Source organism: Chenopodium quinoa, unplaced genomic scaffold (assembly GCF_001683475.1).
Source record: "Chenopodium quinoa cultivar QQ74 unplaced genomic scaffold, ASM168347v1, whole genome shotgun sequence".
Taxonomy (NCBI): domain Eukaryota; kingdom Viridiplantae; phylum Streptophyta; class Magnoliopsida; order Caryophyllales; family Amaranthaceae; genus Chenopodium; species Chenopodium quinoa.
In genome coordinates, this window is record NW_018742418.1 from 3,991,725 (window position 1) to 4,135,903 (window position 144,179).

Below are 144,179 nucleotides of genomic sequence, written 5' to 3' on the forward strand. Positions count from 1 at the left end.
TTTTAATTTTTATGTTCTTTAATTTTAATTTTAGTTTATATGAATTATTATTTAAGTATCAAATTATTAATATTTGTTAATTGTTAGATTATATTTATACCTTTTAAGTATTAACCTATACAGACATACAATATGTTAGTATACCTTCTTGAATGTTCAAAAGTGACAAGATTTTTTACTGTTATTGTCTAGACTCTAATTAATATATGTATATTTCATATTTTTCCAGTTATGGACAAATTTGTCATAAGGAAAAAGGCTCGAGCGGATGAAGGTACAAGTGGGAGTGACCAAAATTGTCTAAACCCGATCCTAATTGTGACGAGCAAGTTGATTTGGAAAATCTTCCAATTGATCCGGGAGAAAGAAAACGAATTTCAGACTATCCTTCTAAATTCCAAGAGGCGGTAAGACAAAAATATATTACCATTTGTCCTATCCAACCTCGCACTCATATCTTTCCCCAAAAATTGATTGGCAATAAGTTGAGAAGATTTAACTCTAGTTGGTATGATGATTATATCAATTGGTTAGAATATAGCATTAAAAAAATGCGTTGTTTTGTTTGCCATGTTACTTGTTCAAACCTAAGGGGTATAAAGGTGGGGTGATGCTTTTGTTGTAGATGGATTTTTATCTTGGAATAAAAAGGATAGGTTAGATTTGCATGTTGGTGAATTTGAAAGCTCACACAACAAAGCTGTTGGAAAATATTTGAATCTGAAAAATGTCTATGCTTCCATTGAAACAGCATTTAATCCATTGCAAACACCTCAAATGAAAAATGATTATAAGACTTGATTAAATACATTTATTGTATGTATTAGATATTTGTTGCGGATGGGATTGGCATTCTGTGGTTACGATGAATTTGATGAGCTAAGTAATCGGGGAAATTTCATTGAACTTGTAAAAGTTGCTGCTGTTTTGAATGGTGAAATTGATAAAGTTGTGTTAACAATGCCCCAAAAAATCTACAAATGACTGCTCCTAGTATTCAAAAAGAGATTGTGCATGCATGTGCTAAAGAGACAACTAAAGCTATTATTGAAGAACTTGGAGGTGATTTGTTTGGCATACTAGTTGATGAATCTAGTGATGTTTCTGTGAAAGCGAAATTGGCTGTTGTGTTGCGTTTTGTTAATAAGTCGGGTTTGGTTGTGGAACGCTTTCTTAGACTTATGCATGTTCCCAATACTTGTGCCATATCTCTCAAATCAGCCATTGAATCTTTATTGTTGGAAGATGGGTTAAGTGTGACAAGCATATGAGGACAGGGTTATGATGGGGAAAGTAATATGTGTGGTGAATTTGGTGGACTTAAAACATTGGTTTTGCATGAAAATCAATCAGCTCATTATGTTCATTGTTTTGCCCATCAGTTACAATTAACACTTGTAGGAACTTCTAAGAATCATGTTGATGTAATTTGGTTCTTTGATGTCGTTTTTGATATACTCATTGTTGTTGGATCTTCTTGTAAAAGGCAAGATATTCTTCGAGAAAAACGTGCCATGAGAGTTGTAGAGCAAATAAATAATGGTGAGATTGAAACTGGAAAGGGGTTAAACCAAGAACTTGGTCTAAAAAGACCGGGGGAAACAAGGTGGTGATCTCATTATAAATCATTGATGAATTTGATTGAGTTCTACCCAGATGTGATTGATGTATTGGATTTCATTTATAGTGATGCTTCTTTTTCGGGACATAGAAAGAATGCACGTGGTCTTATGGTTTTATTACGCTCATTTGATTTTGCATTCATCCTGCACCTCATGTTTGATATTTTGGGTATCACAAATGAGTTGTCATTAGCTTTGCAAAGGGAGGATCAAGATATTATCAATGCAATGGATTTGGTCGGAGCATCCAAGCAGCGCCTTCAGTTGATGAAAGATGATGAATTTGAGGATTTGTTAGAAAAGGTAAATCAGTTTTGTTATGGTTATGATATTGATGTTCCTAACATGAATGATTTTTATATGACTCCAGGAAGACCAAAGAGAAATGCTCCAAAAATCACTTATGAACATTACTATCATGTAGAGGTGTTTTATGCTACTATTGATTTAAAACTTCAAGAGCTTAACAATCGTTTCAATGAAATCAATACGGAGTTGCTCTGTTGTGTGGCTTGCTTGTGTCCTAAGAACTCATTCCATAATTTTGATGTGGTGAAATTGGTAAGAATGGCAGAACTATATCCCTATGATTTTGATTCAAATGATATGTGATATATCCATCGGTGCATATTCTCATAAAGGTAGCATTGGTTTTACCAGTTGCGACTGCAAGTGTGGAAAGAGCCTTTTCCGCCATGAAATATGTGAAGTCCAAATTGCGTAATAAGATGGGTGATCAATTTTTGAATGATTGTTTGGTGGGATACATTGAAAGGGATATTTGTGAGACTATTTCCAATGAAATTGTTATGTACCACATTCAAAATATGGAACCTCGTCGAGGGCAACTACCTTAGAATTATTTATGTATATTATTTTACATGACTTTTTTTTCAAGGATCTTATATGACTTATAATTTATTTGTGGAATTGTTAATTTTTAATAGTTATAAAATTTGCTTGAATAGTAAATCATTTTTATAGTGACCCCGCTGCTTATGATTTCTGGATCCCGCCACTGATGGAAAGCATACTATCATTTTATCATATGTTGATGATTTGTTGATTATTGGAGATGACTCAGAGGAAGTGGAAAGATTGAAAGCTAATTTAGACTCTGCATTCACCATTAAGGATCTTGTAGAATTGAGATTCTTTACTGGAATTGAAATAAATGGAAACGAGCATGGTATTTTGAATAATCCAAGAAAATACATTCTTGATATACTCAAGAATTCTGGTATTGAAGATTGCAAGACAACAAAATTCCCTTTACCAAAAGGAATGAAGTTGTCTACTGAGATAGAAGAAATACTTGCAGATCCTGAAATCTACAGAAGAATTGTTGGGAAATTGTTGTATTTGATTATTACCAGACCTAACATATCTTATTCAGTACAACAACTATCCCAAATCATGCATTGTCCAAGAAAACCTCATTTGATCTACAAGTAGCATTACATGTAATTAGATACTTGAAAGGAACCATGGATTGGGGATTATATTATCCAAGAAATTCAGAGTTGAAGATTGAAGGATATTCAGATGCAGAATGGGTAAGTTATGCTTTTAGTGCACGATCTCTGACTGGTTATTGTATTCTCATTGGAAAGTGTCTTGTTTCCTGGAAGACCAAGAAGCAAAAGACTGTTTCGAAATCATCTACAGAAGCCGAGTACAGAAGTATGTCTCACACCACAAGTGAACTTGTGTGGGTGGATCATATTCTGCAGAATCTTAGTGTCAGTGTTCCAAAACCAGTTGTATTGCATTGTGATAAGAAATCAGCTGAGCACATTGCTCAAAATCCCATTTTTCATGAAAGAACAAAGCACCTCAACATTGATTGTCATTATGTGAGGGATCATATTGAAGAAGGTTTTTTGGATACCTCTCATGTTCAATCGAAACAGCAACTTGCAGATATAATGATAAAATCCTTAACTCAGCAACAACATAATTTTCTTTCCTTCAATTTGGGACTTGTAACTGAACCCAAGCTCCAACTTGAGGGGGGGATGTAGAAATGAACTTCTATAGCTATAGGTCACATGCTCTGCTTGTGATATTTTCTCTGTTTTGTATTTTGTCTTATTCTAGACTCCTGTCCTCTTGTAATTGGTTGGTAATTTTTGGTGAGCTGTCATAGCTAGGTTAGTATCATCCTAGGGTTTTGTAGAGCCGCCATATATATACTGTGAAGGGATGAGCGCAGCTTTCATGTACACAAAAAAAATATCAGTGAGAAATACTGATAAAAATTGAATGAAGTAAATCTTCTACTTAAACTACCTTGAAGAAACTTTCTTTTCAATGATTAAAAACTTACAGTATAGTTTTATGGAGTATTATATGATCATCTGAAGGGCAGTTGAGTGTTTAATCATTCGATTTGGTATGTTTAGTGTAAAGGCTACTTCAAGAATAAATGAAATTCATTTATCAAATCTAACCAGTTGATTGTTAAAGGATCAATTCAACCAAAATATTAAGCCCTTTGTGTCACGTTGGCTTTGATACTATTTTAAAGCTAAGTACCATCCTGTAGACACCTGATTATGTCTCCCCAAAAACCAAGCCCAGTGATGAGTACCTTTCACGTTCTGATTAACGAGTTCGGTAAAGAATTGAAGAGTCTCGCGAATTTTCCTTAAGCCAAGACCATCTTTCTAACCTTACCTAAAATGTTTTAATCCAAAATTATTCATTTCGTGTCAAAATCACAAAAACGTCCAAACTCGATTATTTTGGTCCATAATCCCAATCCAATTATTGTTTAGTAAGATGGGTCTTGAAGAGGTTTCCAACAATATATTATAAGCCCAAATCTGACTTAAAACGAATAAATTATGACCAAAATACTAAACCGAGCCTAGGTCCACTTTACCTACGACCCAATGATCATATGAGGGTCTAAATATCTTAATCCGAATCCTAAATCAATTAGGAATCTTTTAAAAGTTTCTAGAAGGTTCTAGATTATCCTTTCCGAAAAGATAAAAGATCAAAAGAGTTCAAAGCCAAATAAAACTTCTCATATGATATTCCTTAACTTATTCAAATTAAGAGACGTCTGGATATATTTCACAAATCTAATTCTATTGGACATCAAACTCCGTACGGCTTTATGCACTACGCCAAAAAAGGTCTTCGGCACCGGTTCAAACCCCCCTTTGGGCACCGGTTTTGAAACGTTGAAAATTTGAGGGATGCCAAATCTCTGAAAATTTGGCACCGGTTCAAAACCGGTGGCTATTTAAAGTTTTGGCACCGGTTAACCGGTGCTAAATACACTCTTTGGCATCGGTTAAACCGGTGCCAATTACCCATGGCGCGCTTTTTTTTTTTTATTTCAGTACAATAGGCACCGGTTTTGACTTAGAACCGGTGCCTAAAGTCCCCAAAAAAAATTTTAAAAAAACTTTTAGCATCGGTTCTTTTCCAAAACCGGTGCCAAAAATGCCCAAAAAAATAACTTTTTTTTTTGCATTTTTTTCACTTAAATTGTACCAAATAATTATAAATATTCATAATATACATAAAACACATATTTTCTTCAATAACTTGTAATATTACACTTAAAAAAACTAACAAAAAAAAAAAAAAAAAAACTTCAGCCTGCTGTACATTTGCAATGTAGCCACCCTTAACCAAATCCAACCAATTGGCTTCGTACAATTTGGGACCGATAAGGAAGTTTAGATCAGTAATTCTCTTACCCTTAACCACTTCCTGCAGTATAATCATGCAACAAATTTCAGCATTGGTAGTCCAGCACAATAAAATCAGTACTTACTATATGTGTTCATTATACAACTTACTATACATCATACAAACTGAAATCTTATAAACTGCCTATAATATTTTATTTTTTTAGATGCTGAACTCTTTTTTTTACCTTTTCTCTGTGGTTCGTGTGAGGCAGCTAGTTGTGTTAACACCTTACTCCAGTTAGGTCTTGCAAAATGTGTTCTTATCTGTGCACATGTCATGTTAGACGCGGCAGCTTGCAGAGTAATCAATAATAAGAAATCAACAATATTGAGGGTGAAATACAACTACAAGGTGAGAAACAGAGAAAGTGATATGAAATAGAGAGAATATTCTGGAAATTATTACAGCGAAATCAACAATATTGAGCTTGATCAAACGATAGTCATCACCTCTACTGCACTCTCTTCACATGCAAATTCTAACCAAATCAGAGACACGATCAACGTCAAGAGGTACAAAGACAGCTCAAATTTATAAAAATTTACAAGATAACAGAAAATAGGGTAAAAGATAGAATAAAACATGACAAGGCACCACAAACAACATCCACAATTTATAAGAATCTTACTGCACATAATTAGTTGGTTCAAACCTTTAATTATTCCATAATATAGCATTAACATATTCACAAATAAGTAAAAGAAGCAGGATATACAGATCAAATGTTCTTGTTGATCTCTCACTAAACAGCTCCTATAGGTACTTCATGGTGAGAGAATTTACATGTGTGCACATGGGTGTTGTGTACTAAACATGCTGGTATGCAAAAGCATAAAATTGAAACAAAGCATTACCGATACCCCATCAGCTTCAAATAGCAAGCAGGATTTTGTAATTAGAATGTTACAAGAGTGTCATAAAAAATCAAGCAAAATGAAGCTTAAAGTACAAAAATATTGTGATTTGGAGGAAGCAAGAAGGAACCAGCTCTTAACATCTAACCATGCTTCTTGGGGAAGATCCATAAAGGAAATAGCCTTGATTACATTGCTAACAAGGAAATGTGTGCCAAGTATGGGCTGAGTCAGAATGAAAAAGTTATGTAATGAGGGGATGGAAAATGTCATACATAGCTAACAGCAACTAGCCATGCAAATAGTATGTGACTACTAGTGACAAATATAAGTTGTCATAACGAGATAATGGGAGCCAAAACAAATGCAATTTGCCAATATGACAGAAATCCAATATCCCATTACACTTTTTCTTGCAAAGTTGCAATGATTCTATTCCCAAAATGTATGTCACTTTGATAATATAGTTTTAAGTAGCTAGATGACAACCAAAGCCCAGCAAAGGTAGTAATATTGTAAATTTGTAATAATCAAATTGTGGGAAGTAGCATCTAATAATCAAGTTCACCCCATAAGGTGTGAATCACCCTCTCTCTAAAATTATGAAAAGGGACCAAAAAATAAGGTGAACCTTATGAACCAGAATGTATAAACTATCATACTTCTTGTACATAACTATCGCGACAAACTCGATACATACTATAGTTTTCTCAAAAAGTAAGGTGCAATAATCTAAGGGAACGCCATCACTCTACATTTTCCTCTCATCCATAAACAATCAAGCAGAGAAAGTAAAAAACCCTTACAGTATAAATTTTTCAAATCAAAATCAAAGTTGCAGTTTTAATTTACACAATACTGAACAATGAACACTATTAGAATTAGTTTATTGACACAAATTCATGTCCCAAGTCCGACTCGGCTATTTTGTAAAAACAATCAGTGTCACCCATCCCCGAGTGTCAAAAACCCGACACGGATGCTGATTATGCAAGGCCTCACACAAGAGTCAGGGTATACTCTATACTCTATAGCTTACTTTATCAACCTCTTGATTTTCACAGCTGTTTCACACATGTTAGATTTAAAATTGATAAACAATATGTCTCAGATGTCCCTATGCATCATTAATAATAAACCCATAAATCAGTTCACAAATCTGCCCAAAAGTCTCAACAAATCAAACATAAAATGTATTAATTGGAATCTAATGGCAAATAGGTGATGATTATCATTTGGGTGTACTATCTCATATATTGGACTTTCATCATAGACATATGGATAGGAGAAAAATAAAAGGGAGGCCATTTAAGAGTCTCAGTTCCCCCATAACTATCACTGACAACCCACCTTCTTCCATGACTACCAATTCTGCCTAAAGACTACAATCCCAGAACACAAATGGTTCATGGGAGGTCAATGGCAAATATTATTCATCACTTCACTAGAAGTTGGGCTCTCTCAAGCAAAGGTTTCATCATTGACAACAGGGACAAACATATCGATAGTCAATGGGGTAAAACAGGGACAGACATATGGACAGACGTTGGGGTGAAACAAGGACAAGCATTGGTTTGTTATATTGGGGTCAGTTAAAAAGGGACATAGTGGGACATAGTCAAGGAGTATATTCCAAGCAACATTAATCAAGGGACATAATCAAGGAACATATGCCAAGCAACATTAAACAATGGACATAATTAAGGGACATTAAAAAGGGACATAATCCAAGAAACTCAGGCACATATCACAGACACACCAACATCAATAACAACAACATATCACAATCATACATCCCCTGGCCAGTAACAGATCACAGTTGCTAGCAACCATATATCAACAAGCAACAACATAATCCTCCATCTCAGTCAACAATAAATCAAAACAACAATAATAATCCAGCCCGCCAACAACATATCACAATTGTAGAATAGGGAGTAAATCAACATGATCCCATCACAATATAATCCGGACAAAACATGATCTCATTGTAGTAATAAAACTCACGTAAAACTCAAAAAATCAAGCAAGAAGAGAACTCAAAAAATCAGAAGCAGAAATTAAATTAGGGTGAAGAAAATTATACATTGCCCATTCACTCAGAGGGGTGATATTTTTTATTTATCATTGTATAACCAGCGGCTTCTTACCTGAATACACAAGAAGAAGAGAAACAAAATGAATTGAATCCAATAACAAGTCGAAAACAAATTACATTTAATTGAAACTTACTGGATTCTGTTTTTCATAAATTACATAAACCCTAGAATTTTGTTTTTCATAAATTACATAAACCCTAGAATTTTGTTTTTTTATCTTCCAATTCTGTTAAATTCATACAAAATTTTGGCATGAATTGCATATAAAATAAATTAAATTAACTTAATTAAACAATTCATCAATCAGTAAAGCAACTAATTCAACATAATCTAAGTAATCTAACAAGCACTAAAGTAACTAATTCAACTATTGAAATTGAAAAATAAAAACTAATTCACTAATTCAACAAATTAACAAAACAAAATTATTAAACAAGTAAACAGAATAACATATAAATTATTAAATCAAAACTAGGATTGTAGGAAGCTTGGAACATTAAAAAATTAAAATGAAAACTAACAAATCGAAAAATTGAAAGCACTTACGTGAGTTTGTTGCCGCAATGAAGTCGCCACTGCCGGAGAAGTGGGTTGAGGCCGTGAGGCGCCGCTGAGCAGTCGGAGGTGACAGACTGAGAGAGGAATTCTAGATCTCAACCAGAGGAAGAATATGAAAGGTTCAACAAAAAACCTAATTAATAAACTAACTAACCATAGATTTAGATCCAAAATCTTCTTAACATAACAAAATCGCAAACCCTAGACGATGAACAACAACAACAATAGCGAGGAACCACAAATCTCATTGAATTTCGAATATCAACACAACAAATCAAATTGATTCACAAACATTAAAACCCCCAAAATCATAAGGAAGAGAAGAACGAGAGATGAACGAGACATCAGAAGGAAGAGAAGAACGAGATATCATAAGGAAGAGAAGAGAGATCTCAGAGATGAGAGAGAAGAGAAGAACAGAGAATCAGAGATGAGAGAGAAGGAGAGAGAAGAGCATGAAAGAAAAAGGCGGATGAGAGAGAGAGGAAGGGTTTATTATACGTATACCCCGATTTTTTTATTATTTGGCACCGGTTTGAACCGGTGCTAAAAGCCTTTTTTCCAATCCCACCCATTTCTTTTGCCACTGGTTTTTAAGAACCGGTGCGAAAGGTGCGGTGCCAAATTCATTTTTTCTACTAGTGATGATCTTTAGAAATTATCGCAGGACAACAAAACCAACGCGACACGTCAGCTTCATCACGCCGCGATAGAGGCTGGCGTGTCGTGATACAGCTGTCGCCCCGCGTCAAAATCAGTTTTATTCCGATTCAAATTCTGATTTTTTTTTTATCACAAGACTCTTTTTTTTTCCTATAAATAGAGGTCATTATCCCCGTTTTAAAATCAGATAGAACCATCAATCATAAGCTACAATTAGCTATAACCACCTAGCTCCAATCATCATCATCAACAACCATCATAATACCTAGAATTCTCAATTCCAATGTTCTTAGCCTTAACCTAAACACATCCTTGATACTCTCCCAAATCAGTCACAATACCTCATTCACGAGATTTGAATACTCTAAGCCATCCCCGACGTTGTCTTCGACCTCGACGTGAAAGGTTGATAGTTCTGAGGGTTTGGTCCCAAATCTATATTTCAATTCATATTTGATTTATTTACTTTAGTTAACTTTCTTAAAGTTTACTAACGTGTGTATTGTTTTAATAGAAAGAAGGTTGAGGCATCAAAGTGAGTAATTCAATCACCCTCATTATTATTCTTTTAATTTTGGAGTAGAGAGCATGTTTACAATGTTATTTTGATTCCTTTTTTTTTTTTTTTTTTTTGAAACATGTTATTTTGATTATTTTGATTCCTAGTATCATGCTTAGGATGTTTTTTTTTTTTATTTCTAGTATCATGTTTAGGATGTTGATTATAACGCTTTGATCTTATTATTAGTGACATGATAGGATTTGTTATAAATCCGTTTAATATCATGCCTAGGATCTTACTATTAACAATGTTTTGATGATGTTGTTATGATGATGATTGTTGTTTTAATCATTTGTTGCTTAATTATTCATGATTTATTGCTATTGCTTGATCACGCCCTTTTTTGCAGGTTTAAAGGGAATTTGTACTTGAAATCACACCTAATAAGATAATTAATACTTTGGTTTTAGGTCTAATATGATCTTAATTCAAGTGATCACCAATAATAGATTTGATTGTGCATTAATAATCAACCAACGTAGATTAAACAAGTTTAGGATTAAATTGATGTATGTATGTTGATCGAAAAGCGCACATGTATATCATAAGAATTAAGTAGAGGCCTATTTAGGGCGGGTTCAATCTCTTTTAGGTTAGATTCGTACCATCATCCCCAAACATCCAGTCATGGTTACGGACCACTATTGAGTTAGCGATCTCCGTGATCATGAATGGGGTGTAACCTTCACACCCGTGAACGGTTTAGAAGTTCCTAAAACTTGTTGGCGACTCTTTTTTCTCTAGCTTCTTTTCCTTGGAGCACTGTCATGCCTAAAAGCATGAACCCCAGTAGGGAAAAAAAATCAAAGAGTTGAAAAATCCCCTACACATCCCAACCAAAAGCTTAAGCTTATGGTTGAGGCCCAGGATCGATTTATATACTCTATAAGTATCAAATCAAACTTAACATAAACAACTTAAGCTTGCACTAAGACAAAATATGGCTAGGCCAGGGGATAAGCGTAGCTGTGTAGGCCCTCACTAAGTCATATCACAGGATTATATTACATACGCTCTTGCTCTTCAATTCCACTCGGGATGATGTTAGGCAGCAGGCACACCTCGATATCCAAGTCTCCAACGTGCGATGGAGGTTGCCAACCTAGAATAGACATTAGCTTTCTTAATTGCATAGATAAAATAGTTTTAGTGAGAAGATGATATACAAATAATCTATTTAATTTTTCCATTGTATATCAGTATATCTCCTCAACAAGTAAGCCAAGAGGCAATTAAGACTTGAGTAAGTTGTATGGAAAAGGTGAACAAAAGCTGCACAAAGTAAAAAAAATTGCAATCTGCAAAAGAAAGTTACACTTTAAATGGGCAGAATAAGAACTGATAAGTTCTTCAAATATCAGGACTACAAGAAGCAAAAGAGTAATCTCATAAAATTGCCAAAACAATTTAGACCATTTCTCGATTTGTGCGTGTCATCCTTGCGTAGGGGCCATGCTAATCTTTTCTGTATCATTCCAATTTTATCAGATGTCTCCGAAGAGACAATTGATGCAGTAGCAAATAAGTATGTTAAAATAACATTCAGTCTATTTTTTAGCGATGTAGGACTGGCCACTAAACCAACAAACTTTTCTTTTTTTTTTTTTTTGAACAAACTAAACCAACAAACTTGATAAGAGTTCACTATTGCTAATTATTGGTGCACTCTTATTGTACTAGTATTAAATTACTCTAAACTAGATACTTAAATTATTCTGAAGTCTACATAGATTAGTAGATTGTTCTCTTGATACATGGGGCAAACAAAAGGTATTCCGTATAAAAGTAATTTACTAATATAACTAGAGGAATATCAATTCTATATTTATGTTCTCCTATCCGGGTTTTTTTCAAAAGAATATTTCAAATTGAACAACGATAAGAATAGCGAACGTCATTTCCATCGCTTCCCCTGTTTCGAGGCCCACATCATCGTGTTTTCAGGTAACGCCTCCGCGCACGTCTTCTCCGACCGCCAGCCATCGTTGGTTTCCTTCTTCCATGCCTCCACAGCTGCAAAAAGCGATGAATAACGCTATTTAGTTCGACCCTGTTTCGGCGTAAAGGTATGTTGTTCGACCCTGTTTGTTTCAACCCTGCTTCGGCGCTAGGCTCCTTGAATTATCAGTGAACTCGAGATTTTGATGTTCAATTCCGATTGTCTGGTTTTTGTTTGGTCCTAGTTTAATCAACCCGTTCTTAGTGAAGCTTGCTTGTGTTAGTTTGATGCTAGTGGTTTTTTCTCGTTATTGTTTAAGGAAAGAAAATTCAATTGTTTTAGGATGCCTTAGTGTTCCCTCTAGAGTTATGACTCTTGGGAGGGTTTTTTTGTCCTGTGATTTGTTAAGCTTTTGCTGGTGGTTTTTTCCAAGTTTTGGCATGGTCGTGCCTATGGATGTTGAGCATTTTCTTAATAGTGACTTAAAGTTAGAATGGGTCTTGGATGAGAACATGGATGAGACCAATAAATCTCTTGGGGTTGTAGGTAAACTTTGGACTGATAGAACAGTTAATTCAAATGCTTTATTTGTAATGTTGAACCGATTACGGAACCCAAGATTTGGGACGGAAGTAATGTGTATGGGAAAGAACACATTTTTCTTTCAATTCCGCCATTGGAGAGATAAGAAGTTTGTAATGGAAGCTTGTCCCTGGCACTTTGATTGGCATATCTTAGTCCTTTGCAATGTTGATGGCGAAAAGAGATTACCTGAACTCCTTCTCCACATGTCACCCTTCTGGGTCAGGGTTTTTAATTTACCAGCTCTAGGTTGTAACAAGGAAATGAAGGAAAGAATCATTGGAACAAAATTGGCTCTTTTATTTTACTTGATAGGCCTAATATTATTGGGACTTCTTACCTCAGAATTAGAGTTATGATTGATCTTACTGCACCTTTACTAAAAGAGGTTCAGTTAGTTTTTAGAGGAGGATTTTCTCAGCAAGTTACAGTGAAGTATGAGAAGTTGCCTCTTTTCTGTTATGTTTACGGGAGATTGGATCATGGAGAGAAGGACTGTGGTGCTGTCTTGAAGGGTGTACGTTCACCGCGTTTGTACAATGACTTTCTCCGTGCTTTCCCCTACCACATGAAGAAGGGAGGTCGAAGGGTAGGCAAAGCAATCAATACTTCCGGTGCTTGCAAACCTTTGGTCACATTTGGAGAACGTTCTAAGGTGGAATCAATATAGGATTATAGGGTTTGTGGGAAGACGAAAGTGCCTCTAGAGTATGATGATCTGGGAAACATTGTAGGGATTGATAGAAGGAAAATATTCAAGCCCTCTAATATCCGAGGGAAGTGGAAGAGATTAAGGAGAAAGGAGCGCATGGACCTGCTATCAATGGCCTCACGCTGCGGCTGGAATACTGGTGTAGGTTTGCCAAGGTCACTCTCACCATGTCTTCTTGATTCTATTCTGCCGAACCCTCCGCTGGATTTAAGTTATGTCACGGAGGTATCTTCAAGGGCTTATGTTCTTTCTTTGTCAGCTGGGAGTGGTTTATTGTTGAATTCGATGTCCCACGCAACTGATGCTTCCTTTTCTTCAAATAACCCAGTCCCTATGGAGTGTTCCCCACCACTGCTGTCATTTGTTGATAATCTCGGTTCTGCTTAGTTTGGTAGGCAGACCAGTTGAGCTTATTTGGTTAAACGGGGTGATAAAGTCTTGGATTGGGGTACAACAATAAGTCTTCAAAAGAGGTCGTTTGTTCCGCCACTGGGAGCTTCTAGGGGCAATAGTGCTTCAGAATGTTGGTTAAGTATGCCTTTAAAGAAGCATAAGGGGATAGTAGTTGCAAATTATTCAGTTAAGGGTGGTATTTCTTCATTGTCAGAGGATTCGGTGGCCCCCCGTTCTGGGCCACCAGGGGGCCAATAAGGCTTGCCTCTTGGATTTGTAGGGGTTTATGGATGGCGGACTCCCCTAAGGTTCCTTATATTTTTTATCTAGTCCGCTCGTGTGGTTTAGATGTTGTTTTTTTTGGCTGAAACTATGGTTAGTGTAGATATTGCTGTACAAAAGTTAGCTTCGGTTGGGTTTTCGGGATTTACGGGTGTGGATTCACAGGGGTTAAGTAGGGGTTTACTTTTGTTATGGTTTTCTCCTGTGTCTGTTGTCCCACTTTTGGTTTATTCTCATGTGATTTTCTGTAAAATTATCGACAATTTGGTGGTTAAATACGTAGCTTTTGTGTATGGGGCACCTCAAGTTTCAAGTAGGATGGTTGTTTGGTCTAAACTTGACACCTTAATTGCTCAATTCCCTAATATTTTGTTGGTTGGAGATTTTAACCAGGTGGAGTATTTATCTGATAAAATTGGGGGTAGTCCTGTTATCCCTGGTAGACATGATTTCATTCAGTGGCGGTTGTCGAATGGTTTACTAGATGTCCAGTTTACTGGTCCTAGCTTTACTTGGACTAATGTTCGAGTCCTTTCGGATCCTACTTTTGAAAGATTGGATAGGGCTTATGCCTCTGTTGCTTGGTTTGATACCTTTCGTGCGACATTTGTCAAGCACCAGCCTATCCTTTTGTCGGATCATGCTATAATTATTCTACACGACTTGGTGGTCCAATCCTCTTCTAACCGGCCATATAGGATTGAGAATTGGTGCTTATCTGCGGCAGAAGTGGCTGATATTGTTGCGAAGGTCTGGCATCAAGCTTTGTTGGGATCACCTATGTTTTCACTTACTTGTAAGCTATCACTTGTTAGGCGCCGCCTTTTGAAGTGGTGTGTGGGGCATAGGAAATTATGGGGTATCAATTGGAAATCGTTGGCTCTAGATGTTTCTGCAACTTCCTGGGATCTCCAATCCCGTGCTGGGAGGTGTCTATATAGTATTGTTAAACACCAGGTGGTCTAGGAGGCTCAGGTTGCCTTTATGTTCTGGCGTCAACGTGCGAAGATCAAATGGGATGCTTTTGGGTAATGTCATTCACGTCTTTTGTTTTCCTCAGTCCAGGTGAGGCGTAGGTGTAATACTATGTTTGGTTTGAAGGATAGTTCTTGCAGTTGGTTTACTAAGCCGGCGGTAATTACGGGTCTGGTAACAAAAAATTTCCATTCTCTTTATTCTATTGACGACCCGCTCCCTGTAGCCTCGTCCATTCAATGGGATTAGTTACACCTTCCTCGGCTGTCTTCTGCCTCATGTTTGCAGCTTTTGCTTCCGTTTTCTGCTACTAAAATTCGAGACGCCATATTTAGTATTGGGGATAATAAATCCCCGGGTCCAGATGGCTTTTCGTCTCTGTTTTTTAAGAAACACTAGCATGTGGTTAGGGATCATGTTTCTTTGGTAGTTCAACATTTTTTCGCTCATGGTTATATGCTGAAGGATTCGAATAATACTTTTTTAGTCCTTCTTCCTAAGGTGGAGAATACTGAGGAAGTGTCCCAATTTCGCCCAATTGGTTTATGTAATATGGTGCATAAATGTGTTAATAAGTGCCTGGCTCGTCGTCTTCGCACTGTGTTGCCGTCAATTGCCTCTGATTTTCAGAATGTGTTTGTACCAGGTCGGCAAATATCCGATAATAGTCTTTTGACACATGAGCTACTAACCTTCATGAATAGGTCTAGATCGAGCTCGTAAGCGTTTTTACACCGCTCTTAAGTTGGATATGTATAAGGCTTATGATCGTGTGCGTTGTGATTTTTTAATTCAGTTGTTGTAGGCGTTTGGTTTCCCTCCTTATTGGATTCAAATTGTTACTCAGTGTGTTACTACCGTCTCATACCAAGTCTTAGTCAATGGTACGCCATCCTCCTCTTTTCGCCACGGTGTGGTCTTTGACAGGGAGATCCTCTTTCTCCTTATCTCTTTGTGTTATGCATGGAGGTTCTATCTGCAATGCTTCGGCACGCTGAGTCGTTGGGTTTGTTTAAGGGAGTTCAAATTTCTAGGGGTGGCCCGTCTATTTCTCATCTTCTTTTTGCGGATGATTTGCTTCTGTTTTTTCAGGTCACTCCTTCCTCTTATGATCATGTTATGGGTCTACTGCAGGAGTTTTGTTCTGTGTCGGGTCAGGTTTTTAACTTACAGATTTCCTTTGTTAAGTTTAAACCTAATACCCTGACTGACTACCGTGATTATTTATCTCGTGCTATGCGCCTTTATCATCAGCCATCCTTGGGTACTTATTTGGGGTTGCTTGTCGATTTGGGTCGTCGGAAAAGTTTCCATTTTGGCTTTATGGTCGATAAGTTGGTTGACGGTTTGTCGATGTTTGCTTCTCTTCGGCTTTCCCCGGTGGCTAAACTAGTCATCATCAATTCTATGCTTGTGGCTGCTTTTAACCATGTTCTATCTGTTTTTAAGGTTCCTGGGTCTATTTGCTCCCGGATAGACCGATTGCTTGCTCGTTTTTGGTGGCGTTCTTCTCAATCTTCTAAGGGTCTTGCTTTCGGTCTTCTGCATTGCTTCATGCTCCTAAGGGTATGGGAGTTCTCGAGATTCGCAGTCTTTCTTGTTTTAATTCGGCTTTGTTGGCTAAACAGAGTTGGCGGCTATTTCGGAATCCCCAATTACAGGCTTCGCGCTTGCTTCACTCTAAGTATCCGGCTCTTAGGTTTTTAAATCAGGATCGGTTATCTCGGCCCTCGTGGGGTGCTAAGGGTCTTGCTTTGGGTATGGCCTCTCTTGCTCCTGGTATTTCTTGGATGGATCTGGACGTGATGTTCGAATCACGCAGGATACATGGGTTTTGGGGGAGCCTATGCAATTTAAGTCGCTTCCCTCTGAGTTAGAGTTCCCGACTCAAGTTTCTTCTCTTATTGATCCGCGTTCTCACGCGTGGGATGTTTCTCGAGTTCATTGGCTATTTAATGCCTGTTCAGCTGTGAAGATTTTATCCCTTGATCGTCTTTTGCAAAGGATGGATGATTTTGTGTATTGGAAATTTACTAGGGATGGAAAGGTCTCCACAAAATCAGTATATGCTACATTGCTGCAAGCTGCTTCCCAGTCTTATGGGGTGGCCGCCCTCCCATCCTCCTCTAGGGTAGGTTTTGGTCTCTCCCTCTTCTTCCTCGTTGGCATGTTTTTGGCTGGAAGCTTTTGCAACAGGCTTTGGCTCTTGTCTCCATCCTGGCGTCCCGTGGTATGCCTATTGATCAAGTCTATTGTTTTTATGGCATGGAAAATGAGAGTTTGGATCATCTTTTCCGAGAGTGTTGTTTTATCCGTCCTATTTAGGACTTGGAGGGTGTTGGGGGTCTGGTCTCTATTTCGTGTTCTTCGTCATTTGAGGTTTGGTTCATATGCTCGATCTCTGTCTTTTCTTCGACTAAGGACTGGGAAAGTTTGGTTGGTTTTTTTTGCTATCTTGTGGGCTACTTGGCTTTCGCGCAATGCTTTGCGTTTTCGTCAAACTTCGTGCTCTATTCCTTCTATTATGGTGCTTGCTCCCGATTGGAAAGCCCGTTGTGTGTCTTCTATGAAATGGAAGGAGGAATATATGGTTTATTCTGGATCGCGTCAACCAGTTGTCTCTTTGTTTGATCCGGCTGTATTGAAAGGTTCGCCTGATGTATCTCCTTTGGTTTGTTTGGTTGTTGATGGGGCTTGGGAGAGGTCTGATAATAGAGCGGGAGCGGGTTGGATCCTTCGGTGCTCTGACTCTGATAGGGTTTTGGGTGGGGGTTCTAGAGCTTTTTTGGACTCTTCGGCTTTGCAGGCTGAAATCCAGGCTTGTTATTGGGCCTTGGCTATGGATGTGCGTCGATACTTTCTCAATGTCCGTCTGTATGCAGACTGTTCAGATATCTTGATGCTATTACGTGGTCATGGGAGGACTGTCATGTCTTCCTATTGACTCCTTGGGTCTTTACATTCCCTCGTGCCCTCGTGCTCGACTCTTCATATCCAGAAGGTCCCTCGTCTTTGGATGTCTCTTGCCCATTGGCTAGCTACTCATGCTCGGCGTCGTCAATTTCTTCATTTTACTTTTTGATTTTTGTTTCTTGGTGTTGTTAACTTTGTTTAATTTAATAGTCCTTTTGTCAAAAAAAAATAATAAATAAATATAAAATAAAATATAAAAAATTGAACAAACGAAATATTTTGCATTGTATTTGGATCGCCTTTTAAAAATATCTAATAATCAATATCCAATTGTATTTAAAAATAACTTAAACTTAATAAAAGTGTTAAATATTTACTTCCTCCGTTTTATAAGACCATCTCCAATGGTGAAACTTAAGGAGGTTTTTTTTAGGAGAGAGAGAGAGGGTATTTTTTGCAAAGGATACCAATTTGAAGTTGCTAAGTTTAGATACCCAACTTTAAGTCTCATTTGACAAAAAGTGTGGGCCCCTTATCAATATTATAATATATTTTGTAATATTATTTAAGTTTTAATTTTTTTATTTTTATTTTTGTTTTTATTCTAAAAAAAATAATAAAAAAAAATAAAAAAAATAAAACTTACAATAAATTGAAAGTGACATTAGTATAATTTAGAGAGTCTCACCATTGGGAAATTAGACTTCACATGAGTTGCTAAATTGAGAGGTGAGTTGGGTATCACTATTGAAGGTAAAAGTCAACTCATTTTGTATTTCAACTAGATTAGTGCCCGTGCGATATGATGCACGGTAGTAATAATCTTTTTCTCATAATGAATTTTGATATAATATAAAAATGAGCCAACTCATGTGGAATAAACAAATGCAATGCATATAGAAAAATAATATAATAAGGCAAAATTCATTAAAACTACAATTGAGAAAGAAAAAATTTATTGTTGATTAGTTGAGTTGAAAATATTTGAAAGTAGTATACATTATATTACATTAATAATGCATATTATTCCCAATAAAACTATACAATCTAGTGACTATATAACTAAACACTTATTTATAAATGCCTTCTAATAAACATCAAAACATTAATCAAACAACAAACTAAAATCTACAGTAAAACTATTGGCACCACATACATGTAAATATATAAATTACAAATTAAATTAAATAATATATCATCTTTATATCCAATAAAATAATTTCAATGAAAATAAATACTACTTAGATCATTAAAGGCAATAACAATCAATAATTAGGCAACACTAACCTATATTATTAGTAGTACATACATGTTTATGGATTGATACTCTACATGATATCGTCGCTCTTTGTTATTATACAAAAATGTGTTTGAAAGCTATCCAATAATTCTAGTTTGATCATTGTTTGTTTATTGCCTTAAAATTTTATTTATCGATGATAGCTATTTATCAAAAAAAAAACGAGGAAGAAACACAAGAATATGTCACTTGTCACTATGTCCGACATATTTTTTAAAATGCATATTACTCATGAATGTCGAATGTGATAAAATTATTATCTCAATAAAGTGTTTCAGCAAAAGATAATAACTTTTTTGTATTTACTAAGATATTAACTTCTTTTAATAATGTAAAAAAAAATTGATTAATATTTCACATTTTCGAATTAGACATTTAATATAGTTGTCGAACACAACATTTATTTTATGGTCATATCTAATACTCTATTAGTCTAATAAACAAAATAAAAAGGAATTTGAAAAAATAAATAAAAAAAAATAAAAAAAAATTAAAGTGATATTTTAAAGTAATTTCTTTAATATCAATTACTTCGATATGAATCAATTTTATTATTAATTTTTCGGTAAAACTCAATAATACTCGTTTAAAAGATAATTAAAAAAGAGTTGAAAAACTATTTTAGGTAAATGTGCATAGAAAATTTTAGAACACAATAAAAAGGAATACATTTTATATAGAGATAATATATAAGTTTGGAATAATATTATTATAGTTTTATTATAAAAATATTCCAAAAATAAAATATTTTTTGCTAAAAGGGGAGGGGGAGTTTTGGAGGGAAAAAACAGCACCAGGATGTGACACATGTCACTTCCGGTGTCTGTTTTAGTATTAAGTTATTGATACTCAAAGTTGAGTCTCCTCAATAGAGGTCTAATAATCACAACACTTCACTTTTAAAAATAAATTATTTTGATATTTTGGATTAGATACTCGAATTGTATTTTACTCAGTTCAAAAATTTTAGATACGAAGTACGGTCTATTTGATATTTGATATTTCAGATCGAATATCCGATTTGGCCACAATTAAGGCTGAGCAAAATAATCCGAAAAACCGAAACCCGAAAATCCGAACCGTAACCAAACCGAAAATTAGGGTACCCGTTTCGATAACCATAACGGTTCGGGTACCCGATCCGATAATTTTTTATCGGGTACGGTTATTGGGTATCATTTTAAAATTAACGGTTACCGATTCGATCCGATCCGATAAGCAATTTTTTCTTTTTTTTTCCTCTATTTATCCAAAATCTAAACTCTTACTTTACTTCGTAATCACTTCATAATTTAAATGATTAGTAATTATTAGTAATTTGGTCATGATCATGTGATATTATTGTTGATTAGTGTTGAATGATATCATAATAACTACATTATAAAGTCTAAATTTTTATTATTGGATATCATATTGGGTACCCGATAACCGATCCGAAAATCCGAGTACCCGAAGTTCGGATACCCAAACTTATTGATTCGAGTAATGAATATCATTTTTAGTGTTATTTGTTATCGGATACCCGAATCGATAGTGTTAACGGTACGGGTATCCGACCCATGCTCACCCCTAAAATATAGGGCATTGGACACACAACCTCAACATCAAAGAAATAAGGCCTAGATTAAAGGCCCCCATCCAAAACCAACCTTAGACCCAATAATCTGTACCTTATAGAACAATTATCTCCAATTCATCTTCTCCAAATAATCTGAATAGAGAGAGAAAAATAGAGGAGAAAGAAAATGGTGAAAATGGGTACATTCTTCGCGATGTCATTGGGTGCTTTCGCCTTCTGGCAATCTATGGACAAAGTTCATGTTTGGATCGCTCTTCATCAAGATGAAAAGGTATACTCTTTTTCTGCTTTCAAAATTTGATCTTGTTTTCTCGAACCCTAATTTCATACTTACTGCTTATTATTAGCTTTAACATTGTCTGTCCAACTTCAATTTTTATTGAATTAGTTTTAATAATGGAAATTGGAAGTTTAATTTTTAATTTTTATCTGGTGATTTAGCTGGGAATGTAGTAGGAATTCAATTAAAGAGGGGGGGAATATGAAAATTTTGCTCGGAGAACCGAAATTAGAATCCTATTTTGATTTAAAAATTATTAATTTCTTAGGGGAATCATATAAATGATGTTTGCCCATTCTATCGGAGATTGATCAGTTTGATTCTGTTCTTTTTTATCCCTTAATTAGGGATTTTTCTCTGTTCGTTTGTCTCTGGTTACTATCTTCATCCGGATTTAGTTGTCGGATTACTAGTTTAAATTACAATGTCAACATGATTACTAGTTTGGGACGGAGGGTGTAAATTGACGGGCAACTATAAGCAATATTGTTTATCTAGACTTATAAGTTATATCTACTTCATGTTGGTTAGGGAGGATATTTAGTGTTAAATTAGGTTATTTTACCCTAGTGGAAATATGTATGAATTGGATGTCATGTCCTTGTGTTTGAGTTTAGTTGGATGTTGTGTCCTTGTGATTGAAGTGTTGAAAAGATAGAATTGTTGATGGCATAACTGATACCAGACCCCTTCCAAAATGAAGATAGAAATGTTGCTCGGAGATGTGCCTTAGATTTTGGAGAATGATGTTTTTGGGTTAAGGAATAAAAAATTTAGTATTGACTTTTTATATGAATGTTGGCTGGTTAAGTAATTATAACTTTATAAGTTTAGAACTCATTTCACTTTATTTGTGCATTTTACTTACCAATTTTACTCTATGATGTTGGTGGATTTCTTCTTTAGTCTTGGTAATTGTTTTCCTTGGGCTTCCTTGCCTTTTCTCATAATTTCTTATGAACCACCTGTAGGGACTAGGTGGGCAGTTAGATACTTGTATGAAATTTTGCGTTAAACTTAGCATTTGGGTTCTGTGTTTCTTGGAAGTACTAGATTGATTGGTATGTGATCCAGTATATTTGGATCTTGGTTTGATGTTAATCATATACTGTCGTGGTCTGATTTTTCCTGCTTCTGTAGCATATTTTACTTCTCTGTTACCTTAAATCTTGTAAATGGTGTTCTGATTGGTACTGAGATTTGAATCTCTTGATTGGCTTGAATGATAAGACCAAAAGTTATATGCATGAGCAGCTGAAGGTAAACCTTATGATGAGTGTAGCTAAGCCAGAGAGTGATAAATCAGCCAAGTTTTGCTTTAGTTTTGGTGGAGTGATTTGGGGGAAGTACGTAAGAGAAAATATATCATTTACTACTCTTTTTAATCGAATAAGATAATAGTTAGGGGGGATGGAAGGCTCTGTACTTCATTACCCTTTAAAGAAAGAGAGAGATAGAGAGAGTGAGTGAGTGAGACCACACAGCTTAAAAGCTCTCTTCTTGTTGATGGCTGTCTAATAACATGTAAAAACTAGCTATATGCTCTTGCCTGATTATAACTTATAGGTTAATGGAAAATGCTCAATAAGGCCTTTAGCTGATCTACAAGTACTACAACCTCCCTGCCACCCTTTTTGTTCGTTAAAAGTTTTTAAGAGTGCTTGCGAGAGGTCAAATTTACTGTATGTAGTATTTGAACCAATCAATTTTTTTGTAGCCGAGAGATTTTGAGGCTTTGATCGTGTATGTAAAATAAAGCAAGCTTCTGGTTTATTTTTGCAGAGAGAACGAGAGGAGAAGGAAATGGAGATCAGGAGAGTGAGGGAAGAGCTCATGCAACAAGCGAAGCAAAGGGATTCTGTTGCATAATTTTTATAGCTTACATGGAGCTATCTGTATTTTGCTGTTATCCTTGAGTGTTTTTATTCTGACTTTTGATCAACTTATCATAAATTGCATTCTGATAAATCGATGGAAGATTCCTGTCGTAAACAAAGTACTGCGTTGAGCTTATAAAATATTCAATGGCAAGTACACTGGTATTTTTTTCACGGATTATTGGCAAAATTTCAGATTTGCTTCTTGTGTCTTGATTCTCTGGAATATCTTGATCTATGCCCCTTCTGATCTTTTAATGTTCAATTAAAATCTGTAACAGTCTACATCTGTGATCCCCCTTCCAATGTTACCCTTGGCTTACTGTCTCGGAAACAAAGCTGACTGCCTATCCATTCACCTGCCTGACATAGATACAAACTGTATGATTGGTGTGTTGTATTCTAATTTTGTATGAAGATAGGCAACACCGAAGATATATTTATGTTGATGTTTACGGTTTTTTGGTCTGGTATTTGCGGGTCAGACACTTTGAGAGTGAGGGGGGGAGGGTAAGGCCATAAAGCATACCTACCCTCAAAGTGTCTCTAGTGGAGATTGAACCCCCCCCCCCCCCCCCCCTCAAGGTTGGAAGGTACAATCTTTCCCACTAGACCAAGCTTAGCTTGGTAAATTAAAAGTCTGCGTTATTTGCAATCTTCACTCAATTTTTTGGCAAAATGAGATTTTCTATGATTTTCTTCTAACTAATTCATGAATTTCTGATAATTAGATTGTTTAAAGTGTAACTTAAGAATCCTCAACACCTTTACTTAAAGAAAGATTAGACTTCTTTGAACGAGACATAAGAATCCTCTACATCTTTGTTGATAATCTTACTTAGTAGCAAAGATATTACAGTAACATTTAAACAGATATTTATGCTTAATGATAAAACTATCAATGACCATGAAGTCCAATGAAAGCAGAGGACTTGCAGTTGAGGTCTTCTGGAAATTATAACATGCTTGGCCTAACAAAAAAAAAGTGCGCCCAAGACTTGTAAAATCAGGCTGATTCGAACTTTGACCAAGTGAGCGCTGATTGAGCATAACTCGAATTGTCCCAGCCTGGAGCCCAGGATCGAACCGATCAGGCTGGATATAATCGGCGCAGCTCTAAAGGTTTTCTTGTTTTACGATGGATATTGGTGTCCAAAATGTGTTTGTAGTAATGTGAATTGTGAGGTATCTTTGAGAGCAATGTGAAACTGATCAGTGGTGATTTTCGGCACTGCTTCAGAGCAGCAATTTCTGTTAAGAACTCTGCATCTAAGAGCGGTTGCTTCTCAGTGCGCCTCCCCTAAAAACTGCTTATATTGTAGCAAAAGCTTTCCATAAGATGCCTTCATTCGTCAGCTTCTGAGGAAAAGCCGAAAATTGAACAATAAGATTGGCATGTTTTCTGAGTCGACACACATTTCAACCATGAAAAAAGCCACTTATCTTTTCCATATTTTCAGGTAAAGAGCTAACATATCACCATAGAGATGATCGCCAATGTTGCTTGATGTTGTGCTATATATATTTCTAATGCTTGCTTGCAAGCAGATATACCAAAACCAGCTAACATCAATCTTTCCATATTAGTAATTTCCAATTCTTAAATGCATACTGCTAAGTTTTTCTTGGTGCTTCTCTCCGCGGCCCTTGTTTTGGGGCTTGCAGAGAGCTTCGACTTCCATGAGAAAGATCTCGCCTCAGAAGAGAGCCTTTGGGATCTATACGAAAGATGGAGGGCATACCATACTGTCTCCCGGGACCTCGAGGAGAAGCAAAGGCGGTTTAATGTGTTCAAGGCTAATGCCCGTCATGTTCACCAGACGAACAAGATGGATAAGCCTTATAAGCTAAAGCTGAACATGTATGCTGACATGACTAACCACGAGTTTAGAACCTCTTATGGGTCTAAAATCGCGCATCACAGAATGTTCCACCCACGTCCAGTGACAGAGTTCATGCATGGTAAACTAGAAGATGTTCCTGCTTCTGTTGATTGGAGAGCTAAAGGAGCTGTTACCCCTGTTAAGAATCAGGGGAATTGCGGTTAGTTTCTCATACAATTACTCTCAGATAATAGATTGCAAATTTTTTTCTGCTTTGTGGTGCATTAATTCTTCTGCATTTGACAAAGTACTGCTTGAGTGCTTGACTATTGTTCTTATTTGTTATAAGATCATCTGCATTTTATTTTTTACCTACCAACATGTAGGTCGGGATATATCAACTGACGAGTAAGAATCAAGCTGTTTCCATGTCTGGTCAGTATGACAGTATTCCATGACCTTCTAGGAGTGTCGAGAGTCCAACATAGATAATTAAAGATAAATAGAAAAGTAGATGTAACATACATAACGTCGCAAGCTATCCTTGCAAATGATTATTTCCTTGAAACTTTAATGCATATAATCAATCCTTTTTCTTGACATTCAGTGTCATATAGGTAGACAATGCAGATCATTAGATTGTGATATCTCTTAGATCGTCAATGCAATTATAAGTTTCAGTTTAAATATTTTGTACTAGTGAAGTTTTCAGACGAATTGCACAACTGTTGATATTCTAATTTTGAACAATATGCTCTGTAAATGTGAGAGTCTGATGTGCTGACATATATCATTGTATCATCATCCTTTGACTGCAGGTAGCTGTTGGGCATTCTCAACTGTAGCTGCAGTAGAAGGAATAAACCAGATCAAAACCAAACAATTAGTCTCGCTCTCTGAACAGGAGCTGGTGGATTGTGACCATGACAACGAAGGCTGCAACGGAGGACTTGTTGAGCATGCTTTGGGTTACATCAAGAAAGCTGGTGGAGTGGTCGCAGAAACCACCTACCCATATGCGGCTAAGGATGAAACATGCAACTCAGCTAAGGTTGAAATTAAATCAATTTCTTTGAAGTAATTTTGTAATAAGCTTGCTCATGTAATTGATTCATTTGATCCAATTTACAGACCAACACACCTGTAGTGAAGATCGATGGTTATGAGGTGGTGCCTGAAAATAATGAGGACGCTTTGATGAAAGCCGTTGCAAATCAACCTGTTTCCGTGGCTATTGATGCTAATGGTTCTGATATGCAGCTTTACTCTGAGGTATAGTAGTCAACAAAACAACTATTCTTGTTACTAGCTAAATCATAGTCCTATTCTCTTCAACTTCAAGATAAACTAAATTCAGTAAAATTTTGTGCTAATAAGCAACAGTCAGTAATGGAAATTACCAAAAACACTAGTGGATTTATTTTGTAGCAATCAAGTGAAGAAAACACAACTAATATACTCACCCTTATAATCTTCCTGTAACATCCTAGTCAGTTAAATATGTTGATGAAAATGACGGTCATGTCAAACGTTTCAATACATTATTTACAAAATCGGTCATAACATAAAAAGATGAAGACCTCAGTTACCCTACAAAGATCTCATTAAAAGATTATTTTAATGAATGCAGGGTGTGTTTACTGGAAAGTGTGGAACAGACTTGGACCATGCAGTAACAGCAGTAGGATACGGAATAACACAAGACGGAACCAAGTATTGGATAGTGAAGAACTCATGGGGACCTGGATGGGGTGAGAAGGGCTACATTCGGATGCAACGCAGTGTTAGCGCCAAGGAGGGACAGTGTGGCATTGCTATGGATGCATGCTACCCTATCAAGTCGTCTTCTGACAATCCTCAGCCTGCTAAGGATGAACTCTGAAGCATCAGAAGACTGCAGTAGAACCAGGATATCAATTTGTTGAAGTGAAACTAGCCTCATTTAGTTTCTTTTAATTGCAAAATAGGCATACCTTTTTTTTCTATTTTGCTTCGTTTTCTACCTATAACTAATAAATGTTTGGCAAGAAACAGATGGAAAATTTGTCAATTACAACCATTTAAAACATATATTTTGCCAATTGCAGCCTTTAAAAACAAAATTTGCAAATTACATCCTCAAAGTACTACTAAATTGTTAATTGTCACTCAATCTTATTTTCTATCCAAACTAACCCTAAAATAACGTCAGACGCCTCATTTAACCATAGTTAAGTTAATACTAGAAAATTAAACTAGAACCTCATAGTTAAATGTTTCAATCACCAATTGGACATCTCAGGGTCTCATTAAGGTGCTTGAAATCCTTCATTGGATTATCACTCTTTTGTTCACGTTGTTGTGCATGGTGGTGTTACCATCGTATTTTGATTGAAGCTTATGTGATATGTAAGACCAATATGCAAAATGAGGCTTTTATGGAACCTCATGGTTTCCATGAATATCATTTACATTATAGAACATCTCTCCGCTTATTTTTTTATTTTTTCTCCAACATTCTCCTATTTTCCTCACTTTTCCCCATTAACTCCCACTTTATTAACAAAATAATTAAAAAACCTAAATCAAATTTAATAATTGTCTAAACATAATTTGGTAAATAATGCCCCTTATTACCAAGATAAACAACTCATGCACCATCCTTCTCTTTCCCCTGGCCAATTTATTGAGCCAGTTACTAAGGCATAAAAGACTGAGTTCAGATGTCATCAATGCTTATGTGGCGGCCTATCATTAAAAAATTTCCCGCAAAGAAGAAGAATGACATCATAAATAAAATTTTAATTTTAAATTATATATTAAAATAATTAATCTAAATACTAATAATATATCTAAAATCTAAATCTAAAAAAAAAAAAAAAAAATTATATACTATGAAACTACATATCTTTTATCTTTAAAACATTAAATTATATTAATATATCCTATCTCACCATATTAAAAAAACTATATATAAAACTTAAATTTATAAGAATTATATCCTATCCTATTATTAATATGAAATAAAAGTAAAAAAAAACCATACCACATAATAATTATATCTATCTTACTATCACTTTTAAACTTATTTGATGTATTATTGTACGACATAGTAATTATATTTATCTAAAAATTAAATTAAATTAATGTATTGTCATATATTTATCTTTGACTATTATTTTTTATAAAAATTTGACAAATAGTTTTGTTAAAACCGTGCATCCCACGGGATTAATCTAGTACCTAACTAAAGAAGAGAATTTGGACTTGAAATCTTGGACCAATATCTTAAATTCTTACTCTAGCCCATTGGGCCGGCCTGGGTAAATTTATTTTTCTCTACAACTACGGAGTATAACCCAATAATTCGAAATAAAGTTGTGCTGAGAGGCTTAATTTTTGCGAAGATTCTATGATGGTTTTCTTAGAAAGAAAATTCATCATAACGTTTTAAAAAAAAAATCTAAAACGTTATGATGATTTTTTTTAATTTTTAAAGACAATCATCATAAAATCTTCGCAATATCTTTTCAACGTCCATTATGAAAGAGTGGCCTAATTGGCTAATTGCCAAAGGATCGATAGGTCTCATGCTCTCGTCAACGAATCATTTGTCTTTAATTGTACTCAAGTAGTCACATTTACTGAGCTACAGTTAAGGATTTGTACATGTTTTGTACATGTAGTCATGTTGAATGTGGGTGCTCATCAAGATTTAAATATTTTATAGTGTGTTAAACAGAGCCAGAGCCAGAGCCAGTGCTACCTTAGTGATTGTAGGATCAATTGACTCCATTTGAATTTTAATATTTTGGAGTCTTTCTTGATAAAAATTGATACTACTAAAATAAAACATGTTGACATCATTGAGGGACACATGTCAATTTCTTATGAAATTTTTTCCCGCCAAAACTATTTTTGAAATCATCATTTGTTTTTTCTCTATTTTTTTTTCCAAAAATAATTCTTCCTAAGTTCCAAGACTACAAAAATACAATACTTCTTTCAAAATTAATTAATGAGATTATAATTACACTTTTTTTTAAAAAAAAAAAAATATTGACAACTTATTTTAAACAAATAATATTTATTTAATCCTTTCAAAATATATATATATATATATATATATATATTTAATCTGTGCTAAATCAGTGTGTTATAAAAATAAAAATAAAATAATAATAAATAAATAAATAAAAAATAAATAAATAAATAAAAAAGATAAACTTATACATTATTTTTTATTTTGACTCCATTAAACAATATTCCTAGGTTTTCCTCCGGTGCTAAGAACATGTTTAGTTTATCTTGTTTTTGCTAATCTATTTTAATTTAAATTTTTTTTTTTCTGATCTTATATGAGAGTCAGATCTGACTAAACTATAAGGAAATAAAATATATATATATATATATATATATATATGGAATCGTTATAATATATCTTTTATTAATATATATTTTCCATAAACTTTTTTCGTTACAAAATTAAATATATTTAACGATAAAAAAAACTGACATAGTACAATAAAATACTCCCTCGGTATTTTATTACTTGCTCCATTTCTCCTAAACATGTATGCCAATGCAAATCTTTTATCAGTAATATATTAGATTATTCATAAGTATAAATTATAACAATTGAAAATTAATATTGTATTAAATGAGATGATTGCAATAAGTACCTACAAGATTAATTTTTTTCTTAGATATAAATCACAAACATTAGTCAAAATAATTAGATGAATAGTGCAAAAAGTGCAAATGGAACAAGTACACTGTAATAAAATACAGAGGGTGTATGATCAAAACTTAATTTTCTGATCTAAATTGATTTTATTTCTAATATAATCTAAAATACGAATAAAATAAAAATAAGGTGAACTAAACATAGTCCAAGTATGATAACGTATGGTCTTATTTGGTAAAGAGCTTTTTGAAAAGCTTTTAGCTTATTGAATACTATTAGAGGTTTGACCATTTTAAAAAGCTAAGTTTGGTGTTTGGTGAATAGCTTATTAAAAGAGTTTTTTGGAATATAAGAACTTTTTGAAATTAGCTTATTGAACAATTAGCCTTTTTAGTATTAAACACACTGAAACAGCTTATAATAAACAGCTATTTACCAAATATTTTTACACAATCAGTTGTTTATAACTAGTTAGTCAAATCATCTAATATAATCAGTTGGTCAAACCAATTAATATAATCAGATTACCAACCAACTAACAGCTAATTACTAAACAAAGCCGTAGTTGTGATTAATAAAGGGATTTGTTAAACATCGCCCACAAATCTCTACATAAAGCCCACAATAATTTTTACTTTGACTCTTTTGCCCTTTTTCTAAATTTTTACCGAAACCGTAATTCACTCTCACGTAGAATGTGGAGCTGGAGTGGATTGCCGAGAGACACCGGAGAGCCATCATCGTCGCCGGAAAGCGAGATAATCCGGGGAAAAAATTACGAAAAGTAGGGGTGGCGTCTGGCCGGAACGCCACTACGGTGGCGATGGCGTCTGGCCGGGACGCCGCAACCGTGGCAGTGGCGCCTGGCCAGGACACCGCCACCATGGATGTGGCGCCTGGCCAGGACGCCGCCACCATGGTTATGGCATCCTGGCCAGACGCCATCGCCACGGTGGCGGCGTTCTGGCCAAACGCCACTCCTACTTTTTGTAATTTTTTTTATTTATTATTTTTTTATTTTTTATTTTTTTGTAATGTTATTTAAACTTTTTGTAATTTTTTTTTTAATTTTATTTAAACTTTTTGTAATTTTTTTATTTTTGTTTTCTTTTTAATTTTGTAATTTTATTTAAACTTTTTTTTTTATTTAAACTTTTTGTAATTTTTTTTTTAATTTTAGTTAAAGTTTTTTGTTTTGTTTTTTTTTTTGTGGTTTTTTAATTTTGATAAATTTGAAATTAAATATGTGTTAATAAGTTAAAAAAAATAATTGTTTTAATCTGAAATTATGCTTTAAATATATGTTAATAAAATTATGTTTAATTTTGCATGTGTAAATTATATATAGAAATGAAATTTACAAATAAAAATTTTAGAAATTACTTATGTTAATTTTGTGTTAAATGTATTAATTAATCTTTATATAACTATATTAATTTAAAAATAATATGGCATAGTAGGATTTTTGTACATGATGGTCCCTTCGAAGATGCTCAACAAGCGATTGATTGGGCAAAACAAGTTGCAATTAGATCTGATTTTTGTTTAGTAGTAGCAACTCAGAAATCTCTCAAGGACTCTAGACGGCGACATGTTATGATGTATTTTCATTTAATATTTAAGAAATTCCATAAAATTGAAACTCAATCTATCCAGGCCAATTCTTGAGTTCATAGCGCAAAACCCAGCCGAGAAAACGAGAAAAGGAGGATCTGAGTAATAAAACAAAACCAAATTAAATGAAATTCTGCAACATTTGAGATTGTCAGTCAATTAGACTAAAATCCAAAATAATTGAAATGTAAATCAACTAAAACGCTCAATAAACCCCATGCACGCAACACGCCATACTGTTAAACTCTAGATTTGAATACAATGGTTTTCTACTACTACACAATAAATAAAAATTCAATGTAATTTCACAATAAATCAATAAAACCAAGTATATCTGAATGATATTCAAGCACAAAAGCAAGGAAATTGATTAGAAAAAAGAACGATATTACCATAAATTGAAGAAATTAACAAGCAGCGGAAGAAATTTAATACAACTTCAACCCAAATTCGGTAAATTTCAGGCGGCTTCAAAAGATAACTACGATTGTATAACAGTATAAGAATACAGGATCGTGATATACAATCAGGATAACGCCTCGTACATCGTCATCTAGTCTTCTTCGTCTGTGAAGATACAGTCGTTATGTTGTCCTTCTCCTGAGAGAGTTTCTGTCCCACTTGCATCAATTTTCCCATCCACTACACACAAAATAATATTATATTGAATAACGATATATAGAAATAACAAAAACACAACAATAAATGTTTAATGACACATACCGCATCCACGACAGTGGCCGGTGGCATATCATGGTCATCTATATTTTTCATCGCACCATGGCAAAAATGCGACACCTTCAAAAAATTAAAAAATGTATACACATTAAAAAAATTATAAGAAAAATAACTACCAAAAACCAAATCAAATAAACTAAAAAAATACTAGCAAAGTAACCTGAAAAAGAAATTAACATAACACTTAAAATAAATTAAAGAATAAAATATACACAAACAAAGAAAAAAAAACAACACATACAAAATATATATAAACATAAAAGAAAAATTAAAAAAAATAAACTAAACGAAAACATTATCAACTAAACAGAAAAACGTAACAAATTGCAGTAACAAATAAAAAAAATGAACAAAACAAACATACAAAGAAATGTAAAGGAAGTATAAACGTAAAAAAAAAATACAACATTGAAAAAAATTTATAAAAATAAACAACAAAATATAAAAAAAAAATGTGATTTTTTTAAAAAACAAAACTTAAAAAAACATAAAACAAAAACAAAATTTTAATTTAAAAAAAAATTACTGAAAAAAACAAAAAACAAAAAAAAAATAATGATTTTCAAAAAAAATAAACAAAAGAAAAAAAAATCTGATTTTCAAAAATAAAAACTTAGAAAAACAAATAACAAAAAAAATCACTTAAAAAAACAAAAAACAAAAAAAAATTCTGATTTTCAAAAATAAAAAAAGAAAACTGATTTTCAAAAAAAAAGGGGGTGCATGGGCAGGACGCCACGTCGGTGGTGGCGGCGCCAGTTCTAGACGCCAGAACCGTGGCTGCGGCGTCCAACCCAGGCGCCAGGGCCGTGGTTCAGGCGTTTGCTCCTGGCGCCGCCACCACCGGCGTGGCGTCCTCCCCATGCGCCCCGCCTTGCCATGACAGTTTTTAATTTTTTTTTTTTTTTTTGGGAAAAAACCTACCTTACCACCGTGAAACCTCCTTCCCTCCGCCGCCGCCGCCGCCGCCGCTAATTTCTTGCCTTGCCGCCTCGACATTGCCGTATTTTGAATTTTTTTTAAAAAAAAACGTAGAATGAAAGTGGGTGAGATTTTTTTTTTAGGTGATGAGAGAGTGTTTCTTTTTTTTTTTTTTTTTTTTTGTCAAGGGCAATATTATCAATTCAATAGAAATTTGTGGAGTTTAATTGATAATTTGTAGGCGATGTTTAGTAATCTACCTAATAAACAATAAAACGCGAGAATTGATGGAAAAAAGATACGAGAAAGAGAAGGTGCGAAAGAGTGGCCAACCGTGCGGTATAGAAGAGCTCGTAATTAAGAGCACGCACACACTAGACGAAGACCATGAGGCGTGGTCCCTCCCTTCACCCCAAAATCTTTGACCACCTTTTTAAGTTTTTAGCTACTTTTTCACTGGAACTCGTAAACTAACATTATTTTTGTGTGTCAATACTAATTTTGTACTCGTACTCGTTATTTTTATCCCACTTGCTCTACATTTGATACTATAAAGAATAAGACTAATTATGGGGTAGAAAAGTACATTAATTACATGCAAAGAGAGGACATGATGTTAAGGGTACATGAAAGTTTTTTAAGTGAGCAAATTATCATGCCATATATAATGTATTACAACTTGATTTCTATCTCTTTATTTATTCTTAGCATTTGTATTTAGAGAGAATTTAAGGGGCAAGGGTTAATGGCAGTCAATAAAATTACATGAGAGATAAAGTTAAAGTAAGATAAATACAAAAATAATTCTGATCTCATATACAAAATTGGGAGTTATGAAGATAATTGAGTGCGTTAAGTTTACCACATCGGCTTGTAATCATACATTTGAAGCGTGATTCCACGAGTGATCGAGCAACAACAATAAAGAGAGCCACAACCCCAAACGTGATTCCTCTACTTGGTCTGCAAGAATTGAACCTCCACTAATGCTAGTTAGTTGTGATTGAAACCTTTCAATCAACCTTCTACGGAGAGGAGAGGAACGAACAAGCCACAAACCACCACACCACCACCGAGCACCACCTTGGTCGGTCGGCCGTCCGTACCGTATGGACAGGGAGGAGGGGAGAAAGGGGTGTGCGTGAGAGAGAGAGTGGGTTTGTGTGTTTTGGTTGCTTGCTTCACAATTCACTATATGGGTAAATTATGACTTATGTGCATAACCTAGGCAAGACCTCTATTTATATATCACATATATAATTAGAGTTCATGTGAAGCCCAAACACCTAACCCAATTCACATATATCACTCTTTTCATGGCTTGTCATTTCCTCCTGAGGCTCATTAATAGGCTTCATACTTTTTCAATCCAATACCCTTGTGTGTGACCTCATAGGATCCATTCTATTGGGATTTTGACTATTTGACTAGCCCAAAGATCATTAATCATATCTAGCAACAGACAATAACAACCCAAAAGAATGAACTAATTATCTCCATAATAATGATCCTTGATATATCTAGTAATTGCACTCGATGAAAATATAAATCCTTCATATAGAACTCTCCAAAACATAAACTGATATGGACCAAAGCCCAATTAATAACCACACGACTGTGTACCTTGACCCACACGACCCTGTGACATGTGTTGTAGTAGCGGAACTACACGACCATGTACCAAGAACCACATGGCCATTATATTGAAGAGTACATAATAACACCGACTACACGATCGTGTACTTACTCGGTCACCGATTCAAGACATATTCCTTACAATTTGATTTTTTCTAAATTTATATTATTTAAATTTATTTTATACAATATGAACTTATTTATCTGAATTTAAATTATACGTAGTATTATAAGACTTATTAGCTTTGAATTTTTTAAACTTATTTATATCACGTACACAATGACTTCTATTTTAAGGGGTGAAGAGGAGGAGGTGGGTTATTCAAACGTTAAGTAATCTTAATGATTTGATGAGATCATATCATATTCAAGTGAAGTTTGTAGCGCATGTGTGATGTGTAGTGTTTACCTTACAAGCTAGTTACGTCATCAGATCAGCTGCTTTTGAAAGATGTCAAATTGAGTATATGACCTTGTGATTTGCTGAGGTCTAAATACCTAAGGATAATCTGTCTTTTTTCCTAATAATTATACGACGAATTATTTGAACTAGCTTATACCAAATATAGTTCAAAATCCATCATACATTTGCATTCTGTTCGCCATCAAAGATTTGGCTATACCAAAGGAAACTTTTTTTTTTTCAATTACTCGAAAGCTACCTTTATTTTTATTCTTTTTTAATATACATAGATTGACGTATAACTGACTGTTTAGGCTAAAATCTGATCGCCAAATTAGACTAGGTTCAATAGGACAACAACTAGATTAATAAGGGTATGAATGATAATGTAGGTTCAAAGAATGAGGATGAATGACCTACGAAAGATGAACAAAGGGGAAAGGGAAGAAGAGACACAAGATAATGACGCACAAAACCCCAGGAATAAGGGTAAAAAATGCGGGTGGCATTGAGTCCACCAATCTACTAATTTGAGAATTAAGTATAGGTACAATGTAGGTTGTAATTTAATCAAGAATGAATATGTAATTTGGTTGCTAATTGCTATAGAGTATAATGCCTAGGGCTCATATCTTGTGTTTTTACAATGGTTTTCCATCCTATTTATAATAGAAGAGCCTTTTGAAGCCTTGCAACAGCTCCTTTGTTGATTCCTTGAAAATCGGGGTTAGGGTTCAGCTCCGAGATTCATGTCATACTCTCCTTGTGATTATCCATTGCCATTTTGACTTGTTCAAACTAACAGCTAGTTGGAGTTTATGGTTCCTATTTTTATTGAACTTCTCTTCCACTAATTCAAACTTGGATTCTCTTAGAATATTCCTTGGAAATGTCTTCATTTAACTTCCTTGATTTCCGATAACCTAGTTATTGATTTCGTAGCAACCTGTAACCTACAATCTAGCAACCTTCAGAGATTTGAACCTGTAGTGATAATTTAGGTCCACAATGACAATTTCAGATAATTTAGATGATAAAATGTACTAAGTGTCTAAGTATCTCTGATAAAGATTAATTAAAGAATGACAATAACTATAGGATATTCCCGTATAAGCAAGGATAAAGCTCAATTTCCTTAAAATAAATAAATTAAATTCCTTTTTTTTTTTTTCCATATGCAATTTCACTTGTCATATAGGGACGTATAGAGAGTGTGATAATGGATGAATACTTAATTTCTCTCACTATCTAGGGACATATATATATAGATGGAGTGTATAATTGAATGAATGATCTCATATCCTGTCAATAGAATAGTAATACAAATTTACTTAGTTTCTCTTATCATTTAGGGACATATATAGATCGAGTGTAATAATGGATGAGCTATCTCATACTTCGTATCTATCAATACAAATAGTAAAACAAATTTACACTTAAAATATGCCTGTTTTGAAACAAAATTGTTATGGATCATTACATGTACTGTATTTATTTGGCAATGTCATCGTATTTATATTTTTTTTCCGATATAAATTATGTATTGATAAGTGTAGTGTGAAACTTTAATTGGAGTAATTAATATAAGAATACTAGTAGCAAAAATTTGACGGACACACTTATCAAATATCAATACATAAAATTGACCATGAAAGGCATGTATGTATGTATGTATGTATTTTTGTATAGATAACAATTATAAGAAAAAACATAATATGATAATAATCAAATAATTACATTGGATTTTTATGTATTAATAAGAAAACATGGTTAAAGGTATGTATAAATGGTAAAAAAAAATTGAAATAATATGAAATGGGTCTGAACAACCCAAACAAAATGGAGAAGACTTCGGTCCACAAATAAGGCCCCAAAAAAATTACATACTAAAATCAAAACTAATTTATGATAACAAGTGAAATTTTTCTATCTTACAAAGTAGAACCATTGATCTCTTCAAATTTTACAATGAGGAACGCTCACAAGTGAGTTTCAAGTTTTCAACAATATATTGTACTATTACGAGCATTATTTATCATGGCTAAATACATAGGAAGTACAAAGTAATTTTTCAAAGTAAATTAGGGCAAAGAAAATTCACACTATACACGACACACCCAGGTACCCAACCTCATTGATGAGTTTCATTGGATAGTAACTAGTTATAGCAATACGAAAGAAAAGTAGGGACACCAAATAATTTTTGTTTTTTGTCTTGACATTACAAATATATTTGGTCAAAGACAAAGTATAAATGCCAACCAAGCAATTTGAAAACTAACAATACGAGGATTTAAAGGATACCCTAAAATCAGAGTTACTCTACTACACCCTTCATTCCTAGAGATCTTGATCAATTACAATATCAACGGCTATTAATTCATCCACGTGGCAACACCCCCTCCCCCACCTTCATTGATCAGAGATCAAATGTCTAAGTGGGTCCCTAAAAAGGATTACTGAGCTGACAAAAAGGGTGTGAGAGAAAAAAGCCAAATTTTGCAATAAATTAACATCATTTCATCATTTTTACTTTTTAATTTTTATCATACAAGTATTGTATTACTCTATGTCCTATAATACATAACATAGTCAAATATTACACATTTACCAATGCACTAGTTTGACTATATTTTTATATAATTAAAAATCAATAGAAATTATTTTAAAAATTATTTATGAAACTTTATGTTAAAACCTATCTAACAATAAATTTCATGATAAAGTATGTTTTTATTATATTAGTAAAAAATTATGATCAAACCTAATGCATGAATAGTGAAAAAAAGTCCAACTTCTCATGTATTATGGGACGGAGGGAGTACTCAATATCATATACACTCGTGAATTCGTGATAGGTTCAATGATATACTCCCTCTGTTTTTAAATACTTACTCCATATCTCTTGGGCACATATGTCAATGTAAATCTTTGATCAATTATGTCTTTGATTATTAATAAGTATAAATTCTAATGATTGAAAATTAATAATCTATTCATTGAGACGATTTCAACAAATACCACAAGACTATATTTTTTTCTTATGTATAAATTACAAACATTAGTCAAAGTAAGCTAAATAAATAGTGTAAAAAGTAGAAATTGAGCTAGTATTAAAAAATGGAGGGAATAGTGATATACCTTTTTTTTTTATTATTATTTTTTTTTTTAATGATATATTTACCTTAATATGTGTAGCTTTTAGGTAGACCTAGCTAGTAGAATTGACTTGTATCCAATCACTCGACTCAAGATTTAAACTCTACTCAAAAATATTGTTTCTCCTTAATTTGTACTTCGACTTGACTTGACCCAACTCAATAATCTATGTTTCTAATAATGATTAATTTACAGTACTAAAATAAGTAACATTTTGATAATAAATTGAAAACTACCTACCTGAACGATTCAATCCGAATCTAAAATCCATTTGAATGAGTCTTTTGTGAAATAACTTGGCTCGCTTGAATGGACTTGATTCAAGTCAATCTAGTGACCACCTCTACTCATATGACTATAATTATTAAATGCATTTCTTATAATAAAATATATTTCTTTTATTTTTGTAAGTGTTTTAGTGAACTTTTGTTTTTAATAATATAGTAGGTTTGACTCGATTCTTTACAGTTTTACAACGAGAAATAGATAAACAACAAACATTAAATATTGTGTTATTGGATTATTCATTATACTTCCTTCGTTTTTTTTATTAGATGCATCATTTTTTATATATGAAAGTTTTAATTTAGATGCATCACTTTCCCTTTTAGTCAATAAATTCTCTCTATCTTCTCATATAACATAGGTCCTCTTTATTTTATTTTTCTCTCTCTATATATCTCTCTACTCAAAAAATTATTTAAAAGTCCGCAATTTAAAATTGATGCATCTAATAAAAAACGGAGAAAGTATATATTTTCACTTTATCAATTTTCTTACGGAGTATAATTTTGGCAAAAGCAAGTGTATATAAATGTAATACTCGTAATTGCTTAGTGATTCTTAACATTTATCATATTCAGTATTGTAACATATTTCCTCCGTTTCTTTTTAGTTAACACGTTTCTTTAGTCGTTTTTGCCAATGCACAACTTCAACCATTCATATCTTTAATTACCAATAAGCAGCAATTAAAAAAAAAAGTTGATATTTTGAAAATATATATCGTGACGAATCTAACAAGATCCTACATGACTATATTTTTCATTACGTATAAGGCACAAAACATGGTCAAAGGAAAGTGTGTAAATTGTGCTAAAATCAAAACTTATCGACTAAAAAAAAACGAAGGTAGTATAATTAATTAATATACACAGTGACGGATGCATGGTGGTTAAGTGGGGTCCCTTGACCCCCAACTTGAACATGAAAAAAAAAATCCTATAAAGTTATATATATATATATATATATATATATATATATATATATATATATATATATATATATATATATATATATATATATATATATATATTATAATCAAATTGCTTATATTTATATTAAATAATCTCATTATATATCAAATACATTTTGACCTTTGTTAAATTATTTTTCTAAATCCGCCACTGGATATACGTAATTACATGTCATGAAATGCAATAAAAACTCAGATCAGCAGTTTTTGCCAGTAATGTTGGACCTGTTTTCAGAAGTCGGTAATTTTAATTACTATTTTATATATTAAAAAAAATATAGGAAAAAAAAAATAAAAATTCGAGAGAGGTCATTGATTCTACAAGTTCATTGGAGGTGTAAATTGAAAATGTGAATAAAAAGACAAAGAGGAGAAGAGAGAGGAAGAAGCATCTTTATACGAAAGTATAGTTTTGTACAGTAAATTAAGAACATGAGAAGAAAAGGTCAGATAATTAGATAGTGTATGATGTACGGAAAGAAGTCAAAATTTATGAGGACCACTCATTTATACTGGTGCCACTTCACTACTGTACTGTAGTATTTTTGGATCAAATATCTTTTGGCTTTTTGTTTTGTGTTTTTTGGGTTTGGTTAGTTCTGTCAATCTCTGTGTGTTTTGCTGGAGATTTATGTACGATTATGTTTATTGTTTGTTGATTATCATCTTTAACATTGTTATGGCATGCATGCTTGTCTATGTCTACCTAGTTGTCTATACTAAAAAGTATAAAGACTCGTAATGCAAATGAAAGTCTTTTGACTTCGTTCCATCAAAATATTAAGTATGTTGCTGGTTTGTGAGCTTGTTAGCTAGCCACCTACTTTCTGTGCGCGAGTATGTAGCTCGTTAAGCAACTGATTAGGGGTGAAATATTCATACACTCCGTACTACTCTTTTTACATTGCATGCATTATTATTAAGTCTTTGTTCTCTTCATATAACATTCACTTGATTAAAAAAAAAAAGTTTAACTCGTAATAATAAGCTTTAAACAAGCTAATAAGATGATAAGGGAAAGTACCAGCATTGCTGAAAATACGTTATCTAATGTTTGTGTGCTGCTTCAAATCATTTGACATGTGTTAATAGAAATCTTAGCCTATGTGTATAAGTTAATTAATCAGTACTCGTACATCATTTCTTTTTGCACTTACACATAATACAAGTATATAACAACGAATCCTTGACCATGGAGAGACATTTACAATCTTGGTACTTACCTAGCTAGTGACCATTGTGAATTAATACTTCAAATCTAAACTAATCCTAACATTATTCGATCTCTCCCCCTTATTACTCGAGTTATATGGCTCTTATCTAAAACCTATGTTAGTTTAGACGTGAATAAAGGGAAGGAAAAAAAAAAAGGAACAAACACACCAAATTGCCAACAAACTGAATGTAGAATACTGCATGAAACTCTTGTTCAATCCAAATGAAACTAGCATAAGTTCCTACTTTGAATACTGCATGAAACTCTTGTTCAATCCAAATAAAACTAGCATAAGTTCCTACTTTGATTAATGCTAGCTAGTACTTGGTTAGACTTTTCCAATGAGACAAAATTGTTGTCTAAACATTTTGATTCAAAAAACTACACGAGTAGATCAGAAGTAATACTTGTAGTATGTACGACTACATTAAAAAAGAGTAAGTTAAAAAGAGCTGAATCAAATTGCAAAAAACTGCAGCTGGTGAATCAAATAATAACAAACCACCAAATAGTCCTTTTTTGACGTTAATTTAGAAAGAGGTAGACATGTGAACATTAGCAGCTCTCAGTTATGAACACAGCTCACTTCTCCCACAAATACACTTTTTTTTTCCACAAATATTGCAATAAGTAGAGTATGCACGGATTTAAAATGACGATAGATGTAGAGAGAACATATGTACAAATAGAAGAACGTTATTATAAATGTAAAAGAGAAACTTTTGCGTGAGACTGAATTCACCGTGAGTCCAATATATCTGATATTAATAATCTAATATCTGATATTAATAATCTAATATATAACATTAATAATCTAAATATTGGACTCACCGTGAGTCTAACTCACCTAATTTTTTTTTAAGGTAAAATTTTATACTCTGTACTTCATAATAAAATATAAACGTTGTAATTTATGATAGTGAAGAAAAATTATTTATTGCCAATTTATTAATAATTATTGATATAATATGGTGGCAGTGGCAGTAGCAACTAAAAAAGAAAAATTCCTTTAAAAAGAGGATGCCTATGAAGTATGTAACCTTTTTTGACATATCAGCTATACTTCTGCCTTGCTTTTTAGGTTTTCCTTTTTTTGACCTATATTTTTGCCTGAAATTATCCTCCCAATTTCTATTTAATTTTACTTTTTTTCTTACTTTTACTGCTGCTTTTGCTGCATCATATATATTGGTGTTGTGTGGACTTTTTTTTATCAGTGATTTGTACTCTTAATTTATGTTTGGTGAATTTGGTTCAAGTTTTAAATGTATTCAAATTCCAAGAATTACCAAATATATCACTCCTGGAAAATTGTGTGCATGCTTTATTTAAATTAAAGTTGGATATAGGACAACTTTTCACAAGTATTAGATTGCCACAATATATAGCATAAACCATTAAGCCCGATTTATTTTACTATGGAGTATATGCGATCAATCATTTACAATGACCGGTAAATAAGTACGGAGTATTAATCTAACAACTGAAAAATTTCATGGAGAAGTTTTATTCCATAAATAATACTCCGTAGTTTTACATGATTAAAGGATGATTCGAGCTTTTAAAGACATTTACAAGGATCAACATATATAATTTGATTTTAGTGGTAATGTTTGTGTCCATATATATATTCATATATTTGGTGTGAATTAGAGTCTTACTCAATTTTTAGGTAAGCACACACTAAATTTTCGATTAATAACATGTCACGATCAACTTTTGTGGTAGAATCTTGTCTAAGGCTAAACAAACTTTAACATGCAAATAAAACCCCTACTACTCTATGAATACATTTTATTACACTATCGGCCCATTTGGTATCTGGTTATAAATGGTTAATGAGATTAAGTTTTAAGTGTAAATTAAGAAGAAAATTAAAATAATATTGAATAATTCTTATGGTAATGCAAATTCATCCTCAAACATGTGTTTTCTTCAAGATTTTTCATTATCATCCATTGCCATTTGGGAGAAGAAATATTAAGAGGGAATAGAAAATTATAAAGGAAAATGGACAATTGGGGGTAAACTATGGGGTTCCTCCCCTCACTGTCACCCAATTTTTTTTTAAAAAAAGTTTGGGGTGAACTAGCATTGCCATGGGAATAAACGAACTTTATTTTTCTTACAAATTTACTTACAAACTCATTTCCATCACCATCATCCATGACAGATTACTATACCAGGCGTATGAGTACAACCATATACAAATGAATAAATAAATAAATAATTCCTAAAAATAACATGCCCTGCCCGACTCCTACAACTAAATTACGTAATAATACAGGTTAGCTCTTTAAGAATGAAGGGAAAGGATAAGGATATCTTCATCATAAGAACCCCGATACAACTTAAGTTAATACTCCCTCCGCTCCTTATTTAGTGGCCTATTTGGGTTTTTTTTTTCACGAAAATTAAGAAAGTTGTAAATTCCTTAAAATTAATGATTGAGAGTACAAATATGCATACGAGATTAGAAAGAGATAGAGAAAAAGAAAAAATAGTTGGTAATTATTGAGGAGAGGAGAAAGAAAGTATTGGAAAATGATGTCAAAAGTACATAAAAAAAAAATGATGCAACTCATCAAAAAGAGTGTAATTTTGACAAAAAAGTACACTCTTTAAATAGAAATAAGCCACTAATTTTGGCTATCCAAAAATGGAATACAGGCCACTAAATTAAGGATGAGTACTTCCAAGTTCCAAGTCAAGAGAGATCAAACTAATTACCACTATAGCTAAAACTTGATTTACGATGATACACAGTAATATATGTCTAATGGCTTTTGTGCAACAACATCAATAAACGTTTGTATGTACCTCTAATATGAAACAAATAGGCCTAGGATTGATTTTTTCATGGCCCAAGCTCATCCATGTCAGATCCAACAATAAGGAAATTAAATTAGTGTGTTAATTTTTTATAATTATTCGTCTATCAAGGCAAAACTAACCTAGGATGTATACTACTCCAAATAAAGAAAGTTCAGTATAACTGAAGGAGGGGAAACATAAAAGCAACTAAAGAAATGAATCGAATAACGTACGTGTAAACAGTGATAGATATTATAGTAGGGTTATTTTTACAACATAGTAAGCAAAACAAAATACAAAGACTACAACTTATCTCTAGCACATATGAATATATGATAATAACCATAAAAAGCCTAGATTAAGCTACTATTATTAAGCTAAATAGATATATATGTAGAAGAAATCCAACCCCAAACATTCAATATCATATTACAAATATTTTACTACATTCGCTAATTATTTTGTGCAACTTTTGGATATAATTTATGAAATATAAAAATTTCAAATGTTGTATATAATAGTGCAGGAAGGTAATATCTAAAATTGGTTAACCGATTGAAAAAATGGGAAAGATTGTACCTTTTATGCTTCAACCTTGAAGTTGAAGGTTTAATAGATCTGGGGATTTCCGAATAGGTCAACCTTTCGAATGGCTTTTCAGGAAATTTCCAAACGATCAGTTTCAACCATCACTAGAGACACTTTGAAGGTAGATAATTAATTAGGAATTCATTACCTTTCTCACTCATTATCAGAGTGTCTGACTTGCAAATATTTTAAACCAAAAAAACCGTGTGGGTTGAAGTTTATTCATGGTTTTCTCCTTACCATTAATAATAATATAGTACAAATTAGAAAAAATCCTATACAAATACTCCGTAGAGAATAAAAAAAAAGTTGACGAGTTACATCCAAAAGGAAAACAGACCATGTCATCCTAATACATAATTCGTGTTCAAATGTCCAAAAAAAAATTGCAATGCAAAAAAGGTCATAATATAACCATTAGGTCAACACAATTTATTAAATACTGGTATAGGCTGCACCCGTCACCAAGAGAGAGAATCCACTTTACAAAATAAAAAAAATTCATCACAAAATCATATGGCAACAAGAGCCCCTTAGCCTTATAAAATGTTTAATTCTATATTTTTTTTTCAATGTGAGATACTAACAAACGCATGTTGGTTTTGGTCGGACACAGGTACTCTTGCTTCGTGTTTTAAACTCAGTTATACACTATGTCGCTATATGTTTAATTTTGTGTGGAATCATGATATTATTACAAATAATATTCAACCCCACCAAAAAGAGTTGGCTCAAGTTGTAAACAGCTTGATGTCGTTTAAGGGTGGTTTCAAAATCGAGCCTCACCGAACGGAGAAAAATCTTGTTGGGAAACTCACCCACCATAAATCAGGTGTACAACTCGAGTCGTATTCGTATGTAGTTGAAGCTAAGCTCCGGTGAACCGGATAGGGCAAACTCAATATTCAACCTCAAATCATACTCGATCCGTCTCATATTATAATTCCTGCTTTCCTATTTTGGAGAACCAAAATGTTGTTTCTATTTCTAGTTATGGATAGTATGTAAAGACCATTATACCTTTATTTTTTTAACTTTATTCATTGTACTTTTAAAATTATCCTTGAATTTACCACTTACTTTGTACTTTTTTCCACTTTTTCTCTCTAACTTTTGTTAATAATTGTACTTTTCACCTTTTTTTTATGTATTTCATACACTTTCCTCTCTCTCAATTTTGTCTATAATTGTACTTTTCACTTTTTTTTAAGTAATTCATCTACTTTTTCCTCCAATTTCTTAAACACCGTGAAAAAACACAAACAAAAACTATATATTAAGACGGAGGGAGTAATATTTAACCAACTAAACTAGTCGATGGAAAACAAATACGACAGATGACAATAATGCATGTGGGAATTAACAATAATATAAGGACAATAAAAGGAGATGCAAGTTGTGAAGAAATTCCTAGACAAAAACCAAGAAGAAGAAGAAGAAAAAGGTGAAAGCGAAGAGGTGGAAGGAGAGAAATAAGGAGGAGGCAGTGCGCTTGAAATATGGATAGGCAAGCCATTTGTGCGCCAAAGAAAGGTCACTTTAGGTTGGCTAAGTCTTAGCTTCTTTGTTTTTCTGTAACACCCCTTTACCTTTACCTAGCCTACTACTATCAACTGTCTTTCTGTCTTTTCGAATGTTTCAACTTCTGTTTTTATTAATCTATTTATCCAAATTAAATGATTAGAAACTACTCTCCTTCTCAAATAGATATTCTATATAAAATCCTTTTTACTATTCATTCTAGATTCTTCAACTGTTTCCAACGCACATTTAAGATTTTACCCTCTTTGCGTTTTTTATGCTTTGGATTTCGATCTATTGCTACCGTCACTTTTCTATGCTTATTCTTGTTTACATGACCTATTTTTTTTATGAAGCTTGACAAAATATTTTTATAATCATTGATAACAACTTTGTTTTATGTTATGTGTAATAAATAACTTAAATTGGACTCTTTAAGTAAAATTTGTTTATGAGTGTTAAATGAAAAGAAAATATATGTGATAAGAGGAGATGGAGAGAATTGACAAAAAAAAAAAAAAAAAAAAAAAGAGAAAAAAAAAACATTTAGTGTACATAATGTGTAGCAATCTAGGTTGCACCGACACGGACATGGACACGGGTATGATACGGACACGGAAAAACGACAATCCTAAAATAGGGGACACGGTTACGACAAATAATATATCAAATGAGATTTTGACAACCTATTCAACAAAACACTAAATAATTAACCTTAAAATAAGTCATTTACCGTAGCTAAATAATATTCTCCTAATTCACATATAATAATGTGTTTTGAAGGCACTGGTATTATAACTCTTACCTTTTCCTCTCATACTTTATCTTAACTTTCTAATTAAAATAGTAAAAAAAGTGAGGTGACATATCAAAATGCCAACTGGATTGTATCATAGTAGGATACGATTCGTCTCAAAGTGTCTAAATATATTAAAAAACCTGATGCAGTTTTTATGTGTTTCGAACGAGTGTCGATGTCCGACACGGTGTCGGACACGGACACGGCTGTTGGACGAAGTGTCCGTGCATCCTAGGTAGCAATCAATTTTTATAGTAATATAAAATGAAGGTAATATATAATTTGTCAAATTATTAAAATTAACAATATAACCATTGAGACAAATTAAATTAGATCTTACATGGCTAAATTATGCTTTACCCATGAATCACAAAAAACAAGCAAAATGGATTATGTGTAGTGGAAAAAATAAGATAACATTTCGAAAGTTAATTGAGTATTTTATCATTTTTTTAGAGGCACCATGTGAGTATTTTTTGTGTTTCATGAGTAAGGCATAATTTGAACCTTGAGAGTGTAAATTTTCACCATTGGACAAAATTGTTTTCCACCTTATCACGTACAATTCAAATAGAGGAAAATCAAAAAAACATTTTACATGAACACGTTTTACGTCAAATCAAACATGCCCTTAAAACAAAATAAAGAGAATGAATGAAAGTAGTGCACTCTCAATTATGATGATTTCTTTTAATGAACTATTTAGCTGATATTTACTAAAATGAGAGAGAGAGAGAAGAGAGAGAGAGGGGAATATATTTAACTTTTTACATTATGATTCACATTTAAAGTACGCAAACTTTAATCATAATTTTATTAAATGACTAACTCAACAAAAAAATTAAGCTGATGGTTGAATTTCATAATCAATTTATACATTCTATCATGACCCCTCATATGAGAACATATGGGGCTTGAAGTGTGTATAGATGTAGTCTGCCCCCCCTTACTAGTGTCTAATATCTAATTTTGAAAGGAGGGGTGAATGAGATTCGAACTCATGATCACTTTTACTCTTAATACCATGTTAAAAGGCAATGAAAAGTCAACAAAAGCTAAACCTAGTGGTTGAATCCCTTGATCGATTTACATACTCTATCAATTTTTAACTAATACTCATTAAAGAAACACTACTAACTACTAATATAATTTTAGATAAACTTGCAAGCGACATGATGTGATCTCCGCGAATTAGTTTGGTTTTTCAAACAATAAAATTTTAGATTAATTATATTAGGTTCCAAAAAGTTCACTCATTCAAATTTTCTACCTTATTAGATAAAACCTGAGTTATGCTCAGTTTTTATTATAAATGTCAATTGAATTATAGAAGTTTTTAGGAAAATGTAATTCAATAATCAATTATTAAAAGGCAAAAGGGCAGGGCGTTCATTGGATAAGATAACTAAAAGTAGAAATATTAACTTGAAATAAACATTAATTACACCAATCGACGCGTAATTTTGAAATGCATTTTTAATTAATACCATTTTAGAAATTATTTTAAAGGGATATCTTTAACAAGATCCTAATAAAAATAAATAAATAAATAATAAAATTCATTAAAAGAGTTTAATTAGGTGGGAAATTTCCCTCCAAAAAACTATACTTTATTATAGATTTTATGAATACATTTCTAACTTTCCTAAAACAACATAGTACTATTTTTATAGTACATTTTGGGAGTCTTGTTTTTATGAATACATTTCCAAACTTTCCTAAAAAAACATACTTAATTTACACATTTACCCCCATTCCCCATATTTCACACTTTCAATGCAACTATTCTCTTTACCGAAATATTTACATGTTTCCAAAACAAATATTTTCATTTACCAAAATATTCATCTACTTCCGAAATAAATATTTCCATTTTAAATAATCCTAAATTTCTTTCTTAATACCCGTGTAAAAAATCAAACGTAACCGTAGAAAAATGACGGAGGAAGTAGCAAATTAAATTCAGATGGCACAAAATTAAGTTCAAACAATATACATAATGGATTTTGCTAACAAGTACCCTCGGGGCGTTAAACATTTAAAATATTTTATAAAATGGTATTAATTTGAGAATGACATATTTAAATCACGCATCAATCAGCAGGATTAATGTTCATTTCAATTTAATATTTCTACTTTCAATTATCTTATCTAACGTTTTGATTAGCTCTCCAATTCGTCTAGCCAAGCAACCCATTATAATAACCCCAAAATGTCCTAAATTCCAAGTGAAAATGCATATTGGATCTATCTAAAGAAAAACTGGTTTTTTGACTTGGGAATTTAACATCATATTTTCCCCCATTCCTTTTCACTCATAAATTCAAATCTCGACTTAAATTTCATAGTTTCCAAATAGTGATCACCATTTCCCTATTTCCTACTCTCCTTCACTTCACTTGCTAGCTAGGGGTCGGCCCTACTGTTAGATTCAATGTACTTCAAATAAATATATCATTCAATATACTTTTACTTCCACACTAAATTTCTTCCATTAATATCCTACTTCCTCATTTGACTTTCTATTTCATCAATTTACAGCTATAGCGAACTTAATTCCTACGTGTTATATATGGAAACCTAGTCTATCAAACACAGCATCTTCATCAACCCTAATTAATCACTAGAAACACTAATTTAACATAATAATCCCACATTATCTACGATACGTAGTTGTTCACAATTAATGGCCAGGGCGTGTGTAATCTAATTTGGACCGTCTCTATCATTAGCGTCCAATTTGGCAAACGCTAATTTAATGTACAAAATCGGCTTAATTACTAAACAACAAGAATAAACTTATTACAAACTTATTAAAGGAGGGCAATCGTTATAATAGATACGTAGTTGTTCACCGATAATGGCAAGGCCGCGTATAATCTAATTTGGACCGTCTCCATCATTAGCGTCCAATTTGGCAAACGTTAATATAATGTGCAAAATCAGTCGAATTAATGAATAAACACCAAGAATCAACTTATTACAAACTTATTAGAGGACGGCAATCAATATAATAAATCATCAAAAACACGAATGACTATAAGTAACAACAGAGATCGATCATATACTTGTTAAAAAATAAATAAACCTTTAAACCTTAATCAAAAGTTACAATTAAATTAATTTCTTTTCCTAGGACAAATCATCATAACTAAAAAAAACCTACCCTAAATTAACACAATTACAACACAATAACACTACTACGAGACAAGATTTTGCTTAATTATTAAGACAACACCTGAAAAAAAAAAAAAAAAAAAAAAAAAAAAAAAAAAAAAAAAAAACCACATTAATAAATTATTAAAAACGCAAAAGGAGGTGGCGTGCATGCGGAAATAGGAGGCGGCGGTGCACTGCAAAACATGCAACCATTTCTCTATCCAGTCAACTCACTCAAGATATTGTGACTAAGATTTTTGGATTAGACAACTACACCTAAATTCCAGGGTTGAGTTTTAATCAGCTGTACTACACCCCATCATCATCATGCTACTATTGCTACTACCTCCTCCGCCGCCGTTTGATGACGACGTACTACGTTCGTCATCATCGTTGTCGTTGTCATCATCGCTCTCTGTGATGATAGGGTTTAGGATGATGTGCTCTACACTGTCGATGTGATCATATAGCTCGTCAGGGTGTGTGAGTGTTGTTGGGGAAGTTGTAGTAGTAGTACATGTTGATGTTGTTGTGGAGGTGAAATCCGAGGCGTCGATGTCGGTGCTGAGGTGTTGATGGGTGGATGTTGCGGCGGTGTTGGAGAAGACGATGGGGAGCGGATCGGTCAAGTTCTGCCCGTCTCGAGGCGGGGTGAATACCACGGGAAGATACTCGTCGTTCTCGCACGCGAATTTTGAGTTCTTGAAATGCTCCTTCAGTGCTTCCAAACCCTTGTTTTAAAAAAAAATTAAATTTTACAATTTCAAAAAATTAGAAAAATAATAAGTGTTAGTGTGGAAATTAATTAATTTAATATTATATGTACTATATTTCGCTGTCTTCAAAAAGACAGTAGAAAAAGATGTTTTTATGCTGGCTTTTTTCTTAATTTTTTTGTTTTTTCCTTTTAATGTGAAATTTTTTCACGAAACACTAGGGAAGTTGAGATGTTGGAAAGAGTAGTAAATTGTGAATACCTAAAGAAAAATATAAATTAAATAGTTTTAAATGAACTAACAAGTACAACAAAAGAATTCAGTTTACACTCTTTATGTACTTAAGCAATACTCATTAAGCAACATTAGCTATCTAATTGACCAATTGATACTACTACCAATCCCATATTAGGCAAAATTAGCTAGCAAAAAGAAGATACTCTCACATGAGCGATAATTAAGTTTGATATATTCCCTCCGTTTCAAAATAACACGCTCGTGTTTTTGTACAGTTGTTAGATTTTGAAAAGTAATTTTATAATGGTACTACCTCCACACCAAAACCATGAATTAACCAAAAATGTGAATAAAAACTACGGCTTTCTCTTTTATATGCACCAATGGGTAGTAGTCAAATATTGCAATTATTCACCAATACGTGAGCAGAAATTGTTTGTACGCAGGAAAAATGCAAAAAAAGAGAATATATGATTATTGATTAAAACTCCCTCCTTCCCATTCTTTATAAGAAAATTACGGTTTAAACTGGAAGAACTTTAAAAAACGAGTAAAGATTAATACCTGAACTCGAGCATAAGTGACTTCACAAATCTTTCGAGAATTGAAAACTTCCCAATGTTGATGATGAAATGACTTGTATAACCTCAAAGTAGCTTCTGGGGAAGTCATGTTGACAAACCCATATCCAACATTGCATTTGTTGCTGCATTTCGATTTTCTTATTTTATTTCAATTCCTTTTTTATTAATTAAAAACTGACAAAAATAATTAGAAATCCAAAGAGTAAAGAAGAAAATAATACTTGAAATCGATTGGAAGATAGACGAAATCGTAGGAAGACAAGGGCTGATTATCTCCAGCAACTGCAATCTGTTCATTGCAGTGTATACAGTGGTTGTCTAACATATTCAACACCAGCTTCTGACTGCCACAAATCCATATATATATATATATATATATATATATATATATTCATTCATCAATATTATGTTAATTATATAATTTTATTATCGGAAAATAATAATAATAATATTGTATTACCTACCTATACTTGTTGGGAATGTTCTTGATCATAATAGTGGTCCTAGTATCTTTACATCCACTTTCATCGTCAACAATTGCCTCCTCTTTTATCAGAAACCTCGGATCAAAGTTCTTTTGTCTACCTTTCCACGGCTTCGCCTTCGAACCACCCGTGGACGATTGCCCTTGTTGGGGTTGTTGCTTTGTGCTTGTAGTCAAACTCGAACCCGAACTCGAACAATTCCCATTCTTGCCTCCTTTCCTAATAGCATTGGGTTTAGTGTTGCCAGCATTGCCTCGCAATGTGAGGCCAGTCATTGCAACATCGAGTGATTCTTCGCTGCTCATTGGTGAGCTTCTCCGCCGTCGAACATTCTGTTTAGGGGATGTTCGGCGGTTACGGAGAGGAAAAAGAGACGATGGTGGTGACGGAGAAGAAATTGGTTGTTTGATAAGGTGTTGTTGGTGGTAATTGAGATTAGGAGATTGATTAAAATGGTGAGTAAAATGATGATTATTGAATTTCTTGTTTGAATGTCCACCAGGTCTACTGAATTCAATCATGACACTTCGACCGTTGATTTCTTTGCCATTCATCTCAACCAACGCTCTAGATGCATCTCGAACGTCGTAGAACTCCACGAATCTCTGCTGCCTCTTCATTGGCGTCTCCCTCAATTCCTTCACTGCCCCTACATTTATTACGCACCATCATTTTTTTTTTCTCAATTCATAATTCAACTCAATCCAATTTCACAAAAAAAAAAAATTAAATAAGAAATAAAATAAAATTAACATACCAAAAGATTGGAAGATGTTTTTGAGGGTGAGAGCGGAAACAGTGGGGTTGAGATTGAAAACGACGAGAGTGCCCTGATTTTGACCATCAGGGAAGGCATTGGTAGCGGGGATAGTGAACTGGGCCCAGACGGCCCGGCCCGAGATGAGCCCAGGAGAGGGAGGTGGGGTCGGAGGTGGGCCCACAAAGGGCCCGGAGTTGGTTCGCGCCAAAATAGACGAGTAATGGAGTCGGAGCCGATTCTGATGCTGCATGTGCTGCTCACGTACGGCGTCAAGCGCTGCATGCGCAGCCCTAAGATCATAAAAATGGACGGTCACAATTCCTTCCGAGACTCGTCCCATCTGAACGGCTCTTACGTCACCAAATATCTCTAGCTCACGTCGTACGATTGATTCGCTGACGTCAGGGGGGACGGCGGTCAGAAGGAGCGCTCTCGTCGGAGTAGACGCCGGCGGAGGGATTGACGGCGGGAGTAACGCCGGTGTCATGTATGATAGCGGCGGATGTTGCGGCGGCGGAGGAGGTGAGTAAAGAAACTCCGGGAAGAAAGGTGGTTGTTGCGGCGGAGGAGAGAAGGGGAAGTTGTGGTGGTGGGGTATAAAAGTGGGGCGGAACTCTTGAGCAGAAGGGTCTAAATTACCGGGGAATCGAACGACGTCGTTTTCTGCCATTTGAAGGGAGTAATAGTATTGTAGCCGGAAATTGTTAATTGAGGGGTTTAAGACGGTGGTTTCCGGCGAGAGAAGGGGGAGTTTATGCAGCCATGTACGACGGTGAGGAAGAAAAGAGGAGAGAGAAAGTGAGTGAGAGAGGGAATGGAAGGGGGTGTTGTTTTTAGTGTTTTACACCTCTTTTTGAAGTCCAAAACATTACCAAAAATGCAAAATCCTATCTAATCTTTAGGTAACTTTTTTGGAGTAGTGAGTTTACGGAATTACCCCTTTCGAGGAGAAAAGGGGGTTAAGAGCCGTACACGTGGCATTGGGGCGAATGTTGGTCCTTTGGTTTGGTTTTCCTTGTTTAAAGGGTGATGCTCATGTTAAATTAACTGCTTTACTAGTACTATTGTACCTTCTCTAATTATCTTATGCCCTATCTTAATAAGTTAGTAAGCTACGGAGTACGTAATTAAGGTAGTGTTTTACTCGACTTTTTTTGAAAAAAAAAATTGTCTAATGATAAGTAAATTTTGATAAAAATTAGTGAATTTTAGGAAGAAAAAAAAAAAGAGAATAACAAAATTTATTTAAAATAATAATATGATTACTCCTTAATTTTTTATTTTAACAAGATGAAAACAAAACTTTGTAATAGTCGATATCGTTATAAGCCTAATTCAGGAAAATTAAGATAAGGAGTTCTAAATCCAAACCTATTCTTGCAAGTTGCAACTTAAAGTGGACGTTTTAGGAAACTAAGCTTCCCGAAGAAAATAATTACAAATTTGGTTGCGTGGCAAAAGTATTTACAAAAATAAGCTTCTGGTCGGGCAGCGTTTTACCCTCTATTTTTTTAAAAAAAAAATTCTGCTACAAAAACGCTGCCCCAGGCAGCGTTTTTATAGTTTGACTTTTTTTTTTCCCTCGTTTATTTTTTTTTTAAAATTAATTAAAAAAAAAAAGGCAACAGCATAAAACGCTGCCCCAGGCAGCGTCTTATGCTTGAACATAAGACGCTGCCTGGGGCAGCGTTTTATCTGTATATGTTTACAGGTAAAACGCGGCCCCAGGCAGCGTTTTACCTGGTTGGCAGCACCAAACCAGTTTCTTGCCCCAACCCTCAACATCCTTCCAACACCACCCCCAACCTCCTTCCACCACCTCCAACCCCTTTCCACTACCGCCCTCCACCACCACCGCCTTCCACCACCACCACCACCTTCCACCACCTCCAACCCCTTTCCACCACCTCCAACCATCACCTCCACCACCTTCCACCACCACCTCCAACCATCACCTTCCACCACCGCCTTCCACCGCCTTCCACCACCTTCCTCCACCGCCGTCCACCACCTTCCACCCCGACCTCCCACCACCACAACCATCTTCCAACAACCGTCCACCACCACCTCCAACAACCTTCCACCACCACCACCTCCAACAACCTTCCACCTCACACCACTACCTTCCACCACCACCGTTGACAAGTCAATATATACATAAATCAAAACATATTGGGAAACAAAGAACATAACACACAAATGTTGACCGAAAAACATTTATTATATTAGAAATGTAAATGTTATATACCTAATCTATACAAAAATTTTACTACATGAAATAACTAAGCTAACACTATCCCGATTCATCTATCCGGGGCAATTGATCTAGGTCAGGTTGCTCGGCCCTCTGTCTGACACGCCGCCGCCTGTAATGAGTAATGGTGGTGAATGGGTCTAGAGGCGGCGGGGGAGTCAGCTGGCTGGTATCTGGCACCTCTTGGGAGCCGGACGGCGCAGTGCTGTGGAAGGTGTAGTCCTCTGAGAATGTCGGCGTCGTAAAATCACCTCCACAACTACTCTGTCCGAGCTCGAACTGCGAATGCATCGAGTGGCCATCATACGTGTCCCGTTGGGGGACGAGGTAGTTGTGTCCATATCGACGCAAGCTGGCCATGCCCATATCCCGAACCCGCTGGACCTCGTTCCCGGTGGGCCCGTCAGCCAGGCTAAGGGACAGCGCGTCAACCATCGATGCGCGTCAACCATCGATGCCATGTCTGCCGCCTGCAATAATCAGCACCGTGATGAAGCTCGCCAAAGGTCTCTCGTAGCCAACCTATCCTCAACCCAGTTCCCCGGATATATTCGGGAGCAGGCTGAACCCCAAGAACTCGAACTACAAGTCCTACAGGATCGACTAACGGGCGTCCTGTCACTGGAGTCCCGTGTATAGGAAGCCGCGTAAGTATCGCGACGTCACGCAGGGTCACAGTCGCCTCCCCTACAGGAAGGTGGAAGGAGTGGGTCTCTTGTCTCCACCTCTCCGCGAGCGCAGTCACAAGCGCTCGGTCGATGGCCCTGAAGGCCATCCGGTGAATTCCTCCAAAACCAGCGAGCTCGATGTACTCTAGGACGCGTGCCTCGACGGCCCACCCCACCATTACTCTGGCTGTGTGGTGCCTGCAAACAAGCGGCTTCGCGGGATCAACCTGCAAATGAAATACATAAACGTAAGTATAAAACGATAATTTCAAGGAGCATTCTTAAGTATGTTGGCATAGGAAGTAAATGTTACCGATAGATCCCATACGACAGTGCTCCGGTGCGTGGCCTGGAGTGTAAGCACGGAAGGGTCAAGCGGTCCGGGCAAATGCACCTCTCTGTCCATGGTATCTACTCGAGTTTCTGGTTTTACAACCAGACAGAAACGCTGCCTGGGGCAGCGTTTCATTAACAAGATAAGACGCTGCCTGGGGCAGCGTCTTATGTTTAAGCATAAGACGCTGCCTGGGGCAGCGTTTTATGCTGTTGCCTTTTTTTTTTAATTAATTTAAAAAAAAAAAATAAACGAGGGAAAAAAAAAGTCAAACTATAAAAACGCTGCCTGGGGCAGCGTTTTTGTAGCATAATTTTTTTTTTAAAAAAATAGAGGGTAAACCGCTGCCCGAGGCAGCGGTTTACCCCAGAAGCTTATTTTTGTAAATACTTTTGCCACGCAACCAAATTTGTAATTATTTTCTTCGGGAAGCTTAGTTTCCTAAAACGTCCACTTAAAGTGGGATTGAATCAAAGAGTAACAAGATTAGCATTCTTAGCAAAAGTACTTCTGTAAATATCCTCACTTGACTTTGACCATTGACACGAGATGGTAACTAGACAATGAGGGATATATATACACGACGTATATGGTGAATAAATTTTCTTCAATTGGCTTTTTTTTTTTTTTTTTTTTGATATACTACGACTTAAATTTAGTGGCATTTTTAGTCATTTGATTTTACAACTAGGATTTTTTTTTGGGTAAAGATTTACTTTATTTAGTGGCATTTTTAGTCATTTGATTGATTTTACAACTAGGATTTTTTTTTGGGTTAAGATTTACTTTATTTGCCTATCTCCTACTCCGTAACTCCTATACTCAAATTGGTTAATATTTCATGATCTTGGCCCTATAATTTCATGAATTGCAAAATTTGTGGCAAATAATTAAATGGGTGATATTATCTAATACGCTTATTTAATATAAAAATAAAAACACGAAGAAAAAAATTAAGAGTTTACAAGAAAGTCAAGTGAGATAAACAAAGTTTCTCTTTCTCAAGGAAACCGGTAGACTAACGGTCTATTTTGTTCAGCTTAATTTCAGTTCAGTTCCTAATTTCTTTCTCTCATAAACAATTCGTTTCAATTCAATTGTTTTCAGTAAATTGAAACAGGCTTTAAGACCTTGTTTAGTTCAACTTATTTCTACTTATTTCAGAAAAAATAAGATCAGATCAGATTTAAAAAAAAAGTTCAAATCAGATCATTGTTTTACGTGCAATTTTTTATCACTAAATATCTTTAATTTCGTAATGAAAAAAATTATGAAAATTACATAGCAATAAAATACACATTATTACGAATCTAACAAGACCCTATTTGATATATTTTTACCTTATAGATTATCGTATAATTAAGGTCAAAGCTTGGGCAAATCGAACAATCAGATCAAATGAGTTCAGATACACTAAAATAAGGTGAACTAAATAAGCCCTAAGCTAGATGAAGCAACAAAAGGAATACCGTCAGCAACAATATCAACAAAAACACCAGTAGTCGTAGAGCATCCTCACATAAAGAACGACGAGATCAAGATTAGAAACGACGAACAGAAGACGCAGAAATTGTAGGAATGAGGTTGCACATATTACCATCCTCACATGAACAAAATCTTCTCCAAAATAAAAAGGTTGGAGTAAACTAAGGCTCTCACTAGTTCAGCTTATTTTTATTTTATCTGATCTTATGTTAACTTATTTTATTCGATCTGGTCTAATATAAACTATTTTTTTTTTCTTATCTGATTTGATTGTATGATTTAATCAAACATTGACCTAATGTGCACGCTAAGTTAGGAAGGGATACACCAAGTAGGGTCTTTGTTGGATTTATAATAATGTGCATTTTATTACTCCCTCCGTCTCTTTATTAAGAACCTATTTGGGTTTTTTCACGGAAATTAAAAAAGTTGGTGGAAGTACATAAGTGCATGTGGGGTTAGAGAGAGATAGAAAGAGGAAAAAGGGAAAAAGGGAAGAAAAAAAAAAAAAAAAAGTGGTTGGAAATAATTGAAGAGAGGGAGAGAGAAAGTATTAGAAATTGATATAAAAAGTCATTATTAGTACAAAAATATGACGACAACTCCTCAAAAAATGGAGAACTTTCTCAAAAAGTACAACCTTAAAATAAAAATAGGTCTTTAATTTGATTTGCCAAAAAAGGAATATAGGTCCTTAATAAAAGGACCGAGGGAGTAATATGTAATTTTCATAATTTTTAATTATGAAATTAAAGATAATTAGCAATTAAAAACTACACATAAAACGATAAAGTATGTTCAGAACTCTTTTTTTCTTTTCCTGATCCGAATTTACTTTTTCTAATCTAGTCTGAAATAAGTGATAAGGTAAACTAAATATAGCCTTAGTGGTGTGATAATATTAATACAAGTTGTTCAATACTTCGTATATATTTAATGAGTTATTTATAATTAAATGGAAAGTAGTGTATATAATCATTAAATTGTACTTTGCGAAAAATTGTGTTATGTACCTGGGTGAACCGCACACCCAGGGTTATTTGCTCATTTAATCAACAAATGAGCAAATAATTATCGCTCATTTATTAATTATTTGCTCATTTGTTGATTAAATGAGCAAAACATTATTTGAATCATCGTCGTTGTCGTCATAAATGGTATTGCGAATAGCTCTACGAAACTTGAAGAACCCATCATCGTCTTCCTCTTCTTTGTAATTTGATTCAACATCATTATCATCAAATTTGCTTCTCTCTCCTAAAACTTCTCCCTTACCTTCCTCTTTCTCTTTCTCCTTAGCTTGTTTGACTCAACTGAGTCAACTTGGTCCTTCTTCCTTCTCCAAATCGGTCAAGCTTAAGCTATGGAAGCTCAGCTACCGTCTCTGAAACTGGTCGACGTAAAAGGACACGTGGAGCTCTGGCAAGCCGTCGCCGACATTCTCGCAATCACCGATGATGTTGCAGGAGTTTTGTCACTAATCGGAAAAATTGATTTGGTTTGATTTGGCATGAGATGAGGAATAATTTGATTTGGTTTGATTCTCACAGAGACTGGTTTGATTTGGCATGAGACGAGGAAGTTTGATTTGCCGAGTGAGTGTTATGAGGAAGTTTGATTGGAACGAGGACGAAAGAGGAAGAATGTTCAGCCATGCAAACTAATTGGATAATTACAAATATGCCCTTGGGTGTACCTAGAGGAAGGTACACCCGGGTGTACAGACAGGCTCCCAATGTATATATATATTGAGCAAACACTAAATGCTCTATATACATTAAAAAGCTACCTGGAAATACAAAAACATCTATTCTTTTACTCATTATACCAATTGACGTATGATTTATTTATACTCCGTATTTTTCTTAAAATAAATACACCAAGTACAACTATGGAATATTAATTTTGGTAGTGTATTATTTACTACTCCACCTTGACAAATCACATTTGTAATTTTAACAAGAAGAACCCAGTAATATCTGGAAAATAACAACAGTAATAGTATAACAAGGTAAGACTAGGTGTGGTGAGTGTGGATAACAAGATGAAAAATTTGGTAAATAGAGGTAAGATTAATTAAGAAAAATATTAAAATTAATTAAGAAAAGAGCGTGGAGTTCAATGGTTAAGTCCAACATGAAGTTTCCAACGTCACAAAAAACCACCATAACCAAGGTACAAGGACTGCCTTCTGGCGTAGTTAATTTTCATTAATCTCACCGTATCTTTTCTTTGTTGCTTTACATGCTCGCTCTATTTACTATTGCTGTTACATTACATACGTTTTTCATTCCTTTTAATTAGCTTCCTATTTATTCCCATTTATTTGTACTACCTACAACCATTTCTTCTCTTCCAACTTCCAAGCACCATTGTCCATTTACGCACACATTATTTACCATTATTGTACTTGCTAAAAATATTTGAAATAGGAAGATCAAATAGTGGCCAAGGGAGTACATACCTACCCTATTAAGTATTTTATTGCACGATTGATATCGACTTTCTACTAAATGTTATCTTTAGTAAAAATTCATCAGAATCAGTTCAATTTAGTAAAAATGTGTTTTAATTAATAAAAAAAATTATTAATCAATTTCATAAAAATATTATCAGTTAAACAAAATTAAGGTGAAGAAACTGACGGTAACATTTACTCATTATTGTATGTAGGATCAAAGCTCTAATTTAGTTTTGGTCTTTGCATTGTTATGATAAATACTCCATACTAATACTCTATAGCAATTTAGTTTGAATTTTCATGGATAGATCTGAGTATTTTATAATCATATACATCATGTTAATACGCAGAGTAATAACAAGCTTACAAGCTTACACGTATAGGTTGCTAGAATTACCAATATGTCCAAATAATGATCCGAAATATTGCTCGGCCGGATCACAAGCAAATTACAACCTCAAATATCAATATGATTAATTTTGGATGAATGGTGTAAATCATGTCAACTTTTGCCCACCAGTTTGCCAATAGGGGTTATTAAAATTGAGTTAGTAAAAATAAAAATAAAAACCCCTCAAATTAAACCCTCAAAGAAGATAATCAAGGTATATATACATAATTTACAAACCAATACCTCAACAGCTCAACTCAATATATTTCAAAACGAATAGATTGAGTATCTTAACTGGTTAAAGTATTGGTAATTTGGTATATGGTAGCTAGCACAAACGTAAGATTAAATATTGCCTATATTACTCAGTATTACATACTGGTAGTAACTCTTTTTACACAAAACATAAAAATTTAAATGAAAAAAAGGGAAAAGAGCATGCATAATAATAATACAGTGAGAGTGAGGGATAGCTCAAGTGGTTAGAACTTTTCTCCCGATTCCAAAAGATTATGGGATCGATTCTCATCCCCGACCTTATGGCTCTCTAAACACCAAAAAAATAATAAAAAATAATAATACTTCCTTTGTTCCACAAATATTGCAACAAGGATGAAATTACGCTTTCTAAATCACATTTTATATGCTAAATATCTATAAGGGTAAAAATTATAAAAAATTGATATTGTAAAAGTATTTTACAAGACGAATCTAACAAGACTCCACATGATTATATTTTAATTTACGTATGAATCATAATATGTGGTCAAACAAACGTGATAAATAATGTAAAAGTTCAATTATTGTAATATTATTAAAATGGAGGAAGTAATACAGTGAAATACAGTGATAACTTTCCAATTTCCATCCGTGTTTTGGCGTATCATTAGGGGTGCGGGATGGGTGGTCCTTTCTAAGAACACACGTGTGTTCCAATTTGTTAATGAGTACCAAAAATATTGATCAGGATAATTGCATTATTTTAATTTTGTACATATTTTATGCCACTAAGGTTACATATCCAAGAGACATACGAAGTAGTACATTACCATATTATATCCACAATTTTTTAGTCAAAAAATGTATACTAGTATATGAATATAATATGTATGGTTCAACTTATATTGTATCACAGATACACAAGGTATTATTGTATGGTTTCATATAAGAGAAAATTCATGCTTATCTCCTTAATAAAAATTGGTGTTTCTTAAATGATAAAGTTGTACAAAAATGCATAATATTTGCACTGTTTATAGGCAAAACCACTACTTACTTTCCCAAAAAAAAAAAAAAAAACTAATTGATCAAGATAGCAGGTTTGCCCTAAAAGGCTAAAACCGTGATTTACCTCAAAATCGCTACTTGATATTATCATTTTGCCTCTTAATAAAATAATAATGTTTATCAAGGATTTAGAATTGGGGCTCCCTCTTATATAGTGCAACCCTATTGCTGCAATTAGGGATGGCAATGCAGTTCGGATCCGACCCTATTCCGCCCGATCCGAGGAAAAAAAATTCGCTTCGAGTCTGAGAAAAAGCAATCTGAGTCCGACTCCGTTAAAATAATCCGATTCTGAATTGAAGGAGGGTCGGAGTCGGATCCTACAAAAAATCTGACTTCGATAAATGTTCGACTCTAACGGATTATCCGACTCCGATGGATAGTGAATTTGGTTGTGGGTCGTGGTGGCAGTGACTGTGGGTTGCAAAGGCCCAAATAACCCAAATTTTCAAAGTATATTAAATAACCAAAAAAATCTCAAAGTCGTGTCAGATCGGAGTCGAAGTCGGAGGTCGGATATTGAAGTCGGAGTCGGAGTCAGATTTAGCATCCGACTTCCTGTAAGGTCGGAGTCGGATTTAGCATAATCCGCTTCGAGTCCGATCTGTTACCATCCCTAGCTGCAATTAATCTAGTGTTTCTTCATCTCTGCCTCATGTCTATGGGCCATTTCTTGTTGGTTCATGTTGTATTCTCTAATTATTTCTGTTACCTCATTGATCTCAAGAAGCGTTAAAGCACAAAGAAATATGTGATAGTTATTTTGGATTAGAGAAGTAAATTGTAATGATTATCAAGCTAAGCCTATATATAGTTATATATATTACATGCATGATAAACAATTTGTCTCAAGAAGCGCTAAAGCACAATGAAATGGAATAATGGACAACTTAACTTACAATAGTCCAATTAATTGGTAGGAAAACCAATGAAAAACAATATGTATAGGTTCTTGATAATCGAATAAATGTATTGAAATCAGAATTTTTCGGGCACAAATTGAATCAAAGGTTCCATAGGATTCTTTAGGTGCTCAATATAAGTGATCATATATTATAAATTTTATAACAATTATACGATTATTAATGTTGAAGATTATTGGAACATGCTAGTATGGAGAACCAAATTGCAAGGAAGAAAGCAAAAATGTGCTTGGGACTATGTGCTTCTTCTCATAATCAATCATATTTGGACTTTTTGAAGAACACATTCTCAAATTCGGGTGAGTGGTAATAAAATACAAGTACAAGTTTCTTAAGTACTCTCATTATATTTTTTTTTTAAAAAAATATCAAATTTTGCAATGGAATATAATTTTGTCTCTTTTGTATACCTTCGGGAGTTGAGGCAAAAAATTATTGGCTACCATATACATATTTATGTATTTGAATCTTACTAATACATGTTAAAACTAAATAAAAAATAATTTGCCTAGCAACTAACAAAAGTTACATTCTACTCCCTTCGTTTTCTTGAGTTCTACTCAAATATTGTAGCTACACAAACAAGAAAGTAATGTAACGGGTTTTATTAATAAAAAAACCCCTACAAAGTGGCGTTGTATATGAAAAAGATAATAATAATAGTAATAATAATAATAATAATAAAATAAATAAATAAATAAAAAGTTGTTATAAAAAAAATAATGTAAATGTGAGAAGAACTTTAAAAAAACAAATGAAAACAAAAATTGAGTAGAACTTAAGAAAATGGAGAAAGTATATCAATTTCTACAACTTTTAATTCCTGTCATTATATTGTTGTTAATACAACATTCACGAGGGGCTCTACTGATATATGTATAATAGTATGAACACAAAAATTGATTTTGATATGGTTTATTTAATCATCATCATTAAAAAAAATAATTAATACTGGTACTTGTATATGTTTCGACACTACATAAATCTACATCAACAATTATTTTTATATGATATACTCTAAAATCCAAAAAACTCAACTAAACATAATCTCGTAGGGACACTTAACAACATTGCATGGACAAACGCAAACCACACTCATAGAGTCATAGGCTCATAGCTTCACAGGTCATAAATTATTAGTCAAATTTAATGAAAAGATTAGGTATATCTAAAAATTTAAACCCAATTGAGAAAAAAGGGAGAAAAAGAATTTGGTTGTGTACTATTATAACTTATTAATTTTTATTTAAAACTTATTTTGATTGTAATTTAAACTTGGATGACCCTTGTCAGAGCTTATTTTTTCTAACGGAACTATCTGATCTGAACTTAATTGAACTTATTAAACCTGAAATAAGTGAACATAAGGTGAACAGAATAGTCCCTTTATCCATGAGTTTCTATATATTTGCTAATTATACTTCTCCATATGAGATGCATGGATTTTGAAATAAGTTTATTTACGATACGTGCGTGACCATAAATTTGAGATGTCGTAGTAAGTTTGTTTAAACGATCACACCTCAGCCGATGATGGATCTGCTCACATAAACACTAGAGATCTTCACCTTTATAGTCGTCTAGTAAGCAGTTGCAGGAAACAATGATTTATGAACAGCCAATCCTTTGTAACTAAGCTCCACAGTTCACTTAATAACTAGGTGGCATTTATATATATGCTCCACTGCTTCAGTGAGTAACATTATTGAAAACACATTCATCTCAATCATGACTTCTTCAAACTGTATGTTGTACCTCTTATGACAAGCATTTATGGTAAATAATGCCTCAAAGTTTTATTAGATTAGTAAATTTCTTGATCTCTAAACTTATACTTCGTATAACTCTGTAGGACCATAGGTTATTGGAATGATTATTGATACTCCGTAATCTATTTATAAGATGTGAAGATGATTGTTTTCCTTAATTTCACAGTTTGGGGTAAAATTTACGAAGTATTGACTGATCAATCGATCTTTTGTACATTGATGCACATTCGACTTATATGAGTCACTAAGCTTAGAAAGAATTATATGCTGCTCGAAATTCTTTTTCTTGTTGCAAAACTTTTTGTTAAAGAACCAATTCAACTAAAAGCTTAATCTGATAGTTCAGGCCCAAAAATATGTTTTATACTCTATCACGACCCCTTACATGAGAGCCCTTTGGGCTTGAAATGTGTATGCAACATGGACCCTCCGCATACCCTACGCGAAATATTCCACTTTAAAAAGAGGGGTAGATGAGATTCGAACCCGTGACCTTTGTGTCATGCTAGCTCTAATACCATGTTAAAGAAATATATTTTATACTTTACTACTCTATCACTTTCTTATTCAAAAATAAATTGAAAAACCCTAAAATTTATACACGTAGAATTATATATATATATATATCTATATATATATATATATATATATATATATATATATATATATATAGACACACGCGTAGTATAAAGTATTTATTATTAGGGAAAATCTTTCTTTTTTATTATTTTTTTAATTTATAATGTAGTAGTATAGCCTTTGAAGATTGACATGCATTCCTTTCGGAAATCACTGAAATTTAGCTAGCCTATTTTATTAAAGACCTAATTTATTGTTCTTCAGTTTTTACTCTATTGAAATTAAATTAGTGAGAGTTGTAACGATGACAATCATTGAACAGTAACATCAAACTTGCTATCTTCTTTAATAACATGGATTACAAATGGTCATAATATATCCATGTATATAACTCTTACAGGTTGAACAAATAATTTGTGTTGATGTCTACACTGGGAAATTATTTCGTTGATCACAAAAATTAATAACTATACAATTACTCCTAAAGTCTCTCGTGTTGAATCGAAAAACATAACTCGTGACACAAAATTTTGAGCATGAAGGGAATATTGATAGAAGATATACTAGGAAAGACGCAATATTCTCCTTCCTAGGTTTAGGATATATTTATTTATACATAGAATATTATGTCGTGTATATCCTCTATCAAATACGATTACGTACTCTATTAGCCACCTCCATTTTAATCAATTTAATTAGAGGCATGACATTATTGCCTTAATACAGAATGTTTTACTAAGCTAGGAATAGATGCATGCATGAAAAGCTTCATGCATAAAGATTGGTGGACAATATATATAATTAAATAAATCTAGCTTAGAATGTTTAATATTGTAAACGAATCGTATTCATTATATATAAGTTACAAAATTATAGTACTTCGTATATACTAAACCTAATTGTTAAATTGAGCAAAAAGAAGAATTTGCATTAAAATTTGTCCCCACTAATTGGGAGTTATTATTTCTCAAAATAGGGAATTAGGGTATGCTGTTTAATTTATCTACGTAATATATGAAGTCTCTTTAATATGGAGCATGAATCTATATAATATGATCAGTGATTCAGTGGATTACTTTTTGGGAGGCATAAGGGTAGGTTAGCTTTATAGTAGACAACTTACATGTATCCGACCCCTTATATATTGAGGTGAAACTTTACACTATTGTTTAATTCGGAGTTTATGGATTTACTATTGATTTTGATATATTATTTAAATAAAAAAAATTATTTTGCTGTTTTCTAACCTAATTTACATTAGTAACACAAATTTGAAATGCTATCTGAATTAAATTGAATGACTCATCACTTAAATATGACCTAAACCAAATTGAATGGTTTATAATACGGAGTATATCCAAACATGACGTGAGCTAAAGTTATCCGATATGGTTGACTTGTCCGGTTGTTTGTCACCTCTAATTAAGAGTTTGCATATGATAGTTACTAGATTAGCAAGCTAATACATGCACAAAAAGTTGATGGTGGAGAAAGCAATAATACAAACATAATATGTATACAAGCATGGACAAAATATAAATGGGGGACCATCCTTTATTGCCTCACCCTTGTTATCAGGAATGTTGCCAATTGCCTACTCTTTGTTCTTCGTTTTTATTTGTAGGTTAAAGTTATAAAATCTGCCTACCTTTCTTTTCTTTTTTCAAAACGCAATATTCTTTTTTTTTTTCTTTTTTTTTGTTAAAAAAAAATAAATAAATTTGTTTTTATGTAATAAAAAAAATAATGATATGAAGTGATATATTATTTGATATGGTCCATACTATGTTTCCAGCATTGTGGCGAATCGTTTTTTATCTTCTACTTACATTATACTGTGTGTTGGGACTGGGGAACTGCCTCAATTCTGATCAAATTATATTCATTATTATTTATAAAGATATAAACAATATTTAAGTACTATAATATAGTAGCATATATTAATATAAAATATTATAAGGTGGTATAATGTTAAAAAGGATGGCAATAATTGTGGTTTTTGTTTAGTTTTGGCAGTTAGAAAAGTACGAGAACTACTCTATGACCAAGGATTATGTTTAATTTGATGTTATAAAATTAGTTGCGGTTATTAAGCCCAATGTAGTGATTATTGTTTCACTTTTGTACTTCCTATATATTCCATCTCCACTTCTAGCTTGGTGCACGTCCACTTTGATTCTCTTTCACTAGGATTTGTGTGTACAACTTTTCTCCATCATTTAGAGTCAAGTCTCCAGTTTTTACCATCCGTTGGAATTTTAAAAGTGGATTTAACTTGTAATTTGAGTTATATAATTAATAAAAACGCTTTAATTATAGAACAGTTTGGAACATTCTTACTTACATCTTTTTTTTTTTTTTTTTTGTCATATTTGTGATCTTCATTGTGCAAGAAATACAAGCTAAATATTATAAAATGTGTAAGGAAATGGTGAAATAATTTGTAGCTTGTTTATTATGAGCCTCAAACATAATTACCTCTGATCAGATTGACTCAGAATAATTCAGAGTAGCATTCACAAGCTTATTATTAGGGGTACAATAAAGCGATAATGATTGATGATGAAGATGTGTTATGAAAAATGATAATGGTTATAACAATAGAGGCCCCTTAACTAGTGGCATGACAAATGCCCAGTTATGAACGACCCAACAAATTTGGGCTCTTATACCAGTGATAGTAAGAGTAACTCTATTATTTTAGTTTATGAAGTGGAATCATCTCTCCACTTTCTCTAATGTGGGACACTCACAAGTGGGCTGCAATAGATATTAACACTAGTAATAATCTAAAGATAGTATCGTCTCTACAAATTTTATACTAATAATCTCTTAATATATTTTTTTTCTTCGTGAAAGTGCATGCTAATTTTTGCAATTGTCTAAAGCTTAAGGACCATTAATAATTTCTATAGTATCAAACCATTAATAGGATACTAGTAATACTACTGTAATAGTAGCCATGTCATACGTCTTTACTCTTTACAAGGAAAAGTTCCCTCATAAAAAATGGGGATAAACAAGTCACAAAAAGCCTATATATTCAAAAAAAAGTGAAACATCAGCACAAGAAGCGCTCGTGGCCTAATGGATAAGGCATTTGACTTCTAATCAAAGGATTGTGGGTTCGAGTCCCACCGAGCGTGTAATTCCCCCCCTTTTTTTTTGGGTTTTGTGGTTTTCAGTCTTTTCACCTACCTCTAGTCCCTCTCCCTCCCCTCTCTTTGGCAATAACTGTTACGTAGTATTTAGTCAATGCCAAATTAAAAATAATTTCTCTCTAATATCTCTCTCCTCGTTACATGAACAAAGATAAGTGTGAAGTTAATTTTCGAAGAAAATTGATATAATATCAATAATAACATAATATTAAAATAAACATCAAGAATGACACGTGTCAGTTCTTGTTGTTTTTTTTCTCTCCAAAACTTTTTTTTATTCACTTCTTAAAAATAAAAATTCTTTTCTTTATATAATTGTGATTAACTTCTGTTTCGGGGTTTTCTGATGTCCTGCGGGAGAAATACAATTCCGAGACTGGAACCGGACGCCTGTACCTGCAAAACAAACGGATGCTCCGGATGATTGGAGATCCGCCTCCGACGGTCAAGTTAGTACTTGATTAAGGAGTAATTAATGCGGAAATTAAAGTGATTGGGTCTCTCTAGGTGAGAGTGTTTAATGTGTGTAATCTGCGTAATCTCCCTTAATGAGGATTAAGGGAGGTATTTATAACCTCGGGAAACGTGCCAATCTAGGTTTAGGTTAACCTTGGGCTGATTGGGCTTCCCTCGGAAGTTGGGCCTAGGTGACCGGCTTCTCCATTAGGCATGGAGTATGCCACGTGTCATGACATAATAAGTCCACGGTGGACGAATAAGCGTGTGCCACGTGGCAAGCACTGAGAGGTCCAACTGGGGGACACTTGGCAGGACCTGATTGGCCCACGTGTCGCATTCCGATTGGTGGGAGCAAAATCCCCTAATCAACTTCCTTTCAAAAAAACATTCACCAAATCATTTAATTATGGTTCACTTCCTAAAGAAATATTTTCCATATTTTTTTATTGTATAAAATATTATTATATTTTTTTGGTGTTTCACCAGCTTCACCCTTTAGGCTAATCTGGATATAAACTTTTTTAAAATTTATAAATTAAGCTTCACCCATGTCACGCAGGGTTCAGTTCTGGATATAAATTAAGATTTAAACTTTTTTAATTTGATTTTGAATTAAAATTATACTCCGTAATTCGTTATAAAATTTTGTTAAAACCGTGCGTGACATGGGACTTAATCTAATGAACTCTTATTTGCGTGACACTAACCTGAGAAGTGAAACTTTTTAGGAATCTCTATTTCCTACAAATAAAAATTTACTTATTAGATTAAACATTTTTTGACGTATCCTAGAAATCAAATTCACGGGCATTGAAATTTCCTTAGAAGAAGTACTTCTTACATCTAACCAAACAAGCACTAAGTTATCGGCGAATTGTCTATAAAGGGAATCAATTTTTTTAATCTAAAAATTTTGACCCACATTCCTAGTGCCAGTTTGCGTGATAATTTTTGTTAAAAACAACCTGCAAAAGATTGGTGGTGGAAAGAAAATGCAGGAGTACAAGTAGAGAGTAGTAGTAAGAGTAGCTAAGCAATGCAATAGACCCCAGTTGAACCCTTTGAATGCCGTCAGGCATAGGTCTTGTCCAAGTGTCGGTTTAGTGATTCAAAAGATTGGCTTCCACTATTCAAGTTCACTAATTAGCTCACCCCTGACATCTTCTGTAAAAAGAAACTGGCCCATCTTATTTACTGAAAATCCTTTCTTTTTTTAGTATTGCCAAATTACTGAGCAGTGGTGATCCACCATCACCTACAGCTTCAACAAAAAAGAGAATTGAATTGGCCTACAAATTTTAAACTATCTCCTGAACTAGGTGTATCCATGAGTGTTTTTATACGTAGTACTCATTTTATCAGTTTCGCTCTTTCAAAAATGAGCAAAATAACCCCTTGGTTACATGCTTAGTCCCTTATACCGAGCTCTAACCATTCAGATAGAGGTGCTGAAATAGTAAAATAGATTTCCCCGGAAACTAGATAGAGGTGCTGAAACAGTGAAATAGATTCCCCCGGGAACTAGATAGAGGTGCTGAAATAGTGAAATAAATCCCCCCTCTCTCTAAAAAAAATATATAAAATTGTCATGCAGTTCTCTGACCATTCAAACTTCAATCTGGGGACTACATGTACAGAAAAACCTGTATTTTTCTTGGCCCGAAATCAATTCAGGTCATAATTGAACTGTCATTCTTAAAGTGAATGACTGTCAAATTGTCAATGAGGTTCCTCTTTTCTGAGTATTTGATAAATATGCATAAAACAATGTACATACAGGCAGCACATAGATGAACAAACACAGGTAGAGTAGAGTGTCGCACTGTCGTGTCATTCTACGAGCATCTAGCTAGTATCATGACGAGAGAATTATTGGGGCGGCCCGTCTTTCAGCGTACTAAAGTAGGAATTGTATCTTTGTGCTAGTCCAAACATGCCAAGGGTGCCCCCTGTATGCAGCATCACCACCTTTTCTCCGTTGTCTGGTTGCTTCTGGCTTAACTGAACAGCTAGCTCCCATGCTGCCAATGTGTATATTGGATCAATAGGTACCCCTGTTTGATTAGATACTTGTTGACATGCCTTTATTTCTCCCTCCAGGACATTGCCAAATCTGCGATGAGTGAGCCTCTTGGCTTAGCCAGCTAACAAATGTTGATAGTCGCAACAAGAAAGAGAGCGTAAAAAAGAGAGGACAAAAGTATGGAGGAGGGAATTATGAGATTGATATGGCTTTCACACTAATGAACAGAGAAAAGGATGAGCAAAAATTAAATAGTGGTGAAACAACTACTCAATTAGAGTAACTGTTCACCAGAGTACTTGAATACTTATAACTCACTTTCTCGGAGTTTTACGATTGACCCACTGAACAAGGTCATCCTTCAACTCATAATTGCAAAGATCAGCTGGTGCATATCTCTTATAATCTGAAATCAGACGATTCTCCTGATTCTTGTATCCATCATAGGAATCAGCCAGCATTACAGCAGTTACCTTCCACGGCAGCCTGATTATTATCGACAGCATGATTCACATGTTTCTACAAGAAACAACGCAGTATCTTAAAACAGAAATTTAAACCATACCCAAGAATTAAGGCTCCAAGGGCAAAACCAATTGCTGTTGTCCCAGTACCCGCATCAATCACAAAGTTATATGGCCTCTTTTTCCCTAGTATATGGCTTTGGGACAAGTAACTCAGTAGGCGAATGATCCCTGCAAGAATCAAAATTTAAACAGAAATAAACAATCCCTATATCACTATTATCAAAAGGGAAAAAAATTGTACAATTTACATTTTAATTCAAACAGATTAAGGTTTTAGTAGAAGGGTGACAAACATGACATTAATATAAATCATCCCAAATGAGTGCATGCAACAACTATACGATTTTTTTTTTTTAATATCTATATTACCCAGAATTTGCACTTAACCTCAATTACCCCATGTTGGATCATCGCACTATGACATGAATATGGACACTTAGCACTTTATTTTGGACCAAGAGCATGGAAATTTTTCATCAATTAACGGAGTTTGACACTAAGAAACACGAGTGGCATAAAGGTTACTAAACAGTGCTTGATGTTTGTCTAGCACTTGTGGTTCAGTCCTAAATACTCCAACATATTCCTAATAAAAATACTCTGACATATGTATCATAAGTTCATGGTCACTTGGAAGTTGGAAGAATATTATCTCAAGCATTGAGAAGATACGAACATACTCATTACATAGTATTAATCAACTGCAACAACTATAGTAGGCCAAATAAGGATATGATAATTTAGGCTGTGCACAATGATTATACCGTTAAGGCATGCTTGGAATGAGGGTAATATATACTAAGAGAGTAAAAAAGGTCAAACTAAAGAAAATGAACTTATTACCCTCATTTTGATGGTATTTGTAAGGAAAAATGAGGTAGTGATGGTGTGATTGCAAGGATCAAGATGTGATGATTAGAGAGGGAGGTGAACTTATTACCCTCATTTTGAGGGTATCTGTTATCCTAGTGTGCTAATAATATTCCCATCCCTCTCTTTTCCTCACACCACCACTAACATCTTTCATTTATCAATACCCCATCCTCTTTAGCATCATCTTCATTTACATTAATTTTTCTTGGTTTGACCCTTTTTTTTTTTTTTTCTTTCCTTAATACATTACCTTCAATCCAAGCATATCCTTAGAGTAGAATATTATGCATTACATCAAGATATAAAAAGCATCTCAGAAATCAAATTCAGCAACTTTATGTATTTAAAGAAACAGGACGATATGATATACCAAGTTATCAATGATGTGGGAACCCTATCAATGCTTAACAGATGCCTGTTCTCACCTAGCAAAGCCACAGCATCCCCTGCACCCTCCTTAACAATTACAACTTTCCTCATGCCATCCTCAGTATTTCTATTTGCCTTTGTTTGCGTGCAGTACTTTCCACTTGCTAAATCAGTGAAATTATAAAGAATATCAGTGAGCCACACCACAGAACCACTGGGACCTGCAGTAACATTTGCATGCCTAAGAAGCATTTCTTCTCTCTTGGCATACAGGGATCTCGGCACATATATTACATTTCCGTATATAGATGATATTAGGTTGAATCCAGTCAAAATCCCTGGCTCTTCTCCTCGAAGAAGCAAATGTGACCTAAGACCTCTTTCTGCACATGAGACAGCTGCAGAGAACAAATCAAAAAAATGAAGCCAATCATTGCATCTCATTCCCTTAGATAAATTAGCAATTCCTAATTATAAACAGAATCTTAGTATGTGGGAGAGAGCACCAATGCACATGACCTACCCACAGCAGCTGCATGTGCACTTTGACAACCTCCACAGGTAACCTAGAAAGCACACCAGTCGGGTATTACATGGTCACAAACATTGAAACGCAGAGATGGCACCTATAGCTAGTATGTTGTAATGATCATTAATGCTAAAACAATGATTCAACAAGAAAAGATATGATAAAGAACGTACAGAGTGAATGAAACCCACAATATAAAGAAAGCAGTCAAATGTTGAGCTTGACACTTTGACAGTAATAGCCATACATCTAAATTTTGGATAGAGCAAAGATAAACACAAAGCATAGAGGTATTTATTCGTCTAACCTAACAGAATTCAGTAGCATCATCTTAGCGTAAACTGATTCTTGTTCACGAGTACAGCAACAAATGACTATTAAGACAGTTTAGAATAGCTTTTATAGTATCAACTATCAAGTTACTAAAATGCTATGATGGATACAGGGAGCAAAAGCAGCAACTCACCACATCAGTGCCTGAGCAATCTTCAATTAAAGGAAGTAAAGCATCCAGTTTCCTTGCTTTATTTCCATTGACAAACGGGTGTAAAAGGTCATCTCTTATGACGTAAAATGAAGGATCTTTGCATCTTTCATCCATCATAGCATCACCCAATTTAGGATTTGCATCCATTGAAAACTTCACATTCCCAAAAACTCCACCCTTTGCTGGTGTTTCCTTCATTGAAATTGTGATCAGGTGAAGTTTGGTATCTGGATTTTCTAATGCCCATCTTCTGTCTAGCAATTTTGACACAGATTCCTCGTGACATAGCTTCAGTTGGGGAGCATTCTAAGGAACAAAGGATATATAACATCACATTTCATGGTTTCACTTGCCAATAAACACATAACCAACACCCAAATAAAAAAGTTACTACCTCGGTTTCAAATTATTTGCAACAAATGAGTTTGCATGGACTCCTACGTAAAATTTGTAAGTGAGTGTTAAATGGAGAGGGAAAAGATTGAGATGCATATGATGATGAGAGAGATAGAGTGAAATGACAACTTACAAAGACAAGAAACATTTGTTGCATGTAATATGTAGAAGCTGTTTTTAGTAAACGTTTAAACGTTTGCACATAATAATATGAAATGGAGGTAGTATTAACAGTGTTGGTCAATGAAATATTACATTGCCATATTGGTATTTCCAATTCATTAGAGCACTACTCTATTTTTCATTGAACTGAAACTAAGGCCTTGTTCTGTTCACTTTATTTCTACTGAGATAAGTTGTATTAAACAAGTTACGATAAATTGTAATAAGGGTTATCCAAGTTGAATTTACAACTACTATAATAATGGACCCTAAATTTAAGAAATTCACAAGGAAAATTAAACATAGTATCAAAATGACAGAACTAAAAAATCATAGACTGAGAGAGATAAAGAGGAAACCTGGTAATTATTCACAAAATTACGGGAGAGAAACCCATTTCTTTTAGCTGCACTAACTGAATTTTTTGGCCAATGATGCAGCTTCATATTATGCGACAAATGAATAACATTCTATAATTGATAATTCTGGGGCTGCAACAAAATTAATTCAAACACAATAATCAGCACTTGTAATATTGACAAAGATAAACAAAATCCAGATTCAAAATTCATGGAAAAACCAACAACATTTGATAGACTGGGTAATAAATCAGCAAACTCTTATGCATCATGAATGTTAAAACTGGAAAAAACCAATTGAAATTAATGTTAAAAATGAGGAGTTTTTAGCAATAGATATTAGATAGGAGTAATCACCTTGATGGAATGAAGAAGTATATACTCAGTTTCAGATGAATTTGAGGATATACAGATAGAGCCCTCTTGTCTGTTCACAAAGATGAGTCTTGGCAAGCTGGGTTTTGAAAATAGATTCTAACGCACCTGGAGTCTTAGGGGAGCTCGTGAGTCGTGAATATAGTACAGTAGCTTTCGAATGTTTTGGGTTCGGCTAAACTTGACTTGACTAGTTTGTGTACGTAACAACTCGAGTTTGAACTAAAATTATGACTTGAGTTGAGCTCATAAGCTCATACATATCTTTGATATTACAGTATATGACAAAATTGTAATACGAATATATCTTTTACCTTAAGTATAAATTTCTTGTACTATTATATGAATAGGGTATTACAAGGTACTAATTACAAGCATGATTTGTTTGAGTCAAAACTTGAACTCGAAATTTTCTCCACATCGTTTTTTTTGTTTTGGTTTCTTGAAGGCTGGCTAGTTTCTTAGATCCGAATAAGGAGTACATAGGTTGCTTATAAATACATAATGTGGCACTACATTTATCATTTTCGCACCAGCCGAGAATCGAACCAGGCTAAATGGGTAATAGATTCCACAACAATGTAGCACGGCTAATTTCTTTTTTTCAACATGTATTTGCAGCAGTCGAGAATCAAACCAGTCATAGACTACATAAAATATAGAAGTAACAGCACTGCATTTTTTTTTCAGCCTGTATTTGCACCAGCCAAGAATTGAACCAGTGTCTAATGTAGCACTTCTATTATCATGTCATACAAAATCTGCATCCAACTCTGAAGGAAAGCATAGGGGCCAAGTAGTACTGCTCAGACTTGTGTACAAATGACTACAGCTGCAACTTTATATCTTTTTTCTCTCAATTTTCTCTTGGGATAAATATTCATACGAGTAGCGAATACCAGCCTCAATATTGGCCATACAATCTGCTGCACTGGCTAGCAGCAAGGACAGAAGCACCAACATGTAGTACTCAGTTAAAGCGGGGTAAAAAACCGAGGACCTACAACAAATGATCTAATGCAACTTACACTAACTAGTAGCTACACCTACACCTACACCTAACAACAATGGTGGTACAATTTCTTGAGGAATTCCAAGATATCCCCTTCCACGTAAAGAAACTGTGGAACAGGAAGAAAAAAAAAGACTTTCTGGAGAGGAAAATGATAGTTCAGTTCAATTCAGCCCAGATTACTCATTCTTCTTCTGGTATACTATTACAGGATTGGAGTATATCGCTCCTCTGTCCAAATATATCAGAAATTCCTTCCCAACTACCTTTTTCCCTTGTTTCCCAGTAACCACCAATGTAACGATAACATCCATCCTCATCTCTCTGGAACCATCTTGGTTGCCATCCACTCTCTTGGATCCTCCTTGCCTGCAGCAAGTTTAAGAAAGTTAAAATCTGCTTTGTGCCTTGTTGACAGACAAACTAAGAAGATTTTGCTCAAAACTAATACCAATGAAGCAGAAATCTAAGTCTATTTAAATAACTTCTGACATAGGTAAGGCATGCGCAAAACCCTTTAACCTGACAAAAATATGTGAGCAAGTGACTGGTGACAGCAGAAAGAAATTTCAATAAAAAGCCAGCTTTAATCTAAGAGGACATGATTTCAGGGGCAACACTTAATACTTGTGCTGCAAACAGTTGGCTTAACCAGGAGGCCAAGACATTACCATATTGACCTTCATGTTATTTGAACAATAACATTATATATAAATTCTAGCACAATTATTACTATTACTCATACAATTACTATTACCCAAGAGACATTCATCTCTGGACTAGCATAACTAGCTTTTAATCTGTAGAACATCCTATGGTAATTGGTATGGTAGGTGGGGTGGATAAATAGATGTCCTGTAATGAGTTGTTAATGAGCTTTACTCAGGCAAACACATACCTGTCTTTGCAACTGTTCAAGTCTGAGTTTCTCTGCATTTGCCAGCTCATATTCACCATTTTCCAAGTGTCTCTGATCTGGCCTAAGCCTCGAGTCAGTTGGTGGCAGCTTCTCTTGCAAACCAGGAGTCAACTCATTCAAAGATATTGCAAAAGGCGTGAGGTTGTATCTAGTCTTTGTAGCAGTTTTTTCTCTCTCCCAGAGCAAGACAGCTTCTGTCATCGGATCATAGCCCTTTGGCTTTGTGGTTGGATCTCCTAACACATAGTACATCGCCTCATCCCATTTTCCTACCAACATTGCAACCTTCTCACCAGTTCTGTTGTCTTGGACAAAACCATGAACCTGCAAGCCATAGGAAATAACAGGCGACATAAGATCATGTATATAAACAACATAGCTTGATACTAAAGCAAGACAATCTGTGACCGCCCTAGTAATAGCTCCGGGAAACAACTCAAATCCCATTTGGTTCAAGAAGAGGTATGAAAATATATCAGATATAAGTTGAAGGGGTTTAGGGTTCAGTTATCAAGCAGTTGTAGCTTCATTTGAGAAATGGTTTCCAATTTCCACAAGTTATTGCGTGTATAGGTTAAGAATGAATAGGTTAAAAAGATTATCCATCCCTTTCCAAATAAAATTTCTTGGATTGGAAAATAAGTAAACACAAGTAAACAAAACCGTTCAAAGTATAGAAAATCGATACAGTTTGAAAATCAACTCAAGTTACTCCGTAGCAAAAGCAAAGCCTAAAAAGAACATAATTCTGTAAAGGAAAATGTAAAACAAATCAGTAAGTATAAGAACAAATGAACAAAGCTCACAGAATTACACATGACTCGCTGGCATAATTTGAAGAAAAGATCTGGAAAATGAAAGCAAAAAATTTGGGGGTACAAGATCATTATTTCTCCTTCAGACTATGCATTAACGAATTCATGCTATACTTCCTCTAGCATAAATGCATAACTTGAAGCAACAAGAAGATAACCAGCAACAAAAATTGAACATTGGCAACCGTGACAGCTTGAGCCAAAAAATTGGTTTTTTGTCCCTCTCAAACCCCAGTAAATGGAGGAACAAAGTAAAGTGAAATATCACTGAAACCCTGTAATGTAATAAACTTAAACAAAATGGGGAGCTAGTGTTTCACAACCTACTTTGGGGTTTAGACTTTTAGTGTATCAGACTAGACCCAAAAAAAAAAAACAAAAAAAAACAAATAAAACAAGGCAAAAGCAAATAGCATGAATAAGATTTCATATTTCCAACCTTTTTCCTAATATTTGAAACCAAAAAAGGCTTATTCTTGGAAAAAAAAAAAACTCATGTCTCATCCCATGGCATGGACTGATTTGCTAAATCCTAACATTGATACCAAGTCATTACAAATTAATTTGTAACTAATCTCTTATTCACATTTAATATTATTTTGTGTAAGAAGATTTAGAGAACTATAGCTTAAGTTCCTTGAAAATTATGATACTCTAGCAACAGAGAAGGGCGCCATAACAAATCATCTAAGTGCAGGAACGTTGATATGATAGTTTTTTTTTTTTTTTTGACAGGAACATCGATCTGCTTCTTGACATCCATATTCAAGCTACATAGCTAGTTCAAAAGGGTTACCTGATGTGGATTCCGTTCTATAATAGACTGCTCTTTGAATTTCAGCTTGCAGGAATAATTTCCACTGCCTTTGATGCGCATGGTTCCATAATGATCACAGTAAATTTTACCAATTATGATGTTGTATATGGAAGTTGTCACCTTGCTCCACTGAAATGTCTCACCATCCTCAAACTGAAGAGAAAGGGCACCAACAGGATCCAGTTGGATGGAGCGCCCCCAGAATTTACCCTTGAGATTAGAGTCAGCCCAGAATCTCCAGCCTTTGCCCTCACAATGACAAGCGACAACCATAGGATGGTGGCTGACCTGCAGCTTCCACAAGTTCCAGTTAGCATATGGAAGTGATACAATAGCTGATCCAATTATACCAGCTTTTGGCGGTAGCAGGTAATAATATCCCAATCCAAAAAGGCAAAACACTATAACCATTTACGAAAAACTTTACAAAGAAAAAAAATTCAATCTAAATACTCTTGACTTGAAACAGGTTCTAAATCACACTAACTATAAAGTTTCAGTATATAAGAAAGCAGTTACCTTTTCAGAGAAGAAACGAAGGCCTTTGTCTGGGTAGTCAGCCTCATAAGTCTCTCCAAGAAGAGGATTAAAAGGTTTGCATTGGCGACCTTCAGTTGAAGCATAGCCAGATACTGCGAACGCAGCTACATGCAAGATTCTCATCAAGTCATTTCCCTGCAATAATGCAATCATTTTCTTAGCATAGAACTTAATTATAGAAATAGAGGACTTGAGAGCATCATAGATAATCAAGAAAGATTGAAAGTGAAAGCAAAGTCAATGAAGAGAATTAGTGTACAAGACCATCCCACAGCCAACAATTTCAGGAAGGATTATAAGAGAGTACCTATCGCCCCATTATTCTTATATCCAGAAAATTATAAAGAGCATACACGCTTCTTACAAGAATGCAGATATACAGGTATAAAATTACACTAGCCATTCGAAACTCAATAGTTTAAAATATAAAGGTATTATTTAAAACATTTATACATGAATCATACTATTCTCTAGGTTGGGAAAGAGAAAAAAAAAAAATTAAAACAGCAGAATAGTTACATCAGTTTTAAGAAAAAAATAAATCTAATCACATAGTAATCACCACAAGGAACTTCTAAGCAAGACCAAGAAACTGGTAGATAATCTTACCAGCTTCCCCCATTCAAGAGCTCGATCCACCAGGTTTGAATATTCCAAGTCTTCAAAGCATTTCTGCAGTGAAGATAGGGGTTCATTGAAGTAAACAGGAAGACAAACTCCAGAGAGATCCTTCCCAATATTGTCCTTGATAATTGACCACAAGCCCATGGGTTTTTCCTTTTCCTTCGGCTCTGGAAAACTATCCCTTCTTTTTATGTAAGGGTACTCCACAGGTCTAATGCCCATTTGAAGCTCCTGTGAACAATCCTGTCCCAGTGAACTGCAAGCGTCTGCGAAGGATTCCCTTCCCCGACAAGAGGCACTTCTTAAAAACTCCGAAGCCAAGTAATCATTTGTATCAAAATATGCACCATCTTCATCTGATTCAGCATCCCCACCATCTTGACTCTCATTCTCAACATCAGAGTCAGATCCACTACCCTCAGACATGACAGAATAAAAATCTGCAAGGTTTGAAAGAGCTCAGATTATTTGTAATAGTAATCAGACTTCATCAACAAACCAGAGTAAGAAACAATCAAGCACACATAGCTCAATAATTTGGGTTTTGAGGAAGGGGATCAAATTAATACTCTCTATATTTTTTATAAGTACAAATAATAAGTATCCATAGCTCATTTTTCTTACATCAAATTTCAAGAGAGAGGAGACTCCTGGTCCTCTTAAAGCAAACCTTTTTTTAAATAGGTAGTGAAACTTGAAAGTCTATGCAACAATATTAACAAGTTCTGAAAGATATATAAGAATATGTAGTGAACTTAAAAGTCTATGCAATATTAAAAACAAATTTAGAAAGAGATGAAGTATAAAAACATAAGAAGGCGTGAAGTACAGAGCATAAAACTGTAGGTGTAACAGACAACAGTTCCAAAAATAGATGGTTTAGGAAGATATTTCACAAGAACGAGAGATAACAGCAATGGTTACACGGTCAATAAGAATTGCAATACAATTACTGCTGGCTGTTCCAACTCTCACCAGCAGGTGTCACAGATGAAAACTGAAGGAAAAGAATAATGAAGGCAAAGGGGGCAGAATAGAGTAATGAGACAAATGCACCACTAACCGCTGAATCTTCTATTTCCTTGCCCACAACAAGAATCTCTTCTCTTTGTTTCATCTACCACAGTAGTCTCCAATTCTATCTTCTCACTCTGAAAGCCAGAGAAATTCACAAATGATCTCACCATAAGATGCCATATAACAAAAAAAAATTCAACTTGTAACATGGATTAACTGTATCAAAATGGAGACAAATATAAGATTATGTTCAAATTTGAGCATTTTTCCATTCCATATGAATCCATCAATCAGTACAAACATATCTTATATGCCTAAGTGATCTTTGGCAGGAAACACTGATATCAGATTCAGGGATTCTTTTTTTTTTTTTTTTTTTTTTTTGGTATTTAGAGAGCCACAAGGGCGGGTGATGAGAATCGATCCCAGGATCACCTGGGACCGGGAGGGGAGCTCTAACCACTTGAGCTATCCCTCACTCTCAAGATTCAGGGATTCTTGATTAGTGATGACAGAGAAAGTAACCACAATATAAGTTTATTTGCCCTAGATGTCCAATGTGCTATAGAAATGAATTTGGAGATTAAATCCCAATAAATAGAATCCATGTCATAAAAAGGCAAGCAAGGAAACAGAAGTCGCAGATTAAACTCTATACAACTCAAGAATCAAGATACCATGCAAAGAGCTAATGTAAACAGTATATATATGCGAATTAAATGTCAAACGAGGACCTCAAAGGAAAGTATATTCTGGTAGGTTGATCCATAAAAGAAAAAAAAATATGTATACATGAAGATAGTAGCAGTTGTTAAAAGAATATAGCAAAGAACAAAAGGCAGCAAAGAAAAGTATAAATCTTATAGTTTACTTGTACCACATTAAAAGTTATGAGGTCATGTCATAGCACCCAGGCACCGCCATTTATTTCAATAGAATTGAAAAAAATATATTCTACAAGTTCAATGCTCAGACTGCTTTATATTAGTCAAAGAATGTGAGAATTCTAGTAAAATTGGTTGATACCTCTAACCGTCTCAAAGTCTCCAGCAATGAGACATGTTTTTGTTGAAGAGCTTCAAACTGATTTTTCAGCTCAGAGACTTCTATGAGCACAATAGACTCACAATCATCAATCACTGGCTCAGCAATGCCTTCCTGCAACATCCTTCGTCGAAGCTTATCTGTTGACACAACAATGTCTTCAGTGGCAAATTCATTGCTTGTCAACACCCGGGGGAAAAGATCTTTTGCAGCTAAGAGTGCCTCAATCCATGCTGCTCTGTCTTCTTTGGAGACACATCGTAAGTGAAGAGTTTTGGTACCCGTATATATACTCAGTCTTTTATCATCTGACTTGCTTGCACGAATGGAAGAAACCTGCAATGCACCAACAACAATAAACAAGCCATCTCTGGGGAGAATAACAGCTACTCAACTATCACGAGCTAATAGCATATTTGCAGGAAACTACAGCTTCTATACAGGAAGTTCATGCCAACTTCATTTCTGTAACTGCCAGTTCCAATACAGAACGAATAACAGACAGATGTCAACTATAATACGAGTATCAGAACCTTTTCCTCAATACGGAATAATTAATAATGATAAATAAGCACGTCTCATCAAAATTGGAAAAGCACATAGTATGTGACTGGAAGGATAATGAATTCTTAAACTTCAGACTAAACAGCGGCACAGCAAATCAGAGTTCTACCAAAGGAAAAATGTAATTAAAGGGACTAACATAGTATCATTCAATAATAAATAGAAAAGATAAGGCAGACCTCAGGAAAAAAAAGTACATCAGACATAACACAGTCTCGTAAAATCATATATACATTGTTTTGTTCAAACCTTCCCTCAAACATTCTTTATACAATACAGTCTTTAGTTCTTGACCATACACATGGTCCCAGGAAACTTATCAAAAAGAGGGATACTTGATCATAGCAAAAATATTCAAGTTTGGCAGTTAAACATGATACAAAAAATTCCACTACACCTCTCAAAAGAATAATCTTCCTAACTCGATATTTAAGGGCTAAAAAGGATTCAAAAACCTACAATAAAAAAATTAAAAAAAAAAAAAAAAAAAAAAAAAAAAAGGTTCCTGCAATTGCAATGCAACAACGTTCCACCAAAAGGTGCTGTCAAAATATTGAATTTTCACTTCAACCACAAAGCCAACCAACTCTCCCCCTCCAACCTGCATGCATTGAAATGCTTCAACAATACTTGCACAGATAACTCACCACAAGTTTTGATTCAACCAACCAGACAAAGAACTACCTTAGTCTTACACTGAACCAATCTCTTTTTTTCAAAATGTGATTTTATTCTACACACAACTTTTTTTTCCCAGCCAAAGTGCCTAATTCTAAGTTTCTAATTAATGGAATCAATCTCTTTGGATCCACACCAACATTGGTCACGCCCAATTTCTTATAGTTTTCTTCTTTATACTCTATGTCTCTATCCAATGCAATGCTTTAGCAGATGAACCATCAGATCCAATCACACCATTATTAGTCTAGAAAGGTCCAGCAATCTTACAGCCTAACCCGAAACCGGCCTTAAAAAACACAACATATCTAACAAAACAAACACATTACAATCACTCTCAATACACCAAACACATAAATAAAAACAACAACAAAAATAACACAACAGCAATTAGAAGAAAAGCTAAAATTTTACCACAAATGTAAAGGCAAAGACAAAGTCAAAATCAAAATCACACCTTCAAATGTACTTCCCCATAAGGCTTCCATTGCTTATTATAAGTTGGCAAATTACTATAACTATTACTAATCCTAAAACCATTACTATTACTAGTACTAATTCCACTACCATTATTAGTACCATTCTTCTTCATATACTTAACAGATTCTTCCCCAATAACTCTCACCCCAACCTTCTCCCTCCTGGGACTCGAACCGGAACCGGAACCGGAACCAGAACCCGTACTCGAAACCATAATCTTATCCGGACCATGCAATTTATAATACGATAAAACCCCATCTTCCAACACAAACCACCTTGACCTCCACCCTTTCCCATAATTGACCCATTTGTAAAGAATCCCAGCAATCGCACCCCCACCATTACTACCATACACCCTCGAATCTCTACCACTCATCACCATCACATCTTCTGCTTCGTGATGATGCACCTGATCCAACGCTGCAGTACTACTACTCACCGACGAAACTTGCGCAGAGTAACTGTGCCGAGAAAAACCCAGATTGATTCCGCCATTGTTGCCGGTGATTTGAGTGTGATTCTGGTTTTTAAGGGATTCAAACCCGATTTCCGGCGGTTTTCCGATGACATTTCCGGTGGGTGGTTTTTCACGATCGACGGAAACAGGAGCAATGCAGCAGAGAGGATTCATGGGGGTTTTTGGAGGAGAGAGAAAATGGGTATTTTATGGTGCTGCTGCTTCTACATTGAAGGAGAGAGAAAATGGTGGGTTGAGGAGAGAGAAAATAGTGGGTTGCAGATCCATTAAATTGACACTGATGAAGTGCAGCAGAGCATCAGAATTTTATTAAATAAAATAATGAAGATGAAATCAAATTAAGGAGAGAGATTACTAAGAATAATAAATGAAATTTGGTGAAAATTGAAAAGAATGCGAATCAGAATCAGAATCAGAAAAAAGAAAAGGGTATGAAATTGAATAGAAATTTGTTGGGGTTGAAGAAGAACAAGTAGAGAAAGAAGAGTGAGACAGAGAAAGAGAAAGGGGGTAGGTAATGATTGTGAGAGGGAGACAAGTAACATGAGCAAAAATTGGGCATTTCTATCTTGGCCTCAACTTAAACCCATTACATTTTTGTGATTAGTCATTTTTGTGGGCTCTACCTTTGCCTATTCTTAATTTTTTCAACCAACTAAATTATGTTAATTGTTGAGTCCATTTTATTATTGGTCTATTTTTAATTTATTTATACACTTTATATAACGACGAGTCAACGAGCTATTTGAATGAGTTGCTAAAACTAGTTGTTTGTATTACTTATCTATGTAAAAATATTTGATAAATAACTATGGACTAATAGCTACTTTATTACACTAATGACCAATAAGAGTATTTGCATAGTTCATTATTAGACATAACATACTTGGTAAATATAGTAAAATTGATCAAATTTAGGATAGGAGACAAGAGCCATTTCCTACAACTACGATACCATAAATAGCTCAAGTTTATACTTGTATTTAGGGCCAAACGTACTAGTGCATTGATATTTGACAAGTGACAGACATTGTGAAGCGAGTGAAGTACTAAGTAGTAAGTTGATGTATGAATTGTGCAATATTATATTATTTCCTCTGTTTTTTTTATTTGACCTATTTCATTTATCACGCTTGTCAATGCAGAACTTTAACAATTTATAACTATAATTCCCCAAAATTTATAGAAGTTATATATTATGATAGTACTTATTGAGACGAATCTAACAGGATCCCACGTGATTATGTTTTTACTTACATATAATTCACAAAAGACGGTCAAAAGTAAGGCCGGGAAAAGTTTATTGGCAACAGGGGACCCCTTCTTACCCAGCCCTACCTACCCCAGAAGGGGCGGTGAATAATGTATAAGTCAAAGCGGGTCAAGTAAAAAAGAATGGAGGAAGTATAAGTTATTCTGAGATCATCTCATATTAAAGTACAAGAATTTTTCCATTATACATTACTTGAAAGATAAATCAAGCATTCATACCCCTTTGTATTTTATTGGTAATTTTATTTCGCATATGAAAAGCATTGTATGAGTTTGGACTCATATTGAAATAGTTATAAGTTATCGAACATTTTATATTGGGTTTTGAACATCTCTAACTTTTGAGATTTAGAACTCCGTATAAGTTATTGGACATATCAATTTTTGGGATTATATGTATTTGGTGGGTAGACTAACTGTAAATAGACCCACTCAACATTTGTGTTTGTGTATTATGCTAACTAGTTATACTATATGTATTGTTATTAAAAGTTTTGTTTTAAAGAGATTTAATTTTAGAATAGTTACTGAATCAATAAAGGTTTTTTTTATTTATTTTTTCTCTTTTGTTGATTGGTAATTGTAATTTGCATTTCATCCCAACTAGTTTTACTATATATTATAAATTATAATCAAATTTGTTGATTTGGCCCATTTTCAACCATGAGAATTTGGTTGGAGAGTGTGGAATGATGTAATCCCAACTCTTGTTTTGAATGTAGCTTCGAACGATCTATTAATATAAGTCTTTCGTTGGTTTGTTTCAAAAAATATATATATAATCAAATAAACTTTTATTTTTTAAGAAGTTTTGAAATAGTTACCAAAGCAAGAAAGTTTTAATAATGGCTTGTGGCAATCGACTTGTCGATTACTTTATGTTTTTGGGATATTACATATGATAGTCGAAAATCATTGTTGTCAATATCCCTCCATTAGTGGCAATGAAATGGAAATGTGTTATGCACATGTAACTCAACTAGATCAACAATTTATCCAAATAATGATTGTCTTTCTTGATCTCAACCTTGTGTTTATTGTTTATTTTATTTGCGTGTTTAATAAAAATTGTCTGATTTTAAAAATTGACGATATTGAATCAAATAATTTATTTTTCATATTATAAAATAAAATAAAGACTTTTGATTAAATGTCAATCACATTGTCTTCCCTCTCATCAAAGCTTAGGCCAAAGTAGTACTTGATCCATACCACTTTCGAATGAACCTAACTAGTCAAAGCAAACCCTTATTTTATCCCTTGTTGGTATTCTCTCTAACAACTAACATATCCTCCTCTTTTACAAGTTACAACCATGGAAAAGGCAACTTGCATGATCATTCATGTTTAATATGTAAACAATGTATAAATGTATGTTGATTATTTGTAGTTTGAGAGTGAGGGATAGCTCAGGTGGTTAAAGCTTCCCTTTCGGCGTCAGATGATTCTGGAATCGATTCTCTTCACTCGCCCTTATGGCTCTCTAAACACTAAAATAATTTTGATTATAGTTTGATGATTTGTGAATGTAAGTTGATAAGGGCTAGTGATGGAGATTGGAGAGCATTTTCTCATGTGCATTTAAAACCAATGATTTTTTTGTCATACATCACATTGCAACTTAGCTTAGGTCCCGTGTTAATGAAATAAATATTAATTCAGTGGCTTTATTTTATCTTACATGCATGCACCATGTATGTTTAGACATTGATGGAGAGTTATGAGCTTAAACTAAACTTTTATGAAAGAATATTTTATCTTTATTCTCCTAACAAGAATCAAAATCAATCCAAAATTTATGAATCGAAGAAACTTTAAAATTAACCAAAAAATGAATTAGAGAAGTACAATATATATCCCATATGTTGGACTAAGGATATACTTAAGGGTAAAAAAAAATACTTGAAATAGTATGCATCAATTATGTCATGTATGCGTTATAGAAGGTGTCATAGCATATGAAAACAAGGTTAAGCAAATGAGATAGGAGGTTAGAGTGGTTGGCTAGTTCTCCGACTTCCAAGTGTGAGGCCAGGGGTTGAATCTCACCAAGCTCATTCTAGAAGGGATTTCCCCCTTCTAGGATGAGCCTTCTACTTACCCTAAAAAAAGGTCAAGTAAATATGTTTTTTTTTTTAGGTTTTTTTTAGGCTTTTTTTTTTTTTTTTTTTTTTTTTTGACGAAGTGGAAAAAGAAGGGTAGTTCCCAACCAACTCGAGATTACAAATAGAGCAATGAGAAATTCTAAATCTCTTAACTGCCCTAACACAAGAAACTAACGGGGGGGATACAACTTTCATGTCGCACTAAGGAGTACAAATATGGGGTTTGACAATTTCCTTTATGGATGTTTGTCATTAGATGATCAAAGCTTGTTCTTTTACGCTTTTTGGACTTGCAAAAACAATACATGGAATGCATTTTATTTAATTAAGTAGATCTCATATAAGTAATGGGCATGTTTGACGAAGGCTATCAATGAATATGACATATTTTCATAGTCAACAAGCACTAAACAAGAATCTCAAGCTAAAGATATTGGTGATCTATTTTATCTAAAGAGTCGAGAGTTGTTTGCTTCTCTAGTATTTTCGCGCGCCTATTATCAATAGTATTAGAGGTCTTTCTACATCATCAACTTATCACTTACAACTTGTCCCAAGATTTAACATTACAAACCCTAATGAAAAGGACATAACAATACAATCCACTATAAGTAACTCTTCTTTTTATTCACTCAATTGTTACACCATATATTCTATTATTTTTATTATGGCGCTCTCATATTCCGATTTAAATATTCAAAATATGAGAGCACCATAAAATATCCTTAACTCGAGGTTCATGTTAAATGTTAAGTGCATGTTGATTGTGAAAATATCTGTCATATTGGTTGCTCGACTCCGTCAAATTAGGATGAAACATTACCTCTATTTAACAAGCGTACGTTCGATTCAAAGCACTTACTTTTGACTGACATGCCCATTACTTATACCCGTATGAGATCTTACGTTGAAAAACATTTCCATACATGGAGATGGTGATAAAAAAATTTAAAGGAAAAGAAACAAAAACCTATGTTTATTTGTACTTTGTTGACACAAATTTTTCCCACCTTTTTTTTTCATTCATTCATGTTTGATGAGGGGAATTGGGATTAAATCTTTCATATTGACTGTGAAAATATCTGTCATATTGGTTGCTCAACTCCGTCAAATTAGGATAAATATTACCTCTATTCAACGAGCGTACATTCAATTCAAAGCACTTACTTTTGACTGACATGCCCATTACTTATACTCGTATGAAATCTTATGTTCAAAAACATTTCCACAACTAGAGAGTCTAGAGATGGTGATAATAAAAATTTAAAAGAAACAATAACCTTGTGTTTTTTCCCACCTTTTTTTTCATGTTTGATGAGGGAGAATTGGGCTTAAATCTTTAAACACAAAGAAAAGAAAGAAGAGGCCCATAAAATAACTATGAATCTCACTGTGTTTGTTCAATTAATTACACAATGTCATGAACCAAGAAAGAAACAGACACACACAGACAGAAAGAAGAGAGAGAAGAGAAGAAAGAGAGAGTCGTTGAGTCGTTGCTGTTTTTGTTTAGCTGCTAAGGTAAGAATAATCATCCAACCTTCAAATATAAATTTACTCATTCACACAAACAATCAAACAATTTTCCCAAATCATGTTGAATTCAAACCCTTATTAGCCAATTTGGGGGAAAATCATAATTCAATTGACATGTTTGGAGATTACTATACTGGTGTCAACCCATCATCACCATCAAGAAGAGAAGGTGTTAATCATCATCATACAATAACAGTAGCAGTAGAATCGAATTCATTGTTATCATTGGTGCCCTTTTTGTGGCGCTTTCAATGACCATGATCATTTCCCTTCAATCAACCTTCTCTCGGATCTCAGTTGCAGGTCCTTCTTCAAATTCATCGTTTTCTCTCTGCTTTTGCTTTCTTTCTCTCTCATGGATGCCTCTTCTTATCGCCCTGCTGTCGTGATCGACAATGGCACTGGGTATTTCTCTCTCTTACCTTTTTCTCTTTCTATAATTCTGTATATATTGATATATGTGTTTGGGTGTAGTGTAAAACTGGGATTTATTGTTATTTGAGCTCTATGATGAATTGGGTCGATGGTAGATTTTTCATACGTTTTGTTGCTGTGTGGGAACTTTCGGAAACATAGCTTGCGCACCAAGTGTTTGATGAAATGCCTCTGTGATGAAAGATTATAATGAAATGGACCTTATATTGTTATGTGATATTTGATTTGGATTGGGGTTGATGCTGCGTTTGACTGTGGGAAATCTTGAAAGTTAGCGATTGTACCAAATGTTTGATGAAATGTGTTAATAAAAGAAAGCTGGTGTTGTTTATCTGAAGCTTGATTAAGCTTTGACTTGATGGTAGATAAACTTTATAGCACTGTGTCGCTGTATGAAAAAATTGAATTTTTTTAAGGACCAAGTGATTGATGAATTGCATCAATGGTCAAACAGGCATTTGCCATCATTTTGAATTTTGTTTTGGAATTGGGTCGATCACAAGTTTTTATATGCTATGGGGATTTTGGGGAAATTTGGCTTTCAGCTAGCGCAACAAATAGTTGATGAAATGTGCTAATGATGAATGTGGTCTAAGTTCTTGAGTGTGTGTTAAAACTAAGTGGATGCTTATTAGAAGGTGTTGAATGCGGATTGACACTAGGTAGTTCTGCCATTCTGGTTACATGAGGTGTTGGTTATTTGACATTTTGACAACGTCTAGTTTCAGTGGTAATGTGCACAAGGTGCTCTATGGAAATACTTCTATAATAGTGTGAGTGTGGACGTGTGATGACTGAGGTCTGCTTAAATGCGTGTAAATTTTGAATTCTTCTGTTCTGCTTCAGAATGTAGAAGTCATTGAATTCTAGCTTCACATCTTGAGTAAATGAAATTTCCCGGAAACAATGTGTTTTTTTAATTTAATACCTTGTCCACCAATCACTGCAGGTATACTAAAATGGGTTTTTCTGGGAATGTGGAGCCTTGCTTCATTGTCCCAACAACTGTTGCTGTGAATGATTCTTTTGTAAACCAACCGAGAACATCGAATAAGAGTAGTAATTGGTTGACTCAATATAATGCTGGTGTTATGGCTGATTTGGATTTTTTCATCGGGGACGAGGCTTTAGCGAGATCTAAGTCTAGTAGTACGTATAGTTTGAACTATCCCATTAAGAATGGACAGGTAGAGAACTGGGATGCTATGGAAAGGTTTTGGCAACATTGTATTTTTAACTATCTACGCTGTGATCCTGAGGATCATCACTTCCTGCTGACAGAAAGTCCTCTGACACCTCCTGAAAGCCGGGAATATACAGGGGAAATCATGTTCGAGACTTTCAATGTCCCGGGGCTTTACATAGCAGTGCAGCCTGTGCTAGCTTTAGCTGCTGGTTACACTACATCTAAGGTTGGTTATTTCTTCATTTATGAATTTCAATTTAGCATTGACTATTGAGTGATATTTTCTGCATTTTATATTGAATTATGAACTTTACACCTGCTTACCCTGAGTCCAGTCAGTTATGGGGTGACTGAATGATTGTTGCAGTTTAGCTATATGATTTTGATGTTTGGATTTCATCAAAATGGATTTGTAGCACATTTAATAGCCTAATATGACTTTGGACTATTTATGGTGTTTCAAGTCAGTTCAATGCATTATGAACTTGAACACTAGCTACTGCTGTACTTGTTTGGCACTAAATAGAATTATTTCATGGTGATGTCTTTTTCCACATTCTGCTTTCCTAAGCATAAAGTATGAAAGCAACCTTACTCTATACTTAAATAACATAACATACCCTATTTACTTCATTTTTAGAAATTTAGAATAGTCTATGGCTTCGCTTCTATGGCAATGTAACTATTAGCCTTTCCTGATTTATAAGTGGTGCTGGGACATATGTTAGGGATTGGGTCATCCACATTTTTGGAATTTGATAAATGCAGTGGTGATGCTGTCCTTTTTTTCCTTTCATGGCCTTCCCAGCATCATTTCAGAGGTTTGGGGAATTGGTGATGACTGTTGGATGTATCGGTACAATGTTGAACTTGCAGAGAGTGGTAGATCTGTAGATGTAATGGTGTTGAGGATTTTTGTAATTTCTGTAAAAATATTTAAGTGACGTCCATCTAGTGTAAAAAACAGTCTGAATTCTTTCTGTTAATTTGCTGCCTTTCCAGCAAAGCATGCTTCTGGCTCCAGGACACTTGGTCTTTATTTGTCCTATATTTAGTTCCTTTATTACTGAAACTAGGCAATTCTCTGAACTGAAAGGAACCACCAATTCATACATCCATTTATTTTGGCCAGTATGTGAGGGCTCATCCATGAAAAAGCTAATTCAAATAGATTTTATTTTAGAAGAATGTAAATCAGCAACTATAATTTTCCTGAAAATTTGCTTTTAAGAATTAGGGATTCTCAAAGTCACATGTAATCATCTCATGGAAGGCACCTATTCGCTCCTGCTCTGTCTGTTATTTTAGGATGGCCAATAATTAGGAATGATCTACTCTTGTGGATGTACACTTACTGTTGAAACATCATTGTAAGGCAAATATTATTAAGATGCTATCATGTGGCTGCATATGCAGAATACTATAGAGTTGCTGTTAAACTTGGTCGTTTAATATGAAGAGAAGATTCAGTGTTACTTATGCATGTGGCCATATTATATATATGAATTTCCAAAGTCTTCTTTCTTTCACGTCATTTGATTTGTGTTTAGTGCATAATGTTGATTTTATTGATGATATTTTTCATTAGTGTGAGATGACAGGGGTTGTAGTAGATGTTGGAGATGGGGGTACACATGTTGTACCTGTTGCAGAAGGCTATGTTATTGGGAGCAGTATCAAGTCAATTCCCATTTCTGGAAAAGATGTTACCCTTTTCGTCCAACAGCTTATGCGGGTAATTTTCCAATAATTTTTTTCAAATTATTTTTTTTCAATTTTTTTTTTAAATGTACTTATAATTATAATGATTAAAAGCACTGTCTGCCAGAAATTTCAGATTTGGTATGCACAACTATAAAAAATTATTATTCAATAATGTTTCAGTAAGTTTATACACATCCTTAAGACCGCTTTTTCATTCCTTTTTTTGGAAATTTGAGTTTCCACACTGTTCACTCACTACCCCTTGACCTACCTTGATTTTTCACAAGGAAAAATATAGCTATGTGGAGTCTTATTAGGTTTGTCTTGCTGTAAACTTTCAGAATATAAACTATTTTTTTTAATATATACTTCCTCCTTTCTTTTAATATTGCACCATAAGGGTTTTGCACAAATTTTTTGGTAGTGGGAAAAAGGAAGAGAGAGAAAGGTAAATGTACAAAATTGCCCATGCGATTGTAAAAATAAACTAAAGAGTTAAGTGTTAAAAAGTAAGGTTATATAGGGTATTTGTTGTGTAAAGTTGTGAACATAGATATGTCTTTTCCTAAAATGGATATGGTGCAATATTTGTGATTTGTTAAACTTCATTAAAAGGCAAGTGGTGCAATATTTAAAAAGGAGGAAGTATGTTACTTGTAGATAATTGAAGATATTTTTGGTTGAAGTCAAGCATTGGGATGCATGAAACTTCAATTGTTGTGATATATAAATAGTGGAGGAAATACATTTATTTAGTCAAATTTCAGTTCTTAATTCTTGGGTATAATATGAAAGCAATATTAAAGGAAAAAAATGCTGAAGGAGAAAATGGATGAATTAATATGTTGAAGAAAGAAAACTAGTGGAATGGAAAAAAGAAAAAAAAAATCATAATACGATGTTTGAACAAGATGGAGCCTAGAACCCACGAAAAAAATTAAAAAAAAAAAAAAAATAAAAAATTATAAGGCAGAGGAATTCATTTTGAACCGGTAACCAGCGGAATATGTCAAAGCATGTGATACAAAGTATATTCCTACAAAGTTAGAGCCTTACTTTTGTTTCCCATACGTGATTAATTGTTTTTAAAGAGGGTACACAATTCCTGCCTAATCTGTGGATTCATCAATGGTCTGATGCTCATATAATCTGTCCTGGATGCTTTTAGCTTAGAGTGGATTGTAAAGATGATGCTAGCTACCATTTATGTTTACACCTTTGATCAATTTTCAATCATGTGTGGCGGTGTGGCCATTATTTATCCTTGGTTTTTGGTTTCAAATGCGTGCTTTGTGTTCTCTGCTCTTGTGTACATGCAGGATTATGTTTCCTTATCTTTAACTTTTCTTTTCTTTGGAATGAAATTCACCTCCCTTCATTATCATGGATGTTGGAATGTGTTTATATATGGCTTGGATGTCCAATTCCTCTCACTTTGCTATATATGGGCTTTTTCCTATCCGTTCAAATTTCTGCAGTAGTTCAACTGTGCTCTTTCTGCATTTTTTTTTGTTATTTATTGTAGGAAAGAGGAGAGAATGTACCACCAGAAGACTCCTTTGAAGTTGCTCGACAAGTGAAGGAGATGTATTGCTACACTTCTTCAGATATTGTCAAGGTACTACTTTAATTGATCTGAATCTAGTACAGTTCAATTGTACATAGTTGCTGAGTTGATATACTTGTCACCTAACTTTTGGTGTGTCAGGAGTACAACAAACATGACAAGGAGCCCTCTAAATATATCAAGCAATGGAGAGGAATAAAACCAAAGACTGGAGCTCCATACAGTTGTGACATTGGCTATGAGCGGTTCCTTGGTCCTGAGGTTCTTTCTTATGCCTTGTCATTTCACAGTAACGATTTACTTATATAAATTGACCTTGTATATGGTGGAGTACTGGAATTATCTTGTTATAATTAGGGCTGAGCACAAATCTGATGATCAATATAAATTATTTCTGTATCTGATCCAAAACTTTGAATATTGGATAGATATTTGATATCCAAATTTTGTTGTTTTCAGTACCTTGCCTAGTCTTCATTGTTACATATTTACATATATCAAATTCACAACAAAATTTCTGTGCCGAATATTACTGTTGTATTATCAATTTACCATGAATGAGCTAAAGATGATTTTAGGGACAATAAAACACAGTATTAGAAGAAGAATTAATAAAAACATACATAAGAGCGATTGAGTGAATAATTGATTTATTTCCTTACAAAACAATTGATCCATCAATTAGATTACCACGCGTGAATCATTTGATCAATGAATCTATATAAGGCACTAGTTCTTGGCATTATGGTTTTACTGAAGTTTTTGGCCTTGTAGCGGACATGACCTTACCTAGTTTGACATCTAATCACTCTGGAATTGGTTAGGTTTTTGCTTCACTAGCAAATTTGCTTTGGCTTTGTAAATCTTGGCTTGGATTAGAGGAGGATGATGAGAAGAGAGGAAGGGGGTAGATGACATGAGAAATGATAGCATAGATGAGGACTTTAGGAGGAATATAAGTAGGTTTTAGGAATTTCCGAATTTGGAGAGTGAGAAAGGGTAAGGACTAATAAGGAATGAAGATGGCTGGAAAGTGGGGAAAAGGATGTGAGAAAATTGAGGAAGGATTGTGATCCAACTAGGAATCAAACTTGATCTTTTCATGTTTTTTACAAAAGAGCCCTATATATCGGATATCGGATACCCGAAAATGCTAAATTACATATCTGAATTGGAATTCATTATCCAAATTCTCTGATATCTGAGTCAAATTCATTTTTCGGATCGATTATCCAGAAAATCGGATATAAAGGATTGGTTTTTCGGATTTTGATATAGTTTTGCTCTGTCAAAGTTATAATGGTATGTAACGGTTGATTTTTGAATAACTCATTAGGTAAGCTAAAAAGAAATACACACCTTTGACCATGCATAACTTTGGTTTTGCAATGTAAATAATCACAACAGGCTGATATATTGAGTATATACATTGTGTCTCATCTAAACCTAACATGATTATATCTCTTCGTATATAATAGTAGAAAAAATAAATTCTCAAAGTTCATAATGTTTGACTATGAAAAGACAACGGTGCTGCTCAAACAGAGGAAGTATCTGTTGACCGTGATGCTTTCCTTACATTACAAAGTTACACACAAATCCACCATTTACTTCCTACCAAATGGTCTGTGAAAAAAACTACTAGATTTATTCTTGGAAGCTGGAATTTTTTAGTCCAAAGGACTTTTCAACTGAATTTCTTTCTGTTTGGTTTGATTGGCTTTCTGATGCATGTAAAATGATAGGAGAAAACAGTTTTATCTATGACTTTTCTTGATTGTCAATGGCCTCAAAATTTCAAATCTCAATTTGCTTATACATGTCATCTTTGTCTGCATCACAGTGTTATAATTGTTTCTTTATTGGCTTCAATTGTATTTATTGCTAAGGGGACTTTTTTAACTTTAAGGTTCTGTTTATTTCAATGGAAAACATTATTCGAAAAAATAATTTCTCAAAGAAAACAATTTTAAAGGGAAAACATAATTGTAAAAACAACTTTCCTTTGTTCGTTTCCTCACAAGAAAGATAATGGAGAAAGAGGAAAAGGAAAATAGGAGTGTAAGGGAGGAGAGGAAAAGAATGTTAGGAGTAGGGAGGAAAATGTGACATACCTTCCTTTCGAAAGGAAAAGGTTTTCAATTCTTGGAAAAACTATTTTCCACCTTTGGAGAAATTGTTTTCCACCCCTTTACAAACCAAGCAACAAAAGGCAGGAAAATATTTTTCCTAGAAAATGTTTTCCTTCAAACAGACTGAGTTTAAATAGGACTAGATCTGATTATGCCATATACTGCTAGTTGTGTTGCTTCAAGGTCGTTATCCACTTATCCTGGATCAAAAAACTTGACTTCTGCAATTATTAAATTTATACCCTTTATTTATGCCACCTTTTAGGTGCTTGCCTTTATATTTTTTTATCTGACGGGTGATAATCATTTTAGGGAAGAGGGAGTTTGATTCAAGGTAGCAATCTGGTTTGATGTAGTAATCTTAAGGCTGATTTAATGTTTAGTGCTATATGAGATGGATCAGTGGCTGTAGTTTAAACCCCAATTCCTGTGGACAAATTACGATTGTCTGGTACCATTGAGAAGAATCATTGTAAATTTATTTTTTGGTCTTGATGTATAGCACCAGTCTTGCAAGCAAACAATAAATTCAAGTATGTGTTTTAAGATTAATGGCCTCAGAGATTCTGTTTATTATTGTTTCTAATATGCTTGTGTGCCTTTCTACCCTCACGCCTTTTGAAGCTACTATGTGCTTATCATTGGCTGTATGGTTCACAGGTTTTTTTCAACCCAGAGATATACAACAGTGATTATACCACTCCTTTACCAGCTGTGATTGACAAGTGTATCCAGTCTGCCCCAATTGACACCAGACGAGCACTGTACAAGGTAGATTGTTATATGCTCTGGTTGAAAGGTCGATATGAAGTAATTAAGATTTTAATTCATTCCTTCAAAGAAAACACTTTTTGGCTATATTTATGTGTCACTCTGCTCTAGGTGTATTAAGCTGTACTGTTGTAGCTTGGAATTTTACTTTTGGGCCTAACTAATTATGTGGAATGTGCCAGAATATAGTGTTGTCTGGTGGCTCAACCATGTTCAAGGACTTCCACCGTAGGTTGCAAAGGGATATAAAGAAGATTGTTGATGCTCGAGTTCTTGCATCTGAGGCACGGCTTACTGGAGGAATGAAGGTAAGAAAACCAATAATATATGTCAGTACTTAGCAACTTCAGCATTATGTGCCTGATCTCTCAATTTGTTGGCAGTCACAACCGGTGGAAGTCAACGTAGTGAGCCATCCTATCCAGAGATATGCAGTATGGTTTGGGGGATCCGTACTTGCTTCAACTCCTGAGTTTTTTGGAGTATGTTGCTTCCCTTTTAATTTGAAGTTGCTATTCAACTTGATGTTGCTTTTAGCTTAATTATCATGCGACTGCCCGACCCTATTGCAATTTGCCAATGTTATCATGTTACATACAAAAATTTTTGCGTAACTCTACTGCTACTTTGTCCTTCATGACTCCATTTCAAGAAATAAATGCTGGTCCTTGGGGCTTGGAGAACAGCTTCCTCTTAAATTAAACTGTACTGGATATTGGTAAGGGGTAAAGGCTGCATAGACTTTGACCTCCCAAATTCCTATCTATGGAAAGATCCCAGATTCCTACTGTATATATGGAAAGATCCATACACAAATTGATCTATGTTGCTATTGCTATCCATTAGTGTTTCTGGATTAATTTCATGCTCTCAAGATGGTCGTCTACTTGTTTACTCACCAAAATGTATAACTGTATAAGCAAACTCTGTTATGTGCAGGCTTGCCATACCAAAGCTGAGTATGAAGAATATGGGGCAAGTATATGTCGCACAAATCCTGTTTTCAAGGGGATGTACTGATGCAAATAGCACTGCAGCGAAATACTTCAGTTGCATTGTATCAAATGGCAATTTTGGCTTAGGGATTTCCACTTCCAACATTAGGACTCCAGTTTATGCATGCTCATGACTCATCAAGGTGGTTTATGTGTTTTAGAGCAACTGGGAAGTGGTGTAAATTAGAAATTTATTTAGTAAGAAAGCTTGAATTCTCCTGTAGTAATTCTTTTGTTAGGAAGCTGTACATTGCAACTCTACAATCTACATTGCCATTGGATGCTTTTTATAGAATTTTTGCTACCATTGATTGTCAATTGGTTATACCTATGCGTTTTGGTCGCAATAAATTGCTTTTCGATCTTCTACTGTTAATTTTTTTCCCACTATGGTTCTACTTTTTGGTATGTATAATCTATAATGACAGTAAAATCTAAATAAGAAATTTCTTGGATCCAATAATTGGAACTTTTGAAATCTCCTATTTCAATTGAAGAAAATTCAATTCTCTACAAGTATATTTAATAACCATTTATCACTGCACCCTCTATAACCAGGTATAAAGGATTTGTTAAACGTCGCCCGCAAATCTCCACATAAAGCCCACAAATATTTTTACTTTGACTCTTTTGCCCTTTTTCTAATTTTTACCGAAACCGTAATTCACTCTCACGAAGAATGTGGAGCTGGAGTGGATCGTCGAGGGACACCGAAGAGCCGTCATCGTCGCCGGAAAGCGAGATAATCCGGGGGAAAAATTACGAAAAGTAGGGGTGGCGTCTGGTCAGGACGCCGCCACCATGGCTGTGGCGTCCTGGCCAGACGCTGCCACCATGGCTGTGGCGTCCTGGCCAGACGCCGCCACCATGGCTGTGGCGTCCTGGCCAGACGCCGCCACCATGGCTGTGGCGTCCTGTCCAGACGCCACCCCTACTTTTTGTAATTTTTTTTTTTTTATTTTTATTTTTTTTTTGTAATTTGTTATTTATTTATTTATTTATTTATTTTTCTTTTTTTTTTGTAATTTTATTTAAACTTTTTGTAATTTTTTTTTAAATTTTATTTAAAGTTTTTGTTTTTTTAATTAAACATTAACACAAAAAATTCTGATTTAAAAAAAAAATATATACATTAAAAATAAAAACATTAACACATAAAACAAAAATATTAAACATTAACAAAAGAATTCTGATTTTCCAAAAAAAAAATATTAGACAAAAAAAAAAAAAAAAAAAAAGTGGTAGGGCGCCTGGCCAGGACGCCCAGCCCCTGGTGGTGGCGTCTGCTCCGGCCGCCGGAACCAGGGGGCTGGCGTCTGACCTGGACGCCTAGCCACGGTTGTGGCGTTTTCCAGAGGCGCCACCGTCGTGGCTGGGCGTCCAGGTCAGACGCCAGCCCCCTGGTCCCGGCGGCCGGAGCAGACGCCACCACCAGGGGCTGGGCGTCCTGGCCAGGCGCCCCACCTCTTCTGGTTTTTTTTTAAAATTTTTTTTTAAAAAAAAAAAACTGCCACCGTGAGCCGTCCTTCCCTCCGCCGCTGTGGCCGCCAAGTCCTTGCCTTGCCGCCTCAACATTGCCGTATTTTCGGGTGATTAGAGTGTGGGTATGGGTTAGATTTTTTTATTTTAGGTTTAGGGCAATAAGGTAAATTCAATATAGATTTGTGGGCTTTATGTGGAGATTTGCGGGCGATGTTTAGCGATCCACATATTTAATTACAATATTGCAATGTTTTGACTTTTACGCTTTTTTTGAAAGAATTTTGACTTAATATTGCACAATTTTGAATACTTCATACGGAATATTATCTTTAATTGTCAATTAATACAAAATTATTAATAGTTGATATTGTTGAGATTTCCTCCTTAACTATGTGATTTGGAATGCATAATTCCATCTTTGTTTCAATATTATTAGAACGGATGAAGTATAAACTAGATATAATTTAAATCCATATCCCTTGTATCACATCATTGCATAAATTTGTGGGGTTTTTTGTGCGTAAACTACCTTATACTATATAATAATACAAGTTTTGCAAATAATTACCTTATAATTTTTTGTTGAAACATAACTACCTTGTATTGTTAGCGGTCTTAGCACTGCCTTTAAACGAAAATCATCTAAATCCCGTTAAATTTGTGAAAGTTAGTAATGGCCCTCACTAACAAAAAGTTGGATGCAGTGGTGGAACCAAGGGGAGGCTAGGGTGGGTCATGGTCTCCCCCTTGATTTAGATTATCTATTAATTGTTGCATATATTTCTGTTAGTTGTATCCTAACTCATTTTGGTAGGTGACTAATGAGAGTCATTTTCAAGTTCAAAACTCATCCTTTACATTTTTTATAGCACTACCCTAGGGATTAGATTACCTAGATATTAAGATTGGTGAATCATAGTAATTCTAAACCTGACCTAAAATTAATTAGCAACTAATAATCAATCACCCAAATCGATCATACACTTGACTTGAAAATGACTCATACTCCGTAGCAAGCTTACTAGTTAGAAAATCAACCATGAACCGACATTATACTTAAAAGAATCTACAAATATTTTATCATTTTCTTCTAGTCATCATTCTCTTTGTATAGCGAATATAAACTTTTGTTTTATCTACTCATCTGTAGCATCCTAGAAATTTATTTCCTTTAAAATACCTGTTTTGCTCTTTTTAAATACGAAATAGGAAATTCTAAGACATGAAAACGGCTAAGGCAATTATCAAAGACACACAATGGAAGACTATCTTTAAAAACCATTCCAAACAAGTCAACTTAAAAAGTCAAACCAAACGAAAGTAAAGTCAAACCAAAGTCAAACAAAGTCAACCTACAACTTAGAACCATTGTAATTCCTTAATAAAACCGAGATAAAACATTTGAAAACCTTTGCGTTAGTCTCACAAGCAAAATATATAATAATCAAAGCAACAAACCACATTGTATTCTTATGGAAACTAAATATGATTTGCTCTTCACTCATGCCCATCATGAATATGCTATCACACCTGAAAAACTCCTCTTTACTTTGTCCCCACTACTCGCCATTAGAAATGGGTTGTCGTAGGACCAGGATAAAGATAAGGCCAAACAAACATACAACACTCAATCAACAATGCTGAGTACATAAGCGTAATCAGTACACACTAACATACTTTAATCCTATCAACACACAATTTACCTTGTTGCACCTGTTTTCAAGCATACAACACAACCAATAAAGAAATGGATAGGTAAAATTGCTTATTTAATTTGATTAAGCATCAAACGAGTTTCCCATCAAATCTCTGCCCCCAAATAAATTGAGGTAAACTACACCGGGAGCTAACCGGGTAGGCAAATGTCACATGAAGTGACGGACGTCCTGCGCATAATAATAATTATAATCACAGGAAAATACAACGTCCTGTACTCCCAGTAGAAGTTATGGTTAAATATAAAACCCCATAACTCCCCCCATATGTTCATATTCAAGGTATATACGTTCCAACAGTTTTGGTACATAATCTCTTTCAATTTACGTTGTTTACATATTTTAGACTTAGTGACGACTCTTAAATCGTAACACAATCAATCATAATAAAAATTCAGGCAATCAAACATACCAATTTAATTCTTAAATAATTAGTGACCACATAATTTAAGGTTGAATCATTTTTAAACTATCTCAGTGTTAAATAACACCTTAAGTGCATAAAGCACCGCAAATCCTATCCCTCGGTGTTTAGAACACGTCAAGTGCACATAGGCACCGCACAATGTTTTATTCCCGTGTACTAAGACACTTGATAGCTCAATCATCATGCTTAAAGTATCAATAAAAATTATATGAACTACAATAAAGCTCCCTTTTTATACCAAATTAAACATTTAGTTTAATTAAACATGCTCTCATCATGCCAATAATAAAAGTGTAGTTCATATTCAATATGCTAATATGATCAATTCCAATCATAAATCCATAATAAATTATTCATACATCATAAATCAATCACCAACATCAATCCTATCACCAATTCCAATTCACACCTATCATGATACTACCATGGAATTAATTATACAAAGCCTAGCATGCTTCTATACACTTAAATAATTACCGAATACGACGCGAACATACCTTGAATATGATCTCAAAATCGCTACTACTAAATGAAATCACTCACTTGGAAATCTCTTACAACCCAAAATTACAAGGAGACATTAATACCTATTCAATATAAATTTCCAGCAATATATACACTCTTTATATCACTTATAAACCCTCTAAAACAAGCTGAAAATTAATTAAAAATCCTTACTTTTATTCCCAATCAATGGGTACTTAAAAATCTCTTCAAGAAACATAATTATAACCTTTATATAAAATTTCCAGCTTTATAAAAACATGTTAAATTTCTGTAATTATGTTTAAAAACATCTAATTTAATAGTTTCAATCACCTATAATCAATTTCCATCAATATACATTAATTTATAAACCTAGGGTTTTCAATTTGGGGCTTTTTGATTCAAAAACTAAATCTGAAAATTATATACATAATAATCATAATCAAACATAATAAAAAAATCATCACAAAACCCAAAAATATTGATTGAATCAAGGCTAGAATAATTTAAAACAAAAGAAGAGTTTTTTTTTTTTTGTTGAACCACACGCACAAGGGGGAGGGAGGACGCCTGCCACCGTCGGCGAGTGCTGGTGGTGGTTGGCCGGTGATGGTGGTGGCAGCCGGCCACCTATGCATGGTGTGTGTGTGTGTCTTGTGATGTGAGAAGAGGGGAGGGGGAAAAATTAAAAGAGAGAGAAAATAAGAGGAGAGAGAGAGAGAGAGTTTACCTTTGAGTATTTTCCACCTTGGGCAAAATTTAACTTGCTTATAAGATGGGTATTTATACCTCTCTCTAAAACCCTCCTAAGCTTAAATTCTCTTTCTACCCTTAATGATCCCTTCTCCTATTCAAAATGGTCATTTGACTTCTTAAAAATTCCATTGACTTTAAAACTTCCTTTTATAAAATCTTATGCCCCAAAATTTCTAAATCATGAAATAAAATATTTTCAAAACTATTAAAATAAATAAAAATGGACCTTTTATTAAAATAATTCTTTTTAAATTAGTAAAATACCATAAATAATTCATTTTGAATTATTTAAATACTTTATGAAATACAGATTTAAATTAAAATACGTATAAAAATACGGGGTATTACATCATCCATTCAAATACTTCGTATTAATCTTCCGAATTCATGACAATTCGTTGATTGTACCTTTTCTTCTCTTACTCCAATCCCATAGATTAGAGTTTACCCCGTTTGACCGTTTCATGTTAAGTAGCTTTGTTACAATGATAGCTCAATTCTACTTTCCTCTACAAAAACAAATTACCGTTTTAGATTGTATGTTTAATGAGAAGCTAAGAGGTTTTCATGTTGTTTAGGTCTTTTGAATACAAGTATTTTCAATACTAGATTTATTTGTTGTTGTATAGAGCAAACAAATCTCAACATAACTGTTTACCAAACAATAATTCTCCCATTCTTTTGAATATCGTACTCTATTTTGTGATGCCGGTTTGAACCAGTCACATCTCTTTTGATATGTTTTCACCCTTGCTGAGTCTCTTTCTATATCCTCATATGCATAACTTCATCAACCTATATATATAAATATAACTTTATGTCTTTATTTCTAACTTAATAGAATTAAAATAGAAACATGAAAAATATTCAAAAGACAGAGAGAATACACTATATACCAAGTATCGAGTAAAATATACTTACAGAGTATGAATCTACGTATCCTTATACGGATTAAGCTTATCTTTTTAGGCCCCGTAGAAAGACAATGACAAAATGAAAAGAGATTTGACTGTAGATATTCTCCAAAAAAAAGAAAAAAAAAAAGACCCGTAAAAAAGAAAACGAAAAAATAAACATTAGGAAGAAACTAGCGAAAGAGAAAGCCCACCAATTGATTTGTCTGACTCAGGGAGCTGCTCAGAGCCTGACTACCGGAGACACCCAATAACATACAGAAAACGAGTACATAAATTGATTAATCAAAAGGTATAATCGTTTCTGTTGATTTCTTATATTGATAATCCTTTTCAATCATAATTGGTTAGTAAATCATCTTAATTTTTAATTAAAGTTTTGATTTTTTTTTTCTTTCTAATATATATTAAGTTGCTTCCTGTTCTTTGAATATTTTTAATCATTGGGTTTTGTGTATTTATTTGGATCTGTGTTTTAATTGGTTGAAATTATGACTTGATTTGTAGAGCGGTAGGAGATTTGATGATTATGTGACCTGGGTATGATGTTGTTACTTATGATTTGTGATCTGAAGAAGTGGGTAGTTGTTAGATTTGTTTTTGATGCTATATGTTATGGTGGGTCGATCAGATTTTGGCTATTGCTTTGAAGGTTTTGGTTTGGATGAAGAAATTTGCTTGTTTTGCTATATCGATGTTTGTATTTCTACTTGTTTCATGAGTTTTGATTGTGTTTTGTTGATTGAGTTAGATCTCGATGATTTTCTGTTTAGTTGATGATTTAAGAGTTGGATTTGCTTGATTTCGCTCCTTTTTAAGATTTATTCACACAATCACACATGCTTGTTTGTTTGTATGATATTTGGGATTGTATTACTCAACTGGCCATGAATGGTTGATTGGTTTTGTGATTTGCTTTAAGCATTTGATTGCTAGAAAAGGAATATATGCTGAATTGAAATGCATGGCTTTTCTGATTTTACTTGTGCTGATACTAGTGGAGTTTGCTGAAATGGAGCCTCATTTCCCTTATTTCAGACTTTCAGTTCTTTATCTTGTCAGGCAGTGATTTGTGGCTTTTTATTTTGGTTGATGCTCGCCTTAATGTCTAACGAGTGCAAGCGATTCATGTTCTTCATTGGTTTGGTATAGATAGAGCATCGCATGTGAGATTTCAGTCACGTTGAACCTATGAGAGAACATATTGCTTTTCTATGTGGATAGTAAGTTAATATTGTGACAGTCTAATTAAATCTTCACTGTATTTTTATTTGTAAATTTAGGTAGGATACCATCTTAGCATTGTTGCTATAAAATAGACTTAGATGGATCCAGCTGCTGAAGAACAAATAGATTATGGTGATGAGGAATATGGAGGTGCTCAAAAGCTACAATATCAGGGTAGTGGAGCTATTCCAGCTCTAGCAGACGAGGAGATGATAGGAGAAGATGATGATTATGAGGATCTTTATGATGGGGTCAATGTTGGAGAGGGTTTCTTGCAATTTCATCGGTCTGAGGCACAAGGTCCTCCTAATAATAATGTAGGAAATGGTGGTATCCAAACTCAAACCTTTAATACCCCTCAACCTAGACAAGAAGCTGGTGTATCTCATAATCTGGGAAATTCCGGGGTTGCTTCTGATGGAAGACTCCAAAATGCAAGTCTTGGTGTTAAAGAACTAGAAATGGGATCTTCTAATCATATTAGTGGGGCTTTGGGGCCAGAAAAGAGAATTCATGATACTGCTTCTGGGAATATGGAGTTCCAAGGTTCGGCCCCTATTGCTCAAAATACTACAGGTAGTGTTCCAGACATTAGTAAAGCTACTAATCACGTAAGTGGGGGTCCAAGTGCTTCCCAAGGGATTGTATATAATCAGATGTCGGCAAATGCAAACATGAATATGGACCATATGATGGTCAATGACAATATCATCCGGCCACAAATGGATAACGGTCCAACCATGTTGTTTGTGGGTGAGATACATTGGTGGACCACTGATGCGGAGCTTGAAAGTGTATTGTCTCATTATGGAAAGGTCAAGGACATAAAATTTTTTGACGAAAGAGCAAGTGGAAAATCAAAAGGTTACTGCCAAGTTGAGTTTTATGATGCTTCTGCTGCTGCTGCATGCAAAGAGGGAATGAATGGACACAATTTCAATGGACGGGCATGTGTAGTGGCTTTTGCTTCACCCCAAACTTTGAAGCAGATGGGAGCTGCCTATGCAAGCAAGAACCCACAGCAGCCTCAGTCTCAGCCTCAGGGAAGAAGAAATGTAACTGAGGGCGCTGGAAGAGGTGGTGGGATGAACTTATCAGCTGGTGAGGGAGGAAGAGGTTTTGGAAGAGGTGGATGGGGACGAGGAGGACAGGGTGCTGCTGCTAGGGGTCCTGGTGGTTCAGGGCCAAGGGGAAGAGGACCTATGGGCCCCAAGAATGGCCTTGGGAATGTTGGTGGAATGGGTGGTGCTGCTATGGGCAATTTCGGGCAAGGTCTTGGAAACCCTGGATTTGGGGGTCCAGGTGGAGGAATGATGCATCCTCAAGCCATGATGGGTCCTGGATTTGATCCATCATATATGGGCCGAGGAGCTGGGTATGGAGGCTTTTCTGGCCCTGCCTTTCCTGGAATGATGCCTCCCTTTCCATCTGTTAATCCTATGGGTATTTCTGGTGTGGCTCCTCATGTTAACCCTGCCTTTTTTGGCCGTGGTATGACACCAAATGGAATGGGGATGATGGGTAGCACTGGAATGGAAGGACATCCCGGGGGGATGTGGGCTGATCCTGCTATGGGTGGATGGGCTGGGGAAGAACATGGGCAGAAGACAAGAGAGTCAAGTTATGGTGGTGATGATGGTGCTTCTGACTATAGATTTGGGGAGGAAAACCCTGAAAAGAGTTCTAGGACAAATGCTGCCCCTCGAGAAAAGGAAAGAGCTTCTGAGCGTGACTGGTCTGGAAACTCTGAGAGGAGATATCGTGATGAGAGAGAGCAAGATTATGATAGACCTGATAGAGAACGCAGGCATAGAAAAGACAAGGATGGCTATAGAGATCATCGTCGAAAGGAACGTGATTCGGGTTATGAGGATGATTGGGACAGGGGACAGTCTTCGTCAAGATCTAGGAGCAGGTCCCGGGCTATTCCAGAAGATGGTCACAGGTCCAGGTCAAGGGATGTTGATTATGGGAAGAGGAGACGTGCTCCATCAGAGTAATTGGTTATCTTCACATGTATGTACTGTCAAATGTGGCCGTCATCAATCTTCATGTTTGCTATCACATGGTCTCCTTCTTACTGCAGTTTTCTGATTTTGGCCAAGCTTTCTAGGTTCCTGCTTGTTGCAGCTGTTCTGGATTTTCACTACCAAAAGTAAGTACGGTATTAACTTAAGGCAGAATAAGGGAAAAGAAATTATTCCTTCCCATTTTGCTCACTAATGGACATCACTAGATGCCGTATGCCTGTGTCTAATATACTTTTGAATTTGAACATTTAGCTTGATTAGTGTAACAGTGTGAATCTTATTTGCTGGTTGGTCTCTAAACTCACCAGCCAAATTATTATGATTTTGTGTCATTCAGTTTGCTCAAGATATCACATCTTTTAGTGAGACTATAGAATCCTTCATGACTGCCTGGTAGTCATCATGTGTTGTGATGACTTATGAGTAGACTACCTTGTCATCAGTTTCAGCTGTTGTCTGAATTCCATTACATGTGTCCAACATCTGTGCATACCACTTTTTTTGTGCTTCTGCCATTTTGTGGTTGTGGATGAAATTATGTGTGGTCGTTATAATTCCTATGGTATCAAGTTCAGTGTTGGTTTATGGATATGATTCTAATTCTTCTTAAAGTTGTTTGGTGCAATGGTCGATGCTTAAGCATGCTGAATGTTAGTGGTAGATTACAGTATGCTGTGTTTCTTTGACATGTTTTGACTTAAAAATTTTGGTCATATTATTCAGGGAGCACTCTTTGCTTCGTGATTGAATCAGCCTATGTTGATTATCCAGAGAAAGATGTTTTATGGCTGCCTGCAGTAAATTCCTCTATAATGGCCTTCCATGTTTTCAGAGGAGCTTTTATGATTGTGCTTGAAGAATGTGTCTTTAAGGGAAAATATTATTAACTGTTTATAACTAAAATGCTACAGATTTGCAATCAAATTTGTGAAGTGTAATCATTTTCTTGTAACTTTTAATGTACTCTTGTATGGCTGCTATTAGTGCACGTCACTTTGTATCTGTAGATATAACTTAGGAGAGTCATAGCTTTTTGTTGTAAATGATTCCTGTAAGGCTTAACAACTTGTTTCTGTAAACAAGGGTGGCTATTTTTCAAGAACCACCCTTCTGATGTATACTGGTGCTTCTAAATTTTGTAAACTTGGGTGACACCAGTACACATTGATGACCAAATTCGAGATAGCAGCATATTCCAGAGGCAGTGTAGCTTGCATGGGTTAATTTTTCATTTAACCCATGTAAAGAAGTCTGGTTCTTGGCTTTTAGTCTGACCTGCCTTTCTTGCGCTTGGAGCAGGTCTTATGCATATTAATTGTAGTTTCTCATTTTTCTTTTTAGGATAGAGTGATAGACTAGCTTGTAAATTTACTGATGCAGTTTAGTGAGGATTTTTTTTTATTTTTTTTATACCCTCACTTCAGCTGTTAGCAGTTTACCACACAACAGAAACTAGGTTTTTATTTTATTTTATTTGAAACAAAACTAGGTTATTCTTCATCTTTTGTACATAGGATTCACTTTATTTTTGAATAGTTCTGTAAAATTGTGTACAGGTATATTCTTTGTACCGACATTTTAAACATTGGCGGGCCTGGAGACATGAAATATTTCATCTAATTTGTCTATATAATCCATTCCAAGTAGTATTAGATTGGAAGTACATTATGCAGTTTGGCCAATTTGGCATAAAAATTGTGTTTGCTATTATCGATGCAGTTTAGCTGTTCTGACCTTCAGTCGTTTAAGCTGCTGTTTGGCAGTTTAATAAACCTGCCTTGGTATCACCTCTATGGTATTGAGACTGTTGATTTTATAAAAATTGTGATCATTGGGCAATCAATAAGTTCAGTGATGTGTTACTCTAGCAGTCTAACTCAAGTGCTTGTGTTGGACATGAGTCCGTAGCAGAGTGTTAATTTGCCCATTCTATGAATTTGTTGTATTCTAACTCAAGTGCTTGGGTTGGATGTGAGTCCGTACCCGAGTGTGAATTTGGGCATTCTATTACTCCCTCTATTCTCAAATAATTGAAACACTTTCTTTTTCGTTTATTCCTGAATAATTGACATATTATATAAAATAACTAACCAAATTTGAGGTTTATATTTTAATAATCCCCACCCCCACACAAACAATTCTTAAACTCAGCGCCATTTTAATGTGTCAATTAAATGGGAACAAAATTTGCCAATTACTATTGCGTATTAATGTTATTTTAAAAATTACTACTGCGAATTAAAAAACTTGTAAATTACTCTTGTAATTTTTTTTTAAAAATTGATTTTACTATCAGACTCCACATAAGACCATCTATGATGTCACTACCCCTTAACCCACGTTTAATTCTTGGTTAACCATTTACACGACCCAAAAAAAAAAAAAAAAAAAAAAAAACCTTTTGAAATTTCTATCCTTCTTAAACCGTCCATGGTCTCTCCATATAATTTGAGATCTTTTCATCTATGAGGAGTATGACTACTTGGAGATATCCCATAGTAATATTTAGTTCATCTACTTATTTATAACCAAGAAAGTATTAGATTGAACCAATTTATAAATTTATCCTTTGCTAATCTGTAGGATAGACAACAGCTTAAAAAGAACAAGAAAGAATAATCATACTAATGTAATGTGAATTATACTCATAGGTAACTCTAAAAATTCACATTCGAAGATCATTCAAAAAATAGTATCTGATTCAACATATTTGGACCTCATAGTTTCACAAAAAAATTTCTTACAAGTTGCAAAACCTATAAAAGAAATATCTCTCATGTGTTAAACACCCCCATATTTCAACCAACTCATGGTTATGGTCTTATGGAAATAAATTCTAGCACAAATTATGGTGTTTCAACTATCTTCTTGAGAGATTATTAATTACTATGAAAAGTTTGAAAATAACTGTTGTAATATAAGGGTGTCTAGAACAAACAGTCAACAAAAATGAACAATGGAAGAGAAAATAAAACTCAAAAAATTTCGGTATGGCGTGCTAATAATCACTGACTTGAAAACGAAATCCGGCGCAATCGAGATGCACAATTGTATTCGCCGGTAAGTTTCCTAAGGTTACACACACCACTCCCACACAAAGACACTTTTTGGTGGGAGGTTGGAGACTAGTAAACTTATGCCCAAAGAGAGAATTTTGTTTGGCTTAGTGTGTTTTATGATTGTAGTAATTTGATTTTTCAATCATGAAAATATATAATGAACGATGGGATAATCAAGAGTTGAAGAATCCAAAGAGACAAAGCCTTAATAAAAAATAAAGGTGGGTTAACAACCCCTTAAAACATCCCATTAATTATGGGTGTCAAGAGGGAGTTACAGAGGAAGAGGAAGAGGAAGAGGAAGAGGAAGAGAAAGATTCGTTGGTAAGCTCCGCCCGCTAGGGCTAACAAACGACAAAAATCAACTTTGCACTCGTGCCCGGTCGGATAGACTCCGCTCGACCGAACGCCCGGACGTATTAAAAAACACTTGTACTCGCGCCCGGTTGAGCGAGCTTCACCCGATCAGGTGAGAGGTCGACTACCTTTCCTCTTTTCACTCCAACAATAACTACTAATCCTACATAAAAAAAAATGATCACCATGATTAATAATCGTCCATAGGAGACTATCAAAATTCTTATAAAGATAAATGGTACTCCTACTACTCCACTTCCATTATGCGGTACTCTATAAACTCTAATTGACCTTACTCACTTGGTCTTAAGTTAAACCGGAATTTTCACGTACATCTACTTTACAACATGGAAATTTAAACGATCTCAACTAGACTTTCAATTGTAAAGAAATGCTACTCACCTTTTGTTTTTTTATAAGGACCCATATATAGAGAAAATTCATCCACTTTCAATTTCACAACGAACTAAGTTGTCATGCTAAAATACAGTTTAAGCCTCCATTAGAACAGCTTAATGAAGAGATTTGATATTACAAAATACCATCACATTTTAAATATTTTCTGTCAAAAAAAAAAAAAGAAAAAAAAAAACAGATTTTAAATATCCTTGAGCAATCATTGCAAGTGGCATAAATAAACAACAAAACATTTAAGTACTACAAAAATCAAAGTGGCTAACAACTTGTAAGTTCACAAAAGGCTTGATTATACTCGCGATTCTACGAAGTGTGAACTTCCTTAATTAGATAGTCAATGGAAACTATTCACTTATTCAAGCAAAGGATATACAAATGGCTTTCATTTACCCTCATTTGAATTACTGTTAAAGCATTAGAGGATAACAATCCAAGCACAACATAAACCAAATAAACTTAGTTAACTATGACGAGCATGTTAAGCATGAGCTTTCTTGCCCTTTGCCACTCAACAATGTTGCTTTCTCAAAATAAACTTGAAGGTTTGAGTCTTTAATAGTTGACTTTCTTAATCTACGATCGAGCAAGGTTATACACCTCAAAAACCCTATTACTAAGGTCTATTTTGACGCCAACAATTTTGAATAGGAATTAAGAATAATGAGGTTTAAACCCTCAACCTCTTATAACAAAGATAGACTATTCAACAATCTAAACCAATTATTAACTATATTATTAATATATAAAAAAAATATCATATAAGTGCAAAGCACAAGGTTTAATTAAAAATAATAATAATTAATACTAAAAGAATAACTCAATTTTGATTTGACAATGACAATTACAGTTTTGAAAAGCCTTTAAAATAATTTATCGATTGCATGTCTACAACAGTAGCAATCCGTGACATCGTCCGAGCTACCGTACTCACTAGTTCAATGGTAATAAAGAGTCATATTATGAGCATATACAATGTATATAGATTACAAAAATCGAGTGCAATGTAACAAAAAAGCATTATCCCAAACTAATCACTATCATTCCTGAACATTATGCTTTGGTAATTAAATCCTTCCTCTACTCAGACATACTTGCTGCCAGCTGCCATTGTTTGATTGTGTGTCTTAGTCTCTTAGAAGAGATGGTGTGTCTTCATGACCTTGAGACCATATATCACAAGCACCACGAAAACAGTCATTACACCCAACTCGATAACACCATTCCTAACACATACACAAATAAATATATTAGTTGTTGAACCGTACCAAATAACAATATTATTAATAATAAAAAATAATAGTAATACTAAAAAGAAAAAAACAAATTTACTGGGATTAAATCTATGCCTTTCGGGGTTTCAAATGTTAGAATCTAAATCACTAATTGTGTTAAGCCAATGATACAGAAACCAACCATTGCCAAAGCATTAATCCTACAAAATTAAGTTTGATTAATTATAATAAAAATAAGGAATTATTAGGCAATCTATACTTAGTATTTAAAAACACAAACTACAAATCTATACTAAAGCCACATGTCACCATAATTATTCTTATGCGACAAATCAGTTATCACGTAATATTATAAAAAATAAATGATAAATCAAACAATGAATAAAAAACTTATGCTTGAGGTTTTACTTTGGGTCTCTAAAAGAGAGACTTAGTAGCACATACAGAAAAATACGTATGCAATTAGATATAAAATATGAAACTTTTTACATTATGTGAAACAAATTACATTAAAATTCTAAATTAACAAAATACGTAACACTATATATGTATTACAAAAGTGTTTAAATTTATTAATTAAAATTAATAATCTTATTTAAATAATTTTTTAGAACTAATCTTATTTATCTATTTAATTTAAATTTAAATCAAAAAAATTAATTTTGAAAGAAATAATCAACTTTTAATAAAATAAATTTTAATTAAAATAATTTTTTTTCATAAGAAGTAAATTTATGATAATCATACATAATATATATATATATATATATATATATATATATATATATTATATGAAAAATAAATTATGTTAATTTTAGCATGATCTATATTTAGTGGTGGTATTTATAGGCTTTTGGATAAAGTAATTCCTATGAATTTAATCCAGAATCACTAAATTTGCATTAACAAATGACCAATTCTATAGGAGGTTTCCTATAACTTCGCAACTCCGTATACCTTATAAAACAATTCTAACAACTTTTTTCTTTTAACTATATCAATCTCACATACTTCTTACATCTTGCACATCATATCTTTGATTCATCTTAGACCTTGGAGCATTCATTTGTAAACTTTGTCTTAGGAAAAATGGCTAAGAAAGGTGCTGCTTTAGTATTTTTCGCTCTTTTAGGACTAGCCTTCGTCGAGGCAGCTATTATCCCCAAAACAACAACTGCCCCTAGCCCAAGTGAAGATATTGGTAATGAAGGCGGTGATGTTGGTTCTCCTTCAAATGGATTTGCCGAGGCAGGCCCCGTTGGTGGGCCTGTTCCGGTTGGGATGTTTCCAGACACTCCAACTGACCCCTCCATGGACGGGTCATCACCTACTAAGAAGAATGGTGCATCCAATCTTGAGGCGTCTACCATTGTCGGGGTCACATTAGTTGGTTTTTCGTTGTTCTATTTTTAAGTTGGCTTTATGTAAATAATTTTGTAAAAATTATTGTGAAGGTAATGGCCGAATTGCATGGTAAGATAGATGTACTACTTTTGATCTTTAGGGCTATGCGTAATAAAATTCTTTATGTTTGTTCCTTATCTGTATTACATGGAGTACAAGTTTACAAGAAAATTCATCTTCGATATTCTACAATCTATACAGCTTAGAATTGCAAATGTTTATGTATGGGTAATGTTATGGAAAAATTGTCAAAAAGAGCACAACCTTTGGCTGATCATCCAAAAATAAAACGACATTTTTATTATTCTAAAATAAATTAACCTTTGACATACATTTGCTCAAAATAAAATGTATGTAACTGGTTGACAACATATTTAATAGCTTAATTGTGACATGTGTCGCAATGTGATTGGAAGCTTTTTTATCTTTCTTATTAACATGTTTCAGTTTAATAGCCCCTTTCCTTGACAACCCCCACCCCGTCAACAACTCCCCCTCCCCGTCAATACTCAATAGCCCCTTCCCTGACAACCCCCAACTCAAACCCTCCCCCTCTCTCGCCGAGCGCTCTCCTTTTCCTAAAGCAATTAAAAATATACTATTAGTATTAAAGTTATAATTTTTTTTAGGATCTTGCTAATGAACGCCCCTTGGACGTAGATAAGCATCTAAAATATTTCCTAAAGTGGTTTTAATTTGGGAATGCTTGCTAAAATTATGCGTTGATCGGTGTAACTAATTTTTATTGTAATTTGATATTTTTACTTTTGGTTATCTTATCTAATGCCCCGGGGCATTTGTTAGCTTTTACCTTTTATTAATAATGTACGAGTGTTATATTAATCATACGAAATATTAGCTTTTATGACATGTACTTAGACATTTAAATACAATCACGTTTTTCACAAATTAAAGTTATTCAATTAAAGTTACTATAAATATTGTTAATGTCACTTTCAAATTGACCATCTTTCAATAAAAATAATAATATTTTGCATAAAATAATACTCCCTCTGTCCCTATTTTTTTTTTGCCCCATTTGACTGTGCACGGCCTCCAAGACGCGTATTAAAATGTTTATATCTTTATTTCCATACGCGTAAAAATTATAAAAACGTGATATTAATAAAAAATACAATGAGACGAATTTAATGAGACCACTAAGGAGTAAATTATCTTTTATAGATTAACGTTAATTTATAGTCAAAGTTTTCAAAGTTTGACCCAAGAAATAGCAATGGGACAAAAATAAAGGGACAGAGTGTCGTTTTTTTTAAAAAAAAAATAAAAAAAAAATCCCAAAGTTGGCTAACCCGTGTTCGAGTTCGAGTTCGAGTTCGATCTCATTCTCGGAGTCCTATCCCCAATCTCACCATTATCACCATGTATGCTGCTGCTTTCCGAAAACCCTAACTACCGCTTACATTCTTCTTCCTCCTTCTTCTACTTCACTATTCATCGTCTTCATTAACCTCCATTTCTATACTCTTCTCACACTGGTAACTGACCTCACTCTCTCTACTCTAATTTCAGCTGATTTTTTACTTTCAATGTCAATTAGGGTTTTCATTCTTAGTGTGTAATTAAAACCTAATTCTATTTCTCAATAATTTCTATTCTTACGATGTTTACAACTTTTATGTGGTCGAAATTACCACACTTTTTGCAATTGTATTCAACTTCTGAATTTTAATATTAATTTATGTAATTCAATTAGCAAAGCTGGAATTTTTTTTATTGTGTGCAAGTTCAAGTAGGTGGGTGGTTTTTTTTGGGCTCAAATTCGTTCTTGGGTGGTTCAAGAAACATATTTTGCTTGACATTGGAGCTGAAATTCTGCAAAATGCTGTAAATTTTCCAATTCTATAGATGTTTGAGAGTATTGATGGGTAGATAAAAAGTTTCTATCAACAATGGATAATTTATCTGTTATTTGGTTTCCGAACTAATTCTTGAAACGTATGATTAGTTTTTGATTAAAGTCCTTCCTCGCTTGGGAACTATTCTTATACCAAGACAAGAATGTCATGCTGCCTTTGTAGTTGAAGCTTTGTTTGTTCGTTGGGACTTGATGAATTGTCAATTTGTCTGCTTGTTTTATGAAATATCAATTTTCCATGAATGGAATGATGTGTTGTTATCGTTATGTGTAAATTGAAAATGTTAACAAAGAATGGGAATCCTGGAAATTGAGACTCGATGAAGTGTAGATTAAACCTTTTAGTCGACAATTGTTGCATTTCTGTAGGCGCGCGCTCTTGTCAGTGTAATTTGTCATTCATAATGTTACTTCAGCTTTGTCATTTTACGACCCTTTTAATCCTCAGACTGATATTTTTCATCTCAGTCTTCTCTAGGTGTCCAGTTCCTTAATTGATGTTTGAAATGTTCTGTTTTGGGTGCTTAAACTTATGAACTAGGTCAGAGAATGATCATAAATGGATGCAGTATGAATTTCAGAACATATAAGCCTATTTCCTGTAATGCTTCCTGGCCAAGACCTGCTCCTTTACCTGCAAAGGCTGCGTTAACCAATATCAGAGCTCTATGTCGACCAACCAAGGGGCTGAAATTGAATCATCCTACAGGTATATAATTTTGTTCTTGTTTCCCGAGTTTGGTTTTCCTTTCAACAATACTTCTGAATTTTTGGTAGTCATCAGATTGCATCTGGGAACTCACATTTCATTTCAAATACTAGAAATTTGTTTTCCAGAATTTTGATTCTACAATTAATTAGGCAATGAAAATTTTCAATTCTTTCTCTTTCCACAATATGATTTCCCTTGGTCATGTGAACAATGTCTGCACTGCTTCCGCCCACATTGCTGTTTTGCTTGCTTCTGCATCGTCAACTGTATTTAGTGAATAGAGGAACATCAGGTTCTAGCTTTGATAAAAGATGGAGTAGTTGGTGGTGATTGCAGTGAGGGTGGAGGAGATGGGATGGAGAGATAATGGCGTTTAGGAGAGGAGAGGAGAGGAGAGGGGAGGGAGAGTGCGTTTTGTTGTGCAGTAGGTTTGAGAAGTGGGCTTGTAGAGAAAAGATAGAGCAGTTGAGGGGTATTGTAATTTCAAATGACAGGGTAATGATTTTAATTTCAAATCCATCATATAATGGGCTTTTCACACTGTGCTTGGCATTGGGACAATTCTAGATTCTAAGTTCATCATCTAAACACATCATCAAGGTATTTGGTGGCTTAGACATGCAATAAAACTACGTAGTATACAAAGTTATGCTGAGAGAATCTTATCTCATGTGTTGAGGGTTGCTAGTGCCCGGTAAAAGAATCCAACAGGTTCTAATCATGGTCCATATATGTGTTTTCAGATACAATTTGTTGTTTGTGGTGCTAACCGATCATACTCACTGCTTGGTCATTTGTTATTTCCGATTTTGACATCTTTATCCATCGATAAATGGCAGGTTTTTCATTGTCTTCTCATCTTTCAGCTTCATCGACTCCTCTCTTGGGTGGAGAGCATGGTGGGTTGTCACACACTATTCCTCTGTTACCTAAAAGGAGAGGACACTCCATGGCACCCCGAGCAGCAAAGGATGTTCCTTATAGTTTCCGCTTTCCTCAGATGATGAAGAAGCCTCGATGGTGGTGGAGAACCCTAGCCTGCCTTCCTTATCTGATGCCTTTGCATGAGACCTGGATGTATGCAGAAACAGCTTATCATCTTCATCCCTTTCTTGAGGACCTTGAGTTTCTAACATACCCTTTCCTCCGATCTATTGGGAGGCTGCCACCCTGGTTTTTCATGGCATATTTCTTTGTTGCTTACCTCGGGATCGTGAGGAGAAAAGAGTGGCCCCACTTCTTCAGGTTTCATGTTGTGATGGGAATGTTGCTCGAGATAGCTTTGCAGGTTATTGGTACTGTCAGCCGTTGGATGCCTCAAGCAGTTTACTGGGGCAAGTTTGGCATGCATTTTTGGACAGCTGTGGCATTTGGTTACTTGTTCACCGTGCTGGAGTGTATTAGGTGTGCTCTTGCGGGGATGTATGCTGATGTTCCCTTTGTGTGCGATGCTGCATACATCCAAATTCCATATGATTAATTAGGTCTTTTTTCTGTGGATGAAGTGTTCTGCAAATGTGGAGCATACTTGAGCAGCTTGTTTAGACTTTAGAGAGCATATCATGAAAGGACTAAACGCTCTCATCTGTTTAAGGTGTTTTTTTTTTTTGTGTCCTGCTCCCCTGTTGTCATATTTAATTTGTAGAATGCAGAAAGGCCATATTTTTCTGTCTAGAATGCGTATTGTAGCCTTGTAGGAATTTGAGAGTTGCTTGAATTTGTGCATAGTGCACGTTTGATTTTTATACTGTCTAGTGACTAGAATCGTGAATTTAAGCACTGTGTAGCTTTGTGCAAATGAAACTCTGATAATTTCGTTATTGGCTGGTTTTGTTTATACCTGGCTTACTGGCTATTCCTAATTGCATTCGCTGGAATGTTTACAATTTGGCCTGAAGTTGTACTTCAGGTTCTTATGTCATTTAAAATAAAACTTACAGTATTATAATTTATAAGGTATTTTCTCGTAATAAACTATTATAAAAAGGTGCTATTTCACTTATTTGATGTTTTAAAAGGTTTGTCACAAATTTTCCGCAAAATTCAATCATAATACTTGTGTGAAGATCAATAATCATGACATTGATGAGGATCACTTGAAAACGCTGGAGTCTAAATTTTGCAACTTTGGTTGGACTCCAACTGTCTTTGATCTTCTAGAAAATTGGAAGATTTTTTTTTTTTTTTTTTTTAATATTTTTTTAGCTAATGTACCAATTCCTTTTACCCTAAACCATTAAGCCTCACGAATTACTCACTATTAATCAAAATACGTTGTATCTCGTAGCTTTAACTTGCCACTTCCCCCCATACTATTATGTTAGAAAATTTACCTCGTAGCTTTAACCTTTCAATTTGCCACTTAGCCCCAGACTATTATGTAGAAAAATTACAATAGTGCATGTTATACACTTTTTTAAAAGTCTCAATGTCACTTTTTTATAATTGTCTAGACATTCTAATTTCATTTCCCCTCATTACTAGTATAATATAACAAAAATAAAAATAAAAATATAAACTTGATAGAGAATAATTTAATGGTTTTAAACCCAAAATTAATAAGTGAATTTGTAAACATATCAATGAAACTATTAATTAGAAAAATAATTCCCTTTAAAAAAAAATACTCAATAATTGATTGTTAGATTATACTTTGTATTAGTTCATTTAACACCATAATGTGCATTATGCTAGTTGTTAATATGACACTTATTTATTTTTTTTAGGAAAATACGACACTTATTTTTTAAAAAGATAAGATATACTCGTAATATTTTAAAGATAATTTTCATTTTATTTATTTTTTTATTTTTTTTAATGTCAAAGGCAAGTTCTTTTATTATGATTTTTATACAGTATTTATAAGAATAAAATTATACATGCTTCTAGTATTTTTATACATGCTTTTTAGGGGCATAAAATAAAAAACAAAAACAAAAAAAAAAACTACGTAGGACAAAAAAAGGTTTGAAATTGGGTATAAGATCCGAAAAGCAGAAAACGGGTCTGGGATGATCCAGAAGAAAGCAACAAATCGGTCATCCCTACAGCGGTGCGGCGCTGCTATTAAGTAACTCCGCCCAACACTATCTCCTCTTTTTTCACTCTGCCGCTCCCATTCTCGGAGCTTCCACAACCTTCCCCCCCCTCTCTCTCTCCTCAAATTCTGGTGAATCATACCCATCTCAAGTAATCAACAATGGCGTTGGCGTTCGATGAATTCGGACGTCCCTTCATTATACTAAGGGAGCAAGAATCAAAGACCCGCTTAAGAGGTTTAGAAGCTCAGAAATCCAACATTTCCGCCGGTAAAGCCGTCGCTCGCATCCTTCGCTCTTCCCTCGGCCCTAAAGGCATGGACAAGATGCTCCAATCTCCCGACGGCGACATCACTATCAGTTACTACCCTTACCTTTCTTTTCTAAATGTTTGCTTGCTAACTTGTTTGCCTTTTTATTTCTGATGATCTGCTTCAAATTTTTTATTTCACTAATTTGGATTTAGATGTTTCTAGGGTTTTGATTTGGTTTTGGGCGTTCTCGTAGTTCTTCTATGGACGTCGACTAGTTTAGTTGGTTTTCGTCTGTGTTGCGCTAAACAAATGAGATCGAACTCCATCTAGTTAGCTTTTTTAGCTCTTGGGAAAATAAAAAAATAGTTTCAAGTTTGAGTTTGTACTTCATAGTTTATTTTTTTTTTTCAAAAGTTGTGAGTTGGGTTTTAGTTTTAGGTCACAAAAAAGCTTTAAAATGGGTCGGATGATCCATTAAACACCGTACTATTTTTAATTAAGATCGCTCTACTATCTCTCTATATTACTCTCACTCTCATTTTCATATTTTTGGAGTTTGTACAATTCACACTATTTCTGTTCTCTCTCGAAATTCATTACTTTTGGTGCTTGTTTATTTCTCTTCATCTTGTTCCGATTATCTCTAAAGGCGAAAAATGTCGTTTGCGGCATTCGATGAATCGGGGCGGCGATTCATAATATTGAGGGAGCAAGAACAGAAGGCTCGATTGAGCGGATTAGAGGCTGTGAAAACTAATGTTACTGCTGGAAAAGCGGTTTCTCGTATTCTTCGTACTTCACTTGGTCCTAAGGGCATGGACAAGATGCTCCAATCTCCCGACGGTGACATTGTTATCAGTTACTTTTTCTGTCTAATCCGATTTTCACTCGTTTTAGATGTTTTTGTGCAATTATTGTTTTCAAATTAGGGTTTTTTAGGTGATTTTATTGTCTGATTTTTAACTTATAGGTTTAATTTTGAATTCAGATGTTAGTGCTAGGGTTTGTGTTCTGGGTTTTGGAGTTGTGCTTAGTTTAATGCTTGCTTATGCCTAATTGATTGGGATGTTTGCAACTAGCTTAGAATTGATGTGCTTTGCCTTTTCTGTGTGATATCGAAAGAGGGATCCATTTAGGTTAGTAATGTTCTAGGGTATGGAAAGATCTTAATTTTAGCAAATGAGTAGATGAATGCCTTCTCCAATGAACTTCACAGTTAATTACATTTTTTGTTTAGTCATATAAATGATTTCATATGCATTTTTACTGGAGAAGTTTGATTTCTAACTCTATGATTCACGGGCATTGGTTTTTGAGGTTTGCAACAGGGGTGAGCTAGGGTTTTAGAATACACCTCTTAATTTGGGTTAACTGTTTAGCTGGGAAGGTTTTTGATCAATGTAACCTATTTTCCTTGGACACTTGTTCATCCATATGTATTCATTTCCCTAGCAACGATTTCTTTTGATCTACTGGGTATATTTCTAATATGTTTTTTGATTCTAACCTATTCAAGCATAAATCTCAGGATGGCTGGCTGTTTTGTAAGACTATAAAATTATTGATATTTTTAATAGAGGACTAGCATCTAATATTTGAGGGATCCTAATATGCTACTTATGGACAGTATCTTTTCTCTAGATGGAGTTTTGTCGGTGTCCATTTTTTATTGAATCACAGTACAGCAATTATCAACTCTAGAGTAATCAATCTTAAAACTACATTCAACTATAGTTTTGTTCATTACAGTAGTAGACTTTTGAATTGTAAAGGTATGTCATTGTATGCAAGTTTGTTTTTCCATTCATGATTCTTACACTTATTCTATCCTTGTTTTCAGCAAATGATGGTGCTACTATCTTGGACCAGATGGATGTTGATAACCCAATTGCAAAGTTGATGGTTGAATTGTCCCGCAGTCAGGATTATGAAATTGGTGATGGCACTACTGGAGTAGTTGTCATGGCTGGTGCCCTTCTGGAGCAGGCTGAAAATCTCTTAGATCGTGGTATCCATCCTATTAGAATAGCAGAAGGATATGAAGTGGCTTCTCGGATTGCTGTTGAACATCTGGAGAAGATCGCACATAAATTTGAATTCGGAGAAACCGATGTAGAGCCTTTGATCCAGACTTGCATGACTACGTTGTCTTCGAAAATGTATGCTTACTTATCCTTCTCACGAGTCATGATTTCTTGTATTTTAAAATGGCTATGACTTTTTGCTACCAATCTGATTGATTTTCATTTGCTGAGCATACTGGAGTCCATAAATTAAGCAAACCTTTTTACTTAGCTTGATGTTGCATGATTGCTTGAGTTAGGAGCTAGCTGCTGAGATAAATGAAGAAGAGAGAAAGTGGTTGGAGCGCCCTGAAATTTATCACCTTAGTACCCTGAGATTTATACTAATACTGCTATCCTTGCTATCCTATCACTCTTGGTTGAGATAAAATTTTTTATTAGTGAAGGATAGCAATACAATTTTGGCTAAGGTTGTGTTCTATTCAACTGAATTTAAATATGATGAACTTGTATTATCTAAACTTAATTTATCTTCTGTTAACTTAATTGTAAAAACTTATTTAAATTAACTTTTTCTGAAATAAGTCAAACAATGTTGAACAACCCAGAACTTAACTGTTGAATGACCTCAAATCAAATGTAGCCTATATTTAGAAATATAAGGAGTGTTATATTGCTAATTTATTTAGGCAATAGTGCTTATGGGTTATGTTCAATCCTCTATGCCTTGCTCATGTCAATTACACAAATTCTTGTTCATGTCAAATCCACCATGTCTTGCTCAAGTCAAATCTACTATTTCTTGCTCAGCCCAAACATGTGAATTTTATCCTCAATTATTCTTGTTTCTATTAGCTGATGTTCAAATCAATGTGATAAAATCTAATCAAGTTGTTGGTCACTTCTAAATTTGTTGCTGTTCTTATTTTGGTGTATGGTGTGAGGTTTTAACTCATGGATGTCTACGTGATTATTCAATTAGTCAAAGGACTCTTGCTGATTTGCAATGTCTTAACAAGTTGGACTTGTGAAAATATCTGCCCCCCTCCTTTCCCCCTGGAAACACTTTTCTCTGATAGTTAATCACCAGCACTTCTCTCCGAGTATTAATTGCCAATATGCTCCCTAGAGACAAATATGACTGTAAAATGCTTGCAGATCTCCTCTGGGATAAGTTCTATTTCACTTAATTTAAATACCAGATCTTTCTTTGGTAATTTGGTCTAATGGATATTCTAGTATAAGAACCATATGTGGATATCAAAGAGTTATATCCTTGGCGTTCACTCGTGGGAGTTCTCCTCATTTATCTGGCAAGAGAAAGTTTTATTTTATTTTATTTTATTTATTTATTTATTTATTTATTCCCCCTCCCCACACACACACACCAATATGTTGGGCCTGTTGGCTATATTGCTTACCATGATTTCTTGAATTATATAAATGTTTGTGGTTTTGTTAATGATTTTTGACTGTCGGGAACTTAAAATAACTTTCTTTTTTTCAGTGTAAATCGCTGTAAGCGCAGTTTGGCTGAGATTGCGGTTAAAGCGGTTTTGGCTGTTGCAGACTTGGAGCGGAAGGATGTTAATCTTGATCTAATTAAAGTGGAGGGGAAAGTGGGAGGTAAACTTGAAGATACTGAACTCATCTATGGTATTGTTGTGGACAAGGACATGAGCCACCCTCAAATGCCAAAAAAAATTGAAGATGCTAATATAGCAATTTTAACTTGCCCCTTTGAGCCACCAAAGCCAAAAACCAAGCATAAGGTTGAGATTGACACTGTGGAGAAGTTTGAGACATTACGCAAACAAGAGCAACATTACTTTGACGAAATGGTTCAAAAGTGCAAGGTGAATTTTGAGACATCGTATATATGTTTGATAATTTTGCTTTTTCTTTGAATAGTATGTGTATCCCAACCCACTTTTGGGTTGGGATGTGCAGGAAGCCGAGTGCTTGTATGCATGGTTGTGATTTCTAAGGGTTACTATTGCTGGTTTTTGTTTCTTTTTAAGTATATCTTTTTCTGGTTCAGTCTTTTGGTTCTATGTTCTGATACAAAGTCCTCTGTTAAGTGAATTGTGACTTGAGCACTTGACCAGCATGTCCATGCCTTTTTCTGTTTGATGACTAAGATGCTTAGAGTCTGAAGGGAGCATGTTATGTTTTCAAGGCGGTGCACTTTTGTAATACATATCTCTCATTTGGCGGGTTTGTGAATTGCAGGATGTTGGTGCAACTTTGGTTATCTGTCAATGGGGTTTCGATGATGAAGCAAACCATTTGTTGATGCATAGGAATTTGCCTGCTGTCAGATGGGTTGGTGGTGTTGAGCTGGAGCTTATTGCAATTGCCACAGGTGTGTGATTTTGCCTTTTCTTGCTCTAGAGTATGGCTTTAATTTTTGTTTAGTTGGAGTGTACTTACTTGGAAATTCTATGTTTTTTCAGGTGGAAGAATTGTCCCAAGATTTCAAGAATTGACTCCTGAAAAGCTGGGACGGGTACGAATGCCCCTTTTGCTAGAGCTTCTTGAATAATTGTTTGAACTGTGATGTTTAATGTCTTTTCAAAGTTAGCATGCGTCTGTTTTGCTTAAGTATTAATGTCATAGTGATTGTCGCATTGAGATATGTCTTGCATCATGCTGTGATTTCCTTTGTTGGACTCAAACAAAACTCCTTCAAGCATGATCCTTTTTTTGTTTGTTTATGGTTTTTTTATGAGTATGTAGCTTGGCATTATAATATATTCCTGCTTTTGTCAAAAGGTTTCAATTTTGTGAAGCAGTGGCCATAACAACATAAGTTTCAGTCAATGCCTTGCGTGAATTGATTGTTAAGTCCTTAGCTTGTCATGAAAGGGTGTTTTGAAGCAGTAATCCGGATGTCCCTTATTGATATTTTGACTCATTGTGATTATATATGAAGAGGGTTGAATTACATGTTAAACTAATAATTTTGTTTAGGGAGTTATTTGCTATAATTTTCTCGTGTATTGACCTTTGTGCCTTTTAAAGCTATTTCTATTAAGTTCCCTAATCTATTTGGTTCCTTTCACTCCTCATTCACGCCCAAATTATGAGTGCTCTTATTTTGAAGATCAAATTTATTTCAATGAGTTTGTAGCTAGGAGTATCCAACAACTGGCTTATTTCGATCCATTAACCCCAGTTATAAATCTTTTCAGCTGAATAAACTTTTATTATCTAAGTTCATATTGTATTCTTTTGTAATCAATAATGTGACCTGTCTTTTCAAACCACTAATCCCTTGACACATCATCTTGGTTTAAAATTCAAATTCCTTCCTCTTTTATTCTTAACTTTCTCATATTTTGACAATGACATGTGTTAGGATATTAGTGGTTTTTCATTTTCTCATTTCTCATTCTAGCAATTCCCTATATATATATATATTCTTCCTTCGTTCTAGTAATATTGCAACAATTGAACTTTTACACTATTCATCATGCTTGTTTGACCACATATTATGATTTTAACTTAAAGTAAAATATAATCATGTGGGGTCTTGTTAGATTCGTCTCGTAAAATACTTTCACAATATTAACTTTTTATAATTTTTACTTTTATATAATTATAGATATTTAGCATATAAAATATGCTTTGGGATGCGTAATTTCATCCTTGTTGCAATATTTGTGGAACAGAGTTAGTATTATGTTTTGTCACCAATCTGTATTTGTTTAATTGAAGGCTGATACTTTTCTGTAAAGTTCCGTGTGTCCTTTCTTTTTACTTCCCTGACGTAGTCCTGATATTTCAGGCTGGGTTGGTTCGTGAGAAAGCTTTTGGTACAACGAAAGATCGAATGCTGTACATTGAACATTGTGCCAATTCAAAGGCTGTGACCATATTTATCCGTGGCGGTAGGTTCATATCTCTGTTTTAAATCTTACTCAGTTCACGTCTGATACAATTTCAATCTCTTATCTACCTAATTAGGCTTGTGTAAGTGCATGTGCATCTACACCATTTAACTGGGTTTTTTCCCTGTTCAAATGAACATTAGCATTTGTGGGGTGTATGCTAATTGATTGTTCAACGTATATAATGCAGGTAACAAAATGATGATTGAAGAGACAAAGAGAAGCATCCACGACGCACTTTGTGTTGCAAGGAACCTAATCCGCAACAATTCTATTGTGTATGGTGGCGGCTCTGCTGAAATTGCTTGTTCTCTTGCTGTAGAGGCAGGTGCTGATCGATTTCCAGGAGTTGAGCAGGTATTAAAATATTACACAGTTTTTCTCTATGAATTTTGAATGTTTCATAACTTTCTTTTTCTAACTGTGTTTTCTTGCATCTGCAGTATGCTATCAGGGCTTTTGCTGAATCTCTTGATGCAGTTCCTATGGCACTCGCTGAAAACAGTGGTCTTCAGCCTATTGAAACACTGTCTGCTGTGAAACATCAGCAAATCAAGGTACTGTGTGGCACTTTGTATCCTCTACTGTTTTAGTTGACGAATTACTTTTATCATGGCTTAAATCTTGACTGTGGATCAAGGCCTTTCTTTTAGAATTGCTTAACCAGGGAGTCTTGCACAGCTGTATTTAAAATAAGAATATCCAATTAGTTACAAAATCACTGCCACAAGGAGTTATGTAGTATATAGTCTATATACCCTGCAATTGCTGATGAGTAAAATCCTGTTTTTTCATTTAAGGTTCCTACTATTAAACTTTCGTTTTTGTAATTCAATGAGCTTATGTAAAAAAGTTGCATTTTTTTTTTTCTTTTTTCTTTTTTAAGGATATCACTTCATTAATTCATCTGGCTAGTGGATAATCTTTCCTGCTGTCAATGTGCTGTGCATCATGTTATGTCTCATATCGGTGTTTATATTTTCACTTTCCTCATGGTAATACTTTGTTTGGATTGATAAAATTGGAGGGAAAGGAAGAGAAGAGAAAAGGGATCCATCCTCCCTTGGGTTTATATAGCATTTGGTAGAAGGGAAGAGAAATGGAAGGAATAGGAGGGAAAATGTAACCTTACCTTCCATTTTACTATCCTAGCAATGTTGGAAAGATTTTACTATCCTAGCAATGTTGGAAAGATTTGGAGGGAAAATGTAACCTTACCTTCTTCACCTTCCTTCCCTTTCCTTCCATTTTACTATCCAAACAAAATGTAAGTATGATTTTCCATGAGATACTTTTACTCTCTTTTAACAAGTTACTAAATGCTTGCTTGTTAGTAAGAAATTGCTGTGATACATGTGTTCTTATGTGAGAATGCTTCTCATGGGTCATTAAATCAGAAAAGCAGGGGTCCGTGGTTTCTCTTAGTAGCCATACAGCCAGTACAGTTATGAGAATATTAGGGTCCTCATGTGGCACCTTATATGCTTCCTCAAAACATTTTTCTAGCTACTATGCTGGTAATAACCTGCTGTAGGAGCAGTTAGATTTTTTTTTTTAAACATGGTTTGGATTTATAGGGAAATGGTGCGGTTTGAATCCTTTGGCGTTTCTTATGGAAAAATATATGCCTGTGTGCCACATTATATTTGCTTTATATTTGAACTTTGTGTTTCATATAATCTGTTGTGGGAAGTGTGAGGAATGTAGGAGGATAACTGCATTTTTTGGAGGGATTAAATTCAAGTTTGATGAACTGAAAGCTTAACTGAGTCCCTGGTATTTCCTTTTGATTTGAGCAGGAGAACATTACTCACTTGGGTATAGATTGCAATGACGTTGGCACAAACGACATGCGTGAGCAGTATGTATTCGAGACCTTGATTGGGAAGCAGCAGCAGATTTTGCTAGCTACCCAGGTTGTGAAGATGATTTTGAAGATAGACGATGTCATTACCCCATCTGAATTTTGATAGTATATGTAATTTAGGTTATGTTGTGTGAGTCCTCCCCTTTATTAAGAGTAGATGTCATTCTATTGGGTCTTTGATGCTTTTGTGGCGTAAAATGGAATGTTTCTCATGACAATGAATTGAAACTCTGTTTGCTCCTAAATTTTGTATGTCGAATCTTTTTCACTGAGTATTCTCAGTTAGACTGTCTTTTCTGATCAATATAGACGTTTGATTTTGTGGTTTATTGTTATATATTCATCTTATAAACCTAATATTTCTGCAAAATATTATGTATTCCGTATTTAATGGAGTTACTACTTAGTGGTAGCTTTGTGAAGCTAGATCTTGGCTTGCTGACATTTCTGTATAATTTTATGTGGATAGGATAAAGCTGTCAGAGTCTGATTTCATAATAAAGGCAGAATGAGCAAGTTTGCTAAATATTTAGGAGCAGACAAAATCTAAGGCATCAAATGTTCATGTGAATTTTATAAGGGATAAAGTTGTGGTTGGAATTTTGTATTGTGATAATTTATGATGGCATTACTGTATATGCTGCATTCCATGTGAGATCTGACCCCATTATTGCATCCCACAAGTTTGAATGTCATGAATTCATGTTTTATAGATAGATCTATAATTCTTTGACTTGTCCTGTTTAAGTTACCTTTGAAATTTTGGTATATCGATTTTTTTTTTTTTTTTTTTTTTTTTTTTTTTTTTTTTTTTAATTTATACGAAGTATGTGGATGAATGAGGCTCCCATTTATTTATTAGGCTCGCCGAAACTATTGTCATAATTCTCTATTCCATACCATTGGACCACTTGTTTAACTAGTTAATTTCAATGTGATATGGTGTCAGTTTTGAATGCCATTGCAATATCTTATAATTTCTAACCTTATATGCATCATCAAATGCTTATATGGGGATGGGGGGAGAACTATTTTCTATAGTTACCTATTCATTTGTTTAAGAATGGGATCATTATGATAGTTCATAGATAGTTGATTGAGACATTGTTTTGTGAGTGTTTATTATTCTTTGTTGATTCGCTTGATCTAGGGATAAAGTTGTATACATCTCATCATCTAATGCTAAATGAATCGTGAACTGCGGATCAAATTTGGAGACAAATTGCAAGGTTAGCAATTACAAAAGCAGTCTTTTGGAAAGTGAAATCACTCTTATAAATTATAAATGACCTTTAACAACACATCTGCTCTTGCTTCTTAAGATTTCTTCAGAAGCAGGCTGAAGTTGTGTTAGTATTTCACCCTTCCCCTTTTAGATAAATACAATTTGGGGAGCCAAGTACAATGGTTATATTGCTCTAGCAGCGAGTGCCTTTCTTGCAGTTCAGTACACCAGCTGACATGGTGATCGATCCTACGAACGAAGAAGGTCTTGCGCTTAAGCTGGAAGCCCTAGCATAGCTTGCGGAAGACCCTGCCCCTGAAGAAGTGAAGAAGGCTCCATTCAACATTAGGTCTCCTTGTGATCTCCAATTCCATTTCTTCCATACACTTTGTGGCCACTCTTCTCGTTTTGTTACCTACAATAATTTTTAACCAAAACTTGCAACCCATTAACTAGTTATAAATATAGATTTTATATCACATTGTATGATATTTAGATAGGAAATTTATTATTGATTCTTTAGCCTTTAAACCGGGCTTTTTTGTATTATTTAAAAATGAACAAATACTTTCTCCAATTCAGTTGTAACAATCTACAAAATATCTTGTTTAAAAATATCAAGTGTTATGTATATAAAAACAATTTCTATCAAAAATTGGTAATTAGGTGTCAAAGTTTGATCTCTATCTCCAAGTAAACACTAGTTCATAAAATTTGGACATACTTATAAAAAACATAAACTTCTAATTTGAGTTTGAGGATAAAAAAATACCTCCTTGTTATTTGGGTCATTAGGAGCAAGGAATCTATTGCCTTGGCTGTTTATTGTAGGTGCTGCACTTCCTCCAATTGCATACATTTCCCAATGTGTATAGTCATTATTCACCACATGAAAATACCCATGTCTACACCTGCCCAAATTTCCCATTTTGCACCAAAAAGTTAGCGTTCACCACATACAACCGTCACATTTTCAGTGTAAACTAAATTAGTAACGTGACAACTGAATCCAAACAACAGACTCTGGAAAAGAGACAACAAAAGAATTTTAGAAGCTTTATACCTCGGCATCCGTTGGACCAACCCTTCACCAAAATGGTTGAAAGCAATAGTAACTTGCATATTCTTATCTCTAGTTAAAGAATCACTATGTCCCAACAACATAACCTTGTTATGGTGGGTCATATAATTGTTAGAGATTGTTATGGCAGTTGAACCATGAATAGCATCAATTAAACCATCAGTACAACTAGAGAGTGAACAATGATCAACCCAAATATGACTCCCACCAAAGATGGACACACCATCACCGTCCGATATCGTCCTCCACCCGTAGTGTGATGGGGAGTCCCGCACCATAGCATTCCCTCCACGCTTACAATCATGTATATTTAAACCATGTATTATAATGTTTGTAACATATTGTATAGTTATGCATGGACCACCAGCAATATGTACATTGGCCCCTCTACCGTCAATTGTCTTAAATGAGTTCATCATTAATTCTTCCTTAAGCTTGATCACCATGTCATGAGCAAATATGATCCATAATGGCTCATCTTGGATGACACCCCACCTTAGGGTTCCGGGTTTAGGATTCACTGGATCGTCGCCTTTGTCCGTGACCACGTACATCTTTCCGTTTTTACCCCCGAGCGCACCTTTACCGAACCCTATGGCACAATCCGCTAGCCGTTGGCGGTTCTTAAACCACTTGTGGTCGCACCGCCAACAATCGTCGATCGGGTTTCCGGTCCCACATGATAGGTATCCCAAATTCCTCCTTGTAGTTGGATTAATAATTTTCCTACAATATTAGTATATAAGAGAAGTGTGTTACATTAGTGTAAACTCATGTACGTATACATTGTAGATTTTTCCCTCAAGAAAAATAAAAAATGTACATTGTAGACGTAACGTTCTATATGCAATTGAACTATTGGTAATTACTTAATTGTATGAAGGTACACTTTTTAAAAAACACTTGCAATTTTTAGAGAGTTTTACTTGCGAGGAAGTTTCTACTTATTTTTTTTGGTGTTAAGAGAGCCACAAGGGCGGGGGTGAAAATTGATCCAAGGATTTTCTGGAATCGGGAAGGAAGATCTAACCACTTGAGTTATCCCTCTAGTGTATACAAAAGTAAAAACTTTCTATGATATGAACCAAACAACTATCAACATAGCTTTCAACTTCTTAAAATAACAACTTTGCACTTATTTTCATATGAACCAAACAACCACGAAGTATGACATTGTATGTAATGTACAAGTTTAATTATAAAATCGAGAAGTTTACGACATACTCTTGTACTTCACGTGCTACTAGTTCAGGATCTTGAACATGGGAGGAATGGATGAAAATGGGGGAAAATAGAGAGGTTAAGAGGAAGAGAAAGAAGAGATGAAATGCCATTTCTTTAGTTTTGTGTGAGTTTTGAACTATGCAAGCAAGGAAGAGTATGTAAAGTGGTATTTATAAAGAGGGTATAGAAATTGGTGAATTTGAGGATACTTGATTGGGTATGCGATTGGGGCCCATGTGCCTTTTTTGGTTGCTAGGATAATAAATTTAGCAGTTTTGGGTTTATGGGCCACCTAGGAGGTTGAACACACCCCAAATTAGCAATGATATGCTTAATTAGCTAATTAACCTTAATACAATGTGGAAATAATGTAGGGTTTTATGAAGTTAGGAAGTTAGTTGCATTGACAATGATGCCAAAGTTCTTACTTTGGAGTTTGGATAGTTTTATGTTCTCATGAATGCATAATAGAAATTAAGCTTATTTGTAATCATTAGTTGCGATCATATATATATATATATATTTCATTATGATACAGACTAAGACCCTGTTCACTTCACCTTAAAAAAAAAAATATTTAGTAAAAATAATTTCAATTCAGCAAAAATAATTTCAATTCACTAAAAATAATTTAAGATTAGCAAACATAATTTATGTTCAGTAAACATAATTTCAGTTCAGCAAAAATAAGATAAAGTGAACGGGGCCTAATATGATTTCCATAAAAATTGAAACAAAAATCAAATGTTTATGAGGTGTTTAAGATTTGTATCTTACTCAATGCTTTTCGAAACAATTCCTCACTTGATTACAAATTAATTTTTCATATAAAATGTTCATATGTTAGTACATGTTACCTGAAATTACTTACCAATGCAATTTGATATTCGGAACTGATTAATTGTATTTCAACGGTCCTTCAAAACAATACCTAAGCTAATATATTGCATAAAAGTAACAAGATGACATGAAGAAAAAATGAAATGGAAATTAAAGAATCTATCCTAGTAATTCAATTACTATAATATTTTATTAGCTAGTTAACGGTTAATGAGTTAGTGGCACAGAAATTGTGCATCAATCAATGAGAAAATAGTAGAAGTGAATATATATTATATGATGAGATGATAATGTATCAACAAAACCAGAAATATTTATATTATGGTTTCACCGACACTATGTAGCCTTTGAGCTTATGTCTGTCCAAATTTTTTTTATATGATAAAATGTCTCATCCTATAATAAATTCTTGTTAGTTATTAATTTTTTTTTTTAAAAAAAAATCCATATATTATTTTTATTCTTCCATGTATTTATGGACCAGGAAAAAAGAGCTACTTGTTAGCTAGGAGTATTTACTTCTAGTCGATCTTCATGTCCACATTATGAAAGTCACGAATGAAAGTTCAAATCTTAAATATTTTAGTATAGCAAAATCTATATATGTTTGTTTTGGACCGTATTAATAGAGTCGAGAATCAAATGATAGTTTAAATTTTGCTCAAATTACCAAACCATACTTAACTCTACTAGTTTAAATAGTCGATTGCTTAAAATAGTTGTTTTAGTTGTTCCTCTCTCTACCTCTCATCCTTCCTACTAGTTTAATTAGCTCAAATTAATATACTTAGTCCTTGTGGTTCGACTCCGAACTTGTCTCTATGCTTGCTTAGTGGTTAGTTAGACATTTATAAATATTGTTTGATATTAAGAGGTTAGTCAATGACCTAACCTCACCTATTTATATGTGAAAGCGTATTTTAACTAATGAATAAGAGTGTTACTATGTTACTCATAAAATTTTTAGAAGACATTTTTTTTTCTTGGCAAAAGTTTTATGAAATAATGCAAATACATAATCTAGAATAAGGGATGGCATGTTCTGTCCATGTGCCCTATGTTCTCCTTTTGGACTTTAGATCTTCACAACAAACAAGATAAATTTAAAGAAAAAAGGTTTTCGATTTTTCAAGATTGTGTTCGATTGGTATAGGGATATACGTTAGTACACTATCTCTAATATCGTTGAAGATGAAGAAAAATAAATGTACTCCGTATATGTATGTGTATCAACTCTCTTGGCTCCATCCTTCCCTTTTTTGTTTGATCCTTTTACCTTTTATTACTCAAAAAATACTAAATTTGCAAGTGAAGACCCGAATAATATTGTCAATGTACAATATAATATGGTCGATATACAGAGTAGTGGGAAAGAGAATAAAAATGATAACAAGGAAAACGTATTATTTTTATTTTATTTTTTTGACGGAAGGAAAACGTATTATTTAAATAAAAAATAGAATAATTAGTATTAGAAAATATAATAATAGAGCAATTTTAAGGACGAAGAGATAATGTACCGACAATCGCTATCACGAAACCACTATTCTAAAAGTGGTGTCTCACTCCACGTCAATGCAGGAGACTCTGGCCAACATTTTATGCAGAATATGCAATATGATGATACAAAAATTATTTAACGGCTTGTTCATAGCTACGGGTGTTCGCGATACGGTTTAGTGCGAGATCCTAAACCGCATCAAATTGCAAAATTGTGATTTATAATTTTTTAAAATCGTACCAAATTGCAATTCTAAAAAAAATCGCACCAAATTGCACCGTAAAATGCGATTTAGTGCGGTGCGGTTAGCGGTTTAACCATACTTTTTAAAATTATAATTATTCTTTTTAAAACAAAACTTTTATTTTATTTTGTAATTATTAATTTATAATTCAAATATTAAACTCTTTTTTTTAACCTTTACTTAACTAATAGTCAAAGATTAGCTCATATATTTTAGTTCTTTTATATTTTTGTAAAATATAAATATAGTATAAAAATCGCAAATCGCATTAAAGTGCGGTTTGGCCTAAATATTTTTTAAAACCGCACCAAACCGCAAACCGCGGTTTGGTCATTTTCAAAAACCGCACCGTAATTTTCAAACCACAAACCACACCAAACCGCAAAATTGCGGTTTGGTGCAGTCTAAACCGCACTCTGTACAGAATAGCATAAATTATGAGTTGTGAGTTGTGGGTAGGGATGACAATATTAAGTGGATATCCTCTAACCCGCTTTAAATAAATGGACGAAAACCCGAATTAAATGGATGAGAAGCGGGTGATGGATGAATTGGGTGATGGATCGGATCAGATGTGGATGATACTTTTTTCACCCGCTAACCATCCACCCACCCGTTTAACATATATTAAATTTTTAATCTAAGAATTTTAATAATAAAATATGAAATGCGTAAGAAAATTACTTGTTTTTTTTTTGTTGCAAATTAATTTTTCAAACAATATGTTGTTATTGTTTCCTTTTCATTAACAAAATAAAAAATTATTGCATAAATAACCAAAAATTAGAGTTTATGTGAGTTTTTTTTTCACTTTAATACTCATCCATTAGTCATCCGCTCCGCCCGTTTCATCCGCGGATGATGGACGGACAGATATGGATGATGGGTGAAGCGGGTGACGGATGGATGTGGATGGAGCGATTAGAATAATGGATGGATGCGGGTGAAGCTCCACCCGATCCGAATCCGATCCATTGTCATCTCTAGTTGTAGGGCAATAAATGAACATAAAATGGGGCTAGTAGCCTGGCAATTAATTGTAATTGAACTTCAATTTTGGTAGTTCTGGTACATTGTAGGGCAAATATACAGGCCCAAAAACACTGTTTATTTAGCTCTGGCTAATAAATTAAATTGTAGGGCCTTTTCCCTACTAGTACTAGGGGATCATTAGCCATTTGGGTTCCTATATTTTTGGGGTTAGTTAGAGGCAAATTTTGGATTTAAACCTATTTATTACTTGTATGTTTTGATGATTGATATTTTTTGATGTTATATTGATAATGGAGTTGTCTATAAAGAGTACTTCAAACTAGCATTAGAGGATCTTAATTAAACCTAGATCTTCAATATTTAAGCTGAATTCAATTTAATTAGGCTAGTTTAGGGGCATGGTTTGTGCCATTCTAGCAGACCATAAATTTAATTGTGTCGTTTAACTTTTTAATTGAGTTTTATTAACATTTTATGTGTAAACGATCATATTAAGTTTGACAATCTCAAAATTCTACTTCTTTGTATTTGAAATCTGAAGGCTTTTTCTATTCAAATATAATAAATATAACCATACATAAGTAAATATATGTATCGTGTGTGTCACATAAAAAGAATGTCATTGGACAATTCAAGAGATCTGAATAATGTCCTATCCACATTTGACATCAACCTTAAAAAAGTTATAAATATTTGGAACTAGTTTAAGACATGGCACGGTTATTACTAAAACTTAATGATATTATTGTAGATGCCGTATGGCTATAATTTAATGATATTATTACTTCTCGTTCAAAAAAAAAAAAGTACAAAAAACACGTAAATATATTTTTACACTTAATAAATAAGTCAATTTGAAAAAAAAATATGTTGATTTAAGAAATTTATATAATGCTAGTATGTGTCATATAACTATTTATTAATGAATTGATTTTATGATTTTTTTAAAGCAAAAAAATAATATATACGAAGTATTATTGTTAAAGTATCTAAGTTAAAAATATTATTTTGTATATTTTAATATGTCAAATAGATGTATATATGGTAACAACAATATTTTTTATGCTTATTAAGTAAGATAATAATTTTTTTTATTATGATGTTATTTTAAAAGAAAATCATGTAATGATATTTTTTATTGATGAGTGGTAAATAAAAAGAATTGAGAATGAAATTAAAAATGTAGGGATGATTATTTTTTAATTATTAAAAAAAGGTTTGGCTCAAAATTTTTGCATATGAAATGACATGTGTTATTTTTTCATATTTTGTGTATGTTTTAATATTATTTTATCATTAAATAATCTATATATGGATATGTTATTTATTTTTATTTTTTTTGTATTTTTGATATAAAAATAATATGAATGGGCAAGAAAAAAACAGAGTCAAAGATTAACAAATCTTTGATAATTCATGTGTCAAAAATATGTGTAGGAAATTTTTTTTATACACACTTAAGATGTTACTATAATGTAATAGAAAATATTCTTGATGCTTGATGTCAATTTAATCCAATAATACATAAAGATGTTTTCTATTCCGTACCATTAATTAAATCTATCTGTTTGACTGAAATATATTAAAAAATCGTTCTAAGCAAATAATATTTATATCAGTACATGTGTCATTTTTAGTGTCTATTTTAGTATTGTATATTGATTGATTGATACTGATGCATAAAATATACATACTCTTTCTATTACACTAGTGACATAAGTAATGGTCCAATTACCATTAGCTTAGTTTACAATGCATCTAAAATCTTTCAAATATAACAAATGTAGAAAGTTAACTCGTCAATTAACTAGGTTAGGTTAGTAAGATGCTAGCAAACGAAGAGAGCAATAACATGGAAATCAGAAGGCTAATTTAGATGAAACACTTAGAATGATGTTCAAACGTACTCTTTTAATTAAAAATAAAGATGATCACTCTTTCAATACTATTCCACATTACATGCATCAATGATAGTTTTCTCTCAATCTATTAACAACCTTCGAGGTAAACCAAACATTTCTTGTGTGTATTGGCTGTTTGATTTACCTTGTTACAGTCCAAGCTAAGGTTTGTAGGAATGACTATTTTCGATTCCATTAAGAGAATATAACCCTGTATCTCACAATAGTATATATTGACACTTTTCATTGCATATAACTTTAAATGATACATGTAAAGATTAAGAGAAGGGCTTCAAGCTTGCCCACCAATTCATTGATCGATAATCGAATATATAGCACCAGAAATATTCTTAAGATATGATAGAATAATCTTAAAATTTATACAATAAAGACTAATATCAATCAAATCCTATATCTTAGGAAACAACTCAAAAATATATCCCTAGGGTATTTAGCACGAAAACAAACTTCACAATATTTCAACACTCAACTTTGAGCCCCACTGTAATCATGCACTTAAGCATGGTGGCGTTGAAAGGGAAAGAAGCTAGAGATAAAGTCGCCAACAAGTTTTAGGAACTTGTAAACCGTTCATGGGTGTGAAGGTTACACCCCATTCACAATCACGGAGATCGCTAACTACATAGTGGTCCGGAACCATGACTGGATATTCGGGGATGATGGTAAGAATCAAACCTAAAAGAGATTGAACCTGCCCTAAATCGGCCTCTACTTAATTCTTATGATATTCATGTGTGCTTTCCGATCAATATACACACAACAAATTAACCCTAAACCTGTTTAATCTATATTGATTGATTATCAATGCACAAATAAATCTATTATTGGTGATCACTTGAAATTAAAATCATATTAACCTAAAAAAAATTATTAATTATCTTATTAGGCGTGATTTCAAGTACAAGTTCCCTTTAAACCTGCAAGAAAAGGCGTGATCAAGCAATAACAATGAATAAGAAATAATCAAGCAATGTATAATAATTATAATTGACACAACAATATCATTATAATCAAAACATGATTAATAGCAAGATCCTAGGCATGATACTAAACGGATAAATAACAAATCCTAGCATGTCACTAATAATAAAAATCAAAGCTTTAACCTAAACATGATATAAAAATCAAAATCAACATCCTAACATGATACTAGAAATTATAATAATATTAGAAATATTAATTAAGCATCCTTACATGATACTAGAAAATTAAAATAATATTCTAAGCATGATTTCTATATCAAAAGCAAGGAATAAAGATAGTAGATCTACTCACTTTGATGCCTCGTATCTCTTTCTATCAAAACAATACACACGTTAGTAACCTTAAGAAAGAAATAAAATCAAACAAATAAATCAAATAGGAATTGAAATAAGGATTAGGGACCAAACCCTCAGAAATATCAACCTTTCACGTCGAGGTCGAAGGCAACTTCGAGAAGGGCCTGGAGTATTCAAGTCCCGCAAAGGTCATATGGTGTGATGTGTTTAGGTTAAGGCTAAAAGAGAGAGAGAAAAAACTTAAAGCTTAGAGAGAGGATCAAGATGATGATTGTCGGTGAATGAAAATGGAGGAAAACGTCCCATTTATAGGGAAAAACGAGGAAATAGAGTCAGAATACGACTTGGAGTAAAACGACTTTATCGCGACATGATAGAAATATCGCGACACAACAGAGTCCATCGCGGCGCGATAAAAAATAGTTTTTGCGGTTTTTTTTTATCATAACTTTTGATCCAGAAATTGGAATAAGATAAATAATATGTCGTTGGAAAGCTATTGAAGTCTACTTTCCAACCCAATTAGAATCAGATTAAAATCTTTTGTAGACTAAAAGATATGGCCGAAATAGTGAAAGGGTGTCAGTTTTGGATAGAGTTTGGTATTTCATTCATATCTTTTTCGTTATTGCTCGGAACACTACTAGAAATAGGCCGTTTTCCGAGGGAATCGTTCCGACGGACCTAAATTCCGTCGGAAAATTCGAACTTTCCGACGGAATTAGGGTTTGTCGGAAAATTCCGTCGGAATTATTACGACGGAAATTAATTCCCTCGGCACAATAGGCTTCCGACGGAATATTTTGTCGGAAAGTTAACTTTCCTACGGAATTTAAATCCGTCGGAATTTTCCTACGGAATATTCCCTCGGAAAACCCAAATATTCCGACGGAAAAATCCGTCGGAACGTTCTAATATATATATAAAAAAAAACCGATTTTTCTTTGTTTCTCTTTCTCCTCTCCTCTCCTCTTTCTCTCTCTTCTCCTTCTCTACTTTTCCTCCTTCTCCTTCCCCTTCGTTTCTCTCTCCTCCTTCTCCTTTCGTTCCTCTTTCCTCCTTCTCCTTCCCCTTCGTTTCTCTCTCCTCCTCCTTTCGTTCCTCTTTCCTCCTTCTCCTTCCCCTTCGTTTCTCTCTCCTCCTTCTCCTTCCCCTTCGTTTTTCAAAGCCACGAACCACCGCCGCTACGCAACCACGAACCACCACCACCTTCTAATGGTTTTTCAAAGAACAAATTAAGGTTTTTCATGTCAAATTCGACCATGAAAACCCTAGATATAGAGTTTTCTTGGTCGAATTTGACCTTTAAAACCCAAATTCAAGCCAAATTAGGAGTTTTGATGGAATTCAAGGTAAGTTCTCTTATTCTCTCTCTCTTATTTTTTTTCGGCTTTTTTACTTTTTTTTTCTTTTGATTTTTCGTGTTTTAGTTTTGTTTTTTTTTTGCCTTTTTTCGTTTTTTTTTTTTTTGATTTTTCGTGTTCTTGATTTTTTTTTTCGGCTTTATTTTTCGTGTTTTTTATTATTTTTAATTTTGATTTTGTTTTTGATTTTGATTTTGGATTTTGATTTTTTTCTGATTTTGTATTTTTTTTTTTTGGAATGTGGTTTAGGTGGGTGGGTAGATCTGGGTATTCGGTGGTGGGTTGTGGGTAGTTGTGGGTTAGGGGGGTTTCGTGGGTGGGGATCTGGGTTGTGGGGGCAGGGGGTGGGCTGGTGGGTGGGGATCTAGGTTGTGGGGGCAGGGGGTGGGGCTTGTATTTTTTCGATTAAATTTTCCGACGGAATTTTCCGGCGGATTTGAATTCCCGGTACCGGAAAACACTGTTCCGACGAAAAAATTCCGTCGGAAAACACTGTTCCGACAGAAATGGCCGTTTTTCCTACAAAGGGTCTTCCGACAACACGTTCCGACGGAAATTCCATCGCAACAGTGTTTTTCGACGGAATTCAGGGTGTTTCCGACAGAATTTTTCCGTCTAAAATGGCTTGTTTTCTAGTAGTGGAAGTTGGATAAAAATTATGAGACACGAAAATAATATCTGACTGTCTTTCAATTTGAATGGAACAAGGATTATCAAAAAGAGGAGTTTTATTCAATTTCAAACTCTTGATCTTTATCTTTCGAAAAGGATAGATTAGAACCTTCTAGAGACCTCTAGAAATTCCTAATAAATCCTAATTGGTTTAGGAATAGGATTAAGGTATTGGACCCTCCACATGATCATTAGGTCGTAGGTAAGGTAGGTTCGGTTTGGGCTTGGTTTAGTATTTTGGCCATAACTTCCTCGTTATAACTCGGATTTGGGCTTATAATATATCGTGGGAAATCTCTTTTTCAAGCCCCATCCAACTACACAATTATTGGACCCAGATTATGGACCAAAATAAACTGGTTTGGACGTTTTTATAAGAAGGACACGAAATGAATGATTTTGGGTTTAAAGGCACGAAATAAATGATTTTGGTTTAAAAACATTTTAAGAAAGGTTAGAAATATGGTCAAGGTTCACGAGACTCTTCACCGAACTCGATAATCAAAGACGTGAAAGCTACTCATCACCGGGTTTGGTTTTGGGGAGACACAATCAGGTGTCTACACAATCTTTATTTAAACTACCCTTACAATTACTAACAGGAGGAAGCTACTTTACTATTTTTTGAGATGGATGACCCATTCTTTTGTCCCAAAGTTCCAAAGTAGAAGAAACCTCATTCATGGACACATGCTGCACCAAGTCCACACTTTTGAAATAGTATAGTCCATCTCGTCTAACACCCATTCCAATTAGCTCCCTCGACTGGTCCTGTATAGCACTCATAAAAGAGTTAAATTGGACAGTGCATTGCGCATCATCATTTAATTGAGAAACCAAAGTTAGATTACAACTCAATTCTAGTACAAAAAGCACATGATTTAGAATAATTTTCTCCGACAAACGAATCGATCCCTCCATAGTTCCCATTACTGTTTTGCCATTTGGCAGTCTTATCGGACAGTCAAATACTTCATGAGTGACATACAACCAAGTAGAGACACAAGTAACATGTCGAGAGGCACTCGTATCTACGATCCACAAGTGATTATCAAATTGGCCATTTAAACGATTATCATCAATTTTTGCATTACCAATAAGACAAGTGAGATGTTTATCTTTAAAGCAAGGTGAATTTTGGTTGATCTTGAATACCAAGAAATAATGGTGAATTTATTAGTTCAATTTTTTATGATGACGACGACTCTCGATCGTCGAACATGATTTTTTGTGGGTTTATACCAACCTGGCTCTAATACCATGTAAAGGTTAAGAGAAGGGCTTTAAGCTTGCCCACCAATTCAAGATAATCGAATATATAGTACAAGAAATATTCTTAAGATATGATAGAATAATCTTAAGATTTATACAATAAAGACTAAAATCAATCAAATCCTATATTTTAGAAAACAACTCAAAATATATCAATCATAATCTTAACAATACATTGTTGTTTAGCTGTAAATAATTATCTTTAGATAAAACTAGTTGTTAGAGCGTTGCGGGCGCCCTACCCCCCCCCCCCCCCAATCTTGTGAATTTTGTGAATTTATATGGGAAGTATAAACTACGAAATTTATTATCAAAAGAGCGGTATTAAATGTTTATGTAAGTTTAAAGAGGCTAGGTGGAAAACTTTTAAAATAATAATGTTGGTGTGTTTAATGTAGTGTGTATTTTCGGCTGTCAATTTTTGGTAAAATTATTAACGGGTTAGTTAAGCGTAGGGGTGTCAAAAACTTACCCGACTCGAAAGGTTTACGTTGAACCTAATTGTTTTCGAACTAGTTGGACCCGACGTTATCTCGAAACCGACTCCACCCAATAATTTATGATCCAAACCTAACTTGGAATCGACTCATATTTAATCCGAAACCAATAAGACCCGATAATATAAAATCCGAATTCGATCTAGCCCGAAACGAAATCTACCCGAAACCATTTAGACTCGAAAAATACCTTTTTTTAACCGACCTTTAATTACCCGATTTGAAACTTCCCATGACCCAATTAAAATCGACGGAAATTTCGTCGGAACAGGTTGTCGTAAAACTATTTGTAGGAAAAACGGTCTTTTCCGTCGAAAATTCCGTCGGAACAGTGTTTTCCGACGGAATTTTCTCGTCGGAAGAGGAGTTCCGGCCACCGGAAAGTCCGTCGGAAATTTCCGACGGCATACAAATCCGCCGGAATTTTTCGACGGAAATTCCGTTGGAAACAGCATAAAAAAAATTAAAAAAAACCAGCAGCACCCCAACCACCCTACCCCGCCCTGTCCAGCCACCACTTCCCCACCTAACCAACCCCCTAACCCACTCACACCCACCACCACGCCTAACTACCTCCAACCCACCCACACCCACACCACGCCTAAGCACCTCCAACCCACCCACACTCACACCACGCCTAACCCCAAACCACCCAACTCACCCACACCCACACCACGCCTAACCCCACACCACCCAACCACCTCCACCTAAACCACATTCGGACAGCCACCACACCCACCTAGACCAACGCCACCCAGAATAAAAAAAAACGAAAATTCATTAAAAAAAAAAGGCGAAAATAGATCTTATAAGCAAATTGAATAATACAAAATTGAATATACAAAATCAAAATCCAAAAAAAACAAAACAAAAAAACAGATCTAATACACGAACAAAAAAATTGAATATACAAATTAAAAAAACAGATCTAATACGCAAATTGAAAATACAAAATCAAAATCCAAAAAAAAAACAAAAAAACGAAAAAACACAACGAATAATACAAATCCAAAACCCAAATCAGAAAAAAAAAAATAAAACGAAAAACGACAGATGAAGAACGAGCGACGGTACGGTGGACGAGGTGCTTCTCTTCAAATGTCGGTTGCTTGACGGTGAACGAGCGACGGTACGATGGACGAGGTGCTTCTCTTCAAATGCAGGTTGCTTGATGGCGAACGAGCGATGGTATGGTGGAAGATGGTGGACGACGTTGTTTTGTGGTTGTGAGATAGAATAAAGGAGTGAGATAGAAGGAAGGAGGAACGAAGGGGACGAAGAAGGATAAGGAAGGAGAGAAGAAGGATAAGGAAGGATAAGGAAGGAGAAAGAGAAGGAAGGAGAAGGCGAAATGAAGGAGAATAGAGATCAGAAGAGAAGAGAAGAGGAAAGAAGAGAGGAGAGAGAAAGATAAGAGAGGCGGAGAGGAGAGGAGAGAGAAAATAGAAATGATAGGGGGAGGGGAAAACCGGGTTTATTAGGGTTTGTTAGGTTTTTTTTTATTATTATTTAATTATATTCTGACGGATTTTATTTCCGTCGAAACATTAAGTTTCCGACGGAATATTTTGTCGGAATGCCCATAAATTCCAACGGATTTGTGTTCCGTAGGAAATCCGTCGTAAATTTCCGACAGAATAAAAATCCGTCGGAATTTACGACGGAAAAACATGTCCGTCGGAAATGGTCCGTCAGAAATCGGCCTATTTCTAGTAGTGCAACAACATGGGAAGCAAGAAGGGAACAAATGTATCTAAATCATCTGAAAGCTACCTAAAAGAACAAATGCCTTTGTCCTCCTCAATGTGCATAATAATGAGCCATACAAACATTAATCAAAGTTGCAAACCAATACTCAACTTCATTGACATACTAGGAGGTAACACACAATTCTTAACCAAATCAACTAGTCAAGCACCAAATTCACAAATAGTTGGACAAAATTGACTCATATTAGGGCATCAAATCATTCAAACATCAAATCATGGCTAACCTATCCACAACATTCATCATCATCGATCATATACCAAGAACCAAAACAATTTTCATGTATGGGCACAAGGAAGCATGATTTATCATTCATCGGTTCGTATTTTTATATTTTTTTATTTTTCAATTTTTTTGTATTTTTCATTTTTCAAAGCAATAAAATCCACACAAGAAAGCAAAAAAAACTATACTAAATACACCAAAAACAAAAAGAGAGAGAAAAGAAACCTCAATCCAAAAAAATCTCCCCCAAGCCAAAATCAGACAATGTCCTCATTGGCTCGAGAACTAGCCGCAACATGACTAATCACCACCATCCTCATCCATCGTCCCAAACCCTCCACCGCTACCACCTGCACCAGAGGAACTCCCACCAAAATAATTAGGGTTAACATTACCCCATTTTCCCCAAAAGGAAAGTCTTGGCCGTAGCCAGAGAATGAGGAGTAGTCTATGTAAATACCACGGGAATCGGGATCCACGTATCCCTGGGGTGGTGGCTAGAACCAGTCAGGGTAAAGGGAGTTAGCAGGAATAGCACCACGACGAGCATAGTCGTCGTACATGGGAAAAAGTCCCCTACCCGTGTTCCGCTCAACATAGCCCACCCTTTGGTCAAGGGAGAGGGAAAACGGGTATGTAATCCTTCCCTACCCTCACATGCCACTCTAGGACTTGGTGGTGGTTTGGTTTAACCCAGTTCAAGCCTTGGAGGTAAGTCAAGTTCATAAGAGTGGTCCCCCCACAGTTGGTCAACCCCTCATAGCTAGTTGTACTAAACCCACCTTTTGTATTGCTATCCTAGTGATTAGGCCGCCAAAATGAATAGGGTTCTTGACATTGTTACTACAAGTATTGGCATGCCTACTCAAATGGGTAATGATGAATTTAGCAATGTTCAATTTTCCATACCCATACAAATAATTTCCTATGATAGCTAATTCCAATGTTTGGGCGTTATGGGGTTCATGGCGAGCTAGAAAATAAGTCCCGAAAAATCTTTGAAAGATATATGGGACGGGGTGGTGGAAAGGGAGAACACTAGCATGTTCAGAATTTGGGCAAGGTTTGCCCGTCAAAGCATAAAATATATCATCGTCCTTATATTCTTCATGCCATTGGGTGGTGGGTTCGGGATCAAGCTCAAGTAATCTTGCAAATTCGACAAAAGTTAAACTAATATTTCTTTTATTCAGGCGAAAATGCAAAATAGGGCCAATTATTAGATTGAACTACATTTAGAGAGGATAAAAATTCACATGTTAATTCTCTATATGTAGGGTAGTGCAAATCAACAAACTTCCGCATGCCAATATCATTCATAAAACGTCTAACATGCTCATATAAACCTAAAGATTGTAGGGTGTCTCAGTGTAACCACCAAGAAGGATGTACCTCCCATTCGTAGAGGTTTATGAGCCATTCCCGTTGTTGCGTAGTCGCGATTTGGATCGTCGGCCACTGGTCTAATTGTAAAGCTTGGTCAACCGGCGTCCTTGAGCCCGGTCCACGTCCACCACCTTGAGTTCTTGCCCTCTTGCCAAACATGTTGAATATGGGTCTACAATTTTTTGTTTCAAAACCAAACAAAATTAGTGTAGAAATAAAGAGAATGAAGAGAGAAAGAAAAATATGTAAAAAATTTTGAATTTGGATGAGAAATGGAGGTGAAATCTTAGAGAGAAGTTAGAGAAAATAAGGTTTTAGAGAGAGAAACAATGGAGGAAAGAGAAAATAAGGAAGAAAGAAAAGAGAAAGAAGAAGAAAGAAGAGGGGAAAATCGGGGAAAGAGAGGCGCACCCGGTCGGGCGGCCGCTCGCCCAGTTGGGCGAAAATTCGGACCCAGATTTGATTCCTGTCGCGTCCGGTCGGGCGATTTTGCCTCTTAATCGGTGTATTTCTCGCGCCCGGTCGGGCGATCCTTAGCTTCTCCAAATCTTACTCTCACGCCCGGTCGGGCGCACCTTAAGTACTATGAATCCGATTTTTATTCTTTTCTTCGAAATTTGGCTAACTCTTTTTCTCCAACCTGTACATAAAGCTCAAAAACACATTAAATTCCCTTATCTCCTCTCATAAAAGACGAAAACAAAAGGAAAAACTACTCTATAAATCAAGAAAATACGGGTTGCCTCCCGTAAAGCGCTGATTTATCTAAGTCCCGCACGACCTTCTTACCATATGCAAATCAGGATGAGATGGAATCGATTAGGTGAAATAATTCAACTGCACCTATCGTAGCCCCTTCATGGTATAACTTCAACCTTTGTCCATTCACCTTAAAAACACCACCATGCTCATCATGTAACTTAACAGAACCAAATTTGTTTGCCCTTTTCATAG

The 144,179-nt window shown here is 34.5% G+C and overlaps 10 protein-coding genes and 1 non-coding gene across 17 annotated transcripts; 7 read left to right on the forward strand and 4 right to left on the reverse strand.

Annotated features, from left to right (window-relative positions):
* Positions 1-20,813: 20,813 nt before the first annotated feature.
* LOC110709913 lies at positions 20,814-23,117 on the forward strand. The gene is made up of 2 exons (XM_021888174.1): positions 20,814-21,018; positions 22,810-23,117. Exons 1-2 carry the CDS (start codon positions 20,914-20,916, stop codon positions 22,894-22,896), a joined length of 192 nt encoding a protein of 63 aa, XP_021743866.1. The 5' UTR covers positions 20,814-20,913; the 3' UTR covers positions 22,897-23,117.
* Positions 23,118-24,382: 1,265 nt separating this feature from the next.
* On the forward strand, positions 24,383-26,811 carry LOC110707153 (vignain-like). Its single transcript, XM_021885165.1, has 4 exons — positions 24,383-24,947; positions 25,546-25,778; positions 25,859-25,999; positions 26,358-26,811. Exons 1-4 carry the CDS (start codon positions 24,509-24,511, stop codon positions 26,607-26,609), a joined length of 1,065 nt encoding a protein of 354 aa, XP_021740857.1. The 5' UTR covers positions 24,383-24,508; the 3' UTR covers positions 26,610-26,811.
* A 22,088-nt stretch (positions 26,812-48,899) lies between these two features.
* On the reverse strand, positions 48,900-52,913 carry LOC110709922 (protein terminal ear1-like). Its single transcript, XM_021888183.1, has 5 exons — positions 51,995-52,913; positions 51,217-51,886; positions 50,974-51,096; positions 50,733-50,874; positions 48,900-49,946 (listed from the first exon to the last, which is right to left on the reverse strand). Exons 1-5 carry the CDS (start codon positions 52,665-52,667, stop codon positions 49,512-49,514), a joined length of 2,043 nt encoding a protein of 680 aa, XP_021743875.1. The 5' UTR covers positions 52,668-52,913; the 3' UTR covers positions 48,900-49,511.
* A 14,308-nt stretch (positions 52,914-67,221) lies between these two features.
* Positions 67,222-67,294, forward strand: TRNAR-UCU. Its single transcript has one exon. It is a non-coding gene; the product is annotated as a tRNA-Arg (tRNA).
* A 1,888-nt stretch (positions 67,295-69,182) lies between these two features.
* On the reverse strand, positions 69,183-73,997 carry LOC110709933 (D-cysteine desulfhydrase 2, mitochondrial-like). The gene is made up of 8 exons (XM_021888188.1): positions 73,851-73,997; positions 73,494-73,625; positions 72,556-72,882; positions 72,084-72,126; positions 71,617-71,958; positions 70,357-70,486; positions 70,110-70,277; positions 69,183-69,881 (listed from the first exon to the last, which is right to left on the reverse strand). The coding sequence occupies exons 2-8, from the start codon at positions 73,578-73,580 to the stop codon at positions 69,638-69,640; spliced, it is 1,341 nt and encodes a 446-aa protein (XP_021743880.1). The 5' UTR covers positions 73,581-73,625; positions 73,851-73,997; the 3' UTR covers positions 69,183-69,637.
* Positions 73,998-75,048: 1,051 nt separating this feature from the next.
* Positions 75,049-83,480, reverse strand: LOC110709943 (oxysterol-binding protein-related protein 1D-like). Its single transcript, XM_021888196.1, has 8 exons — positions 82,356-83,480; positions 80,639-80,992; positions 79,659-79,746; positions 78,581-79,035; positions 77,951-78,106; positions 77,411-77,719; positions 75,779-76,123; positions 75,049-75,249 (listed from the first exon to the last, which is right to left on the reverse strand). Exons 1-8 carry the CDS (start codon positions 83,007-83,009, stop codon positions 75,064-75,066), a joined length of 2,547 nt encoding a protein of 848 aa, XP_021743888.1. The 5' UTR covers positions 83,010-83,480; the 3' UTR covers positions 75,049-75,063.
* Positions 83,481-87,630: 4,150 nt separating this feature from the next.
* On the forward strand, positions 87,631-96,910 carry LOC110709953 (actin-related protein 3). 2 transcript variants are annotated; one of them, XM_021888211.1, is made up of 10 exons: positions 87,631-87,754; positions 88,067-88,174; positions 89,154-89,616; positions 90,979-91,125; positions 92,620-92,712; positions 92,803-92,922; positions 95,454-95,564; positions 95,747-95,872; positions 95,948-96,046; positions 96,504-96,910. In XM_021888211.1, the coding sequence occupies exons 2-10, from the start codon at positions 88,125-88,127 to the stop codon at positions 96,582-96,584; spliced, it is 1,290 nt and encodes a 429-aa protein (XP_021743903.1). In that variant the 5' UTR covers positions 87,631-87,754; positions 88,067-88,124; the 3' UTR covers positions 96,585-96,910. The 2 variants fall into 2 exon arrangements, with proteins under 2 accessions (XP_021743903.1, XP_021743896.1); XM_021888204.1 differs by having other exon boundaries at positions 87,638-88,174.
* Positions 96,911-102,255: 5,345 nt separating this feature from the next.
* LOC110709964 (cleavage and polyadenylation specificity factor subunit 6-like) lies at positions 102,256-107,256 on the forward strand. Of its 3 annotated transcripts, none has more exons than XR_002509078.1 (3): positions 102,256-102,685; positions 103,623-105,721; positions 106,320-107,256. XR_002509078.1 is itself a non-coding variant. In XM_021888224.1 (2 exons), exon 2 carries the CDS (start codon positions 103,665-103,667, stop codon positions 105,564-105,566), a length of 1,902 nt encoding a protein of 633 aa, XP_021743916.1. In that variant the 5' UTR covers positions 102,258-102,631; positions 103,623-103,664; the 3' UTR covers positions 105,567-105,942. The 3 variants fall into 3 exon arrangements, 1 of the variants encoding a protein (XP_021743916.1); XR_002509074.1 differs by having other exon boundaries at positions 102,258-102,631; XM_021888224.1 differs by lacking the exon at positions 106,320-107,256 and having other exon boundaries at positions 102,258-102,631; positions 103,623-105,942.
* Positions 107,257-113,250: 5,994 nt separating this feature from the next.
* LOC110709978 (protein TIC 20-I, chloroplastic-like) lies at positions 113,251-116,495 on the forward strand. Of its 3 annotated transcripts, none has more exons than XM_021888244.1 (3): positions 113,251-113,564; positions 114,413-114,653; positions 115,496-116,495. In XM_021888244.1, the coding sequence occupies exons 2-3, from the start codon at positions 114,494-114,496 to the stop codon at positions 116,134-116,136; spliced, it is 801 nt and encodes a 266-aa protein (XP_021743936.1). In that variant the 5' UTR covers positions 113,251-113,564; positions 114,413-114,493; the 3' UTR covers positions 116,137-116,495. The 3 variants fall into 3 exon arrangements, with proteins under 3 accessions (XP_021743936.1, XP_021743944.1, XP_021743931.1); XM_021888252.1 differs by having other exon boundaries at positions 113,252-113,564; positions 114,491-114,653; XM_021888239.1 differs by having other exon boundaries at positions 113,257-113,564; positions 114,486-114,653.
* A 1,173-nt stretch (positions 116,496-117,668) lies between these two features.
* LOC110709998 (T-complex protein 1 subunit epsilon) lies at positions 117,669-126,061 on the forward strand. Of its 2 annotated transcripts, none has more exons than XM_021888269.1 (9): positions 117,669-118,054; positions 119,789-120,107; positions 121,480-121,828; positions 122,205-122,337; positions 122,429-122,481; positions 123,763-123,865; positions 124,056-124,222; positions 124,309-124,422; positions 125,665-126,061. In XM_021888269.1, the coding sequence occupies exons 1-9, from the start codon at positions 117,856-117,858 to the stop codon at positions 125,833-125,835; spliced, it is 1,608 nt and encodes a 535-aa protein (XP_021743961.1). In that variant the 5' UTR covers positions 117,669-117,855; the 3' UTR covers positions 125,836-126,061. The 2 variants fall into 2 exon arrangements, with proteins under 2 accessions (XP_021743961.1, XP_021743954.1); XM_021888262.1 differs by lacking the exon at positions 117,669-118,054 and adding an exon at positions 118,472-118,806.
* A 105-nt stretch (positions 126,062-126,166) lies between these two features.
* On the reverse strand, positions 126,167-129,810 carry LOC110710012 (probable pectate lyase 5). Its single transcript, XM_021888280.1, has 4 exons — positions 129,263-129,810; positions 128,021-128,764; positions 127,730-127,868; positions 126,167-127,372 (listed from the first exon to the last, which is right to left on the reverse strand). The coding sequence occupies exons 1-4, from the start codon at positions 129,370-129,372 to the stop codon at positions 127,151-127,153; spliced, it is 1,215 nt and encodes a 404-aa protein (XP_021743972.1). The 5' UTR covers positions 129,373-129,810; the 3' UTR covers positions 126,167-127,150.
* Positions 129,811-144,179: the final 14,369 nt, after the last annotated feature.

What these genes read in the sequence shown, in the direction of transcription:
- LOC110709913 (XM_021888174.1), top strand. Translation starts at nt 20,914, where the DNA reads ATGGTGAAAATGGGTACATTCTTCGCGATGTCATTGGGTGCTTTCGCC. An exon ending in CTCTTCATCAAGATGAAAAG is followed by an intron (nt 21,019 to 22,809) that starts GTATACTCTTTT and finishes TTATTTTTGCAG; the next exon opens with AGAGAACGAGAGGAGAAGGA.
- LOC110707153 (XM_021885165.1), top strand. Translation starts at nt 24,509, where the DNA reads ATGCATACTGCTAAGTTTTTCTTGGTGCTTCTCTCCGCGGCCCTTGTT. An exon ending in TAAGAATCAGGGGAATTGCG is followed by an intron (nt 24,948 to 25,545) that starts GTTAGTTTCTCA and finishes CTTTGACTGCAG; the next exon opens with GTAGCTGTTGGGCATTCTCA. An exon ending in AAACATGCAACTCAGCTAAG is followed by an intron (nt 25,779 to 25,858) that starts GTTGAAATTAAA and finishes TCCAATTTACAG; the next exon opens with ACCAACACACCTGTAGTGAA.
- LOC110709922 (XM_021888183.1), bottom strand. Translation starts at nt 52,667, where the DNA reads ATGGCAGAAAACGACGTCGTTCGATTCCCCGGTAATTTAGACCCTTCT. An exon ending in AACATTCCCAACAAGTATAG is followed by an intron (nt 51,097 to 51,216) that starts GTAGGTAATACA and finishes GATTTGTGGCAG; the next exon opens with TCAGAAGCTGGTGTTGAATA. An exon ending in TCACTTATGCTCGAGTTCAG is followed by an intron (nt 49,947 to 50,732) that starts GTATTAATCTTT and finishes TTTTAAAACAAG; the next exon opens with GGTTTGGAAGCACTGAAGGA.
- LOC110709933 (XM_021888188.1), bottom strand. Translation starts at nt 73,580, where the DNA reads ATGAAGCTGCATCATTGGCCAAAAAATTCAGTTAGTGCAGCTAAAAGA. An exon ending in ATTGCTCAGGCACTGATGTG is followed by an intron (nt 72,127 to 72,555) that starts GTGAGTTGCTGC and finishes TGTGCTTTCTAG; the next exon opens with GTTACCTGTGGAGGTTGTCA. An exon ending in TGCACATGCAGCTGCTGTGG is followed by an intron (nt 71,959 to 72,083) that starts GTAGGTCATGTG and finishes TGTTCTCTGCAG; the next exon opens with CTGTCTCATGTGCAGAAAGA.
- LOC110709943 (XM_021888196.1), bottom strand. Translation starts at nt 83,009, where the DNA reads ATGAATCCTCTCTGCTGCATTGCTCCTGTTTCCGTCGATCGTGAAAAA. An exon ending in TTCGTTTCTTCTCTGAAAAG is followed by an intron (nt 77,720 to 77,950) that starts GTAACTGCTTTC and finishes TGGAAGCTGCAG; the next exon opens with GTCAGCCACCATCCTATGGT. An exon ending in TTGAACAGTTGCAAAGACAG is followed by an intron (nt 75,250 to 75,778) that starts GTATGTGTTTGC and finishes AACTTGCTGCAG; the next exon opens with GCAAGGAGGATCCAAGAGAG.
- LOC110709953 (XM_021888211.1), top strand. Translation starts at nt 88,125, where the DNA reads ATGGATGCCTCTTCTTATCGCCCTGCTGTCGTGATCGACAATGGCACT. An exon ending in CTGGTTACACTACATCTAAG is followed by an intron (nt 89,617 to 90,978) that starts GTTGGTTATTTC and finishes ATTTTTCATTAG; the next exon opens with TGTGAGATGACAGGGGTTGT. An exon ending in GGCTTACTGGAGGAATGAAG is followed by an intron (nt 95,873 to 95,947) that starts GTAAGAAAACCA and finishes ATTTGTTGGCAG; the next exon opens with TCACAACCGGTGGAAGTCAA.
- LOC110709964 (XM_021888224.1), top strand. Translation starts at nt 103,665, where the DNA reads ATGGATCCAGCTGCTGAAGAACAAATAGATTATGGTGATGAGGAATAT.
- LOC110709978 (XM_021888244.1), top strand. Translation starts at nt 114,494, where the DNA reads ATGATCATAAATGGATGCAGTATGAATTTCAGAACATATAAGCCTATT. An exon ending in GAAATTGAATCATCCTACAG is followed by an intron (nt 114,654 to 115,495) that starts GTATATAATTTT and finishes GATAAATGGCAG; the next exon opens with GTTTTTCATTGTCTTCTCAT.
- LOC110709998 (XM_021888262.1), top strand. Translation starts at nt 118,605, where the DNA reads ATGTCGTTTGCGGCATTCGATGAATCGGGGCGGCGATTCATAATATTG. An exon ending in ACTACGTTGTCTTCGAAAAT is followed by an intron (nt 120,108 to 121,479) that starts GTATGCTTACTT and finishes TCTTTTTTTCAG; the next exon opens with TGTAAATCGCTGTAAGCGCA. An exon ending in CTCCTGAAAAGCTGGGACGG is followed by an intron (nt 122,482 to 123,762) that starts GTACGAATGCCC and finishes CTGATATTTCAG; the next exon opens with GCTGGGTTGGTTCGTGAGAA.
- LOC110710012 (XM_021888280.1), bottom strand. Translation starts at nt 129,372, where the DNA reads ATGGCATTTCATCTCTTCTTTCTCTTCCTCTTAACCTCTCTATTTTCC. An exon ending in TTGGTCCAACGGATGCCGAG is followed by an intron (nt 127,869 to 128,020) that starts GTATAAAGCTTC and finishes AAATTTGGGCAG; the next exon opens with GTGTAGACATGGGTATTTTC. An exon ending in ATGACCCAAATAACAAGGAG is followed by an intron (nt 127,373 to 127,729) that starts GTATTTTTTTAT and finishes AAATTATTGTAG; the next exon opens with GTAACAAAACGAGAAGAGTG.